At 51.6% G+C, this 139,917-nt stretch overlaps 4 protein-coding genes across 12 annotated transcripts; 2 read left to right on the plus strand and 2 right to left on the minus strand.

Annotated features, from left to right (window-relative positions):
- Window positions 1-4,440: 4,440 nt before the first annotated feature.
- Window positions 4,441-16,938, minus strand: MDH2 (malate dehydrogenase 2). The gene is made up of 9 exons (XM_052656703.1): window positions 16,767-16,938; window positions 13,199-13,367; window positions 11,621-11,704; window positions 11,055-11,164; window positions 9,521-9,646; window positions 7,458-7,535; window positions 6,434-6,533; window positions 5,960-6,111; window positions 4,441-4,752 (listed from the first exon to the last, which is right to left on the minus strand). Exons 1-9 carry the CDS (start codon window positions 16,830-16,832, stop codon window positions 4,621-4,623), a joined length of 1,017 nt encoding a protein of 338 aa, XP_052512663.1. The 5' UTR covers window positions 16,833-16,938; the 3' UTR covers window positions 4,441-4,620.
- Window positions 16,304-47,086, plus strand: STYXL1 (serine/threonine/tyrosine interacting like 1). 5 transcript variants are annotated; one of them, XM_052656685.1, is made up of 11 exons: window positions 17,033-17,192; window positions 21,158-21,209; window positions 24,768-24,871; window positions 25,785-25,846; window positions 26,539-26,683; window positions 29,491-29,636; window positions 35,635-35,780; window positions 38,624-38,721; window positions 39,273-39,385; window positions 43,860-43,943; window positions 46,848-47,086. In XM_052656685.1, exons 3-11 carry the CDS (start codon window positions 24,769-24,771, stop codon window positions 47,064-47,066), a joined length of 1,116 nt encoding a protein of 371 aa, XP_052512645.1. In that variant the 5' UTR covers window positions 17,033-17,192; window positions 21,158-21,209; window position 24,768; the 3' UTR covers window positions 47,067-47,086. The 5 variants fall into 5 exon arrangements, with proteins under 5 accessions (XP_052512637.1, XP_052512645.1, XP_052512630.1 ...); XM_052656670.1 differs by lacking the exon at window positions 21,158-21,209 and adding an exon at window positions 23,577-23,858; XM_052656677.1 differs by lacking the exons at window positions 17,033-17,192; window positions 21,158-21,209 and adding an exon at window positions 16,304-16,414.
- A 2,001-nt stretch (window positions 47,087-49,087) lies between these two features.
- TMEM120A (transmembrane protein 120A) lies at window positions 49,088-54,460 on the plus strand. Its single transcript, XM_052655221.1, has 12 exons — window positions 49,088-49,273; window positions 50,902-51,020; window positions 51,237-51,353; window positions 52,669-52,728; window positions 52,916-53,011; window positions 53,090-53,179; window positions 53,380-53,445; window positions 53,557-53,618; window positions 53,726-53,818; window positions 53,937-54,001; window positions 54,078-54,146; window positions 54,223-54,460. The coding sequence occupies exons 1-12, from the start codon at window positions 49,193-49,195 to the stop codon at window positions 54,334-54,336; spliced, it is 1,032 nt and encodes a 343-aa protein (XP_052511181.1). The 5' UTR covers window positions 49,088-49,192; the 3' UTR covers window positions 54,337-54,460.
- Window positions 54,461-54,696: 236 nt separating this feature from the next.
- LOC128062741 (NADPH--cytochrome P450 reductase) lies at window positions 54,697-111,368 on the minus strand. Of its 5 annotated transcripts, none has more exons than XM_052655206.1 (16): window positions 111,284-111,368; window positions 81,179-81,370; window positions 68,737-68,785; window positions 64,625-64,753; window positions 63,000-63,149; window positions 62,446-62,570; window positions 61,965-62,054; window positions 61,519-61,617; window positions 60,433-60,549; window positions 60,211-60,329; window positions 57,189-57,370; window positions 56,923-57,072; window positions 56,355-56,625; window positions 56,130-56,275; window positions 55,967-56,052; window positions 54,697-55,180 (listed from the first exon to the last, which is right to left on the minus strand). In XM_052655206.1, exons 2-16 carry the CDS (start codon window positions 81,361-81,363, stop codon window positions 55,036-55,038), a joined length of 2,043 nt encoding a protein of 680 aa, XP_052511166.1. In that variant the 5' UTR covers window positions 81,364-81,370; window positions 111,284-111,368; the 3' UTR covers window positions 54,697-55,035. The 5 variants fall into 5 exon arrangements, with proteins under 5 accessions (XP_052511166.1, XP_052511165.1, XP_052511167.1 ...); XM_052655205.1 differs by lacking the exon at window positions 111,284-111,368 and adding an exon at window positions 106,795-106,844; XM_052655207.1 differs by lacking the exon at window positions 111,284-111,368 and adding an exon at window positions 99,046-99,179.
- Window positions 111,369-139,917: the final 28,549 nt, after the last annotated feature.

Genomic DNA, 139,917 nt, shown 5'->3' on the forward strand with positions numbered 1-139,917 from the left:
ACCTCCACTATCCCTGCCCGAAGGTGGCTGCCCGCTCCGGTCGGGGTGAGCAGAGCCCAGACCCAAGGGGAAAGCTGACCCTCCAGCCACCGCCAGACCCACAGTCCCTGGGACCAGTGCTGCAGCACCAGCCTCCAGCTCCCTCTGCTGGCAATTTGGGAGAACTGCCTGGGAGGTTTGGCCTTCCTCTTGAGAGGTCAGGCTCATTCTGAGCTAAGCTGTCACCCTCTCTGCCTTAGCAGTGGGGAGGCAAGACTCCACTTTCCTTCTAATTACCCCACATGGCTGGGTCTACCCGGGACTTAAAGGGCAGCTTCTTTGCAGAACCGAGTCTGTCACCATCTAATGACCCCCGAGTGGGTGCCCCAGAGCCTCCTCTATGCTCTCTACAGACTGGTTGTTGGCTTCCCCCAGCAGACTCGGCCAGCTCATCATGGTCATTAACACCATCCACTCAGTCCCCAGGTTTTGTTCCTTGCTGAGCCGGACGGGAGTCGTGTGTCAGGAGGCGACCAGAAGGCAGGGGCTGGCAGCCAGTTTGCAGACTGCAAGGAAGATAATTGGAGCTTGAAAGTGGGGAGCGTGGTTAGTTGAACCTACGCTGCCAACGGGCTGATGGGCTGCTGGAGGGTGGAAATGAGGCTGGGAGGGGCTGCTGTTTCCTCCATGTCCCCGTCACTCTCTGCCTCCCTGCCACACCGCTCTGGTTCTTGCCCATTCTGCTGCCAAGTGACACAGGAGTGGTCCTTGTGGCATCTTTTCTCCTTAAATGTGGCCGGCTGCAAAGACATCACCTGGATCCCTCTCCAGGCTCCTGGGCCACAATCTGTATCTTGACAAGCCTCCTCCCGGGACCCTGTCACTAGCCTGCTCAGCGCCTTTGACATCCTCCCAGTTCCCACACCCACAGGACGAGGTACGAGCTCTGCAACCTGGCATTCAAGACTCCCCGACTCCACCCCGAATGGCCTCACTCCCCTTGTTGTGTGAGCACTGGCCATACCTCAAACCCATCTTAAGCCCATTCTCTTCAGCCCAGGCGGCTCCTGCTGCTGCCTGCCGTGTCCAGCCTGCCCTTCCGGCCAGCTGGAATCCTACCCCGCCTGCAGGGCCAAGTCTGATGGCGTCTCTTCCTCCCTCCCAGCTATCTTGATGGGCAGTCTCCTCCAGTCCTGGCCTCTACCAAGACGTGCAGAAATAACCTTGTCCTCTTTGGAGTCATTTGGTATTTGATCTGCATTTTTCTCATTGATTCTCTCATCCCTGACTTATCTGTAAGCCCTGAAAGGCAGGAGCCTTATTGTGAAAACCCTTAGTGAAAAGAACTCTGGGGCAGCCAGTGTCCGAAATGTGGTCACTGACCACCTCACCCCCTCGGAATAATCTGGGAGAATCTGGAATATTATAGGTTCTTGGCCCTTGCTCTCAGAACTTCTCAGGGGTGGGCACAGGAAACCTGCATTAATTTTTTTTTTTATTTAAACTTGACAGACTTCCTTAAGAATCTGTCTGCCAATGCAGGGGGCACGTGTTCAGTCCCTGGTCTGGGAAGATTTCATGTGCTGACGAGCAACGAAGCCTGTGCGCCACAGCTACTGAGCCTGCGTGCTCTAGAGCCTCTTCTGTGACGAGAGAGTAGCCCCTACTTGCTCAGCTAGAGAAAGCCTGCATGCAGCAACGAAGACCCCGTGCAGCCAAAAACAGAGACAAAAACTTGGCCACAGTGTGCCTGGGGTCTTAGTTCCCTGACCAGGGAGTGAAAGCACAGAGTCCTAACCACTGGACTGCCAGGAAATTCCCTTACAAATTTTTTTTAGAAATTGAAATATAGTTGATTTACAGTATTGTGTTGATTACTGCTATACAGCATAGTGATTCAGTTATACATATGCATCCATCCTTTTAATATTCCTTTCCGTTAGGGTTTATCATGGGATATTGAATACAGTTCTCTGTGCTATACATTAGGACCTTCTTGTTTATCCATCTTATATATAATAGTTGACATCATCTTCTAATATAAACTATATAATAGTTTGAATCCCAATGTCCTACTCCATCCCCCCACCTTGGCAACAACCACGGTCTGTTTTCTATGCCCCTGAGTCTCTTTCTGTTGTAGATAAGTTCATTTCTATCATATTTCAGATTCTGCAAATAAGTGATGTCATATGGTATCTGTCTTTTTTAGTAGGATAATCTCTAGTTGCATCCCCGTTGCTCAAATGGTGGCTGAGTACTATTCCTCTGCATACACATGCCACAGCTTCTTTATCCGTTCCTCTGTTGATGGACATTCAGGTTGCTTCCCTGTCTTGGCTATTGTGAATAATGTAGTGACAAACACAAGGGTCCATGTATCTTCTTGAATTATCGTTCTGTCTGAATGTATGCCCAGGACTGGGATTGCTGGAAAGTGAAAGTAAAAGTTCCTCAGTCGTGTTCGACTCTTTGCGACTCCATGGACTATACAGTCCTTGGAATTCTCCAGGCCAGAATACTGGAGTGGGTACCTGTCTCTTCTCCAAAGGGTCTTTCCAACCCAGGGATCAAACCCAGGTCTCCCGCATGGCAGGCGGATTCTTTACCAGCTGAGCCACCTGGATCACGTGCTTATTTTTAGTTTCCTGAGAAACCTCCATACTGTTTTCCACGGTGGCTGCGTCAGTTTACATTCCCACCAACAGTGCAGCAGGGAGGAACCTGCATTTTAAGCAAACTCCTCGACGGACCTTACGTGGTCACCACTGGTGTATGGAGATGGGCACTGACCTGGCCCTCCTAAACCAAGACAGCTTGCTGCGTCATCTGCACTAGGTCCTGCCTGTCAGGGTCACGGCAAGGATCCCAGGGGACAGCAAACACACCCCAAAGAGAGCTGGCACAGTGCTTCACACACAGAATCACCAGGAGGCATTAGTCCAGCAGCACCATGACGTTCACAGCCATGCTCTTCCTAGGAGTGAAAACCCAAACCACCTAACTACCCAACAAGAGTGGAGTACATCTTATAGTACATTCACCTTAAGGGTTACCCAGCAATTAAGCAGGCGATGCGGGAAAACGCATATATACTTACAGAAGTCACATGTAGCAGCTCATCTCCAAAGTTGGCTCCGACAGGACCAGGCCTTGGGTAGTCAGGCCCTTGAGGCTCTTCCCACTATGGACCAGGGCTTGCCTTGTGACTTGCTTAAGCCACAAGGAAGTAGCAGAAGTGATGCTGCGCTGGTTCCGAGCCTAACCCTTAATGCCAGGCAGCTTCTGCTCTTGCACTTTCGGGAACCCTGAGCCATCAAGAAGAAATCCGCGCACCCCGCTCTGGGGGCCTCATGGGGCTCAGCTGTCCTTTCATCCCCCCTAGTAGCAGCCGTGAGCCCGAGACATCATCTTGAACGGGCCGGGCTGGCCAGGCCCCTACACCTAGCAGAGCAGAATTTTCTGGTGGAAACTTGTCAACTGCAGAATTGTGAGAAATTCTGCACAACTACACTGTGCTTGTTACACAGTAGTTAACCAGCAGGACAGGTTGCACAGTGGCACAGGAAGCATTATCTCTGCTCTTGAAATATGCAAAATTAACAGCATACATACTATCAACAGTGATAATTTCCTGCTTTATTATTTGGCTTACATTTTAGGTTTTCAACAATGAACATTATCACTTGTGTAAGAAAACAGCGATGTCATACTGACATTTAACTGGGGGGACAGGAAAGCTGCAGATAAGAGTGTCTGTCCACTGGGTGAAGCTCCACCTACCACCTGCCTTTCACTGAAGGTCATCATCACCTGTCGTCAGGAGGTTCTTTTCTAGGTATGGAGCTCCCAGTTTCCATTTTAGAGGCCATGGCTTCTGGGGAGCAGCCTGTGCCTGAAGGGAGGCGGGCCTCCCTTTAATTACACTTATCCTAAGCCCAGCTTACGCGCGAAGGCTCCTTCCGGCGACTGACGAGGACAGGAACCCCCTGCCAGGTGTCCTCGGCTCCATGGCGACAGCTGGTGTTCTGGCTTGGCTGTTCCTGGCCCTGCCCAGCCTTTCTCACGATTCTGTCTTCACCGCCACTGAACATCAGGGCTCAACGAGAAGAGGATGAAATCCAGCCAGCGGTGCTGGTTGCTGGGCCAGAAAAACCACGGGACAGGAGACAGCGGTCTGGCAGCGAGCGGGTGAGAGGACACGAAGGAATCAGGCCTGAGCAGGCCTTGCCCCAGCCCACACGCCCGGGGGCCGTGACAGCTCACAGCGCAGGCTTGGGAGAAGCAGTTACTGATCGAGATTTTAGACCTGAAGCTACTGAGGAGACCAGGATGCTTCAGTCTAAATTTTAAATAACATGTAGTTCTGACTCGTGATGGGAGAGATGCCAGACAGACACTCTGCAGTAGGCTCTAATGGGGAAGAAATCGCAGTATTTAATTGGAGGAGACCTCGAAAAAGAAAATCAAAGCCTGCTTTTATTGATGCACCGACAGACTGACCGAGATTGGGAAGGGGTGGTTCATTAATACAATCCTCCTCAACCAAGCAAATTGAAACGACAGAAGTATCTGAAACGGCTTTACAGTGACATGATGCCTTAATAAGTTAAGGAGACCGACTGCTCGCTAAGCGCCTTCTCATTTCATGTTCTTGACAAACTCCTCTCCTTTCTTGATGGAGGCTTTCAGCTCAGGGATGGCCTCGGCAATCATCTTCTCTTCGAAAGGGGAGACCTTGCCGATGCCTAGATTCTTCTCGATGCCCTTTTTCTGAAGGAGAGAGGAGAGAGGGTAATATTTTACAAGAAAGCTTCCCTGAATGAGTTTGTTACAGAAGAGCCTGCTTGTAACTTCGTCAGCCCTGCCTAGCCTGTCTACACCGGCTGGCGGCTCTGGGCAGCCTGCGGAGGGAGTCACACGCATCGGGGACGGGACGGGACGGGTGTGAGCCGTGCTGGGAACTCAGGCTGCTCTCAGCCAGCCCCGGGCTGGGGGCCAGGCCCCGGAACTCACTGTGTGCGCAGCCCGGTGGCTCACATGCCTGGTCTGTCTCATCTGCCTCACAGAAGGCTGCGAGGACAGACCTGGGTCAGCTGGTACACAAAGAATTCAATAATTAGTAACACGAGTTATTCTCCCCAACACAGAGCTTACTTCTCGGAGCTAGTTTCTTTCCCAAGTTGGTTAAGCACTGAAGAAACACTTAAATGTCCACCAGAACCCAATGTAAATACGTAGGCAAACGGTGGTCATTAGGAAGACAGCAGCCTGGCATCCAGGCCTCCTCAGACGCTCCCTGGTCGGAACCATCAGCCCCTGGGGCCTCACTGTGCCACACACACCTGCTCAATGGGCTCCGGGACTAACCTCTTCAGAGAGAGTCTCGGGGATTGTGGACACCAGGGGGCTATGGGAAGGGCTTCTTTCTGGGCCTGAGAGAAAGGGAAGCATACACCAGGCTGATCCCAGCAGGTGCCCACAGCTGAGACATGGCAAGCTGCTCCCCAAACACCTGGTAGAGGTTAAGCAGACCGGACGACTGCCCACACCAGCCTGGCTGAAGCCGGCAACTGGACGAGAAGGGCCCTGTCCCAGCGGCCCAGCAGCGTTGGAACTGAATGCCTAACAGCGGCATAGGCCTCGGCAGGCCCTGGGCTCAGGACAAGCGCAGGCTGGTGTGGGGAAGCCGCTACTGGGAGCCGTCCGCAAGCCGCCTCGGGACACGAGGGTCCCGTTAGGATGGCTGCCCTGGTGGTCGCTGCCAACCAGCTGTTGGAGCCACGAGAGCCTGTCAGCCCCACAGACGGCGGTGTCTCCCTGCTCCTGATTCGGTGGCGCTTCTACACTCCAAAGGCGGCGGGACGGTCCCTGCTCACGGACATCCGAGTCACGGAGCGAAGGCTCCGGGTGCAGCAGCTGACTCTCCACTACAGAACGCGCCCCTCCTTCAGCCGAGCCCCGGCCCCCAGGCACGTACCCCCAGCAGCAACGGTGTGGAGAAATATGGACAGTCCGTTTCTTGGGACTTAACGAAGGAACATTCGACGACTCCCTCCTTTCCGTTCATCGCGTCCAAGAGGGAGAAGACAAAGCGGGCTCCGGCGTAGGCCATGGACAGGGTGGCAGAGCCTGGGAGGACACAGGTGCGTGAGCCACGCCAGCAACGCGACCTGGAAATCCAGGCGCGCGCTCCCTCCAGCTGAAAAGCCGCCTGCGTAGCCTCCAGCCTTCTAATCATCAGGAATGTACGTCAGCATTCCCTGACCCAATAAATGCATGAATGGCATGGAATTAGCTCTGCTGACCTCAGACACTACTCCACGCCGCCCAGCAGGGGGGTGGCATGTCAAGTGGATGGATGTGAAACTGGGAAAAGGCCCTGCTCCTTGCCGGGTACTTCTGTCTTCAGCTCAGACTCTAACCAGGGCCCAGGGCCACCCCTGAGACCTACCTGCACCGGCCTTCGCCTTGACCACCTCAGTGCCGGCTTCCTGGATCCGACCGGTGAGGGTGGCCAGCTGGTCCTGGGGCAATTCCACCTTGGGGGTGCACTGCAAGCAGAAGCCACAAGGCCTGTGTGAGCAGGGCCAGGGTCCACGATCCCACGCCCTCCCAGCCCCCAGCCCACAGGGGCCAGGCATCACAGCCATGTGGGAAATCAAGACCCTTTCTTTAAAGAACAAGCTGACTTTGCTGGGAGGTGCGGTGAGATCCCTACTCATGTTTTAAAAACTTGTTCTATTTTGGACTAATTTTAGACTTACCAAAATGCTGTAAAAATAGCAGGAAGATTTTCCTCACCTGCCTTACCCTGACGTTAACATCTCACATAACCAGGGTGCAGCTATGAAGAGCAGGGAGTTAGTATCACGCGCGAGCAACTAGACCACAGGCCTCATTCACTCGTCACCAACTGTCCCCCTACCTCCCTCTGCTGTTCAGGGGCCTGGCAGGGCCCACGGCACTCAGGGATCTCGCCTCTGACTGCTCCCTCCGCCCTCCCCTGTCTTTCATGACAGGGGTCAAGGGCACCGAATGCTCGCTCTGTGGGATGTCCATCAATTCAGATTTGAAGTGTTTCCTCAGTATTTTCTTCCGAGGTCACGAGGTGATTTATCTCATTCTCGGGGTATTTACTTTGTCTCCTCATTTTTATGCAAAGAGACCTTGCCTGCTCTGACCTAATCAGGAAGGCAGGGGGTGCTTCCACCGGCAGTTTTCAGCATGTGTGGGAGCTGGCCGTTCTAACACCTTCTGGCCGTTCTAACACCTTCTGGCCGCACTCGCTCCCACAGCCCCCAGGCCATCAGGAGACCCCCAGACAAGTGGGGTGGGGCTGCATCCACAGTAGGAATCCTTTCCAAGTAACCACGGAGGGTGAGGTCTGCCTGCCCCAGGGCCCCACCGTCAACCTCTGAAGGGTGCTCGTGGTCTGGGGGCCTCTGGGCGAGGAGACACACACCCCTGACACGTACCTGAGAGATCAAGGGGATGATGGTTTTCCCAGCATGGCCACCGATGACGGGGACGTTGACTCGGGCTGGGTCCAAATCCTGGTCAGGAGAAGCGTGAACTCTGATTAACTTTTAAACAAGCACTTTGAGTGTCAAACATGTTATATGCACCTAAAGCACCAACACTGAGAAAATCCACAAAACTCAAGAACAAAACGAAGGAGCCGGGAAAGAGGCCGCGGGCGACGCCGGCTGCGCCCACCTCTCCCACCAGCCCCCGCGCCTGCACGCTCTGACACCAGCTTGGGCACGCGCAGCGAGGAGCACCTGGCATCTGGTGAGGACACTGAGGCTCTCCCTTCACAGCGGGCTGTAGACGGCCTCCCTGGAGGGTCCCAGCGGGTCCCCCTCAGCCTGACAGCTTCCTGGGACCAGAGGCCGACAGCCCTCCTTCCCACACCTGCTGTCGCGCCTGCCTCAGCCCAGACTCACGTGCTCACACTGCGTTCACTGTGAGCAACGCAGATTCTCTTTCCCTCGCACGAGAGCAAGATTCTAGAAAAGCCAGGGCTGAGAAGTCTGTCAGCTCAGTGACTGGGACCAAAAGGAGGGAACCACGTGGAAAGGGGTCACGACGCCACAGTCAGTTAAGTGGGGCTTGTTGCGACGGCTGATTCACTTGTTAAACCTAAGGCATGGTGCTGTCCCCCACCCTCCGAGAATCTGCGAATCAGGTATTTCTTATCGCAGAAAAAGATGCTGGTGGGAGTTATGGGAGAGGGGTTAGCAGTCCCCAAGTGCTGCAGCTGCTAAAGACAGATGCCCTGAGTTAGGAACCTGCTTCACCCAGCAAGGGGAGCCCAGTCACAAGGGTGGGCAGGCCCAGCAGCAGAGGGCTAACGGAGCAGGGAGCTTGCATAGGGTGCCAGGCTGGACACCTGGGACATGGCATCAACAATCCCACTCCAAACACACATGTGCTGAACTGGCTATTCAATCCAACTGTCTCCAGAATTGTTGTCGTTCAGTCGTGTCCCACTCTTTGCGACCCCATGGACTGCAGACTGCCAGGCTCCCCTGTCCTTCACTATCTCCCAGAGTTTGCCCAAACTCACTGTCTCTGGAATTAAAGCGTCTCTTTCCACTTCACTCCACAGAGCTCCCAGGCCCTGGGGCCACATCTCAGGATCTGCCCCGTGGAGACAGAGGCTGAGGAACACGCCACAGCAAGAATGACCGTGGAGAGAGGTGCTGAGTGCAGGGGCGGAAGACGGAGGTCAAACCCTGCGCCTGTCCTTCTCTCCAAGCCACGTGCTCGACAATTATTCCTAACTGGTGGGAGGTAGGATGGGAACCCTCCTCTGCAGAGTCACAAAAAATGGCCTGAAGCTTAGGATGGATGTTTATTGGGGAGGGAGGAAGTGGTTCTGCAGGGTCCACAAGCAGGGACTTTAGACAGTGAGTTGTGAAACACACCGAGGACTCTGGACCCGGTGCCGGTGCCACGCCCGCCCCAGGACGCGTCTGGCAGCTCAGGAAGAAGTCGGCAGCTGGCGAGAGCAGAGGGGAGTCTAAGTCACTACTGGTTCCCGAGGAGGGGCGAATCAGGACACAGACCGGGCAGACAGCGCTGACACCATCTCAGGAGTTTGCCCAAGCCCTTCCTGTTTGCTCATCTTACCGTTTGCCTAACAATGAGCAGGTCAATCCTGCAAAGGTCGGTTATCAGAGGCGGAGAGTACCAGGAGCACAACCCACTCCAGCCAGTGAGAGACCCTGGGAAAGCCTGCACCCTGGATGCCGCGGGGAGGAGACCGAGCTGGTCAACGCAGGCGCTGGCCAGTCTCAGCCCGCAGGCGCCTGCCGTCTGCATTCCCCACGAAAACGTGAGAGCTGCCTCCCATGAAGGAGGTGAGCTTTTTTTTTTTTTTTTTTTAGGAGGTGAGCTTTGAAGACATTTAACACCACCCTCAGGTCACACGTGACCTATCGGGGCCCTGGTGTCTTCCACGCCCATCAGTGAGCCAAGGATGGACACGGAGGATCAGAAAGGCCACGTGAAAGATGCCCGAAGCAGCTCTTACCTTCAGCTCTGCAACGAAAGCGTTGGCTCGGACAATGTCCAGGGTTGTCACTCCGAAGATTTTATTGGGGTTGTACACTCCGTGTTTCTTGAAAACTTCCGCTGTGATTGGGATGGTGGAGTTAACCTAGTAAATCCAAGAGAAAGGCGCAATTCACCTGCATTCTGAGAGCAGAGCCATGCGACAGAAGGAAAAATCTCATCAGACTACTAGCAAGCCTGAAGGTATCACATTAAGTTGCCCTGTCTGGTAACTGAGCCTCACCATGGAAGGCCCCCTACTCTAAAAAACTGCTTCGTCCCCTCGCCCCCCACCCTGCCATGTGAAAGAAGAAGCCGTTCACTGCTGCAGGCACTCTTCCCCTTGGTGACCTCTGACCCCAAAGTTCACATATGCACGTGACCCTTCATCAGTCAACTTAAAAATGTGACGAAGGCTCCGCAGGCCAAGCTCTGCTCCAGCTGGGCCTTAGGCCCTAAAGACCATTCTTTAAAAAAAAACAAAACAAAAAACAGCCTAGTACAGGGCTACAAGCTCCGATGGCCCAGGGCCAAGTTCCAGCTCTGGCACTCCGCACTGTAACCCTGGGCAAGTTACATCAACTCCCTGGGACTCAGTTTCTTTATCTGTAAAAATGGAAGACAACGACCTCATGAGGTTACTATAAAGGTTAAGTGTCTTAATATATGGCAAATGCCTAACATATTACCTGGTACATGGAAAAAAAATAAGCCCAAACCAGCAAGATTTATATCACGTACTGGTTAATCAGCTCCCCAACAACTTCTGACCAGTGGCCCCTGAGGAGCAGGGAGCTGCTTGGAAAGGGCAGGACCCTCTTCTCAGAGGCCCTGGCTGCAAGCTCGGGGTATTCGCCCGCGGCCACGTCCCTCAGTTGAGAGCACCGCCACCACACCTCACCCGGGTCCCTCTCGCACTCGGAGACCAGAGTCCAGATTCAATCAGGAGGGAGGGACGGAGGAGGCCGCTGTCAAACGCAACCAGGGGCCCTGCTGGGGTGGGTATGCGCGCCCTAGCTGACTTCTCAGGGGGACACAGCTCCCGACCCGGAGTCTGTGAACTGAGGAACAAGCTTCCTGCAAAAACCAGCGAGCAGGGCCTGGGTAGGGGCGAGTAGGGGCAGCTGTGTATGTGATCAGGTGTGAGTGTGAGGAGGGAGAGGCCGGAGCGGCGGGAACTGCAGAGCCTGAGTGGAGCACAGTGAAAGGAGCTAATAGGCTGCCGCAATCTCAGCTACAGGCGGCCTGAGGAGCGGACCTGCTTTCCAGGTGGAAGGACTAAGATACCGAGAGGGGAAGTGACCTGCACAAAGACACACGCTTGATGGGAAATTCAGGTTACCACTCACGTGGCCACAAAGAATCCTCAGGAAATAGAATTTAAGGGCCTCTTAGTATTCATCCCCTTGATCCACTTCAGCACATCACCTGCTTGCTCCCCCCTCTAAGCACAGTCGCACACGGAGCTTTCAGGCGGCACTTGCGGCACCCACCTGCCCGCAGCGGGCACTCACCGGATTTGAGATGATGCAGATCATGGCTTCCGGACAGTGCTGGGCACAGGCAGTGGTCAGGGTGGCCACAATCGTGGCGTTGGTATTGAACAAGTCATCTCGGGTCATACCTGAGAACGATCCAATTCAATGTTCATAAAGCACAGGATGAATTTCCAAACACGTGCCAAGTGCTGTGTGTTTGTTGTTAAGGAAATTTAAACATGAGTGACACAGGGTCCCTGTCAAGTAAATCCGTCTTGTAGGGAAAACAGCCCAGTGTGACAAGTGCCAAGACAGAGGTCCGTGCGGGTGGAGCGTGGGGGGGTGCGGAGAGGGGAGTTATACCCGAGGACGATCAATAAGCCTTCCAAGGCAGAGGTGTGTGGAGAAAAGGGCGTTCCGTGCGGAAAACCCAAGAGACTGGGCAAGGGGACCCAGTGACTCGTGCAGGGGTCTGTCCCCATGGGCATCTGGGAGCCTGGAATCTTTTCTGCAGCAGAGAAAAGACCGGCTCCACTTTTCATGGAAAGCCATGTCCTTAGCTGACTTTCAGGGAGATGCTAGGCAAGGCTTTCAACACACACCTGGTTTTCTTGGGACTCCTGCCGGAATGACCACCACATCGCAGCCCTTCAGGCAGTCTGGCAGCTGCTCAGGTCCGAGGTAGCCTGGAAAAAAGAAAACACTCAAGTGAGCAATTTCAGTTTCCGACCCGCAGAGGCCAGCACATCTACACAGACAGAGCCCAGGAGGACAGCCCCACCCAGGTCCAAATCTGACCAAGGCCTCGAGACAGGATGGAAGGGCTATCTGTGAAGCGGTTCCTCTCCTTGAGAACTACCGCCATGGTCTGGACGACTCTGGCTGGCAGGACAGTCCCTTTCACTCCACTTTTCCCCAGCCTCTATGGCCCAGCCTCCCTACAGAATGGAATAACCATCCAAGTCGGCCACTTGGCCTTATCTGACCCGACTTGCCAGCACCGCTGAGCCCTGCTCAGCTCCCGCTAAAAGCTGCTTATCCCACAGCACGGTCATTCTAACAAAAGCTCCACTTTGGGGTCAGATCAGAAGGGGCACTGGAGGCCAGAAGAGAGAATCCACGACACACAGGGACTCTACATATTAGCACCAGCTTTGTTTACGCCTATCGCCTGAGGAGAAAAAGGTTCACTTTCAAACATCTCAGGGGAATTGGCCCCAATGACCAAAACCTGCTTTGATTTGACTTTTCCCTATTGTGTGAGCTTCTGGAAACTCTAAAATATACAGCCCAAGAAAAAGTAAGCAAACGAATGCACAGGGACCTTGGAAGGCACGCGAGCGTGTGACCTGACAAGTCAACCTCCTGTGTTGTCTACACCCACTGAAGCCATGTGCAAACACCATTGGCAGCCTCACACCATCTGTGGAGACGGGAAGCAGTGCAAGCTTCCTGCACAGCAATCTGACATCTACAGTAAAAGCTGTAAAGCAGCCGTACCTACTCATTCTACTTTTACGATCCTAAACAAAATGTAAAGATAAAAAGATGCTTATCACAGCTTACATAAATATTTATAGAACAGCACAACACAAAACAGCCCAATGGCTAACAGCATGGGTATAACAATAAATAAGCTATAACTTATAATACCTCTTAAAAAATGACTTTACCAAGAATTTGGTGACATGGATAAACGCTGCTATAATGAGCAGGCTATATATAACTCTATGTGATTATGAACGACTTCTTGGATAATATACCTATATTCATTTCAGATTTCCCTAAGGTGGCCGTGCTTTGAAGAAGCTGGCGAGAGAAACCCTGGGGTGGAGGGATGGCCCGGCCCAGAAGGCACTGGCAGCGCATCAGGGACAGCGCCGCTTACTGCCCCCACGTCCCTGCAGGAGTCTCCCCCCACCCCTGCCCTCCTATGATTTTAAATCATAAAAAAATTTTAAATGGGAGAGGCCACTGCTGTTTTTCTGAAAGACACTAGTTAACATTTTTAGAGACAAGTCCAAAAAGCTGCAATAATTTATAAAATTAAATTCTAAAATGGACACGGAAACCCCAAGTCTCTGAACACCTAGTTCCACCCAAGAATCTCACTCTAAACCTGGATCCTGGTCTACTGGGGAGAAGAGACGAAAGGTCCATGGGGTAGGTGGGCCCAGTACCTTTTACGGTCGCTCTGGTCTCGATGTGGCTCAGGTCGGCAGCCACTCCAGGCGTGTGAGCGATGTCGTAGAGGGTCAGGCGGCTCACCAATGGGCTGTTCTTCAGAAGAAGCGAAAGTGGCTGCCCAATTCCTCCGGAAGCCCCCAGCACGGCTACTTTAGCATTGTTCTAGAAAGAGGCACAGAGAGAGGACTCTGAAGACGGAATCAGCATTAAAAGGATTCACATGGTAAAAACTGCAGACTACGGCCCCTGGCCTCCTTTACTGCAGTGGTCCCAAATGAAGAGGCGAAGGTATTCCTACCACCCATAAGGCCCTGTTTCTTTCAGGATGTTCAGAAGCATGCCTCAGGAAAACAGGGGACAACCTGTGCCTTCAGATACTGTGAGAGTCAGGGCACACTTCTCCCGTACCCTCGAGAGACAAGCAGACTACTCACTCGGCCATTGGACTGCTAACAGAAGCCTTGCCTGCAACGTGCAGTTTTAAAAAATATAAACAAATATTTATGAACTCCTACCAATGGGCCAGTGCTTGGACCTGGGGGCTGTAGGAGTGAAACAGGCCTTGGCCAGCTCCAGAGCGGCCAGGCAGTGAGATGCCCAGGAGCTGAGGGCTAAGAGCTGTCCTGAAGCGAAGTCCTGCCCTAAAGCTCACTCCCCTTACACAAGAGGCACTCTCCCCTCTAGGTCTCAGGCAGGGCCTAACCCAAACCCCAGCCAACCTCAGGGAGGCTGTTTCTAGCCTAAACTCACAAACGAGAAGGGGAGCCTATCCCGGCAAGCAGGCCAGGAAGAGGACAAACTGAGAAAAGAGCAGCCACAGGAGTTCAAAGGCCGGGACACAGTCCTGGAGGGCAGCGTCTACACTACGGCTGCTGCGGCTGCACATCATGGTCCACAGCAACAGAAGCCAGCAATATTGGGCTTCTGTCAACAAAACCAAACCAACCAAAAAAAAAACCTCAAAAAAACCCACCTCACATACAGTGTGATCTGCTTGAAGAAATTAAAACTTGAAAGGGCATATACTGTAAGTAAGATTCAAATTCACGTTTGTTTTTTTTTTAAGTTGTACCCCTGACTTCACAGAAAACTAGCTGGACCAACCACCCAGAACCTGAAGTCTGGAGTCTCACTCACCTCCGGGGCTTCAGCGATCACCCTCAGTCCTTGTCCCAAATCCCAGGGACTCCCAGATTCCAACTCCACATCTCCAGTTCTTTTAGGCATCCCACTGGTCCCACTAACCCAACTGTGCAAATAAATTTATCCTCGCATCCTCTCCCATCCCTGTCCCCAAATGGCACCTGTGTTCCCCCACATTCAAACCTTTATTCCTATCTTCTGCCTCTTTCCTTACTGGAGACACCCAGTTAGGATACGAAGGAGCTGGCATCTCAAACATCTCCCTAACCTGCCTCTGATTTCCATTCTGATTCCACTGTCTAACTTAGGTCCTCAGCTCTACCTCTCAACCATCCTCCCCCAAATTCAAAGTTTTCATCATTGCCTTGCTCAAAAATCTTCTCAAGTTCCTCGTGCCCAGATTTCTCGGCCTGCCCCCACGACTGACCAGGGTTCCAACACGGGGGGCAAGACACAGTCCCCTTGGTGTGCGGGATGTCAGTGTGGAAGACTGTGTCTTAATTCTAACAGGTGAAGAATTAATATCTACCAGGAAACAGACAGACCTGGCGTCCTCAGCTAGGGTCCTTGGATCTATCAGTCCCCTGTGACAAACAAGACGAATGTAACATGCTTTCAGTGGAATGAGGCCACGTTACATTTTGTACAAGGTTTCATCAGCTCTGCTAATATAAAAACATAACTTGTAAATGGTGGAATCTTTACAGTGAGATGAGAAGCTCTGGTACTGCAGGACAGCTCACGATCTCTTCCTAAACAAGCTGTTGCCAGATTTCACATCCTTTCCCACTGTTTGGCATACTGTTTAGCAGTAGGCTTTGAAAATGGATATATAGTAACACTTCTTTCACAAGACTGCTTTTTAAAGTCTGTATAACAAACTATTTAACAGCTTGTTTTTAAATTTCTTGTGTTTATATATTAGAACATTAGTACATACAGAGACATAAATACACGGAGGTTGAATGCTCATTCCATTTTTCCTGTTAATGACACGGGATCTAAAGTCTCTAGGCCAATGCACCATCTGGCTCAAGCTCATCTTTCTGACTTATACACCTGCCTTCTCAACGACTCTGTCTGTGTGTCCAGTAGGAATTTTAAACTCAATATATCCAAACCTGAGCTCCTGATATCAATATCACCGCCAACTCCCATCACTCTTTCCGAGCGGTTTTTCCTACCTTAGCAACTCAACTGCAAAATCCAAAGCCTTGGTTTTCTCCATGTTCCTTCTTGTCTCAATACCCTTCATGAAATCATACCAGCAAATATTGGTCTTTTTTTTTTTTTTTTCAAATATTGGTCTTATCCTCAGTTAGTTCCCTTCCCCTACTCCTCAATGTCACTCTCCAACACTCCCACTGGTCCTCGGGGTCCTAAGTTTACTCCCTTTTGGCATAAGTGCTGCTTCTCACCCATCCTGGTATCACCTGCAGCACCCAACACAGTTCTGGGCAAGCAGATACTCAAAGGCACTTATGTGTCTATTTATTTTCCAAATGAACTGAACACACAGGAGACTGGTCTGAAAGGCAGAGGCTAAGAAATGCAGAACCTCATTTAACAATCACCTCCCTTTTAGGGCAAGGTACTTAAGAGGTGATGTGGGTATTCCAGGGTTCTCATACTTGGGTTGTATTAGAATCACTTGGGGCTCTTGGTAAACGCAGAGGCCCAGCGGGTCCTATCTCCTTCACTGACCCTCTGTCTCTGATCTGTATCAGTATTCTGGTGATTCTGATACACACCAGAGTTTAGGAATCGCTGCCCGAGGTGGCTAAAAATAGCTTAGGCTTAAGTAGTTCCAGGCCAGGCCAGGCCCAGGCGGTCCACCGCAGGCAGCAGCCTTCAAAAGGTCCTTAAGAGGAAGCAGAGTCTTCGGGTTCTTAGAGGGAAGACTTGGTGATCCAAAAAGAAAAAATTACAGTGGCCAGGAGAGGGGAATTTTAATCCTCTGGCCAAAAGACTGTGTAACCTTGGACCAGTGTTTTACCCTGGGTAGTTCTGTCTGCACTATGAAGTTAAAAATTACACAATGCTTGTACGGAAGCTGCAACAACAAGGTTAGTCTCTCAAAACACTACGGAAGGTAAGTTACTTTAGACCCTACAGCCCTGGCTTCTCAAGCTTGAAGGAGCACAGGTCAAGAGCAGACTCTGGGGGTGAACTGGCAGGCTCGGAGAAGCACCCCGGTACTGGAGCTGGGCTATTTCCCACCTCCCTGACTCCGGGACTTCCTCCCCGCACCTCCCGCCCAGTATCAGGGCCGACCCAGCCGACACAACTGCGGGTCTGCACCAGGCGGCCCTGCGGTCCAAGCTGACTGACCCGGGGTCGAGGCTGCTCGCGCGCCAGGAACACACGTGGCCTAGGCCGGAGAGCCTCCACCTGCAGGCTGCCCCTCGCAGGGCCTACCTGGGCCGAGGTGCTGAAGCTGCGGCGGAGAGCGGCGCCGGCAGGCCGGGCGAGGGCGGAAAGCATGGCTGGGGCGGGCGGGGCGCGGACAGGCTGGCAGAGGAGCTGTCAGCAGACAAGTGACTCCAACGACCTCCACTCTGCACAGGACCTCCCCGCTCTGCTCCGCCTTGTCTCGCGAGAGCGGCGCTGCTTCCGGCGCCCCCACTTCCCAGCTCTCGCGGTATCTCGGCCACATCCGGGCTTTCTTGGAGGCCCGCAGAAGGGTGCTTCCCGGAGCGCTCTCTTGGGCTGGGTCACAGCGCTGGTCGTGTTGCGTGCGGCCTGTGAGGCAGACGCGGTCAGAGTGGGAGGGAGAGTCCGCACTCGAGAGGTGGAAGAAGACGGGCTGTAGGCTTGGAGAGCCTTAGAGGAGCCATTTTGCAGGTGGGGCCCCAGACAAAGGCTCTGACAGGGCGACCGACCGAGGTCAGGTCGGAGGTCCGACGGAATGGGTGCGATCCGAGCCGTCCTTCCCCTCCGCCAGCTCAGCCAAACCCACCCATCTTGTCCCTGGGGACTGGAGGAGCTCCGAACTATGGAAAGCTCTGGAAAAGAAACGGGGGAGGGGAGGTTGAGAGCCCCGGGATTGAGGTGGACGATGGGGGCTCCTCTAATCTGTCGGTCCTGTGCACCACCCCTGATCACACACAGTCCGTCCACTTGTCGTTCCTGCTGATGCCCAGGACCTTCTATTAAGTTTACAAAGCTTTAGGGACACCACTCCCGAGAATGACAGATCCTGAGCACTGACTCATCGCTAGAGCTTATAGATGCGGTAACAGATATCCAGGTGATAAAACTTGCAAAGTCACGCCGTCCCTTCACCCCTGGTCGGCCCAGCAATGCTGTCAACCTGGCCACATCGTTTAAGCTTTAGGAGCCAAGAAACCATGTTGAGCACAGTTAAAGTGGATTTGTTCAGAGTCCACCACAGAGAAAGTGAAGACATGGTTTTTGCTCACTGGAAGCTTACCATTCAAATGTATCAGTATACTTAGAAGCTTCATTTGCCCTGCTGCTATTTTCTGGGGGGTGCAGAGACCTCCTTGCCCTCCAAAAGTTCAGGGTCAAGTGGGGCAGGTCGTTGTGTTGCAGGTTGTTACCTTGGAGAAGTGTGCAAACCCAGTGAGGGGGAACAGATGACAGCCTACTTGGGGACGGGGAAGCAGGAGGTGAAAAAGAACAGTTAGCCCAAGTACTGACGAACATATAAGTAGGAGGGCACGCGTGATGGCGGGCTTACTCTTTCCTGCCTCCTTTCCATTTGGTCATTGAGCTGCTAAGACCACTTGCTTCACACGTGAGCGAGGATCCACACATTTTCTGCCTTTAAGGAGCTCACAGTCTAGTGAGAGAGACAGGTGCATTGCAAGCAGCATGATATGGGCAACACTAGAGAATTTTGAGGGGCTGTGGGAACATAAAGTGTAGGTTAAGGGAGTCAGAGAAAGTGAGGTTTGGAGAAAGAATGAGACCTATACTTTACAGGAACAGATCACCTTTAATGAGGCGAGAAGGGGCAGCAGTCAGATGAGTGAGCTGCTGCGCTAAGTTGAGAAAAGAGGAGGTATACAGACAACATAGATGTGGAAATACATTGCCTTGAGGGGGCTGTTTTTCTTCAAGATCGTTTGGATTAGTTAACTTTTAACAAGGGGGCAAGGAATTCCTGAGACCGGCTGGAGACTGGGACCAGCTGGAAGCTGGACGTAATCAATCTTAATGTCCATTCCTTCCTTCAGGGGGCTCCAGGGGGGCTCCAGGGAGTTCTTTGTCCTGTATAGAATGGTGAGGAAGACCCCACCATTGGAGGGGAGTTTTAACTCCAGGACATTTTGAGCCGTGTAGCTTTCCTTCACAAAGGAGGTCTATCTAACTCAGATTTGGGGTGGAGGTGGGGGCCATGTGAGAGAGGACTTTGGAGGATGAAACATCTAAGCTGAGATGTAAAGGAAGAACAAGAGTGAGGCCGTTCAGCGCCACAGGAGGGAGAGATCCTTGCACGTGGGCTTTGGAGTTCCCAAAGGAGGGGCACTGGGAGTTGGGCATTTAACAATAGAAAGTGTTCAGATGGGAAAGAAAGGGAAGAGAGCCCAACGGAAAACCTGGAGGAGGGGACAGTGAACAGATAATTTCTGTTGGGGGTTGGGACATGAGAACAGTGTCCTTTATTGTATCACTGACTGTGTTCTCTTGTTAATTGTTTACCCCTGTATCTTACCACGAGAACTGAAAGCATCGTGCAGTCAGATACTTTGATCTCTATTGTCCAGCACCTGACCAGGTTGAGAGTGGGCTTCTGAATTTGGGGAGAGTCAAGTGGTTTTAGATACAAGACTGGAAAACCCAGATTGTGCAGGGTTTATGCATGTTAGCTGAGAAGTTTGTGTTTTATTCCTTGGGAAGCAAGTGTTTATCAGAGGCTTTTGTGATGCCACCAGAACTGTGTTTGAGGAAGATTAGACTGACCTTGGTATGTCAAAGATTCCAAGGGAAAAATGTGCAAGGCAGGGAGGTTGTTCAGGAGGCTTATCTTCCATAGTATTTTGAGAGACTAACCTTGTTCTTGCAGCTTCTGTGCTGCAAGCGTCTTAGGAGATGATAAATAATCTGAGTTTTGATGGTAGTTTTAGAAATGGGGACGTGGGGCCAATGAGGGAGAGGGAAGAGTTGATAAGAATTGTTTGTGCCCATCTGGATTTAAATAAAAGTGCTGTGGGAACTCAGCCTGAGAGAAGTTGTGTGGAAGGAGAGCTGTGTGGAGAAAAAGTAAAGAGCTCTATTTTAGATGGGCTGAATTGGAAGTGGTGATGAATTGTCCGCATAAAAGTATCAGGGGACACTTGGGAGATTACTCCAGAGGAAGTATGGGATTGAAACCCCTGAGAGAGGCCAGGGCTGAAGTCATCCCTGTAGAGGGGAGAGTTGAGGGCACAGGAGAGAAACTGGAGTCAGATTCTCATGTTCACTGCTACATCTGGGGCTGGGACTTCTCCCCATCCCTGCCAAGTCAGTCAGCCCCTGTCAGCATCTCTAGGGCAGGGAACCCCTACCTCCCAAATTCTCTATTGGGCCATCCCCACCCAAAGTAGAGAAGTGTCCTCGTATTTCAGGGGATTCCAAAAATTGCCATATACTTTACATACGATACAGTATACAGATCTTAAGTGTGCAGTTTGGTAGTTTTGACAGTTTGTAGTCTTGTAACCACCACCCAAAACAAGCTATAGGAACATTTTCTTTATTCCAGAAAGTTCCCTTATGTCCCAGTCCCCCAGAAAATAGAAATACCTGACTTCCTGATTTCTACCACTATAGATTACTTTTTCTAGTTCTTCATTGTCTATCTTTATACACAATATAGGAAATACACTGATGCCCTCCTTGCTGCACCCCCACACCAGCCGCACACACGCACCTACACTGACCATTTTGTTCCTTGCATAGGCTTTGGAGCACAGTCATGAGCTATCAAATTTTTGCTCTTAGGTGCACATGTTCTGTGCTAACTTATCTTCTCTTCAACCCTAAAATTGTACCACAAGTGAAGTATTTTACCCAGGTGAAGTATTTTAAATCTTTCAGATCCTTGGAGCTAAAATGAAGAGTTAGAAAGATGTTAACTGCCCAACCTGTATGAGAGTTTTATTTTCCTCTAGGGAACCTAGAATATTGGAAAATGGGGACATAAATGTTTAAATAGAGCTATGTTTATATAGCTTAATTTTCAGTCGTGGCCCATCCCTGCTGGGCATCAAAGGACTTGGCTTTTCAAGTTATGTGCCAGCAGAGCAGCCGGGAGGCGGACTGGCGACAGCAGAGGCAGCCTGAAGGTGCTGGCCAGGAGCTCCCGTGAGCTGAGATGCTGATGGGGGCAGTTCTGAGTTGGGAGCAGAGGCTTCAGTCCCCCGGGCCAGCCAGAGGTCAGGGAAGTGAAAACAAAGCTGGGTCCAGAGCTTGGACATGTCCAGGAACCCATGTCAGGAGCAGAAGGTGGGGCACAAGCCTGCCTGAGCACCTCATCAGTATTTGTTTTATGGTTCTATATAAAAGTTTGATATCAAAATATTCTTAGGACCTAAATGGTGGAGCCGAGAACCTCTCATACCCTGCAGAGTTTGGAGCAAGAATTCCCTGGTGGTCCAGTGATTAGGACTCCATGTTTCCACTGCCAGGGGCGCAGGTTCGATCCCGAGTCGGGGAACTACGATGCCTCATGACGCTCAGTGTAGCCAAAAAAAAACAAGTGTGGAGTTGGGCTGGAAGGGCTGTTTGCTGTGTCCAGGCCTCTGCCTGCCCAGTCCAGGGGCGCTCCTCACTGTGGCTCACAAGGCTGCGTCTTCTCTCAGGAGTGTGCAGTTGGGGTCAGGATGTGCATACCCTCCTGAAGGTTGCCAGCAGGTGAGGCAGATCTTGCCTGACAAGTACGAGTGCACCCTTTGGGAAGGAGAGATGTCAGAAGGAGCTGACTCCTGGGGCTAAACTAGGTTTCTACCTGAAAGCCCAGAGACAGTCTGTTAGCTAATGAATGAAGAGATGGAGGTTGTCATGGGGAGAAGCAGGTGGGAGGGTGAGGATGGACTCAGAGGGATCAACGAGGTATGTTAAGAGCCAGCTTTTAGGTTGGCTTCATGAAGCTTGGGGACGACACAGAGTCCATCCTCTTTCCCTGATGCTCACCACCTCCAAAATGGCCTGAGATCAGGACTTTCAGAGGCAGAGGACCTGGGGGGATGAGTTGGGAGGTCCTTTAGGAGGGATCTGTGTGTGGCATCTAGGTGTATGGCATTAGGTCAGAATGGGCCCATTGGTGAAGGCAGGAATGGTGACTAGTAATAATGTATTCGTTAAACACATGCTGATTGAGCATTGGTCTGCATCAGAAATCCTGGGCCCTGTGTGGGGATACCGCAGTGAACAAGAAGGGCAAGGTCCCCACTCTTGTGAGCCATACATTCCACTGTGAGGAGACTGATGATAAAAATAAGCAAATAAGTGACTACAGGAGAAGACAATGAACTCATACTTCACAAAGATCACCCTGCCTGCCATGTGAAGTTTAGACTATAGGGAGAAAGCAGAAGCAAGAAGCCCAATTGGCGAGTACTGCGTCCTTGGCAGAGAGATGCAAGTACTCTGGTCTAAAATGTTAGCCCTGGAGATGGGCTTGGAATATATATATTTAGGTGGTGTTGCTTAGTCACTAAGTCATGTCTGACTCTTTTGCAACCCCATGGACTGTAACCCACCAGGCTCCTCTGTCCATGGGTTTTCCAGGCAAGAATACTGGAGTGGCTTGGCATTTCCTTCGCCAGGGGATCTTCCCGACCCAGGGCTCAAGCCTGCATCTCCTGCGTTGGCAGCCAGGTTCTTTACCACCAAGCCACCTGGGAAGCCCAAGATATTTAGGTAGTAGAGCTAATAGATGGGAGCTAATGGGAGGGAAATGAGGGATTAGACATGTGCCCTCGAGTAACTTGGTGGATAATGGTGCTGTTTATTGAGACAGGGAAGACTAAAAGACAAGAAGATGTTGGAGATGTGGGCTTGTGTAATTTAAACCTTCTTTTCTGGCTACATTATACTTGAGCTACCTATCAGGCATCCACATGGAGCCTGGAGCTCAGTGGAGAGGTCAAGTAGGGGCTATGATTTGGGAGTCATTGGTATACAGGGTGTATTCAAGGGACTGGATGAATCCCCCAGACTCTAGGGGAGTGGTGGTTGTCAACTAACGGTGACTTTGCCCTTCTTGCAGGGGACATTTGGTGACATCTGGAAACACTTGTAATTGAAGGGTGGGAGTTGGTCCTGGCATCTACTGGTAGAGGCTGGGGATCCTGCTAAACATCCTGTGGTGTATAGCTCAGCCCCACCACCAAGAACTACCTGGCCCCGCACGTCAGTGGTGCCAAGGCCGAGAAGCTCTGTCCCAGAGTGAGAGTAGAGGTAGAGAAGAGAGGAGACGGCTGTGTCTGAGGGTGTGCTCGTGGGGAGAGTTGGAGCCATCTGCGAGGGAAGCGGGAAGCCCAGAGAGTGGGGGGTCCTGGGAGCGGGGAGTGTTTGGGGAAGGAGGCATTCAAGCAGGTTACAGAGGAATGACTAAATGGGTTAGGCAGGAGGAGTATTTGTGATGACCTTGATAAGAGCAGGTTCTGTGGTTTGGGGTTAGAAGTTCCAGGGGAGAAGTTTGTACCAATAGCTAACAATTACCGAGCACTTCCTCCCTGCTCAGAATGTCTTCCACGTGTAATTTCATTGATCCACACACAACAAGTACCATTATCCTTAGTCTATAGAAATGGTAATACGATTTTTACCCCCATTTTACAGAGGCAGAAACTGAGGCACAGAAAGGCTAATTATTCCCTGAGGACAGGCAGCCAAGAATAAGTGGCACAACAGGGGTTCAGACTAGAGTTCAGAGGTGAGGAAGTGGAGGCCGTGTAGACATAAAAAGGTCTCAGCTGACAAAGGGAACAGAGATAGGCACAGAGGATGCTGGCATGCCACTGGGAACGACCTACATGGAGACCGAAAGTGATGATGTTGGAGGGGAGGCTGAGAACTGAGGTGCTGGAGGAGGCGAGAAGGTTCCAGGGCCCAAGACGAGGGGTTAGCCTTTCTGGGGAGCATCGTATTGGTAATCCTGAAGTGGACCCTAACTGTCCACTTGAGCAGGATTGTCCCTGGACTTGACTGGCCTGCAGAGGTCTGCTGGCTGCTCTTGGTCACTCCCACCCTGGCTAAAAGGTAACCTCCTTGCAGGAAGCTGCTGCACAGGCCCAGCCTTCCCCGCTCAGTGTCCAGGGGGCTGCAGAGACGGTCGCACCCAGGAACCAAGAGCAGCCCTGTAAGCAGGAGCCACAGCCCAGGCTGGCCGGGCAGTTCTGTCAGTACAAGTGAGCGATGCGCCACCTTCCAGGAAGCACCACGGACTTTACAATAAGCCCACAAGGCCCCCACAAGGGACCTGCATCAGCCTCCCCAGGGTCTTCATCATCACTCTCCTCCCACTGCCGTCAGCCCAGGCTCCTTTGGAAACCTCAGGTGCTAAGTTCCCTCCTGCTCTCAGAAGTATTCCCACCTCCTTCATCCTCTCTGTCTCCTCCACCTGCTTAAGTCTCGCCTAACCTCCTGTCTCAGCAATCACATCTCAGACAGCCCTCTGACCACCCATCCCCGCCGACTAGGCGAGGCCCTCCTGTTGGCACCTCCTGTGGCACTGGATGCTGACCCTTTTATAATGCTTTCCCTGCTTAATGAAGTATTTTTTTGTCCAATGTCTGCATTCCAGCCTAGACTGTAACCTTCATGAGGGTAGGTCTAGATGACCACAGTCATTTCCAGTGCCTGGCATGTAGTGGATGTTCGGTGATGACTTACTGAAAGAAGAAACGAATTGGTGACTGTTTTACAACCTGTTTCATTCAGATACGTTGTGTGCAATGTTTATCTCCCCTACACACATTTCACTTTAAGTTTTTAAAGTTTCCTTGATCACTTTGGTGACTATTTTCACCTTTGTTAGAACACATGTTAAGAAAGTTTAATTATCTTACTTGGTAGTCATTCATCTAAAATAGAAAGATGTACTAAGCTTTTGGGCTTCCCTGATAGCTCAGTTGGTAAAGAATTTGCCTGCAATGCAGGAGACCGTGGTTAGATTGCTGGGTTGGGAAGATCCGCTGGAGAAGGAATAGGCTACCCACGCCTATATCCTTGGGCTTCCCCTGTGGCTCAGCTAGTAAAGAATCCACCTGCAATGCGGGAGACCTGGGTTCAATCCCTGGGTTGGGAAGATCCCCTGGAGAAGGGAAAGGCTACCCACTCAATAATATTCTGGCCTGGAGAATTCCATGGACTGAATAGTCCATGGGGTCACAAAGAGTCGGACACCACTGAGCGACTTTCACTTCACTAAGCTTTTATTAATACGTTATTGATTCTTTCCTGTAGGATGACTGGTTTGGTTTTGTGTGAACCAACAGAGCTTTACAACATCTTGAATCAGGTCACAAAACTATCCAGATTAACTGAACCCAACTACCTCTGTTTATTGGGTAAGTACTTTATTTATGGCTGGGTAGGTCTTAGCTGTGCCAGGTAGGATCTCGCATTGCAGTGGGCAGACTCTCTGGTTGTAGTGTGCGGGCTTAGTTGTTCCACAGCATGCGGAATCTTAGGGACTGAACCTGCACCCCCTGCTTTGGAAGAGAGCTTCTTAACCACTGGACCACCCGGGAAGTCCCAGTTTCACTTGTTTTTAAGCCAGATAGACCATGTCTCTGACCTTTGCTCAAGACTATGCGATGAAGATTCACTTATGTTGTTGCATGGAGCTAGAGTGTAGTTGGTTCATTTTTGTTATTAGATCATGTTAGAGATAAACAAAGGGGAAGACAGGATTTAATCGATAGTGTACTATCGCAATAGGGAGGAGCTCCGAGTGAACAGGACTCCAGTTTGCACAGAGGCCTTTGCGATGGAGAGTGAGGGAGTAGAGAGGGGGAACGTGGGGCTCAGAGGCAGGGAAGTGAAAAACTACAAACTGGGTGGCAGCTGGACCATGCGAAACCCAAGGGGGCTTGCTAACTGGTGCTTATCGAAGTTAGGCTCTTACCCTTCTCAGAGGCGGGGGACAGGGGCCCTGTCTTCAGGTGCCAAGCAAGCAGTAAGTTCTTTGATGGCCTTGAGTGTCCTCAGGCAGGCACTTCACAAGGGCTGAAGTCAGCCTTGGATGTACTCTTCAGCTGTTTCTGAAGGTAAAGATGTCTTCAGATGTCTGTAGTTTTTTCCCCCCATTGATTTTTAGCTTCTTTACAAATTCTGGATACAAGATTTTGTTAGTTATCTGTATTAGAGCTATTTTCTCTGTTTCTGGCTCATCATTTTACTTTAATGTATTTTAATGCTCCTGTTGGTCACGTGTTCCTTTGCAAAAGCAGTTGCTCATTTGATATTTTTCCTTTTCAGATGTGCGGTCCAAATGGGAGTATGATGAAAGCCACGTGATTACAGCGCTCCTCGTGAAGAAGGTATAGCGACAAGAGTCCGAAGGTGGGGCAGATGGGCTGCCTTACTGGAGGGCCGGAAGAGTGGGAGATTTTATCCGAGGTCCAAGAGGGGGCACCTCCTACTGGACACTGTGGGCGGCAGGGCAGGACCCCGTGTGTCCACCACGAGGGTCTCTGACACTGTCACACACTCCCTGAGGCCTCTCCCTGTCCTCCGTGGGCAACAGCTTCATTAAGCAAATGCTGATTTCATTCTTTGATGGGCCAGGCAGTGTTATGGACCCTGGGGTTGTGACTTTTGCCCATTCAAGCCTGTCTGCTTACTGCCCTCTTCATGGCGGATTTTGGATTTGGTCTCCATCGCCCACACCCTTCTCCAGAGGGTGTCAGTAGTTCCGGTGGCCACGGCTGCCCTCTCAGCACCTGTGCCAAGGCTCCTAATTGGCTGTGGGCTGGCCACTAGACCACTGTTCTTTGCCAGGCTATCATCTCTGGTCCAGTCAGCCGTGGACAGCTTCTCCCAGGAGGGACCATGGGTGTGGAAGACTCTTGGAACGTGGCAGCCTCTCTGGTCCACTCTCAGGGTTTCCAGGCCTGTGTGTAGTCAAGGAAGGGGACGCTGTCCCACCTGGGCGCCTCCCAGTGCTGGTGTGCAGGGCGTGTGGACTCAGCCTAACCCACCAACCAACAGGCTTCTCCGGTGGTTTCTTTAGAGGGCAGGCAAATACCTAATCCCGGAGTCTGTGGATCTGGAGTGTGTGGAACACTGTGTGATATACGATAACAACACCATCTCCCCGGAGCTAATGCTGAAAGACGACGGCAGTGATGATGACGGTGCTGACGACGGCAAGCACAGTGAGTCTGTACCAGAGCAGCGAGAAGAGTTAAGTTACCGAGCGCTTTTGCCACATGCCGGGAGCTCTGCCTGGGCCACCTCTACAGAGCAGCCCGATGGGGACGGCAGTGTCAGAACCTGGGAAGGGTCTGGGATGTTTCCTTCTTTGCAAGGTGACAAGCGAGCCTGCCGTGGTTTCGTGGATGCTGGCGTAAGACCTGAGGCTCCTGGCTCAGAGATAAAAGACTTTATTTCTCAGAGCAATAGAAGTAGCCAGAAAGCAGTGGGTGGCATTGTTAGCGAACTCTGAGCTTAGGGGGCCTAAATCTTTTCTAACAAACATGCAGAAAGCCTGCCTGCCCTTGACTCTGGAGGGAGGAACTGTCTCTATCAACCAAGGCTGTTTATTACACAGATATCCTTGGAAAGCCAGCGCCTTTGTTCAAAGGACACGTAGAAACACGAAAGGCCGTGGAGAGTTGTCTCTTAGTAAGTAATGTCTCCGTTTTATAGAGGAGGAAATTGGAGTCCAGGAAGGTGAAATAACTCATTCCCCATGTTTGGGACCGTGGGTTTCTACTGCTGTGTAACAAATTACCCCCAAACTCAGTAGTTTAATACCATAATCATTAGTTGTCTGTTTGTTTCTGTGGAATTTGGGAGCACTTAGCTGGGAGGTTCTCACCTTGTCCTGAGGCTGTAGACATGACGTCAGCCAGACTGCTGTCCCAAGGAGGTGAGATGGGGCCAGGATGACATGCCTCCGAGATGGCCGCTCCCATGGGAATACCCAGGAGTCCTCCGTTCCTTACTGCACGGACTTCCGCAGATGGCTGCTTAGACGGCCTCCTGACAGGGCAGCTGGTTTCCCCCGAGGGAGTGGGCCAAGACAGAGGGAGAGAAGGGGACAGCCACGTGCCTATTTATGACCTGCTCTTGAGACGGAAATACTAGGTCACATTCTGTTCATTAGAAGCAAGTCACTGAGTACAGCTACCCCTACAGGCTGCTGCTGCTGCTAAGTCGCTTTAGTCGTGTCCAACTCTACGACCCCATAGACGGCAGCCCACCAGGCTCCCCCGTCCCTGGGATTCTCCAGGCAAGGACACTGGAGCGGGTTGCCATTTCCTTCTCCAACCCCTACAGGAGAGGGGAATTAAACTAAAGGGAAGCATTTGAAAGTGTTTGTGGGAAGAGTTTTTAAACCACCACACGTAGTAAGTGGTGGGGCCAGGATTCAAACCCAGGCAGTCTGGCTCTGTCTGGTCTCCCACGGCTTGAATGGTGATCCTGGAGAACAGTCACTTCATCCTCGAGCTGGACCGTGGCCAGTTCCGGCCTGCTTCACTGAGGCTCCGCTGCATTCTCCATTCAGCCCCTGCTTTGGGCTGACCACGCATTGCTGCTGCTTGCTGGCTCAGTGACTGATAGGGGTGGATGAGTTCCATGGGCTGGGCGTTCATACCAGTGGCCACTGGGTGGCGGTAGGCTTCCACCTGTAATAACACCAGTTTTCTCAGGAGGCCCTTAGCCAGGAAATTGTCCCCTCTTTGCTACACTCATCCCTGGTCTGCAATCCTAGGATTGTCGGCTGAAGCCTAAGTCTTAGGAAATGGTGGTCAGTGAAAACAATCCCCTCTACTCTCTGTGCCTGACCTCACTTTAGCACTATGGAGCCACCATCCTCACTCGGTAAAAAATCACAATCACAGAACAACAGAACCCAAAACCACACACTGATAATTTGCTTACTCAGGGAAGAGTGCACAGTCAGGGACACCTGCAGCAGCCAATGGCTCGATGGCCACAGTGTTCTTTGTTTACTGATGTGGCAAGCAACATTCTTCATCCATAGTGTATACCAGAGAGAAGTTAAACATGTGCACACAAAACCTTGTACATGGGTGTTCCTGGCAGTCTTATAATAGGCACAAAATGGAAACACCTGAAATATTCATCAACAGACCAGTAGATAAACCAAAGGTGGAGAGCCACACAGAGGAATATTATTCAGCTATGAAAAAGGCTGGAGTGCTGACGCTTGCTGCAACACAGATGAAGTTTGACAACATCATGCCCAGGGAAAGCAACCAGATGCAAAACGCCACATTTATATAATTCCATTTCTAGAAAATGTCCAAAACAGGTCAAGCCATAAGAAATTAGGTTAGAGGTTGCTTAGAGCTGAATGTTTGCAGGGAAGTGAGGAACGAAACCCTCTAACTGGTACATGGTTTCTTTTGGAGGTGATTAAAATGTTCTGACATTGACTGCAGTGATGGTTTCACAACTGTGCATACATTAAAAAACATTCATTTCTATACTTTAAATGGATGAATTGTGTGGTACATCATTTATGATATTGTATATACACAGACGTGGCTCAGCTGGTAAAGAATCCCCCTGAAATGTGGGAGACCTGGGTTCGATCCCTGGGTTGGGAGGATCCCCCGGAGAAGGGAAAGGCTCCCCACACCAGTATGTTGGCCTGGAGAATTCCGTGAACTGTACAGTCCGTGTGGCTGCAAAGAGCTGGACACGACCGAGCGACTGTCGCTTTCTGATACACATGTGCATTCCGCTTATGTTGGATCGTCCTTCCTTGCAACAACATGGAAATGAAAATGAAATCTTGGAGTTTACAGACAAAGATCAGCTTACTTGGTGGCGAATTGCTTTTTAAATTTTAATTGTAGCTTTCATCTCTGTTTATATTCGCTTCAGTTTCCTCAATAGCTGTTTTCCAGAGTGGAGTGCCTGTCTACTGGGCCTCTAGGCAAACAGTGAGCACACAGGGGACAGTCACCTCTTTGGTCTCTGCTCTTAGGATTAGTGCTTGGAGCGGCTGTTGAGTGCGGCAGAACCCTGACCCACCTCACGCGCCACCCCGTCCTTATCCTGAGAGGAGGCTTCGAGCACTTCTCGGCCATGTATCACTTCTTCCGGACACAGAAGATCATCTGGATGCCTCAGGCAAGCTGTGCACTGAGCGCAGGCAGGCTGGGGGCTGAAGGGGTGGCGAGCAGGGCTGGAGAAGCAGGAGGAGGCAGATGGTGTGGAAAAGGTGGAAGAGATGTTGACGATGGCTTGGGAAGGAACTCGGGCAGCCAGGAGGTGCAGTCCAGTCCAGTGTGATGAATTTACGAGTGCCAGACGGAGGCAGAAGCCAGAGTGGTGTTTTGTCGACGGGGCCAGCTTAGAGAGCAGGGATCCGTGGCGGGGGCCTCTGGGCGATGGGTCGTGGTCAAAGGCACACAGGCAGGGCCATCCTTAGCTTTCTGGCCTCACAAACCCTGGCTGGGTCCAGAGGATACAACGAAAGGGTGAGATAGCAGCCCCTGCCTACAAGGATTCCTTTGTCTACTGGCAGAGACAAGGGTTGTAACAAAGTGTGGCCAAGGTGTTATACAAGGTGTCAGGAGCCAAACCAGAGGATGAATAAGGTGAGCACTGGGGGGCAGTGACAGGCAGACAGGGGTGCTCCCTGGGGGAATTTTATGGCATCTGGTTTCTTGAAGAGTCAGAATGAAATGGAATGTGAACCTGCAGGGGTTTCATTCTTTCTAGCAATTACTTCAGCTGTGCTCTCACTCGCCGTGGGCAGCATCATGGGCCGATACCATACTTTCAGACCACTCTCAGTTATCAGAAATTTCAGTTTCGTCGTACTATGAAACAACTGGAGAAATGTGCCTAGGAACTGGAATTTGGTGATAGGAAGGAATTCCACCTGATGCGAAGAGCTGACTCATTGAAAAGACCCTGATGCTGGGAAAGATTAAGGGCAGGAGGAGAAGGGGACGACAGAGGATGAGAGGGTTGGATGGCATCACTGACTCAATGGACATGGGTCTGAACAAGCTCCGGGAGTTGGTGATGGACAGGGAGGCCTGGCGTGCTGCAGTCCATGGGGTCACAAAGAGTCGGACACGACTGAGCAACTGAACAACAAGGAATTATCGTTACAGATTTTTTTTAGGTTGTGATGACATTATTATGGCTATGTTTCTGAGAACGTGAGTCTCTATCTCTTAGAGATACATAATGAGATATTTATAATTAAAATAACATGATGTCTAGAATTTCCTTCAAAATAATCTGGGGAGGGTCAGCAAGTTGAAGGTATATATGAAACGAAGTGGGCCATTAGTTGATAATGAATGTTTGCTGAAGGGTGAGAGATCCAGGAGTTTGTTACATCATTCTCTCCACTTTTGTGTACTTTTGAAATAATTTTTTAAAAGGGAATAAAATGGTCCAGTTCAAGCTAGGCTAGCTTAACGTTCTAGTCTCAACTCACGCCTTCTTCTCCCTTCCCAGAGCTGGGCAGCCTTCCTTTGTCTGCAGGCTCGGGACTGGGAATGGGGAGGAGTGCAGGGTAGCTTCAAGGACACCTTCTTACTTCCCCTCTTCCGGTCCTGGTCCCTTTGGTGCTGGGGGTCCGTGTGGGCCCTGTCTTGTGTGACTGGCTGCTTATCAGTGGTGGGGATGTGCCCTCTTCTCATCCTGCCCCGCCTGGTTCTGTGTGCCACCGATGATGGCCTTTGAGGCTGGTTTCCTTTCCATCTGGTACCAAGGATCCTTCAGAGAGAGCCAGCTGAGAATTCCTGACAGGAATACCTGCCAGGTCCCTTCCCTTCCATTGGCAGCTCATGACCTCCCACCCCGTCCACATTCCTTCACCTGAAGCCCAGAATGAGCCTCCAGAGGGTGTGATGGTAGGAATGAGGCTGCTCCTGGCCTTGCTGGCGCGGCTGCTCCAGCCAGCCTGTGTGAAAAGGCGAGGACCCACGCCTGGGGTCATACCTGTTCCCAAACGCAGGGTATACGTGTGGCGCTCTCCAGGAGACGTCCTCACCTTCCACTGGGCTGTAAGTCTTGGCTCAGCAGCTATACAGCCAGTCTTCCCGGGTCCCTCCAGGCGCCCCTCTTTGCCCACAGAGGAGCATCCTTACTGGCTTTGTGGCGACGAGAGGGGCTCTTTCTTGTCTGCAAACCTCACATGCTCATAACTCCCCTTCTTTCTCTTTTGTTTAATATTCACTTTTGGGTGCAGTGGGTCTTTGTCGCTGTGCATGGGCGCGCTCCAGCTGCGGAGAGCAGGGGCTGCCCTGGGCGTGGCGCTCAGGCTTCGCGTGGCCGCAGCTTGGCTTCCTGTGCATCTCGCGCTCTAGGTGCACAGGCTTCAGCAGTTGCAGTGCATGGGCTTAGTCACTGTGTGGCCTGTGGGATCTTCCCAGACCAGGGGTCAAACCCATGTCTTCTGCGTTGGCAGGCAGGTTCTTAACCACTGGATCCCCAGGAAAGCCCCTTTATTTTTCTCATAAAGCTTTAGGAAGGTGGAACTGGCATAGGTTAAAACAGCACATATTTAGAATGTACAGTTTGGTCAGTTTTGACATGTATACACCTGAGACTGGTCCTTGCCCCAGTCTTCTTAAGTAGTTTGGGAAGAGGGATGGGGCGGTGGCTGGTGGTATCTAGCAGGGCCTGGACAGGTGAGTTCTATGCTGCTTGTTCGAGGCCTTCATAGGATGTACTTTCCTAGACTGGCTTCTCCCTACTTTGGGACTTTTGTTAGTAATTCAGGGGCAAGAGCGAAAGCCCCACTCCCTTCCTGTTATGTGTTTTGACACGTTGTGAAGCAGACGTGTCTCTGCTGCTCCCCAAGGAACTCCTACCAGGGGGATGGAGGCACGGAGTTTAGACTCTGAGATGGCCCCTCTACTTTAGACCGAGTGACTGCTAATTTCCTGTCTTATATGTTCTTGTCTAGTCGCTAAGTCATGTCTGACTATTTGTGACCCAGTGGACTGTAGCTGTGTTGGGGGAAGGCAGTGGGCTCAAGTTGGACATGTTAGTTTGTGATACTGGTTTCTTTTACATTTGTCAATGTGGTTGTCAAAACTGTGTCCTCTAGAATTAATAGGCAGTGGCTGTTTAGAGCAGAGCATGTTTTTATCCATGTTACACCCACTCCCCCACGGCCCTTGAAACTACTGGGAAAGGAAGCTGGTTCAAAAGCATCAAGAAGAGCCTTGACAGATTTGTGATGAGAATGAGTGAGATTTTCCACATGAAACCAGGAGTTCACTTGGCTCCAGCAAGCTGAGCATCCTGAGGGGGTGGTCACCCTGAACCCTAGGGAGCGCTTTGGGTCACATTTGCAGGTAGTGGGCCTGCCTGCCTGCATGTGGAAGGGCCGAATGTCTCACAGACTTGGGGGTTGACTCGGAGTGGTGTCTGCTCATTGATAAAAAAGCTTTTGAGGTCGACAGTTTCAGAGGAATGTGGGCTGGTGGTGGGTTCACTGGGAGGGGAGGTGTGCTGAAGCCAGAAGGCTCTGAAAGCCTCAGGTGGACTGCACACTAGCTTGAGGTCTTGAGATGTTGTTTCTGAGTCGAACTTGGAGCCAGAGGTGGTTTAGAACTGGTTTGACCTTTAAAATTATATTGGTTAGCATTTCCTATGGAAAACTGATGAAAAAAGGGGGGTTTCTAAACAGTTTGAACATTCTTTGGCATTGCCCTGCTTTGGGATTGGAATTGGCCTTTTTTCAGTCCTGTGGCCACTGCTGAGTTTTCCAAATTTGATGCTGAAGCGGAAACTCCAATACTTTGGCCAATGATGCAAAGAGCCAACTCATTGGAAAAGACCCTGATGCTGAGAAAGATTGAAGGCAAAAGGAGAAGAGGGCAGCCAAGGATGAGATGGCTAGACAGCATCACTGACTCCATGGACATGAGTCTGAGCAAACTCTGGGAGACAGTAAAGGACAGGGAAGCCTAGCATGCTACAGACAGTCTGTGCGGTCGCAAAGAGTCAGACACAACTCAGCGACTGAACAACCACCACCACCACCAGATCATATTCTATAAACATCAGTTTATTCAATGTTAGTGGATTTCTTTTTCTTTTTTTCTTTTGAGGTTATGCCTAGGTTTTATATTGCTAAATATAACAAGTAAGTTTCTGGTCTATGCCAACAATAAACAAGTATCCACTGTTTTATTACCGACATCTGAACTGCAAGAGGTCACCCAGGGAACCATTAGGGGCATTTTCATTAGTCCTGGAGGCATGTTTTGAGAACAGTCTTAGACTGGTGTGCTTCTCTGGCTGTTTTCCAACTTGTTTATAAGTCTCATTAATAATTGTTTAATAATTATTTTTGTTAATAATTGTTTCTAACCACCTGATGGGCGCTCTAATAATCTTTCCTTGGAAACACTCAAATTTTGTAATCCACCCCCCCAGGTTTATTGAGGTATAATCGATGTATAAGATTGTGTAAGTTTAAGGCGTACAGCATGATTTGATACACATATATGTTGCAGCTTCTCTGGTGGCTCAGATGGTAAAGAATCTGCCTGACATGCAGGAGACCCGGGTTTGATCTCTGGGTCAGGGAGATCTCCTGGAGAAGAGAATGGCTACCCACTCCAGTATTCTTGCCTAGAGAATCCCATGGACAAAGGAACCTGGAGGGCCGCCGTCCATGGGGTCCCACAGAGTCAGACAGGACTGAGCAACTAACACTTTCACTATCACTTCATATGTTGCAAGATGATTACCATAGTAAAATGAACACATCCATCACCTCACACAGTTACCGTTTATGTGTGTGTGAGCGATGAGCACATTTAAGATGTACTTTCTAGAAATTTTTCTTAAAATTTCAAGTATATAATACTGCGCTGTTAGCTGTAGTCACCATGCTGTACATTAGATCCCCAGAACTGATTTGCCTTATATCTGGAGGTTTATAACCTTGACTAACATCTCCCCATTTTCCCCACCCCCACAGCCCCTGGAAATACCATGAGTTTTGCTTTTTCAGAGTTCCACATGTGAGTGAGATCATGCAGTGTTTTTTGTTTTTTTTTTTTTTGACTGATTCACTCAGCACAGTGCCCTCAAATTCCATTCATGTGGTCACAAATGACAAGATTTCCTTCTTTTTTATGGCTGAACAGTATTCCATTGTATATACATGCTGTATTTTCTTTATCCATTCATCCATTGATGGACTTCTAGGTCATTTCTGTATCTTTTGTGAATAATGCTCAAATGATCATGTGGGGTGCAGATATATCTTCAAGATGGTCATTTCATTTCCTTCAGATATATACCAAAAGCAGGATTGCTGGATCAAATGGTAGTTTTGTTCTTAAATTTTTTGACATAATTTTTTAAAATTAAATTTTGCTTTACATTGGGACATAGTTGCTTCACAATGCGGTGTTAGTTAAAGGGGCACAGCAAAAGCGGTTCAGCTATTTGCATACATATATCCACTCTTTCTCAGAGTCCTTTCCCGTATAGGTTATTATAGAATACTGAGTAGAGGTCCCTGTGCTATTCACTAGGTCCTTGTTGATTATCTGTTTTATATATTGTATTGTGTGTATGTTAATCCCAAACTTGTAATTTATCCTTCCTCCTACATCTTTCCCTTTTGATAACCGTAAGTTTGTTTTCAAAGTCTGTGGGTCTCTTTCTGTCTTGTAAGTAAGTTCATTTCTATCATATGTTTTTACTCTTTGTGTGTGTGTGTTTTTTTTCTTTTGTGTTTTTTTTGGTATCATATTTTTAAGATCCCACATATAAGTGATACCATATAGTGTCTGTCTTTCTCTGTCTGACTTATTTCACTTAGTTACAATAATTTCTAGGTCCATCCATTGTTGCTGCCAACAGCGTTACTTCATTCTTTCATATGGCCGAGTAGCATTCCATTGTATATACGTGCCACGTCTTCTTTATCCATTCCCCTGATGTTGGGCGGTTAGGTTGCTTCCACGTCCTGGCTGCGTAAATAGTGCTGCAATGAACATTTGGTTAGTCTCATTCACTATCCCAGTCTGCCTTTCTAAGCTTGTTTGCTGAGCCGCATCTCAAGAGACAAAACAGAAACAGCTTCTTCTCTGGGGATTATTATCACAGCAGGCTTTCTCCATCCCCTCCTCAGGAACTGGATGCCTTCCAGCCATACCCTATTGAGATAATGCCAGGCAGGATCTACCTGGGAAATTTCAAGCAAGCCTGCGACCCTAAAATTCAGAAGGATTTGAAAATCAATGCACATGTCAACATCTCCATGGAGACAGGGCCATTGTAAGTAGAAATACCACTGATTTCTTTTAATATTAGTATTATTTATTTATATAAGCCTTCTAGTGGCATGCACTGATAGAATTGAAATGGCTTTTAGAAGTCAGTACACACTGGAATGGGATCTGTGTTGTTTTCATCTGTTGCTAGCCTGCTCTTGACTTCCCGGCATGAGCATAGCATCCTCTGCCCCAGACTGAGACCCTACACTTGCCCCACAGCCCGCACTTAAATCTCATCAAAAGTAATGCTGTTTTGGTGCTTTGATATTCTGATGCAAAATAATCCTGGTTTACCCTGCTTTCCTTGTCTCAGGCCCTCTGAGAAGTGACCCCTCTCTTAGTCCATCCGGGCTGCTGTAACAGAATACTGCAGACCAGTGGCTTATGAACAACGGGCTTTCTCATGGTGTGGAGGCTGGGAAGTCCAAGGTGGAGGCACTGGCAGATTCCGTGTCTGATGAAGGCTTGCTGTTGGTTCACAGATGGACTCTTCTTGCTGTGGAAGGGGCAAAGCTGGCGGAAGGGGCAAAGCTCTCTAGGGGTCCCTTTCACAAGAGCACTAATCCCACTCATAAGGGTTTCTATTTCTGCCCTCATAAGCTAATTACCTCCCCAAAGCCCCACCTCCAAATACCGTCACTTTGGGAATTAGGGTTCAACATATGAATTTGGGGAAGACATAAACATTGGATACAGCAACTGTTATGCCTCAGATTTTCCCTGGTGCTAGGGACACACGCGTGCGCGCGCACGCACACACACACACACACACACACACACACACACACACTCACCATTGTTCATGGAGCAGGAAAGTTCTTTACAGCCTTGCTTGTCAGCCTGTGTCTTCCCAGCCATGTCCAGTCATGATCACCAAGGCCTCTACTTCCTCTAGTTCCTAATCAAAAGCTAATAAAATTCAGCTCAGAGAGAATTTATATAACACAAGAATTCAGTGAAGCATCTGGTAATAAAAATTACTATGTGAAAATCAATAAATCTTAAGAAAATCACATCAAGGCACTTAGTGAGACTGCTGAGAACAAGAGAGAGAGGGAGGAGAAGCAGATAAGTAAGACATGACTTTCAAAGGAACAATAATTAGACTGACGACTGACTCAACAGAAATCAACGAAAGGGGAATATGGAATATGTCTTTGCAGTCTTTCTGGTGATTCCCCACCACCTACCATTCACAGCATCTGGGCTAGACTCACTGGGGTTCACTGATGGGTGGAGTAAAGCAAAAGTGATGGGCTGTCACTTCTGATATTGGGTCACACATAGACCATGGCGTCTATCTTGCCGTGTCTTGCTCACTCACCCTGAGGGAAGTCAGCTACCATGCTGCCAGCTGTCCCCTGGAGACAGGTCTGCAAGGCAAGGGCCTGATGGTTTTAAGTGAACAGCTAGGGATGAGCCGAGGCCCTCAGTCCAAGAGCCCGTGAGAAACTGAATCCTGCCAACAGTCACATGAGTTCCCTGGTGGCCCAGTGGTTAGGACACGGCGCTTTCATTCCTAGGGCCTGGGTTCACTTCCCGGTGAGGGAACTATCTTGCAAGATAGCCAGTGCAGCCAAATCAATAAACAAATTAAATTTAAATTTCTGATTGTTGCTAGCATATGGAAATCCAGTTGATTTTTATGTTAACCTTGTATCCTTCAACTTCCTCCGTCCATATGTCTCCTCCATTGTTAGGCTTTCCCCGACTCCCTCGACTTTTCCCTGCCCCTCCTCTTCAGCAGCACGTGTAGGTCTTTATCCTAAAGCCTAGCCGATTGGCTTAGCCATTTGTTTATGTGTACACCCCTCCCGTCAGGGTGAGAGCTCCTTGAAGCTGGGAGAGGCCCTATTTGATTCATATTGTGTCCACTAGGGTCCACACTAAAGGCATTGAGCGAGTGTCTGGGGAAAGAATAAATGATTGGGGATAGATGGCTGAATGGATGGTGGGTGGGTGGTCGGGTGGGGAGGGAGAGAGAGAGGACGGGGAAGGGAAGGGTGGATGGACAGAATGAATGCATGCATGCATGGTGCATGGTGCTTGTATTTTTCACAGCAAATGCTCATGAAGAAACTAAACCAGAATATTTTCATTCCTGAATCTACTGCACCTCTCTGCATGCCACAGTGAATGGCCAGCAGGCTGTATTCTTCGTAAATAGCATTTAGCAAGTGCTCACTGCACACCAGGCATTGTGCCAAGCTCCTTGCAGGCGTCTTCTCTTGGAATGTGCCTCATGCCTCAACTCCCTCTTCTCTCTCCCTTGTTTATAAAGCTTTAGCCACTCTGATCTCCCTGATGTTTCTCAAGCATACTAAATATCCTGGCCCTTGGAGCCTTTGCACTTGGATTCTCCTCTACCTGGAACACTCTTTGCTCAGATAACCGCCTGGCTTGTCCTGTCACCTCCTTTAAACCTCTTCCCAACACCACCTCCTCAGGAAAACCTTCCTGACCACCCTATCTAAAACAGGAGCCCCACCACTCTCCGTCAGTCTTGCTTCCTCCATTTAACATAGCAGACTCATTACATATTTCCATCCTCACCGTCTGCACTGTGTTCCAGGAAAGCACCAGGTTTGGCTAATAGCAATAACATCCCGTTTACTGAGCGCTGTCACGTGCCAAGCAGATTGCCAGATGCCGTACATAGATGAGTTGATTTAATCTACACAACACCCCTCTGAGGCAGGCGCTGTTTTTCTGAGAGGGGACCATTTATTTACCCCCATCTCCCTGCTCAGCCTCCTCCCCTTATGGTCCTGTTGCTGTGGATGAAGGACACTACAGCCAGGCTCTGGGTGAGTCTGCCCGATGACATGCTTTTCTTCTGCTTAGTTTTGTAGGTGACGCCGACAAGCTTCTGCACATCCAGATAGAAGATTCCCTGGAAGCAAACATTACACCCTTTTTACGCCACCTCTGCCACTTCATTGGTAAGGGGCATTCTTCAACCAGGCCCTAACTGGCCTGTGCCCAGGGAACAGAGAGGGCCATGGCGCCTTGTACCTATTACTGACGGTGACTCCCAGCTCTCAGGAGAAAAAGGGCGGGGTTAAGCATGGTGCAAAACCTCATGAGGCAGGCAGTGTACCATCAGCACATTTTCCAAATGAGGAAACGGTGGCTTCGAGTGCCCAGGCCCCACAGCCAGTGCTCACTGGTTGTGGTTCACATCAGGCTACACAGTCTGTCAGCACCCAGGTGCCCATGGGGTGCGGTCTTTCCATCCCCACCTAGGGAAGTCAGCCAGTGGCCGACCTTCCTGGGAAGGAAGCACGGATAGCTCAGAGAAGGCCTTTCTAGGATGATGCTAAACACATCATTCGCCAGGCAATGGAACAGTATCCTAGAGCTGTCACGTGACCCGCCTAGCCCATGGTGTGCTGGTTCCGAACCTACTTTTGGATCCACTGAGGCCAGTCATCTTCCGGATCCTCAGAGAAGGGAGCCACGCACAGCCTCCCACCTTTCCTTCTCTCTCCAGATATTCACCTGGAGCTCGACTCCGTCATCCTGGTCTTTTCCACCTTGGGCATCAGCCGCAGCTGTGCGGCCATCCTGGCCTTCCTTATGCATCGGAACGGGCAGACCCTGAAGGTACGTATTCCCTGGTCCGGGAGGTGAGGTCAGAACTGCACCTCAAAGGAATGGGTCCCCAACACTGCCTCGGGACTTTAACTGATGGTGAGGGATTGAGAGGGAAGGGTCAAGGGCTTTACCTAACATACCACACCCAAGGACAGGGTGCCAAGGGCTGGGCTAGAGGCCTGGGGCTGGGCACCTGGGGCAGGCCCAGGACGCAGGCTGGGCAAGGCTGTGGCCAGCAGGACCGCCTGGATGGCCCCCAGTGCTGCCCAGCTCTCTGCTAGTGTTTGTTCAGGGCTCTCCAAGGGAGGTGCGTTTTGGCTGCTGCAATGTACCTGTTGGCCATCTGACGTCTTCTTTGGAAAAATATCTATTCAGAATCTTAGCCCTTTTAAAAATCAGATTATTTGGACTTTTTTGTTAGTTTCTTTCTTTTTTTTTTTTTTTGCTGTTGAGTCGTATGACTTCTTTATGTATTTTGAATATTAACCCATTATCAGTTATATGATTTGCAAATATTTTCTCCCACTTCTTAGGTTGCCTTTTCCTTCTCTGTTCAGTTCAGTTGCTCAGTCATGTCTGACTCTTTGCTGTCCTATGAACTGCAGCATGCCAGGCCTCCCTGTCCATCACCAATTCCCGGAGCTTGCTCAAACTCATGTCCACTGAGTCAGTGGTGCCATCCAATCATCTCATCCTCTGTCGTCCCCTTCTCCTCCTGCCTTCAACCTTTCCCGGCACCAGGGTCTTTTCAAATGAGTCAGTTCTTCGCATCAGGTGGCCAAAGTATTAGAACTTCAGCTTTAGCCTCAGTCATTCCAATGAATATTCAGGACTGATCTCCTTTAGGATGGACTGGTTGGATCTCCTTGCAGTCCAAGGGACTCTCAAGAGTCTTTTCCAACACCACAGTTCAAAAGCCACCAATTCTTTGGTGCTCAACTTTCTTTATGGTCCAATTCTCACAATCATATGTGACAAAAGAGGAACTCCCCAGGTCAGTAGGTGCCCCATATGCTGCTGGAGATCAGTGGAGAAATAACTCCAGAAAGAATGAAGGGATGGAGCCAAAGCAAAAACAACACCCAGTTGTGGATGTGACTGGTGATAGAAGCAAGATCCGATGCTGTAAAGAGCAGTATTGCATAGGAACCTGGAATGTCAGATCCATGAATCAAGGCAAATTGGAAGTGGTCAAACAAGATGGCAAGGGTGAACGTCGACATGCTAGGAATCAGCAAACTAAAATGGACTGGAATGGGTGAATTTAACTCAGATGACCATTATATCTACTACTGTGGGCAGGAATCCCTCAGAAGAAATGGAGTAGCCATCATGGTCAACAAAAGAGTCCAAAATGCAGTACTTGGATGCAATCTCAAAAATGACAGAGTGATCTCTGTTCGTCTCCAAGGCAAACCATTCAATATCACAGTTATCCAAGTCTATGCCCCAACCAGTAACGCTGAAGAAACTGAAGTTGAACGCTTTTATGAAGACCTACAAGACCTTTTAGAACTAACACCCAAAAAAGATGTCCTCTTCATTATAGGGGACTGGAATGCAAAAGTAGGAAATCAAGAAACACCTGGAGTAACAGGCAAATTTGGCCTTGGAATGCGGAATGAAGCAGGGCAAAGACTAATAGAGTTTTGCCAAGAAAATCCACTGGTCATAGCAAACACCCTCTTCCAACAACACAAGAGAAGACTCTACACATGGACATCACCAGACGGTCAACACCGAAATCAGATGGATTATATTCTTTGCAGCCAAAGATGGAGAAGCTCTATACAGTCAACAAAAACAAGACCAGGAGCTGACTGTGGCTCAGATCATGAACTCCTTATTACCAAATTCAGACTCAAATTGAAGAAAGTAGGGAAAACCGCTAGACCATTCAGGTATGACCTAAATCAAATCCCTTATGATTATACAGTGGAAATGAGAAATAGATTTAAGGGATTAGATCTAATAGATAGAGTGCCTGATGAACTATGGAATGAGGTTTGTGACATTGTACAGGAGATAGGGATCAAGACCATCCCCATGGAAAAGAAATGCAAAAAAGCAAAATGGCTGTCTGGGGAGGCCTTACAAATAGCTGTGAAAAGAAGAGAGGTGAAAAGCAAAGGAGAAAAGGAAAGATATCAGCATCTGAATGCAGAGTTCCAAAGAATAGCAAGAAGAGATAAGAAAGCCTTCCTCAGCGATCAATGCAAAGAAATAAAGGAAAACAACAGAATGGGAAAGACTAGAGATCTCTTCAAGAAAATTAGAGATACCAAGGGAACATTTCATGCAAAGATGGGCTCGATAAAGGACAGAAATGGTATGGACCTAACAGAAGCAGAAGACTGTAAGAAGAGGTGGCAAGAATACACAGAAGAACTGTACAAAAAAGACCTTCAGGACCCAGATAATCATGATGATGTGATCACTAATCTAGAGCCAGACATCTTGGAATGTGAAGTCAAGTGGGCCTTAGAAAGCATCACTACGAACAAAGCTAGTGGAGATGATGGAATTCCAGTTGAGCTGTTTCAAATCCTGAAAGATGATGCTGTGAAAGTGCTGCACTCAGTATGCCAGCAAATTTGGAAAACTCAGCAGTGGCCACAGGACTAGAGAAGGTCAGTTTTCATTCCAGTTCCAAAGAAAGGCAATGCCAAAGAATGCTCAAACTGTTGCACAATTGCACTCATCTCACATGCTAGTAAAGTAATGCTCAAAATTCTCCAAGCCAGGCTTCAGCAATACGTGAACCGTGAACTCTCTGATGTTCAACCTGGTTTTAGAAAAGGCAGAGGAACCAGAGATCAAATTGCCAACATCCGCTGGATCATGGAAAAAGCAAGAGAGTTCCAGAAAAACATCTATTTCTGCTTTATTGACTGCCAAAGCCTCTGACTGTGTGGATCACAATAAACTGTGGAAAATTCTGAAAGAGATGGGAATACCAGACCACCTCACCTGCCTCTTGAGAAATTTGTATGCAGGTCACGAAGCAACAGTTAGAACTGGACATGGAACAACAGACTGGTTCCAAATAGGAAAAGGAGTACGTCAAGGCTGTATATTGTCACCCTGCTTATTTAACTTCTATGCAGAGTACATCACGAGAAACGCTGGACTGGAAGAAGCACAGGCTGGAATCAAGATTGCCGAGAGAAATACCAATAACCTCAGATATGCAGATGACACCACCCTGATGGCAGAAAGTGGAGAGGAGCTAAAAAGCCTCTTGATGAAAGTGAAAGAGGAGAGTGAAAAAGTTGGCTTTAAGCTCAACATTCAGAAAACGAAGATCATGGCATCTGGTCCCATCACTTCATGGGAAATAGATGGGGAAACGGTAGAAACAGTGTCAGACTAATTTTGGGGGGGCTCCAAAATCACTGCAGATGGTGATTGCAGCCATGAAATTAAAAGACGCTTACTCCTTGGAAGAAAAGTTATGAGCAACCTAGATAGTATATTCAAAAGCAGAGACAATACTTTGCTGACTAAGGTCCGTCTAGTCAAGGCTATGGTTTTTCCTGTGGTCATGTATGGATGTGAGAGTTGGACTGTGAAGAAAGCTGAGTGCTGAAGAATTGATGCTTTTGAAGTGTGGTGTTGGAGAAGACTCTTGAGAGTCCCTTGGACTGCAAGGAGATCCAACCAGTCCATTCTGAAGGAGATCAACCCTGGGATTTCTTTGGAAGGAATGATGCTAAAGCTGAAACTCCAGTACTTTGGCCATCTCATGCGAAGAGTTGACTCATTGGAAAAGACTCTGATGCTGGGAGGGATTGGGGGCAGGAGAAGAAGGGGACGACAGAGGATGAGATGGCTGGATGGCATCACTGACTCGATTGACATGAGTCTGACTGAATTCCGGGAGTTGGTGATGGACAGGGAGGCCTGGCGTGCTGCGATTCATGGGGTCACAAAGAGTCGGACACGACTGAGCGACTGAACTGACCGAACTGAACTGGAAAAACCATAACTTTGACTAGACAGATCTTTGTCAGTAAAGTAATGTCTCTGCTTTTTAATATGCTGTCTAGATTGGTCATAACTTTTCTTCAAAGGAGCGAGCATCTTTTAATTTCATGGCTGCAGTCACCATCTGCAGTGATTTTGGAGCCCAGAAAAATAAAGTCGGACACTGTTTTCACTGTTTCCCCATCTATTTCCCATGAAGTGATGGGACCAGATGCCATGATCTTAGTTGTTTGAATGTTGAGTTTTAAGCCAGTTTTTTCACTCTCCTCTTTCACTTTCATTAAGAAGCTCTTTAGTTCCTCTTTGCTTTCTGCCAGAAGGGTGGTGTCATCTGCATATCTGAGGTTATTGGTAGTTCTCCTGGCAATCTTGATTCCAGCTTGTGCTTCATCCAGTCCAGCATTTCGCATGATGTACTCTGCATATAAGTTAAATAAGCAGGGTGACAATATACAGGCTTCTTTGTAATCTTTTTTTTTCTGACTGCACTGCGCAGCATGCAGGACCTAAGTTCCCGCACCAGGGACTGAACCTGTGCCTACCTGCAGTGAACGTGTGGAGCCTTAACCACTGGAGCACTAGGGAAGTCTAGATTGCCTTTTTAACTTGTTGGTGGTTTTCTTTGCTGTGCAGAAGCTTTTTAGTTTGAAGTAGTCCCACTTGCTTATTTTTGCTTTTGTTTCCTTTGCTTTGGGTGTCAGTTCCTAAAAGTCACCACCAAATTGATGTCAAGGAGTTTACTGCCTATGTTTTCTTCTAGGAGTTTAATGGTACCAGGTCTTCTATTTGAGCCTTTAATCCCCTTTGAATTGACTTTTGTGTATGGTGTAAGATGGTGGTCCCACTGGACTGCAAGAGAATTCCCAACAGTTTCATTCTTTTGCATGTGGCTGTCCAGTTTTCCAGCACTACTTATTGAAGAGACCATTCTTTCATCATTGCATATGATTAGCTTCTTTATCCTAAATTGGCCATATATGTATGGGCTTATTTCTGGGGTTTCTCTTCTGATCCAATGATATATGTGTCTATGTTTTATGCCAATACCATACTGTTTTTATTACTATAGCTTTGCAATAGTCTGAAACCAGGAAGTATGATGCCTCCAGCTTGGTTCTTCTTCCTCAAGATTGCTTTGGCTATTTGGAGTGTTGTTGTACCATACAAATTTTAGGACTGTTTGTTCTGTTTCTCTGAAAGATACCATTGGGATTTTGATAGGGTTTATGTTCAGTTTGTGGATGGCTTTGGGTGGTATGGACATTCTAACAGTATCCCTCCAATCCATGAGCATGGGCTATCTTTCTGTTTACTAGTGTCTTTAATTTCTTTTATCGTTGTCATAGTTTTCAGTGTACAAGTTGTTCATCTCCTTGGTTAAATTTATTTCTAGGTATTTTACCCTTTTGATGCAGCTGGAAGTATTTTCTTAATTTCTCTTTCTGATAGTTTTTTATCAGCATGTGGAAACGTAGCTGATTTCTGTATACTGATTTTGTATCCTATGACTTTGCTGCTCTGTTTATTCATTGTAACAGTGTCTTTGTGAAGTCTTTGGGGTTTATATATAATGTGTTGTAGGCCAAGAGAGACAGTTTTACTTCTTCCTTTCCAGTTTGGATGTCTTTTTCTTACTCTGTCTAAGACTTGCAAAACTATATTGAATAAATGTGGCAAGAGTAGGCATTCTTGTCTTGTTTCTGATCTTGGAGAAAAGCTTTCAGCTTTTCACTGTTGAGTATGATGTTAGCTGTCAGCTTGTCATGTGTGGTCTTTATTATGTTGAGGTACATCCCCTTGATACACACATTTTTGAGAGTTTTTTTAAGAGGCAAATGCAAACTATGTGAACATGCTTTTTACTACCATGTTCTCCAGATATCTTAACACATGGCTACTATTTGTGCAACTTTGCCCTGGGCCATCTGGCTTCTAAAAGGTTAATTTTTGGCCCGTGTGGCAGATTAGGGATTCCACTTCCCCAAGTCTACACTTTGTACCAGAACAGCGCTCACTTCTCTACTTGTGACGAGAACGCCTTATTCTGTTTTCCCCTGCCTTCCTCATATTTTCCCTTAGTAACTTCTGCCACAAAGCCTTCTGCTTTGCTTTGAAGCCCACTCACTCACTGTCTCCCCACTACCCAACCTTCTGGAAGCTTCTTCCTTTCTTCCACCCCTTGCTCATTTTGGTCCCTGTTCCTAAGAGTTTTATTCTTTTGATGCTAGCATAAATGAAAATTTCCTAACTTCCTTTACAGATTGTTCATTGTTAGTTAGATACACAACTGATTTGGTATCCTGCAACTTTGTTACATTCTAACAGTTGTAGTTTTGTTGGTTTGTTTTTTACTCTTTAAGGTTTTCTACATATGAGATCCTTAAGTTCATATCAGCTGCAAACAGAGCTGCAAAACTTCCTATTTTACAATTTGGACGCCTTTTCTTTTCTTTTTTCCTAATTGCCCCAGCTAGGACTTCCAGTACAGTGTTGAATACAGGTGGTGGAAGTGGGCATCCTTGCCTTGTTCCCCTTAGTCTCACAGGAAAAGCTTTCAGTCTTTGACCACTGAGTATGATGTGACCTGTTTGATATGTGACCTTTGTTATGTTGAGATAGTTTCCTTCTGTTCCACAGCGTGCTGAGGCACCGCTTTTGCGTTTTGCCTTTTTCCTCCATCAGATGGGGACCAGCTGATGACCTTCCTTCATGTGATAACCTTTCCTGTATTTGGGGATGGGCACGTGAACGAAGGCAGCTTCAGTTTTCCTTCTTGAGAGAATTTGCCCAGGTTCTCTTCCTCTTTCCATTCATTTACCCACTTCTGATGCAAACCTTCGTTTTTATTTCTTTATAGTCTTTCTGGCTGTGCTGGGTCTTTGTTGCTACCTGAGGGCCTTCTCTACGTGTGGCGAGTGGGGCTCACTCTTGGTTGTGGTGCATGGGTGGGCGTCTCATTGCGGGGCTTCTTGTGTTGCTGCAGATGGGCTCTAGGGCACGCAGGCTTCAGTAGCTGTGGTGCACTGGCTTTGTTGCTTTGAGGCATGTGGAATCTTCTGGGACCAGAGGTCAAACCCGTGTCCCCTGCCTTGGCAGGAGGATTCGTAGCTGCTGGACCACCAGGGAAATCCAGTGCAAATCTTTTTGAGGCAGCACTGAGTGGCAGGCATGGGCTTGGTGCTTCCTCGTCCACAGTAGGTCTCACATGTTTTCTCAGCCTTCACAGGAGCCATCTGACAGAAGAGTGACTTTCGTCTCTGTATTCAGTAGCCGAGGTGCAGAGGGGATTGCCCAAGGCAGAGCCAGCTCCTTGACTGCTTCGCCCTAGTCTGTTAACCCCAGGCTGCTGCTGTTTCTTTGTTCTGCCCTTAAGCTCTGCTGCTAGCCCCTGGGCAAGTGTCTCTTGCCCTCCTGAGCTGGCTCTCTTCAAGGTGGAAGGGGCCCAGGTCCAACCCTGAAGTCTGCTTTTCTCTCCTTGGTTCACAGAGGTCCTGGGCCTACCTCAAGAAGTGTAAAAACAACATGCGTCCAAATCGCGCTTTGGTGGCTCAGCTGTCAGAGTGGGAGAAGGTTGTCCTCGGAGACATCGTCACAGACATCCAGAATCCACCCTACTGATTCTGTGGTCCAGCTATGGGGCCAGAAGAACCTGACTTGGGGGCTTTTTGTGGGTAGTGGGCCAGGGTATGTAGCCAAGGAATAAGAAGGCCTTTGCTGCCTGGAGCCTCGTGTCAGCCTCCTGCAGTGGTTCTTCCTCATTGGTGCCACATAGCAGGTGTTCAGACTCAGCAAGAACCCATCCCGTGGGCGTCTGGATCACCCCCACTGCACTCCCGAGGCTGCCCTGGGAGGAGCATCTGGCTGCCAGAGCAGCTGCCCTCCTGTCTCCCATAACGTGGTCCCTTGAGAGGCTGCCCTGGGGGAGCTCCAAGTCTTCCCCCAGCCTTGTGTTGCTCCACAGGGGGTGTCAAAATGCCCACCCACCAGCAGAGATCCCCAGCCCCAGAGATGCCAAGCCCAGGCTTGGCTCAGGTGCCAGGCTTCACAGCTTTGAGAGACTCATGACACGAGGGCATCTCCTTACCTCATCTCCAGCACTCCTCCGTGCTCCCTCTGGTCCATTGCTTGTGGGCTGGATCTTTCCTTTTGTTGCTCCCCACTCATTTTTGCCTGGCTATGTTCACCACAAAGAGATTCCCACCCTCCCATCCCCCACACCAGTTCAGTTCAGTCACTCAGTTGTGTCCAACTCTTTGCAACCCCGTGGACTGTGACACGCCAGGTTTCTCTGTCCATCACCAACTCCCGGAGCTTGCTCAAACTCCTGTCCATTGAGTCAGTGATGCCATCCAACCATCTCATCCTCTGTTGTTCCCTTCTCCCGTCTTCGATCTTTCCCAGCATCAGGGTCTTTTCAGATGAGTCAGTTCTTTGCAGTTCTTTCTGGCCAAAGTATTAGAACTTCAGCTTCAGCATCAGTCCTTCCAATGAATATTCAGGATTGATTTACTTTAGGATTGACTGGTTGGATCTCCTTGTAGTCCAAAGGACTCTCAAGAGTCTTCTCCAACACCATAGTTCAAAAGCATCAGTTCTTCTGTGCTCAGCTTTCTTTATAGTCCAACTCTCACATCCATACATGACTACTGGAAAAACCATAGCTTTGACTAGACAGACCTTTGTCAGTAAAGTAATGTCTCTACTTTTTAATATGCTGTCTAGGTTGGTCATAGCTTTTCTTCCAAGGAGCAAGTGTCTTTTAATTTCATAGCTGCAGTCACCATCTGCAGAGATTTTGAAGCCCCCCAAAATAAAGTCTCTCACTGTTTCCATTCCAACCCCATGCCAGGGTTTCTAGAAATTCCTCAGGTCTTAAAGGGAGTTTTCCTCAGAAATGGGCTTCCAAGTGAGGGCAGCACCCACCGAAAAAGCCTGGAGTCTACGGACAAGGGGACCGATGGAGAATTTTAACAGGTCTGTCCACGTTCATTCAGCAAACATTTCCACTACCTGGACAGGGCCGAGGCATACAGGTGAACGCCATGTTGCCTGCTAGGACTCTACAGAGGGTTGGAGGGGCGGCCCCGGACCCCCTCCCCTGACACCCCAACAGAAGCCTACGCTCTCAAGCAGTGGCTTTTTGCCCAGGGGTTAGGGCTTTTCAGGCAGTAGGCTTTAGTGACCACTTGAACTGGAGCGGAGCCTGGGATGGCTGCAGGTCTTTGGCACCTCCCGGTAAGCAGGGCAGAGACACCGGCAAATTTTCAGCAGGGACACAGTAGGGATTGGCTTTGTGTTTTAGTCAGGGTAGCCTGGTGTCTGTGTGAAGGGGCAGTAGCGGTGAACTTGGAGACAGGGAGACATAAAGAGACCCTCGTAAAAATCCAAGCAAGAGAAGAGGCTCGGAATTGCCTCCCTGCCAAAGAGCAGCTTCCCCAGACGGAAAGTGTTTGAGGCAGAATGCCACCTCCCTGGGCCTTGCTTTACTCCCAGCGTGACCGGCAGGGACACTGCTGGCAGCACCAGCAATTGGCATCCCGCGTAGAGCCCCAGCGGGGAGCTGCCGCCGCCCTCGACGCTAGAGCTGCCAGGCCAGCGGCTAGCGGAGCCTGTGGCCCCGCCCCAGCCCCGTCCCGGCCCCGGATTGGCTCTGGCTGGGGGCGGGGCCAGCGGGCTCGCGGCCCCAGGCTTTTCCCCATTGGTGGTCGCGGCGGCGCGAGCCCGGAAGCGGACGGGGGCGGAGGCGGCGGAGGCGGAGGTGCCTCCGGCCGGCCGGGGTTGCGGTGCTGTCCTCGGCTCTCGGCTTCTCCGGCCCGCGGCCCGGCCGCAATGCATCCCCCGCCTCCGGGCCCGCTGGGCGACTGCCTGCGCGACTGGGAGGAGCTGCAGCAGGACTTCCACGGCATCCAGGTGAGCGCTAAGGCGGGCTGCCATTGGTTCCGAGCCATGTCTGTCTGGCCCGGGGTCAAGGGTCGGGTAGCCGCGGGTCTGGCGGCGGAAAGCTCGGGGTCAGGGTGGGGGACCGTGGTGTTGCTCCCGACGGCGGCGAGGCCTTGGGTCCCGGTGTCCCCGGTTGGACCCTCCTTTCGGCCTCAAATCAATGTCCGGCGGTGGTATCTTTCGCCCGCGCAGCCGCCGCGACCCCTACTGACCAGGGCAGACCTCCGGTCTCTCGTGAAGATCTTGGAAAGAGGCCCCGACTCCGACTTAGTCCCCTCCCAGGAGAGTCCGAGCTAACCAGGGCCAGTCTTGGGTCAATCACTGAGCAAACGCGCCATGGGCGCTGGCCGGGCCGGCCTTCCCCTCCCTCGGGCCGGGCGGTCTGGGCTGAGTGTGGATGGGGAGCAGGACGGGAGGTCGCGTGGCCTCGGTCCGGAGAAGTGGGATTTAGATGAAGTCCCTGGATGGGGGCGAGGCTGATCCTGGGTGCAGGACAGCTTCCAACCACACAGGACCACGTGGCTGCTGCAGAGAGTGAGGGGAAAGTGGGTGGGCGGGGCCCTGCCAAGAGACCTCATGGGCCTGACAGGGGTGGGAGTCTCTCTCAGACCAGTGGAAGCCAGGCATAGCGGGGGTGGGTATTGTCTGGATCTGGCTGCTATGGGCCGCTGTGCTCTTCTGCGGACAGGTGAACAGGGGAGTGTGGTGGCTGGGGGTAGGCCGAGGTGGCCCCTCCTTGAGCATGAGAAACAAACCCCAGCCAGGGTAGAGCCCAGGCCAGCTGGGCACTTGATCAGGCCTTTGCCTCTCTTGGACTGGTTCCAGCCCTTTCCTGTCCACATTGAGCCTGACTGCCCCCTGGCCTGTCCTGGCCAAGTTGCTATCATTTGTGCTTCTCCCCAGGGCCCTGAGCAGGGCAGACCCAGGCTCCCGAGCCTGGGCACCACCATCCTGGCCTCAGCCCCTGCCTGACCTTCCTCACACTGCCCCTTGCCCCCTATCTCCAGGCTGCTTCTTCTCAAGACTCACCCCAGGGGGCAAAGTGCTCTGGGAAGCCCTGGGCCAAAGGTGCTGGGGGGAAGGGTAGAGGAATGGTCTTACAGCAAGAGGTCCAAGGGCTGAAGCCTGGTGACCTTTAACCCAGGAGGAAGATGCTGGGAGTGCCAGAGCAGCAGTCATCTTGGACAGCCTCAGCTCCCCTCTCCCTTGCAGGCTGTCTGGACAGGAGGCTCTGAGAAGGTCATGGATGGCTTTAGGCTACCTGCTTGGTCCAGACTGTGGACCCGTGTGGGCTTAGAATGCAGACTCAGGATGGGCAGAGAGGGGTGGGAACAACTAGTAGATGGGCTGAGACTAAGAAAACCTTCCAAGAACATGTCTGTTTCTGGGGACGAGGTGCTGGGGGGCTCCTGGGCTTGCCCGAAGAGCCCTGTCTCCTTGCCTGCCTTGGAGAGAGGACCCTTGGGGCATTCCTGAGGCTGGCTCATCTGGCTGCATCCTTGAAGCCCTGGGCGAATGCGTGCCCCACCCCCTTCCCAGCAGGCTCTGGCTCAGGGGTCCCCTAGCCAGCCTGAGCCTTCCCCCTCCCTGGTCCCCAGGAGACCCACCGGCTGTACCGCCTGAAGCTGGAGGAGCTGACCAAGCTGCAGAACAGCTGTACTAGCTCCATCGCTCGGCAGAAGAAGCGGCTCCAGGAGCTGGCCCTTGTCCTGAAAAAGTTAGGACCTGTCCCCCTGACGTGCTCCCCTGCCCTCCCTCCTCATGTCCCTGGCCGTGGACTGGGGGTGGCTGTCGGGCCTGGTGGGGTAGGGAGCTGGCGCTGCCTCCGAGGTGCCCCTGGGCACGGCTTCTCCCCTCTCTGGGCTGCGTCTGCTCCCCTGCCCCCCAGGGGGACTCTGGCTTCTGACTCTGGCTTCTGTGGCCCCACCTGCAGATGCAAACCCTCCCTCCCGTCAGAGGCCGAGGAAGCCGCGCAGGAGCTGGAAAACCAGATCAAGGAGCGACAGGGCCTCTTCTTCGATATGGAGGCCTACTTGCCCAAGAAGAATGGGTGAGCCGCCCCTCCCCCAAGCTCGGCTCACAGCCCTGTCTCCCTCTGCTTGGTTTCCTGGACCCAAGGGGGCTGTCAGACCTGGTCGTCCCTCAGGGACCGCCTCAGTGACAGTGGCAGCTCACTATGATGATGGGCGCTTTGTGCAGGACGTATGGAGAATCGGGGAGAGCACAGACAGGGGTGCCTCATCATAAAGGATTAAGAGGAGGGAGCCGGCTGGACCTGGAGAGATGCAAACAGCAGGTGTCACGTCCAGAGCATAGGGTAGGAGGTGAAAGGTTGCGGAGAGACCAGCGCAGGAGCCAGCCTGCGGCGCTCCCCTCTGGCCCAGTGGGCAGGAGAAGCGACAGCTCAATTACGCACTTAGATCAGCCGCAGTTGCAGCAGAGGACGCGGCAGAACCCGGGACTCCGGGAAAACAGTCCAGCAGAGACTGCGGGGAGAAAGCATGTCCCAGAAGGCAGGGGAGGGAGTGGCCAGCAGCCTGAGATCAGATGGCCCCCCGGGGCCAGTGTGGGGGCCAGCCAGAGGTAACACAGAAGGGGAATGTTTCCTGGAAGTTTGGGTGACCTTGGAGAGAACCGCTTCCAGGAGGGTGGGGCTGGAAAGGTGATACTGGGGAAGACAGAAGAACCGAGGAGACAGCCAGGTTCAGGCCACGCTTGCGAAGCTTGGAGGTGAGTGGAAGGAGAAACCAGTGCCTGGAAACTAGCAACTAGAGCTCGTCGTGAGGGTTGAGGAGTCGCTTCTGTTTGGGTGTGTGAGTTTGTACACAGGAAGGACTTGAGCATCTCTGCCTGCTCAGAGGTGGGGCCTGCAGAGGGTGAGACGCGGGAGGGGTGCAGTGTGCACTGGAGGGAAGTCCCTGGGGCGCTGGGAAGGGGTGTCAGGGGAGGGGCGTGCAGAGAGGAGGGTAGGGAGGCAGCAGGGAAGATGTCACCTACCTGAAGGTGACAGGGTGGAGGGTTTGGGGGAGGGTTGGCCGGGGCCACCGCTGGGAATGGGAGAGGGAGGAGCTCTCGACGAGGCGGAGAGGCAGCCTGGCCTCCAGTCTCAATCCCCGCTGTGCCCCGTAACCTCTCCGCGGCCTCAGGCCGGTCCCTGAACCACTGTGAGCCCGGGCCTCAGGCTTGCGTGTGAATAGGAGCCCGTACAGGTGCCGCTGCTTGGTACACGGCTATGACTCTCAGACGAGAGGAGCTTGGATGGGGTGGGTGATGGCACCCTTCGGGGTTGGCAGGAGGTCGCAGTGCAGTCGCGGGTGTGGGTGGCTGCAGTGGGCTTGGGGCTGAAGGCTACTCTTCTCCCCCAGGTTGTATCTGAGCCTGGTTCTGGGCAACGTCAACGTGACACTCCTGAGCAAGCAGGCTAAGTAATTTGTGGTCGCCACGCTCCTCCCCCGCCACCTCCCACCCCGGGGCCCCTTCCAGCCTGCCCCAGCCTTCCTGGCCGAGCCTGGGGCTCGGGGGCCACTGCCCGATGGCACCCCAAGCAGCCCGTCGGGAGGCCTGGGTGGGCCCCGCCAGCACCCAGCCTGTCCCATGAGTGTGTGCCCCCAGGTTTGCCTACAAAGACGAGTACGAGAAGTTCAAGCTCTACCTCACCATCATCCTCATTCTCATCTCCTTCACCTGCCGCTTCCTCCTCAACTCCAGGTGGGTGTCCTGCGGGGGGTCTGGCCCCCTGGACCCTCTCGAGGTGCCAGCACCCACCCTCTGCACCTCTGCCCACAGGGTGACAGACGCTGCCTTCAACTTCCTGCTCGTCTGGTATTACTGCACCCTGACCATCCGTGAGAGCATCCTCATCAACAACGGCTCCCGGTGGGCGAGGGCGGGGCCCAGCCCCCGGCGGGTTCGGGGGGAACGCCCCTGGGGCTGCCCTGCAGAGTGGGGGGCAGGGGGTGCCGTGGCTGAGAAGCAGGGTGGTACTGGCTCCTTCCCACTGCAGCCCCACTTCCTGCCCCCCCGAGCCCTGATCCTGGGGCTGAGGGGACAGGGGTGACGGCGGCTCCCTGACGCAGGATCAAAGGCTGGTGGGTCTTCCATCACTACGTGTCCACATTCCTGTCGGGAGTCATGCTGACATGGTGAGCGGGTCGGCTTGGTCCCAGGGCCTCCGGGTAGCGAGGGGCGGGGAGAAGGGGGGCGTCCCTGAGCTCCCCCCCCCGCCCCCGCCGCCCTCTGCTTTCTGCTCTCAGGCCCGACGGCCTCATGTACCAGAAGTTCCGGAACCAGTTCCTGTCCTTCTCCATGTACCAGAGTGAGTGTCTCCGAGGTCCCTGCTCTGCTTAGGACTCGCACCCCGGGAAGGGTGGGCAGGGGCTTGGGGCTCCAGCCCGGTCCTGATGCCCACCCCCCCCGCCTCAGGTTTCGTGCAGTTCCTCCAGTATTACTACCAGAGCGGCTGCCTGTACCGCCTGCGCGCCCTGGGCGAGCGGCACACCATGGACCTCACTGTGGGTGAGTCAGGCAAGGCCGCCCCGCCCTGCGGTCCTGCCGGGGTGCCGCGAGGGCCTGTCCTTGCCTCTGGCTTGGGCTCTGAGTGACGGGGCCTCTCTGCCCCGCTGTGCCCCTGCAGAGGGCTTCCAGTCCTGGATGTGGCGGGGCCTCACCTTCCTGCTGCCCTTCCTCTTCTTCGGACACGTAAGTTGTACCTGAGCCCCCCGTCCACCTGGCTGTCTCGAGCAGGGACTGTGTGTAAGAGCCCCCTTCCTCCCAGTTCTGGCAGCTTTTTAACGCGCTGACGTTGTTCAACCTGGCCCGGGACCCCGAGTGCAAAGAGTGGCAGGTGAGCCGGGCCCTTGCCTGGGGAGGACGCGGGGAGGGCCACCTGGCTCCCGTCCTGACCCCGATTGCTCCCCCAGGTGCTCATGTGCGGCTTCCCCTTCCTCCTCCTCTTCCTTGGCAATTTCTTCACCACCCTGCGGGTCGTGCACCAGAAATTCCACAACCAGCTGCATGGGAGCAAGAAAGAATGAGGCTGGGCCCTCCCTGTCCAATGGCACCCCTGGCCCGGAAGGGGCTTCTGAACCTCTGTGTGGAGGGGGTGGGGACTCCTCGTGTCCAGGAGGGTCTCGTCTGCCGTCCCCTGGGTTTTGTGGGCTCCGTGGGCCCTGAAGGCGTTGCTGGAGAGGAGGACCTGGGCGCCGGTGGCCTGAATAAAGGAAGACAGCTCCGAGAGCCTCGGTGTATGTGCTCCTGCGGGTGAGACGGGCTTGGGGGTCCTGTGCTGCCACCGCTTGGGACCTGGGGGCCCCCGAGGTGTCTCTGGGGTCTGAGCTAAGGAGACCCAGGTGGAGGCCTCAGATCTGTGCAAGCACTGCCCAGCAAATACAGAAAACAGAACTTTATTCCAAGGGCCAGAGGTTATTTAAAATTATTTACACTCATCGAAAATCACAGGGAGGGGCCAGGCCTCATCAGTAGACAGGCGGACCCCTGTGTTCAGCCACTGAGGGCCGCGAGGTGCTCACACACCTCAGCCTGTCACCCTCAGCCGCGCCCCCTGGGCTGACCGGAGGGCACGGTTTGGGCTGTGAGCAGCCTCTGTTCTGCGCCTGCCTCCGGGGCCGCACCCGGCAGAACCACCCAGGAGACGGCAGAAGGGAGTGAGGCGTGTGATTACATGATGGGGACGCAAGTCTGTAGGGCATGAGCGGCGGAGCAGGGCAGGCAGCCTAGCTCCACACGTCCAGGGAGTAGCGGCCCTTGGTCATCAGCTTCTTGACGTAGTCCACGGCCTGGGCCTGCTCCATGGCCCCCTGCTCGGCCACGATGTCATAGAAGGTGTTCTGCACGTCTCTCGCCATGTTCCGAGCGTCCCTGCGCGCAGGACGGAGGCGGCACTGGGGGAGGGCCCTCCACGGGCAGGCCAGCCTCCCGCCCCGGGCCTCTGCCCCACTCACCCCCCAACTCACCCCCCCACTCACCCCTGCCTCTGCCCCACTCACCCCCCTTCCTGCCCCCCTCACCCCCCACCTCTGTCCCAATTAGCCCCTCCTCTGCCCTCCTCACCCCCCCTCTTGCCCCACTCACCCCGCTTCTGCCCCCCCGTCGGCCCTACTCACCCCCTCTACCCCACTCACCCCTCCTGCCCCCCTCACCCCCCCCCTCACCCCCCCGTCTGCCCCACTCACCCCTCCACTCACCCACGCCTCTGCCCCACTCACCCCCCGTCCTGCCCCCCTCACCCCCCACCTCTGTCCCAATTAGCCCCTCCTCTGCCCTCCTCACCCCACCTCTTGCCCCACTCACCCCGCTCCTGCCCCACTCACCCTGCTCCTGCCCCCCGTCGGCCCCACTCACCCCTCCACTCACCCCCACCTCTGCCCCACTCACCCCCGCCTCTGCCCCACTCACCCCCGCCTCTGCCCCACTCACCCCCCACCTCTGTCCCACTCACCCCCTCCTCTGCCCTCCTTACCCCACCTCCTGCCCCCCTCACCACCGCTCCTGCCCCCCTCACCCCCCACCTCTGTCCCAATTAGCCCCTCCTCTGCCCTCCTCACCCCCCCTCTTGCCCCACTCACCCCGCTCCTGCCCCCCGTCAGCCCCACTCACCCCCTCTACCCCACTCACCCCTCCTGCCCCCCTCACCCCCCCCCTCACCCGCACACGTAGATGTGGGCGCCCCCCTCGTGGATGAGTTTCCATAGGTGCTCCTTGTCCTTCTTGAGTAAGTGCTGCACGTAGACCTGGGGGCGGGATTGCCTATGAGGGAGGCCGATCGCCCCCCGCAGCCCCCCACCCTGGGGCCTGGCCCCGGCCTCACCTTCTGGGGCTGCTCCCGGGAGAAGGCCACGTTGAGCTGGGTGAGGGTGCCGTCCTTGTGGAAGCCGGCCAGCTCCTCGCGGTACAGGTAGTCCTCATCAGAGCGCCGGCAGCCGTAGTAGAGAAGCGTCTCGCCCACCTCCTTGCCTGGGGCAGGGGCAGCCGGGTGAGTGAGGGGCCCCAGGCCCGGGCCCCTGCCCGGAGCCCACCCGGGCCGCACACTCACCCTGCTGCCTTAGCCAGGCCCGCTCCTGGATGAAGCCTATGAAGGGGGCGACCCCGGTGCCGGGGCCCACCATGACGACGGGCGTGGTGGCCTTGAAGGGCAGGCGGAACTGGGACTTTCGCACGTACATGGGCACCAGGGCCCGGCCGCCGTTCTCGCCGGCCGGCTCCTTGGCCCGCAGCCAGCTGGTGGCCACGCCCTTGTTGATGCGGCCCGTCTTGGTTTCGTACTCCACGGCCACGGCGCAGATGTGCACGGAGTTGGGGTGGACCTAGGGGTGCGCAGGGGTGAGCGTGGCGGTGCCCGGGGCCCCTTCCCTCCTGCCACCCACCCCGTCACGGGGTCCCTGCTCACAGCCCCTTCCTGGCAGCCGGCCTGACTGGCTCTTGGCACCAGGGCCGGAGGGCAGGGTGCAATCTTACGGTCCAGCCTTCTGGATACACAGCCCAGGAGTCTTGAGCAAAGTGCCCGCGGACGTGGGGCAGAGCTGGGGCTGCGGCCCAGGGACCCGGGGCTCTCTGAGGAGCCAACACTGTCTTCTCTACGCGGCTGGGCCCGGAGCCCCCACCTTGGAGGATGAGGCGATGGAGTAGTAGCGGGCCTGGAGACGAGGCAGCAGCTCACACAGGTGGTCGATGGGGGGCCGCAGGGATGGGTAGTCCTGCAGGATGGCCAGGATGTGCCGCCGAGCCTCCAGCACCCACCTCAGGTACAGCTCCTGGGGACACAGACGTGGGTGAGACGGCGAGCGGCCCAGGGGCCCAGGCAGCTCGGGGAATGGCCAGGCCGGGGGGGCTGGCGCTCCGGGTGCTGGGGCGCCGGGGGCAGGCCCACCTTGCCCTCGCCTGATGAGGAGGCCATCTTGCGCAGCTGCTCCTGCTCAGCGGGCTCCGAGGCATACTGGGCCAGCTCGTAGAGCACGTTGGTGCGCGGCGGGTTGGTGATGTCCAGGTAGTAGGTGAGGGCCGTGCGGTAGGAGGTGGGGCAGGGGAAGGGGTGCTTCTTGTTGGATTCCTCTGCAAGGAGAGGGCAGCAGGGTGAGGGATAAGGGGCCACCCTGGGGTGGGTGGGGTGCCACAGGGAAGGGGTGGGCCAAGTCTTGGTAGGCAGGAAGCAAAGCCAGCTCTCTTGGGGTCTTCCTTGGCTTTGGGGCAAGGCCTGAGGCGCCTGGCTGCTAGACAGGCAGTCTCATCAGAAGCAGGACGCTGCTGGGGGCGGCCTGTCACTGTCCCTATCCAGGACAGTCACTGCTCAGAGAGGGTGGCTGAGGCGGAGCCCCCCGGTGGGGCCTGCCTGCCTGTGGGCTGAACCTGGTTCACCGTGGGGGCTCCAGGGTCTGACGGTAAGATGCCAATACTGGGCCTTCGGCTGTGATGAAAGCCCCCTTTTTATTCTTGGACGCAAGCAGAGGTTGGTGCACGGGGCGCCCACATGCCAAGCTTTTGGGGCGGCATCTTGTACACTCAAGGCGCTCCGCCAGCCCTTGCCAAGGAGGCTTCCACTGTCACAGTCAACAGGCCGGCTTTACTGACACCTACCCACGGCCAGCCTTTGACTGTGTGGATCACGATAAACTGTGGAAAATTCTGAAAGAGATGGGAATACCAGACTACCTCACCTGCCTCCTGAGAAACCTGTATGCAGGCCAGGAAGCAACAGTTAGAACTGGACATGGAACAAAAGACTGGTTCCAAATAGGAAAAGGAGTACGTCAAGGCTGTATACTGTCACCCTGCTTATTTAACTTATATGCAGAGTACGTCAAGAGAAACGCTGGGCTGGAAGAAGCACAAGCTGGAATCAAGATTGCTGGGAGAGATATCAATAACCTCAGATATGCAGATGACACCACCCTTATGGCAGAAAGTGAAAAGGAACTAAAAAGCCTCTTGATGAAAGTGAAAGAGGAGAGTGAAAAAAGCTCGCTTAAAGCCAAATGAAGATCATGGCATCTGGTCCCATCACTTCATGGGAAATAGATGGGGAAACAGTGGAAATAGTGTCAGACTTTATTTTTTTGGGCTCCAAAATCACTGCAGATGGTGACTGCAGCCATGAAATTAAAAGATGCTTACTCCTTGGAAGGAAAGTTATGATCAACCTAGATAGCATATTCAAAAGCAGAGACATTACTTTGCCAACAAAGGTCCATCTAGTCAAGGCTATGGTTTTTCCAGTGGTCATGTATGGATGTGAGAGTTGGACTGTGAAGAAAGCTGAGTACCAAAGAATGGATGCTTTTGAACTATGGTGTTGGAGAAGACTCTTGAGATTCCCTTGGCCTGTGAGGAGATCCAACCAGTCCATTCTAAAGGAGATCAGCCCTGCATTTTCTTTGGAAGGAATGATACTAAAGCTGAAACTCCAGTACTTTGGCTACCTCATGCGAGGAGTTGACTCATTGGAAAAGACTCTGATGCTGGGAGGGATTTGGGGCAGGAGGAGAAGGGGACGACAGAGGATGAGATGGCTGGATGGCATCACCGACTCGATGGACGTGAGTTTGAGTGAACTCCGGGTGATGGTGATGGACAGGGAGGCCTGGCGTGCTGCGATTCATGGGGTCGCAAAGAGTCAGACACGACTGAGTGACTGAACTAACCAACCCACGGCCAGGCCAGAGGAGGGCTGGACCCAGGAGTGACTCCACCTCCTAGAGGCACGACCGCAGGGGTGTTGACTCCTGTGCACCAGCGAGCCCCAGAGAAGCACAAGGCTGCCAAGCCACCCAGAGAGGAGAGGGCCTTGGCCCAGGACGGATCAGCCTTGAGGGCTGTGGGCCTAGCTTTGGGGGAAGGGTTGAACTCCTTACTGAAGCATGACCTACATACGGTGTACAAGTCACACAAGCAGAGCTTGATGGATTTTCGCAAACTGAAAGCCATTGTGTACCCAGCGCCCACATCAAGCAGCAGGTGTTCCCCGTGCCCAGGCACCCTGAGAAACGGGGGCTCAGGCCTCGCACCACGGGGCAGGTGTGGGCGCGCCTTCTTAAGTCCCACTTCTGCCTCGCCTTCTGAGCCTCTGCAGCCCTCTCACAGCAGCCCTTGGCAGAGAAGGGCCCCCACCACAGGGGCTCAGGCACTCCTGGGAGAGAGTGAGCACCGACAACACCCTCACCCCCAGAAAGGCGCTGCTTCAGATGGCACAAGGCCTCCCCTGCCCCCCCGCAGTGGGAGGAAGACCAGTCCACGGCCCACAGGCCAGCAGGTCCCCTGCCAGCACGAGCAATTCCGGTGCAGACCAGCCCCCTTTCCTGTCCTCTCAAGGCCGACTCTGGAGCCTTGAGAGGTGAGGAGGAGCAGCCCAGGCTCAGGTCACCGAGGACACGGGTGGGCGAGTGGGACAGGGCCAGGCTGAGGTGGGCCCCAGGTCGGTGGACAGTGTGGGGCGCTGGGGGGTCACAGTCAGAGGCTCAGGGCGGGGGTGCAGGCCGAGCACCCTCAGTGGACCAGGAGGCTGTCAGGATTGTTGCCTCGGACCCCTGTGCACAGGTGAGGAGGCCCTGGAGCTGGAGGGGCCTGCGGTGGCTGGCTGCGGCTCTCTTCCCCACAGGACATGGGGCTGCGTGCGCAGCTGGGCCTGGCTCTGTCTCCGGCCCCCATTCCCTCAAGGGGCTATGGCAGCGAGGGGATAGGGAGCCCCAGAAGGGAGCCTGCCAGACCCTACAGCTGCCTTCTCCCCCTGCCTCCCGGTTTGCTCTGCAACTTGCCCCTCAGGTCTTGGGTATGAGGGCTTCCAGGATACCAGGCTTTAGGTCTAAGCAGAAACTCAACCTCTGGGCCTTGCCAGGGGACCCATTCCCACCAGCGCCCTCAGGCCCAGGTAGAGGGGAGGCCTGGGACCCAGGACTCACCATCAAGGTTGTTCAGGGACATGATGACGTCCAGGTCAGCACCCAGGATCTCGCCAAGCTGGTTCACCAGGGCAGAGTCATTAGCCGGATAAACAGCCACATGGTCCCCAGACTCATACCTGGGGGTGATGCGAGGCTCAGGGGGAGGGTGGAGGGCAGCTCTGTGTGGGAACAGGAGGCCTGGACGAAAGCTTTGGGGAGGGGCATGGCGGCAGCTGGTACCTGATTTTGGAGTCCGAGATGTCTAATTCCAGGTGCATGAGGTGTCGCTCGGTTCCCTGGTTCAGCTTCCGGTTGGTGGTGACGACAGCCAGGAATGGGTTCTTGGCGTCGAAGGGGCTGGGTGGGGAGAGCAGTGCAGTGACTGGCCAGGCCTCTGAATCTCCACACCCACAAGGACCCTCCCGACCACACAGAACACGGGGAACCTCAAAGCTGGCCTCCTGGGTCATGAGAAAACCTCTCCAGTGCGGTAAAGGGCTTTCCCAGCCCCCGCCCAGGTAGTGCTCCTGGCACCTGCAAGGGGGCAGAGCTGGGTTATCAGTGTCCCTGTCTACAGACAGAAACTGAGGCTGGTCTGAAACCTGGGGGCCCTCCACACCCGGTACCCACTGGTGGGCAGAGCACAAAGAGGGCCTGGCCCAAGAAGGTGGTTCCATAAGACGGAGGAAGGGCCTGGGTCCTGAGTGACTGCCCAGGGCTGCATGGGACAGGCTTTCCCACTGGGAAGTCACTGAAATGCGCTGTTGGCTGCAATTGCAGGGGCTGCCTAGAGTGGGGCTACTGGAGGGTCAAGGAGGACCTTCCTGGGCAGCTCAAGGAGGTGTCTGGGTGGGGCCAGGTGCAAGTGAGGGGCCCCAGAGAGGAACACTTCGGACAAAAAGGTCCAAATATGGAGGCAGATTTGAAGGAAGCGAGCCCTTTGGTCAAGGTTCAGCCTAGACCCAGAGCTGAACTTGCTACATCCTGGTCCAGGAAGTGGTGGGCATCCCCCACCCCCAGATATTTAATGGGCAAATGAAGTACAAACTGAGCAAGTGCCAGTCTCCCCGAGGCCACGCTCTGGACCAAAGGACCACCAAGAGGGGAGGGGTCCCCAGGGCCCTGGGCTTGGAGCAGCCTCCCGTCTCTCTGGTCCAGGCCTCGTGCCCTCCTCTGGGGTGGAAATGGGCATGTGGGTGGCCCCAGCCAGGCCCCTTCCCGATGGAGGGAACGAGGAAGACCACGGGATGGGGCCTGGGAGGAAAGGCCCCGTGGAGACACATGGGACGGCCAGCCGTCTGGGCCCCAGCCACGCTCTCGACTCACGGTTTCTGGTTCTCATAGCTCTTCAGACGGCCCATCTCGCCCGTGTACACCTTGGCCATGTCCATGTCCGTGTGGACCATGAGTTCGTACTGGCGAATGCTGGAGCGGGGAGACCCAGAGTGAGGCTGAGGGCTGGGAGGGCCAGGAGGCTGGGGGAGGGTCCCCAGGAGGGAGTGAGGCTGTGAGACCATGGGGCACGCCTGGGGGACGCGGGGCCAGGCATGACCCACAAGGAAGGAGATGTGTGAGTGCAGGGCAGGTAGGAGAGGTGGGGCAGCTGGGCCAGCAGGCCCGAGGAGGCCTGGAAGCCCACTCTGACCCTCGCGTGCGGGCACAGCCCAAGTGCCTGGGCCTGGGCCCTTTCCACACCCTGACTGAGCTTCCCCCAGCCCCACTGCACCCACCGGGCCGGTTCCCCACCCACGGCACCAGCTGCACGCACTCACCTGGACTCCTCTCCGGTGGCTTCCACCCCGAAGTGCTCGCACACAGCCGGCCAGAACTGTTCTCGCCACGTGATGAAGTCCTCCTCCAGGCTGTGGACCAGAGGGGATGAGCCCAGGGCCAGATGGGGCTGCCAGGCCAGGCCTGGACCCTCTGTCTCCTGGCTCCCCCGCAAGCTCGAAGGTTCATTTCACACCAGCCCACCCAGTGATGTAAACCAGGGCAGCAGGAAGCGTCCAGAGGGTCTGCGGTAACCACGGGAAGCCCTGTCAGCTGGGTGAGCTGGAAGGGTGTGGACAAGCAAAGGAGGGCCTGGTGATGGGGGGCTGGCCTTCCCTCCCCATGGTGAGGCAGGTCACAGGGGTGTGCGGACACTATGGCTCTGCCCTGCCCTCCTGGGCCCCGGCCAGCCTGAATCTGTGGCTCCTGACACTCGACAGCCTGGGTGGGGGTTGAGGGTGGGGCTCAGGGTGGGGGACTCACTTCCCGTCGTCGTCGCCCAGCCCCAGATCAAAGATTCGCTGGGCCCCGAGCTGTTCCAGCCGCTTGTCCACGTACTTGCCCATGGCGTTGAAGTGCTCATAGGTCTTGTTCCCAAGGGCAAACACCTGTGTGGATGAGGAGCCAGGGTCAGCGGGTCCGGCCAGACACCTCATACGGGGAGGTCCCGGAGCAGCTTTGTTTCATGGACCCACAGCTCAGGCTCCTCTGTGGCCACCTTGGCCTGGACCCTGGCAGCTGCAGGGTGTTCACCCCACCCGATCCCTTGCCCAGCCGAATCTTGGTCAGCCCACTCCTCCTTTCTTGCCTTTTGTCTCTAGAAGCTAATGCCCCTGGGCACGGTGGGGCTGGGACACAGGAAGGGGGCTCTTAGTGCCGGGTTGGGCAGAAGAGAGGGTCACCTCGTGAGCCCTTCCTGAGATTCCCGCCTACAAGCTCCCTGCCAGGCCCAGGCTCTGCAGATCAAGGTGAGAACTGGAGGTGTCCTCTTGGACACGAGCTTCTGGAGGTCGCACGAGCCCACACGGGTGACTCACCGCATACTTGACCCCAGAGAGGTCCACATCCGTCTCCTGGAGCCAGTCGTAGAAGTCCTGGGCGTTGTCGGTGGGGTCCCCCTCACCGTAGGTAGCCATACAGAACACGGCCAGGGCTTTCTCAATCTCTGGTAGGCTGCTCAGGTCGGCCTGGGGGAACAAAGGCAGGGCCAGGCCAAGTGACCATGACTGAGCCGGCCCCCAAGTGCAGACAGGCGAGTCCTGGGCTCAGGGGAAAGGAGTGCTTCTCAAGAGCGAACGGACAGCAGGCACAGAAGAGCACGGCGAGGGCCTGGGTGTGGACAGCAGCAGCGGGGTTCCAGCCCAGGAGTGGGCACATGGGACACGCTGCCACCTCTGGGGCACCTCAGCACCCTACAGAGTCCCGGGGGGCCTGAGCTCATGTGATTCCTAACCAACTGTCTGCCAACTCAAAACCCAGGTCCTAAGACAGAGGGATAGTGGTGCCATCCCCAAGACCGAAGGGGGCGTGTGTGTGGAGTAGGCGGGGGCTGGTTTGGTTTGGGTGAAGGAGGGGCACAGGTGGGAAGCAGCTGGCACTCAGAAGACAAGGCTTCTCAGGAAGTTCATTCATCACGTTGGAGCCCACGTGATGACTGGCCATGAGCCTGCAGGGAAAAGCAGGACGGCGCTCCCTGGGGCGTCTTCCTAGGACTAGCTGCTCTGTCAGCCCTGCCTCTCCTGGGGCCTAAGGACCACTCCGAGCCCTTCTCTGCCCACCGTGTCCCCTGGCGCCGCCGGCCTGGCCATCTCAGTGAGCAGACTGCTGGACGTTTCCTGCACTCTGGAGAGCTATGACCGGTGAAGGAGCCAGTGCTGGGAGGAGCGTGAGCAGGGTGAGTTGGCCCCCACGGCCTCAGAGACAGGCTGGGTGTGGCTGAGGCCAGGAGGTGGGGGCTGAGTCCTACAGACAGCGCTGTGTGGGCCCGAAGGAGCCACGTGCTGAGGGCGGCTGAAGGAGGAGATGGGGGAGGGGGGATCCTGTAGCCCCAAATGGGGGCTTTCCCCTCAATCCCCGGGCTCTCCTGGGCCCTCCCCAAGCCCAGACACACGAGTTTACAGCCTCCGAGCAAAGCTGAGCTGCAGGGTTCCTAGAGATGGCTCGTCCAACACCCTCATCCCCTCCCTGTAGATGAGGCCCCCAGTGAGGGGCTGGGCCAGGTCCCCTAGGCAGTTGGGCGAGCGGGGTTAGAGTCCAGACACACCCCCGGCTCCTGAGTCCAGCCCCCCTGACACTGCAGTCCAGGAGATGGGGGTTGAGGGAACATGAGAGACGGTTCCTCTCCTGACCTGCTGAGACCCTGTCATCTTTTAAGCCATACCCAATCCACGAGGTGCCCAGGTCCCTTCTGTGGGCACCTGCCCAGCGCTTGTGGAGCCTGCAGCATGGACAGCCGCAGGCAGCGCACCTGGACACACCTGGGCCAGGGGTTCTTTATGTCTGGAGGCTGCCTGGCTGCTGGGACAAATGACAAGAGGTGCCCAATCCCGCCTGTCCCTTTGCCTAACTCTGCCCTCCTGTCTCCACGATCCCGATGTGCCTGCCTTAACACTCTGGACCGCACTGCGCAGGAGGAAGGGGCCGGGGCACGGCGGGCACTCACCAGATCATATTCCTCGGGGTCAGCTGCCATGCCCCGCATCCCATAGCGGTGGGCGTCCTTGGACAGGCGGTTGGCAAACTCCTCAGCAGTCCCCGTCTGGGAGCCATAGAACACGATGATGTTCCTGCCCTAGAGATGGCCAGACACACGGGGTCAGTGAGGGGCCAAGAGCCACAGGCTTCACCGGAGACTCAAGGTGACCACAGGGGCAGGCGGGTCCCTAAGGGCACCCTCTTTCTTTCCTCCTTCAGGTCCTTTCTAAGCCACCCTTGGGCCAGCATCTCACTGCCACAGCCACTGCAGCGGGTGGGGTCAGAGGCCACCCAGCCGGCTCGAGCCGAAGCCACCAAGGTAATCCAACACACACAACTGCTCAAAGTCACACCGTGGACAGATCTTTAAATGACACTTGAAAACAGCAGAAAGAACGTTCAGTAAAAAACAACAAAAAAACGTGAAGTGACCAAAGACTACATATAGCATAATCCAGTTGTTACATATCCACCCGACGTGTGTGTGTGCGCACAGTTTTAGCATAATCCAGTTGTTACATATCCACCCGACGTGTGTGTGCACAGTTTTAGCATAATCCAGTTGTTACATATCCACCCGACATGTGTGTGTGCAGAGTTTTAGCATAATCCAGTTGTTACATATCCACCCAACGTGTGTGTGTGCAGAGTTTTAGCATAATCCAGTTGTTACATATCCACCCGACATGTGTGTTCACAGTTTATACACATTCAGGTAGAAAGGAAAAAGAATGGCATGAAATATACCAGGAGTCTCTAAGTGGGAAATACGGGTGAGTTTTCCTGGATGTTTGCAGAAGTAATCACAAATGCTTTATAAAAACCTAGACAGTGGGGGGAGGTACCCCATCTACACTGGCCCACAGGCTCTGACTGCCCTCCTCCCACAGCACCCTCCGCAGCAGCTCTGGAAAAGCCCCCACTCCATCCCCCAGACTCCCTGCACTCAGGGACGCAGCAGACTGGTCCAACCAACGGGATGCGCTCTGCAGGACCCGGAATGTGGAAGCAAGGCACAGGCCACCTTCCGGTGGGCCCCTTTCTGCAGACCTCAGCAGCAGGCCTTCCAGCGCCCAAACTGCCTAGAGGGGTCTCTGGTCTGGCTCAAGCCCTGACTGACAGCTGCAGGTGACGAAAGTAAAACGCAGGGGTCACAACTGCTGTGCAGTGTTCTCATACCTCGTTCATTTCCTTAATTTTCTTACAAATCATTTCAAAAGGTATTTTAAAATGATGCTTATAATATCAAGGAAAGTCAACATGATATAAAACAATAGTTATGGTAGCATCAAAATACATAAAGAACCTAGAAATAAGCCAAACAAGAACCATGTAAGAAGCCACTGAGTGACAAGGGGCTTCCCAAGTGGCTCAGTGGGAAAGACTCTGCCTGCCAAGGCAGAAGCTGCAGGAGGCTCCGGTGTGATCCCTGGGTCGGGAGGATCCCCGGAGAAGGGAATGTCTACCCACCCCAGTATTCCTGCCTGGGAAATCCCATGGACAGACAGCCTGGTGGGTCGCAGTCCATGGGGTCGCAGAAGAGTCAGGTATGACTTAGCGACTAAACAACAACAATAACAAAAACTGAGTGACAAAGGGCCCAGCCGAGTGGAAAGACCCTCCGATTCTGCACAGAGGCTCAACGTGCGGGGTGCCGGTCCTCCATCCACAGTACAGAAATAACACGATCCTGATAAAAACTGCTACAGCTCTTTTTTTTCATCAACAACATGATCCTAAAAATCTTGTAGAAAAGTAAGTATGAACCCGTTGCTGGAACATCATCTGGCAGCAAAAAGGGAAGAAGTGCTCGCACTTACTACAGCACGGACAAACCCTGCAGACACGATGCTCAGGGAGAGGCCACCAAAGGCCACGCGCTGTGTGCTTCCACACAGGGAACGTCTGGCACAGGCAACTCCATAGAGACGAGCAGATGCGTAGCCGCCGAGGGCTCGGGGTGGGGGATGGGAGTGGAGACTAAGAATAAACCGTTCCTTTCGGGTAAGATGCAAATGTTCTAAGATTGGTTGCGGTGATGGCTTGTGCAACTGAGAATACACTAAAAAATCACTGGTGTGTAAGCTTTAAATTGGAGAACTATATGAGATATGAATTAAATCCCAGTAAAACTGTAATCCGAAATAAGTGAATACACATGAAGTAAAAGCTAGGAAAAGTGAAAAACAAGAGTGATGGGGAGAGGGAGGAAGTACTTAGTGCTACGGATATTAAAACAAGTTATAATAATTAAACAGTATGATATTCTTTATACACAGACAGCTGGATCTCAGTATCAGAATAGGAAAATGTAGAAATAGACTCAAAAACCAATGAGAATTACATTTATGACCAAACTAATGGGGAAAAGATGGACTTTATTACATGGAATATAGACAGCTGAGTAAAAACGTGTTGGACCCAAACCTTACATCTTACACCAGGATAAATTCCCAACAGACTGAATTTTAAATATGAAAACAGAAGTCATAAAGATACAAGAGAAAACATGGAAGAATTGCTTTATCTCTTTAGAGTGGGGAAGCCTTTTACATGATGACTCAAAGTCCAGTAGTCAAAGAAAGAAAAGTAAAACGGACTATGGAATTTTTACATGGCAAAACACACACACAATAAGCTGAGTAACACACAAACTATCAACTGGGGAAAATATTTTAAGTCATATCACAGACAAGGGGTTAACTTCCCTAATAATTTAAAGGAATTTCTTGAGAAAGATCAATCCCAACAGAAAAGTGGGCAAAAGAGCTGAACAGAGAATCTATTAAAAAGGAAAAAAGAAAAGCCATCCCATAACATGACAATTTGCTTTAATTCATTCATAGAAAAAAATGCAAATTAGAACTACAGAGATTAAATTTTTTTTAACCTAGAAAATGGGCAAAATCCCAAACTCTGATAGTAGACTGTTGGCAAAGCTGTGGGGGAATAGACTTTCTCACACCCTGCTAGTGACTGCCCTGGTGTGAACCCTGTGGGGTGGAGTGCAATTTGGCAGCTTCTATCACAAACACATGTATCTTCTGATTCAACAATTCCACATTTGGGACTGTACTGTATTTGCAAATATACAAACTGATCTACGTGGTCACAGTGGCTCTCTCTGAAAGAGCTAAACGAAAGTCATTCTGTCGTGTCCGACTCTTGGTGACCCCATGGACTATACCGTCCATGGAATTATCCAGGCCAGAATACTGGAGAGGGTAGCCTTTCCTTTCTCCAGGGGATCTTCCCAACCCAGGGACTGAACCCAGGTCTCCCGCATTGCATGCGGACTCTTTACCAGCTGAGCCACAAGGGAAGCACAAGGGAAGCCACAAAAGAAGAGCTAAAGATAAGCAATATTCCAAACGCCCATCAACAAGGCAGTGTTAAAGCAAATTACAGTACTTGTGGCCACGAGTGGAATCATTATGCAATTATAATAAAGGATGAGGGAGGTATCTCTGAATTGCTCTGAGGCAATCTCCAAGACATTATTATTAAGTGAGAAAAAAAAAAGGTCTATAGCAGTGTGTGTAATATGCCACTTTTTGTGTCTATAAAGTAAAAAAAAAAAGTTTATTTTTTTTCATTACACGCACAGAAAGAAGTTCTAAGAACGGTGATGGGTGACAGGGACAGGAGAGGAGCTTTCCACCTGAATAGCTTGTGTTTTGGATTTAACCACATGAATGAAGTACCATGCCATAAAATTTGATACTTAAATAAACAAAACCAAAGAGAGAGAACCGTAGCTGCGCTAGGACCACAGCCATGTGAGGTGGACATCTGCTCTTGGACACAGCCTGGTCTGGGAGGAAGGAGACGGGTGGCATCTGAGACAGAGGGAGGGTCTGTTCCTACAGTTTGGTTTGTTCAAGAAGTAAACAGTCAACAAGCAGAGTAAACTGTCCCGGCAACGGCAGAACAGCCTCAAGGCTCTGATTAGACTGGAATGTACACACACGGGAGCAGAGTCCGCTCCTACCCGCCCTCTCTCCTCCCATCCAGCAAAGCTGGCCTTCTGCTGGCCATCCCCGCCCACCCACCAGGGTCGAGCACAGAGAGAGAACTCACCGTCTTCTTCATCTTCTCCACAAAGCTTCTGTCTTTGACAGAGGAGGTCCTGAAAAATAAAAGTGTCTGATGGGCACGGGCACAGGAGACACCATGGTGCCCACGCCATTAGCCGCCTCCAGTCTGGTGCCGGGGCTGGAAGAGGCAGGACCCAGGCTCCCGGACCTGGTAAACCCAAATCCAACACCTCGCGGGACCAGGGCTGACCCGCTGGGTACAGGAGAGCATGAGAATGAAAGGTCAAGTTCACTCCCTGGGCCCTTACCAGCCCACGGTCCCCATGGCTTTGTCTCACCTCCAATTTCCACCTCTCAAGGCAACCAGGAGTCTCCCACATAAGATTCCGACCAGGCCACTGCTGCACTCTAAAACCTTCCATGGCTCCTGTGACCCACAGGCCAGAGGTGCACAGACCCCTTCAGGATCTGCCCTGGCCTTGACTGCCAGCCCCTCCCAAGGCCACCCCTCCATGACGGCCCTTAGGATCCTGTCAACTCCACCGCCTTGTGTCTGGACATCAGGATGGCTGAAGACATATCCTAGGAGAGGCCCACACCAGAGAAGCCATTCTTAAGAAATGGGGCCCTCTGATTCAGAATCCACCCTCCTCCACCGTCTAAATGACTGGCCACAATGACCAGCTGGGCATCTCCTAGTTCCTCCCTGCCCTTAGACCCACTGCCGCCTTGGCCTAGAGCGCCCTTCCTTTAACCCACGGACTCCTGCTTATCCCCAAAACACGAGGCCTAAACTCCTCTCCAGAGCACCTTCCCTGCCACTGACATGCGGCTGTCTGTTACCATCTTCAATGTGTCTTCACGCCTCCGTCCAAACACTTCCTTCAGCGTGTTCTTGCTCAACCTGAGGGCTGGATGTCACAATGGGGGGGAGCTGCCTGTGTATCTCTTTGTCATCAGCATGAGCATGCTCACACTTGGCACATGAAGCCTTATCAGCTTCTGGGATGGTCGGTCCTGAGTTCTCGCCCAGCAGGAGGTTGGCTGAGGTGGCCTCAGAGGCCTTTGGAGGCTCCCCCACCCACCTGAGGGTCTGACATCAGTGGAAAAGCTCTCCTCTTTCAAAGGACAGAGGCTTCCATACAAGCTTCAGCCAAGTGCACTTGAGTCCTCACTGAAGACAGGGACTGGGGCACGCCCACCACCCACTGAGCACCCAGTTGCACGTCCTCCACCTCCAGGTGATGCAGGCCAGCCAAGGAGGGGCAGGCATGAGACTACACGAGGCAGCCCCTACCTTCCAAGGGCCTGTCACCAGGCTCGGAAAATCAAGGAGGAAGAGGAGGGGCCACACCTCAGGAGTAGAGAGGTTCAGGGTCAAAGCCTGCTTCTTCTACTAAATGGGGCCCCAACCAGATAAGTCAGGCCTCTCCAGGCCTCGGACTCCTTGATTGAAAACTCTGCATCCGCCCTGGTGGGGTGCTCCACACTGGGAACTCATCTAACTCTTAGGCATAAAAAGGGAAGGGGAAAGTATTTGGGTGGCTCTGTGACTTCAGCAGGGTGAGGTGTGGGAAGACCAAATTGATGGGGCATCCGCAGGCCACAGGCTCCAGAAGGAGCAGGCACTGTGCCCAGAGACTAGGCTCTAGTCTCAGGGAGGAAACGGCTCCTGCGAGGGAAAGCTGCGGCAGCTGAGGGGCTCCTGGATGAGGCCCAGGCAGCCGGAGGGGATGAGCTCTGGGGAGGAGGGCCAGGGATGGGGGGGCTCCCTATCCAACTGCATGGAGGGGGTGTTCCAGGCTGGCAGGAAGGGGAGAGGGGGCCCTCTACACAGGTCTGGCTGGGGGTGTCAGAGGGAAGGCACAAAGTGCTAAGGCCCCCCACCCCCAGGAACAGGGTACTCCTGAGAAAGGCGTGCACTTCTGAAGCCAGGCACTGTCCTTAGCTTCAGCCTCCAGGGAAAGATTATACCCACAGAGCCACGAGGGGGACGGGAAACCCGAGGAGGAGGGGGAGACTCCGTCTGTGCCTCCAGTCACTGCCCGACACAGGGCAGGCTCCTCACGCTCCCACTGCTGATGCCCGGCTGCAAGGCCCTGAGTAGGGCCACCCCTGGGTGCCCTCGCCTGGCTTCCCCACTCCTGACCACTCCGCACCGGGATTTGCACTCGGAACCCGATCTTTCACAGGGCGAGGGGTGGGCAGGGCGACTGCGGCCCTCCTGGTTTCTGGTCTAAACCCCTTTCTTCAGAAGCAGAGACATGCAGCCTGCAAACCAGGACCACAAGCGCCAGGGTGGCTGTGCCCTGGCGAGCCCCCAGGGGCTGCCCTCGAGACCGTGCCCTCCTCATGCCTCCAGACGTCCCAGCCCAGGAGCAAGTTCCCTCCACACCCCAGTGGGGGTGCCTGCGGGCATCCACACCGTCTCCCGGATGCTGTCTGGAACTGACCTCGGGATGGGCTCGTCCTGGTGAGCTGAGTAGGTGCACCCCATGGCTTCTCATGCCCAGCTGCTCTGGACCGTGAGGGCCAGGCAGAATGCTGCGCCCCTGGATGCGTGTGGGGGAACAGCAGCTAGCAGGTCGGGCTCCGTCCATTCTCTGCCGGCGCTGGAGGCGGGCAGCCCGGCCCGTGGACGCCGCACATCCTCCCGGACGCTCTGTCCTCTCGGGAGCCCCGCCGAGCCCCTGCCTGCCTGACCCCGGAGCCTGGGAGAGCGGCCGCATCTGGCGGGCCCAGTAGGGAGGAACCGGGACTCCCGGCTGGAGCCTCCCATGAGCCCCTGCGTTTGGCACACACCCCTCCTCCTCCTGTATGGACCGAGGGAAGGAGGCAACCTCCCCAGCTGTGGCTGGGGTCTCCTTGGTAACTGTTTATAGCAGAGCCCTTTCTCCCCACAGCCTCCCCCTTTTCCACTTTAAGGAAAAAATAAAATGAAGCCGTGCAGGCTGAACAAAGCTCTTCTGGACCCTGGGAGGCGGTGGGGCAGGTTGCTATGGCAGGGCTGCATCCCCATAAAGGAGCCTGCTGCCGGCCGCCCTGGGATCCTGTTAAATTAGATCTGGCTCCCATCTCCCTCCCTACAAAAGAACTGTGGGCGACAGAGCCTACGACGCTGGGTCCAGTCGCCTGGGGTAGAGGCGCATCTTGGCCCCTCACTGCAGTGCGGGGGATGCCCAGCAGGGTGGGCTGACATGGTTCCACGTGGGGAGCCCCCCTTTGAAGGCACCCAAGTAAACGGCCATCGGGAGAGGCCGCGGCTGGCCCAGGCGTGGAGCTGAAACCACATGGCTCCAGAGTACAAACGGTTCCAATTAGGCTCCCCACCCCCAAACTGGGAGCAGAAGTGCCTCTGGTTTCTGAGGTCAACTACAGCGGGGGTGTTGGGGGGGACTGGATCGGCCCGAGGGAGGGTAGACAAGAACACTGAGTCACTTGGACCGAGACAAACCACACGGTCTGGCGTGATTCATTCTGTTTCCAGTCCTAGGCCAGTTTGTGAAACTTAATTTTCAGCAAAGCAGAACTGACTTCTTCTGAGACTTTCCCTTGCTCCCGGCAACACGTGGGGCAGCTGCTTTCTAGTGGCTCCCTTTCAGAGCCTTGTGGGTGGCGACAAGTTCTCCAGGCCCCAGGGCGGCAGGCTGGGAGAAGGGCCAAGAGCTGGGTGACACCGATGGTGGCAGAGCAGGTGGTGGAAGGGGCAGACCCACCGGAGCCTCGTGGCAGAAAGATCGTGGCTGGGAAAAGCTGCCGGGGGTGAAAACAAAGTGGCTCCCTGGAGCTTGAACAGGAAACAGCAGCTTTCTCCACCGCCTGGGCCCAGAGTGGGAACTGCCGCGGGCGGAAAGCGGCGAGGCAGGTGGGAGCATGCAGCAGTGTGGGAGGCCAGGGGTCAGAGGCAAGAAAGGGGAGGACCCCTGCTTACAGAGTGCTCCTGTCCACTTCCTTTCCTGTTTCAGGTAATTGCCCTGCCCACCCCCACCGGGAAGGCGGAAAGGATTCTGCCCCATTTGACTTTGGAGGGGAGTGAAGCTTGGGGCTGAGGCAGTAACTTCAGGCCCAGGAAAGCCCAGAGGCACCCTCCCACTCCCCACCAGGGCAGGCTGAGGGTCTGCTCCCCACCCCACCCCCAGCAGAGCAAGGCTGCATCTCCCTGGTCGCCTCGTCGGTCGGGACACCGGACACAGCAGTCCCCATGAACACTTCACTGCCCTTCCCAGGGATTCCTCCCTGTCACTGAGGGTACTCCGAGCCTTGGGGGGAGTGATGTTCCCCTGGTGGATGCCATGGGCCCTGGTCAGCAGGACGCCTCCTGATGACCGTCCTCCAATCTGTGTCCCGGGACCAGATGCAAACCGTGGCTCTCGAGGCTGCCCTGGCACCAGCCCTCCCCTCGGCTCCCCACGAGGGTCAGACAAAAACCCCAAGGCCCTGCGGGTCCCTCCCCAGCCTCAGCTCTCCTATCTCGGCTCCCTTCATGACCCCCGACTCCCTTGGTGACTTACACCCAGGCCCTGCCAGGATGCACCTTCCCCAGAGCAGGCCCTGTTCTGGTCCTGGCGCCAGCACACGCGGCCCTCTCCCAGCTTCCTACTCAGCCTCGGGGGCACCTCCCTCCTGACATCCCCCCAGTGGCGCCGTCTGAGCCTTGTCCGCTGTACCACCGTTATGCGTCCCACCTACACATGAGGCCCTGAAGATGCCCTGTGTCCCTATGCCCTGGACCCTGGCCCCCAGAGATGGAGCCACCGGCACCAAGAGCCCGGAGGACACCCAGTGAGGTCAGAAGGGCCACTAACACTCGGCCCTGCATCACTTTCCCAGACAGGTCACGTCTGAGTTTTGGCAAAACCTCCCCAATCCCAACAAGGGACAGGAGCGGTCCCTCATGGTCAGGTGGCAGCGGAAAACCCCCAACTCGGAGTACAGGGGTGGCGTGAATGTCCTGAGCCCAAGTCCTTGCCGTGTCCACCACGGATGCAGGCGGCTTCAGGCACGGTCCACTCTCCACAGCCTTTCCTCATGCTTGGCTCTTTGTAAAACCCGTTTGCGTTTCCATTGTCAGAGCCAAGGACTCCTGTCTCGGAAGGGTGGCCCTGAGCTGGGTGTGCAAAGAGCCAGCACGCAGGACAGCAATCAGGAGACAGGGAATGGTTAGAGATGGTGTTGGTGGCCTCGACTCCTGGTCTTCCTGGCCTTTCTGCAGAGAGCAAGCCATCAAACAAAGGTCACGGAGGAAAAGGAGCTTCTTTGTGGCTTTTCAGAAGCAACCCCCAGTGGGATGCAGTCAGTAAAATCTAGACCGTGGGAAACCTGGGGAAACAAATGATCTGGTTTCTTCGACAAAAAATGGTGTGAGGGAGTCACAGGGGTGGAAGGAAGCCTTTGGACTGAGAGAGATCTGTCATTGTGTGATGGGGAAGCAACCAGGCACAATTAGCATGACTTTCCAGAAAAGGCAGAAGTGCAGGGACAGAAGATCAACCGCTGCCAGGGGTGGGGGCTGGGGAGTGCCGACTGTGACGGGACCTGTGGGGGGTGCTTTCTGGGGTGCGGAATGTCCTTGGTTATCTTGACCACAGCCCTGGTTACACAACTGCACACACCTGTCAGGACTCATCAAACTGTGCACTTCAAAAGGGGGAGTGTGCATGGCAGAAACCGGCATGATACTGCAGAACAATTATCCTCCAATTCAAAGTCATTTTTTTTAAAAAGGAGAATTTGGGGGATTTCCCAGGTGGTCCAGTGGCTAAGACTCTGTGCTCCCAATAGACGGGGCCTGGGTTCGATCCCTGGTCAGGGAATGAGATCCCACATGCTGTAACTAAGACTCAATGCAACCAAATAAAATAAATGAAATATATTTTTTTTTTTTAAAAGGAGAATTTTACTGCATGTAGACCTGACCCCTCCAAAAGAGAGGCTGAGAAGATTGAGTAATCAATTGTTGATGTATGGCTTTAGATCCTGAATCTTTAAAACAAAAAAAGGTTTAAAAAAAATGGCTCGGTCACTCAAGGAACTATGAACAACGCCGGCCGAGTATCCAATGATACCGACACGTATTGTGGACCTGAAGGAGTGGGAGGGAGGCGGTGTGTTGGGTTTAGAAAGGGGAAGTCCTCAAATGTGAGAGAACTGGAATATTCTCCTAGTTCAGGTTTCTGTATAGTTTCATAGGAGATATTTCCAATGAAAGCATGTGATTTCTTTATTCATAATTCATATGAGTTACAGGACTAATGATGAAATCATACGCCAGCTTTAAGATAATCTGGCAAGAGTGGGGAATGGCCCAGAGCGGTGAGCTAAAACGGTGACAGGGGCATGGGTGCCCCCCAAGCTTCGGTGTTTGCTTGCAACGTTCTGTAAGAAGCAGCTTTGTTTCTCCTGAGAGCACGCTTAGGCGCCACAAGAGGAGCAGGCTGCAGGGCTGAGGGCTTCCCAGGGCTGTGAGCTTCCCAGGGCTGTGAGCAGAGCTGAGGGGGAGCACGGCCAGGGCTGGCTCGGGGTGCAGGCTGCCGTGCGGAGCCCCTCGACACAGGCAGTCCTGCTCAGCCCCAGCCCCTGCTGGCCACGGTCACGGTGGGCTCACAGCGTGGCCAGGTCCTCTGGGATGCTTTTTTTTTTTTCTTTTTCAAAAAAGGCTATATAGAAATGAGTTTTAAGTGAAAGTGCTAGGGCTTTCAATGTTGTAAATTAAAAAAAAAAAAGTAACGTAAGCCACACCTAGCCTGTGGGCCAGTTTGCTCGAGAGGCAGACACACGTGCAGATTTTAGCATGCACTAAGTCAACGGCCTTTCTCTGAGTATCTTCACTCTGACAGGCCCTGGGCTGGGCTGGAGACCCAGACAAAGGACAGGACAGGAACAGGGCATTATCTCTGCACCATGGGAAGAGGAAAGAAACAAAGTCCCATCCAATAGGAAGGGGGCTGTACTATATGTGCAAGCAAAGTGCATTCGGGCACAGAGGGGCCCCCTGAGCTCCAGACCCCACCCTGGGGTCCTCCCCATTGGGAGTTGCCCTGGCCCCACTCATTCCGCCCAGAGGTACAAGCTGAGCGAAGAGGGAGGAGTGAGAGGGAGTGGAGATGAAAGAGGGATTACTACTGTGAGGATGCACTGCTTATAACTGCTCTCTATGCCAAGTCTTTAATTGCTATTGTAAACTGTTCAAACAATAAAGGAAATGGAGAAGGAAATGGCAACCCAGTCCAGTATTCCTGCCTGGAGAATCCCAGGGACAGAGGAGCCTGGTGGGCTGCTGTCTATGGGGTCGCACAGAGTTGGACACGACTGAAGCGACTTAGCAGCAGCAACAGCAGCAAACTGTTCAAAACACCTCCCCAGGGGGATAAAACCATGTTCCGGGATTACAAGGCTCAAGGCTCAATATTGGAAGATGCCAATTAATTGAGAGATTCCATCCAATCCCAGCAGGTTTTTTTCCATTTGTTCTGGCAGACATTGATAGACTGACTCTGAAAGTTACATGGAGGTGAGCCCCTGCAAGTCCAGTGGCTAGGACCCCGTGCTTTTCATAGCTGGGGTCCAGGTCTGATCCCCGATTGGGGAACTAAGATCCCACAAGCTGAGCTTTGGCCAAGGTAAAAAAAAAAAGTTATTTGGAAATGCCAAGGACCCCCAAAAGCCACCAGAATCTTAAAAGAACAAAGCTGGAGGACTTGGACTACCAGATGCCAAGTCAGCAGTCGCTATAAAATCACAGAAAACAGAACAGTGTGGTACTGGGGAGAAGACAGAAAACAGGTCAACGGAACAAGGAGTCTAGAAGTCAACCCCATCTCTCTGGTCCCCTGATTTATATCCACAGTGATGACATTTTAGTGCAGCGAGAAAAGAATGATCTTTTTCATTGTAATAAATGGTGCTGAATTGAATACGTGCGTATCCGTAAAGGAAAAAATGAATCTCAAAGGGACCTGACAATTGGCTGATAGCCAATCAATTTTAGCTGGATGGCAGATCTAAGATAAAAACTACAAGAATGAAGCTTTCAGAGGAAAATACAAAAGATAAGCTCCATGACCATAAGATAAGGTTTCTTAAACTGGACTTCAGAGCATTAACCATAAATGTGAAGGCCAACCAAAAGTTCACAAATTGGACCAGTTTAAGAACTTCTGATCACAAAAAGATAGATACTATTAAGAGAGTTAAAAGGCAAGCTACAAAAAGATACTGACAATATGCAGATATCTAACAAAGGACTCAGATTTAGTATGCATGAAGAACCGTGACAAATGAAGGTCAGTAACCTGGCAAGAAAAAAACAGCCAAAGTCTTGAATGACCTTCACAAAAGATACCTCAGTGGCCAGTAAATGTGAAAAATCGCTGAAATGTGATTAAAACTGGTGCCACCACATGCCCATTAGAATGGCTAAAATTTTATTTTATTTTTAATTTAAAAATTGTTTTTTGCCCATACTATGCAGCTTGTGGAGTCTTAGTTCACTGTGGTGGCAGTGGTGGTTTGTGTCTGACTCTTTGTGACCCCATGGACTGTAGCCCGCCAGGCTCCTCTGTCCACGGGATTCTCCAGGCAAGGATACTGCAGTAGGTTGCCATTTCCTTCTCCAGGGGACCTTCCTGACCCAGGGATCAAACCTAGGTCTCTTGCATTGCAGGCAGATGCTTCACAATCCAAGCCAGAAACCCCTTAGTTCGCTGACCAGGGATCAAACCCAGGCGCTGATAGTGAAAGCAACAGGTCCTAAAAATTGGACCACCAGGGAATTCCCTAGAAAGCCTAAAATGTTTTAACTGATAAAAGTAAGTGTTGGTGAGGATGGGCAGCAACTGAACCCCTGCATGCCGGGGGCAGGGCTGGAAGCTGGTGCTTGCAGGCTGGGAAACTGGCCGCATCTAACAGAGGCACACGTGAGCCTTCCCTCTGACGCCACCTCCACGTCCACTACACACCCAACAGAGCTACATCCACATGGGAACCACGTCCACTTGTACAGGCGTTCCCTGCAGAACCGCTGGTAACAATGCCCGAGGCTGGAAGCAATCTAAGGGGCCTTCATGACGGGAGTGAATAAATCATGGTTTACTTCCACAACTGAATGCCATGTAACGATAATAACGAGAGAACTATCACTACATGTGACGTGGAGAAACCTCAGGAAAAACGGCCGAACGCGACACATCCCGGGACACAGATGACACTTGTCATGAGAAGTCGGGAGAGTGGGCGACCTGGGGGTGGTGAGACTGGTGGGGGTAGTTTCTTACCTGATTATGTCCCTTTTGTGAAAAATGATCAAACCATGTGCTTAAGATCTGTGTACTTTTGTGTCTGAATGTTATGCATTTCAATAAAGAGCTTATGAAAAATACCACGGAGGCCTTCTAGAACTGACCTTTCCTCAAAGCCCTCCCTGGGCTCCTGAGGTTCTGAAGTCCAATCCAGCCTTGTGGTGAGGGCCCCCCTGAGGCCAGCACACCTTGGAGATTAACCTGTGGACATGGGGGCTCCTTGGGGATCGCCTGCACCCCGAAGTCCGGGGTCAGGGGGTTGCGGACATGTATCCTGTGCTTGCTATCAGACACAGCCGCTCCCACTGGCTTGGTTTTTAGAAAACATCCATGCCCAAAGGTCTGGACTCACTATCCCAGGTGGTGAAGGCCTGAAAAGGCCTTAAAAGACCAACTGGAAGCCACTGGGAATCAGTGAGGACTCCGGATCCAGCCGTGGGCTGCGGACAGTCCCCACACTGCTGGCTCTCCGCGGGCCTGGCGGTGAGGGAGGCGCCGAGCTGTGGCTGGAACCACCTGTGCTCACCAGCAGCACGAGAGAGCAGGGGCAGCATGGAGGGATTTGCAGCAGGAGCCAGCTTCGTGGCCCGGGCGTATCAGCAAGGCGGCCTCTCTGAGTCTCAGCTCTCTCACCTTTAAACTGGGATATTACCCGTGTCTTAAGAGACAGAAGGCAGCCTGGCAAAGCGGGGAAAACTGGGGGCTGTGGAGTCTGTAGATCTGGGTTCAAAAAAAAAAAAAACAGCTCTGCTTCTAAGTTAGGTGACCTCGGGCACACTCAATTGCTAACACCTCAGCTTCCTTCTCTGCCAAACAGGGTAATGATGGTGTTCTGGAAGGTTCCTGTAAGACTGGAGATGGTATTAATGATGAGGGCTCGTCAAGCACCAGGAGCTGGGCAAAGAACTCTATGACGGAGTGTGTTGGTTAAATTTTTACAACCCTATGAGGTCAGTTCTACTGTTATCTCCGATTTATAATTGAAGACACGAACTTCAAAAGATTAAGTGAGGGCAAATGTCACAAGACAAATACAGGGTGGGGTGGGGTCAGGGCCCAGACCCTAACCACTGCTCTATGACAGCTTCTCTTACAGTGTACCTGCAGGACCCTGGCCACAAGGTATTCCGCGTGAAACCATGAGGGACGAGAGGGGACTGAAACATGTAGGGTGAAAATTTGAGGATTATGAAGAGGGAGACAGAGTCCCAGCACTCTGGCAAAGGAAAACCATTTGAATCTATGACTCTATAAAGCCTAGGACTTCTGTTGCGAGTCCATCTAGCCAGCCCAGGGACCCTGGTAACGCGAGAACGGCGGCTCCAGGCTCTCTCATGGCACAGCCTCCCTCGGGGGCAGGGGTGGGGACATGCCTGCATCTTACAGACAAGCAGACACAAGGCCCCTTTAAACTGGGACCGGGGCACTGGTCCTCTTATCTTGAGTGCCATACCTTTTCACCAAGAATACTTTGCCACACCACAAATGTACCTGTCCAGTTCCAGGGGTACAGGCTGGCCTCCGCTTGCCTGCCAGCCTCCCTGCCCTGCTCTGGCCTTCTACTGGCTAAGCCCCTGAAGTCTTGGAATGTGGCCCCCTTCCTGCAGCACATTCTTCTGACCTCTCCAAGAGGGGATGCCTCAGTAGAGACCCCAGAGCCTGTGTCTCCCACCTGCTCACCTCTCCCTCCATCATGAGCGATGAGGCCACCTACTCTGCTGAGCTGAAAGTGTTTCAAAAACCATTTTTTAAAGTACCTTTCCAAGTCCTGACTTGTTGGCTTCTTTAACATAAAGGCCATCCTTGCATACCTGCGGCGTCCAGCGCAGTGCTCGGTATGAAACACTTTGGGACACAAACACCTAAGCAGCTGCCAAGTGGCAGGACTGGAGCTAGTGGATGTCACAGACGTCACCCACAAGAGCCCCGTGAGGGCGGGGTCCCTGCTTTTAGGGTGAGTGACCTCCGGGGAGGGGAGCGGGCCTGGAGGCTGCATTAATGCCCAACGGTCAATGATTTAATCAATATGCACGCACAAGGAAACCTCCACAAAAACCCAAAAGGATGGGGTTTGGACAGTCCTGGAGCTGCTGACAACACAGAGGGATTGGGCAGGTGGCAGCCCAGAGGGGCAGGGGAGCCCCGGGCCCCTTCCCCACACCTTGCCCTATGCCTCTCTTCCATCTGGCTATTTCTTTTATTCTTACTAAATCACACTAAAAAAAAATAAAAATAAATAAATAAATCACACTAAGCAGGTGATCTAGTAAGAAAGATGTTTTCCTGAGTTCTGTGAACCCCTCTAGCAAATTAATCAAACCCGAGCACGGGGTTATGGGAACCTCTGACCCAGGTAGTTGCTGGCACCCAGACTTGTTGATGTCTGTCTGAGGGGGGCAGGGGGCAGGCCTGTGGGGCTGAGCCCGTAACCTGGGGGAGCTGATGCTAACTTCAGGAGACAGTGGCACACCCAGCTGGGGTCCAGAGAGCTGGAGAACTGCTTGGTCAAAGGAGCATTCAGTCTGAGCACTGACGGTAGAGGAGGAAAAAATAGCTTTTCTCTTACTTTGTCGCCAACCCCTGACCGCAACCAATCTCTAAGCTCCAGGCTCCTCTTTTCATTTAAAAAGAGAAAGGAAATTATCCTCCAATTAAAATAAATAAAATTTTAAAATAAAATAAAAAGAGAAATGAGCAGCCGTTAGGTGATAAGGCATGTTAAGGTAGCATCAAACTGCAACTCTGTCCTTGTCAATAATGAAAAGGATTCAAGGGAATCCCAAAAGGACCGGTAACCTTGCGCCCTGGCCCTGAGGACGGTGCCTCGGTAAGCCCGCGTGTTTGCGAAAGGCCCGGTCAGGGGCCTGGAGTGAGACGTTAACTGGGAGCCTTGTGCTGAGGCCCTGGTGTGCCAGAGCATCAGGCTACCTGTTGGCGCACGGTGGCTTCTGCTCTGACTGGTTCCTGCGACGCCTGAATGTGAGACAGGCGTCAAAGGGTCTTGACCGGTGTGAGGGGCAGCGTAACAGAAGCGCTTATGAAGCTAGACCAGAAGCAGAGCCCACCAGTCAGGCAAAACTCAAGACGCTGCGCGGGGCCCTGCCCCTCTCAGCCGGCTTGCTCCTGCCCGAGCACTGCTGGGCGGGGGGGGGGGGGGGGGGGGGGGGTGCCCTGAGCATTGTCACTTACGTGGTCTGAATCTTGGTGAACTCGGGGACTTCTTCTTTCTTCTTCCTGAAGAGGAACCAGTATGTCATGATGCCCACGATGAGAGAAAACAGGATCATGTCCGTCGTGCTGAAAAGGGACACTTCTTCAGCCACCGTCTCAGGCGGGGTGGTGCCGGCATCCATGTTGGAGTCTCCCATGTTCATCAGGAATCTGTCCAGAGAAAGGACAGATGTCAGCAGGGGCCGCCTGGGGCCTGCTGGGGAGCCCCCTGAAGGCTTCGGTCTGGGCTGTACACCCCAAGGGCTGCAGCAACAGGCAGAGCCCCGGGACCAGAACTGAGCGAGCACACAGCCCGCGTGGTGCCTGCTCAGCCGCGGGCGCACCTGGGCACAGGCTGGAACCAGGACCGGGCCTCCGGTGACCTGAGAAGGAGCCACGGGTTCCACACGCCAGCCTGCTTCAGCCCTACAAGGACACAGTGGGGCGCAGCTTCCCTTTCCCTGGCAGGCCCGGGATGCCCTGAACCCACCACACTCCACAGGTCTTCAGGGACTGGCCCTTGGACAGCTCCACGGAAACCTCTGAGCCCTTGGAATGTGCCGCCTGATAAGAATGTCTCCACATACCCGCATACCCGAGACCTTGGGTCACCCAGACAGTTTATGCTAATGCTGCGGCTTAGAGGAACACCTGAGGCTCTGAGTCACATCGTTCTGCTGGGACCTCTCAGGTGCTGGAGACTCAAGAGGTGAGCTCAGACGCGGGGGTGCCCCAGGCCTTCGAGACTGATTCTCAGTAAGAACCCTGGACGCCAAGGCTCGAGGGGGCCTTGCCGGCTAGCAGCACTTAAGACGTGTGGCCACACGTGGCTGCCGGTGGAGCACGTGGTGTGGCTGCCCCGGAGGAGAGCCCGGCTCCTGCTGGACTGTCCTTTCGCGCCTCCCTCTGCTGCTTTCAGCATGTCTCCCTCGGCCCTAATCACCTATGACTGGGAGGAATGCAGCTTTGCCAAGTTCTGTGAGTCCTGCTGAGTCACTGAGGCAGACAGCGGTCCTGGGGGAACCCACCCCCCCACCCACACCGACTGGCTTAGTTCCCGATGGTGTTCTCAGGGCCCCCCACCACACCAACCTAGTTAGTCCCCTCAAAAGGTGCTCGACTGGTCCTTCCACCACTGAAACCTGGCAGGTATGTACAGATGAGTCAACAGAGGCCCAGACACTCCCGCGGTGCACTTCTGCTCTTGTCACCAAGGCCGGGCTGGCTCCGCAACGTCACTGCCCTTTTGCAATCGCTGCTCCTACCCAGTGGCTGGCTCTCAGCGCAACCATGGCTCCAGGCGCAGTCAGAAATGCCTGAGTCACAGCTCCGTGAGGAGGGCACTGCGAGATTACTTCACACGTGACTTCCATTCGCTGTCACTGCCTTCAGGGAACCACGGTGGGGGGGGGCCCTGGGTCAGCTGAGGGCCGGGAACAGGCCCTCCAGAGCGGTCCTCCAGCCTGCTTCTCAGCTTGGTCACTAATCTGAGGGGCTGGTCTCAGGGGCTGAGTTCCTGAGATCACCTCAGCTCACCCTTTCCGATATCTGATGTGAAAAGACAATCTTAACTCGAGTACCAGAAGGCACTGTTTAAAGAACTGACTTATAAACACACTGAATGTTTACTCAGGGTTAGTTACGTCTCTCTACGCGCTCCGGCAGTGGCGACTGGTGCACCCACGAGGCTTCTGCTGTGGAGGGGACCTGTCCTCATGGTTTCGGAACCCGCCTGGGGTCCCGCCAGGGCCGACGTGCTGACCCAGGAGAGCCCCCCGCAAAGACTGCCAGCTTCCTGTCCCACCGCCTTGCTGACTCAGGCTGCCCGGCCCCCGTACTTTACCAAGGGGGGCTGACACCCACAAAACTAGACGACGGCTTCTCGCTGCACACGCGAGTCAACCGCAGCACTCAAACCTGGGGTCCCCACAGCTCTGAGATGCAAAATGTCAGACAGACCAGAGCCGCAGAGGGTGGTGGAAAGGACCCCAGAGAGCATCTGATTTCCACCGGAGGCCGGGAGGCTCCAGGGGGGCGAGGTTTGCTTGCCACTCACCCAAGCCGGGGGACGGAGTGGACACATCTCTCTGTTCTGTCTCCAGTTCCCGAGGGACAAACAGTCCCCCCAAGACACCTGGGTATCTGGCTCGTGGTAAGAAGGAAGGGTTGGGAGGCTGGCAAGGAGGAAGTCAGGAAAAACCTTCACCTCATGCTTCCCTACTAGGATCAGAGCCACGTGCCTGGGGGCTGAAGGCGAGAACAAACTGTTAAACCACCAACGACCCACTGGAGGTGTACACGAGCCCACCTGCCCTCCCCTCCAGCCTGTGTCCCCGCCCACAGGGCCTTGACCTGGGCCTGGGATGCTCTCCTTCTACCTGCTCCCCACTCAGTCCTCAGACCTTGGCTCAACTGTCACTTTCCGGGTGGGGGGTGTGTATCACACTTTCCCGGCACAGTGCTTGGCACATCATCTAGGGCTGGAAAAAAGTTCTCACGGAATGAAAAGAGTCAATGAATTCATCAAAACACACAGGATGTATCAATTTCATGAACCACCTTCCTGTCCCACCGCCTTGCTGACTCAGGCTGCCCAGCCCCCGTACTTTACCAAGGGGGGACTGACACCCACAAAACTAGACGGCTTCTCGCTGCACACGCGAGTCAACTGCAGCACTCAGACCTGGGGTCCCCACAGCTCTGAGATGGACAGCCGACATGAAGCCTACAGACCGCAAAGAACTCAGGGGCTGGGAGCAGGCCCACGCAGCAATCCTCCAGGACTGAGGTCCCCTGACTTTCTCGGCTTGTGAAGCCCTTGGCATCTGAGTATATGGTATCCCTAGGCCAAGAGACATACAGAAGAGTTCCATTTAGGAGTAGTTGGATCCCAACAACTTACAAAAACCCAGCTTTGCAAAGACACACACAGAGTCAAAAGGAATGCAGATCTCACACTGATACTGAGAACCACCTCAAGCTGCGCTCAGGGGCACAGATGTGGAGTCTCTCAGAGCACGTCTGGGTGCCAGCAATGATGCCCCGAGGCACCTTGGCAAGGTCAGGGAATCAAGACCTTGCTGCATAAAATCACTACTCTGCGTGTGAAATATTCAGATGGAAGAAATTTGACCACCCTGCCTGGTGGGTGTTTTCCATTTCAAGTGTGGGGGGCTGACCGTGAGACAGTCTGAGGTCCCCACAGGCCCCCGAGGGAGACTCTGGGAGCCCTGTGCAATCCACCTTTCCGTCAGTCATTCTTTTGCACTTAGTGGGAAGCAGGAAAACCAAACAGGACAGAGCTCACAGGGCCAAAAGCAACACCTGTCAGCAACAGAAGAAAATAAAAGGCTGTGAGCATATAGAGGAAGTTTTTAACCAGACCAGGCTCTTGCCACAGGCCTATCGCCAGCTAGGCAAATCCCTTACTGGCAGGAAGGAGGCTTTCATGTTCTTACATGTAAAAATTAGACACAGAAAAAAATGGGTTTCATCAAGACTAGCCAAGTGAGTCTCCCCCACACCAAACAGAGCAGGTCTGATTCAATCTTTATATTATAAATAGTATATATATATATATATATATATATATATATACACACACACACACATATATATATATACTATATAATATATATACTATATATTAGGTCTGTACCAGACCACCTGACCTGCCTCTTGAGAAATCTGTATGCAGGCCAGGAAGCAACAGTTAGAACTGGACATGGAACAAAAGACTGGTTCCAAATAGGAAAAGGAGTACGTCAAGGCTGTATATTGTCACCCTGCTTATTTAACTTATATGCAGAGTACATCATGAGAAACACTGGGCTGGAAGAAACACAAGCTGAAATCAAGATTGCCGGGAGAAATATCAGTAACCTCAGATATGCAGATGATACCACTCTTACTCAGAAAGTGAAGAGGAGCTAAAAAGCCTCTTGATGAAAGTGAAAGAGGAGAGTGAAAAAGTTGGCTTAAAGCTCAACATTCAGAAAACGAAGATCATGGCATCTGGTCCCATCACTTCATGGCAAATAGATGGGGAAACAGTGGAAACAGTGTCAGACTTTATTTTGGGGGGCTCCAAAATCACTGCAGATGGTGACTGCAGCCATGAAATTAAAAGACGCTTCCTCCTTGGAAGAAAAGTTATGAGCAACCTAGATAGCATATTCAAAAGCAGAGACATTACTTTCCCAGCCAAGGTCCGTCTAGTCAAGGCTATGGTTTTTCCTGTGGTCATGTATGGATGTGAGAGTTGGACTGTGAAGAAGGCTGAGCGCCAAAGAATTGATGCTTTTGAAGTGTGGTGTTGGGGAAGACTCTTGAGAGTCCCTTGGACTGCAAGGAGATCCAGCCAGTCCATTCTGAAGGAGATCAACCCTGGGATTTCTTTGGAAGGAATGATGCTAAAGCTGAAACTCCAATACTTTGGCCACCTCATGTGAAGAGTTGACTCATTGGAAAAGACTCTGATGCTGGGAGGGATTGGGGGCAGGAGAAGAAGGGGATGACAGAGGATGAGATGGCTGGATGGCATCACTGACTTGATGGATGCGAGTCTGACTGAATTCCGGGATTTGGTGATGGACAGGGAGGCCTGGCGTGCTGAGATTCATGGGGTTGCAAAGAGTCGGACATGACTGAGCGACTGAATTGAACTGAACTGTACCTAAGTTTTTTCACTTTTATCATAAAGACAGTGTACATATGGAAACAGGCATAAATAGACAGACAGGTGCTATTTTTCCTTTTGAACTGCACCAATTAGCCAGTTCCCACTGATGCTGAAGGTCAAAGGCAGCAACGCCAGGGCTTCCCAGGTGGTGTTAGTGGTAAAGAACCCACCTGCCAATGCAGGAGATGTAAGAGATGTGGGCTCGATCCCTGGGTCGGGAAGATCCCCTGGAGTAGGAAATGGCAACCCCACTCCAGTATTCTTGCCTGGAGAATCCCAAGGACAGACAAGCCTGGAGGGCTACAGTCTGGGGTCGCACAGAGCTGGAGGCAACTGAGTGGCAGTCCCTGGGGGAGCCCGACACCCTGCAGATCAGGGTGAACAAATCGCTGGCCACCCGGGGCCAAGGGTGTGGCGAGAGCTAAGTCAGCTTCTGCAGGGACAAACGTGGCAAAAAGAGAAGGGCTCTTTCTCCATCCAACTGTCGACAACACCTGATGTCTCAGATCGTCCTCTGGAAAGGATCCGCAGCTTTGCCGTCACTGTACGTAACTTCTCGTCAGTAACTGATTGACTGAGCTGGCGGTGACATCACAGTGAGTTGGCATGAATGCAGCAACAGGAAGGAAGGAAGGAAGCCAGCGAGCAGTGTATGCCGCCCCTTTAGTGTGCACATCACCCAGGCAAGCAGGCACTGTTGCCTCCAAGGAGCTCCTCCAGGAGCTGCAGCGGGAGTAGGGTCCGCTCACGGTCACAAACCTCCGCCAAGGTTCTTCAAAATGAGAGAGAGAATCCTCAGGGAAACCAAGCCTGCTCTTGCCTAACAGTTAATTCTCCAGAGCCTGAGCGATAAACTCAGGGGAAAGGGCCTCCCCAAGGCAGCCTGCTGAGAGCACTGCTCAAAAGACCAGCTGGAACACACTCCCCTCTGGCTAGAGTGTCCACCTCGTTGACCTTTTAAACCCACACAAGGCCGGCGAGGCTTTCTTTGGGTTCATCCAGTTTGCCATTCACTCAGCTTCTTGAATCTGCAGGTTTAGGAACTTTTCAGCTATTTTGTCTCTAAATATTTCTCAGCCCCATCCTTTTTCTCTTTCCCTCCTGGGGCCATGCTGACCTAAGGTTGTCCCCAAGTCCCTGAGGCTATGCTCAGCTTTATCACTCTAGCTTCTCTCCTGGCTCAGACTGGGTAATTTCCATTCTTCTAAGTTCACCGGTGGTTTCCTCTGCCAATTCTGCTGTGGTGCCATCCATGGAATTTTGGTCTTTTCTTTTTGCTATGGTATTTTTCAGTTCTAAGATGTCTGTTCGGCTCTTCTTTATCTTTTGTATGACTGCTTTTTCTCTTTCAAGTTGAGATTTTTCCTAGTTCTTAGGATGTTGAGTGATTTTTTTTTTTAAATTGGATCCTAAGCATTTTGGGCATTATAACACTCTAAATCTTATTTAAGTCCTCTCTTTTGTCAGGCCTCCTTTGTCCCAACACTGGTGGGGGATGGAGAGTGCCAACCCATTTCTGCCACTGTAGGCATATTCCAGTGGTTTCAAACCATGGAGGGGCCACACGTAGGGGAAAATGGAGCTCTGAGGAAGAAGGGAAGATGGTTCAAACAGTCAAAGATGGGTGGCCCAGGGCCCAACCTCTGAGCTGGGGCATGAAAAATGACCAGGGCCCACCAGTCAGGTAAAGGAGGGAAAAGTTCCAGCTGGAGGAAGCATGTGCCTCCTGATAAAGGAGCAGGCAATGGCAACCCACTCCAGTACTCTTGCCTGGAAAATCCCATGGATGGAGGAGCCTGGTAGGCTTCAGTCCATGGGGTTGCAAAGAGTCGGACACGACTGAGTGACTTCACTTTCACGCATTGGAGAAGGAAATGGCAACTCACTCCAGTGTTCTTGCCTGGAGAATCCCAGGGATGGGGGAGCCTGGTGGGCTGCCGTCTCTGGGGTTGCACAGAGTCGGACATGACTGAAGCGACTTAGCAGCAGCAGCAGCAGCAGCAGTTACTCACTTGCAACCACTGATACAAATGATAAAAGAGCAGTAGTTACAGAATCTAGTGTGACTCAACAGTGGTAGGACAAGATGCATTTGTATGCGTGAGTATAAAGGTGGTGAGTAAGAGGCTGGCCTTTAAAAGGAGATTTAAGACCAGTGCGTGAAGGAGTGTTCTACGTGCCTAAGGCCTTTGAGCTCTGGGTGGCAGTGATGACAGGGTGAGGGTGTGACACGGTTAGAACCAGGTGGCAGGGTGGTAACCCCAAACAGTGGCTGCACCCACAGGATCAGTGCAGACGTGGAGCTATGACCAAGGCGTCCTAGACTAGAACTCATGCAGGCCCACGTTCCCTGCAGATGCCCAAACGCCCCGGCTGATGACTTTTCCCCCGATTAGCAGGGCTTCTGGGTGGGATGTGGAGACACATGACAGGCACTGTGTCTGATGCAAGGTTGTGAAAGAGGAAGGCAGCCAGGGAAGCTGGATCTGTGAAAGCATGACTTGGCAAGAAGCAGGCAGAAGACCGAGCTAGCATCACTCAGCGTCAACGGAGCTGACAAAGCCCCACGGCTGCTGACCACCGGAACTGCAGCCGGCCGTGGACAGCCACGTGCACTTGTTTCTTCTTTCAGCCTCTCTGGGGCCTCAGCCACCTGGCCTGAACCCAAAGCAGTGTGAACCCACAGATCCCCTAAGCCCTTGGCAATGAACTCTGGGGCATTCTGAGGGTGTAACTTAGTTGACACTACTAAAAGTTAGCAAGGGCAATTTATGGGCACAAGAGACTTCACACGAGTGCTGTGAGATAATAGAAAAAATTTCTGCCCTAAAACTCCTGGAACTTCCTGAAGTGATAAGAGCACCAGGAGCATCTTCTGTTTGAATGCAACTGTGAGTCGGCTCCTGCATGGGGCTGGTTACCAGGAAGACCAAGCGATGAATTTGTTGTTGTTATTTAGTTGCTTAGCCGAGTCCGACTCTTTGCGACCCCATGGACTGTAGCCCCCAGGCTCCTTTGTCCATGGGATTCTCCAGGCAAGGATACTGCAGTGAGTTGCCCCTTCCTTTTCCAGGGGATAAGCTTGGAATTTTCAGTCCCTACCCCCAACGCCTTCTCCAGAGAGGGGAGAGGGGCTGGAAACGGACTGAATAACTGATCATCCCTACAGGAGGAGGCCTCCCTCAAATCCCAGAAGCACGGGGCTCGGGGAGCTTCTAGGTTGGTGAGCACAGCCATGTGCTGGGAGGGTGACCCTAAGTCTACAGGGACAGAAACTCCTGGGCTCAGGACCCTCCCAGGCCTCACCCTATGTGTCTCTTCGCCTGCCTGCCCCCCTGTACCCTTCATCAGATCCTTTAATATACTGGTGAATGCGTTCTCCTGAGTTCTGTCAGTGGCTCCAACAAACTAACCAAACCTGAGAAGGGGGCTGTGGGAGCCGAAATGCACAGTCCATCAGTCAGAGGCACAGAGGACAGCTGGACTTGGGCCCAACATCTGCAGCGGGGGAAGGGGGGAGCGGTCTTGAGGGACTGAGCCCTCCCCTGTGGGATCTGACTCTATCTCCAGGTAAACAGCATCAACGTGGAGTCAAACTGCAGGGCACCTAGCTGCGGTGCTTGGTGGGGGAAGCCCCCCACATCAGGCATGAAAAGTGAAGGAGAGACCCAGGAGGAAGGGCTGGGCTTCTCTAAGTCAAGTTCATATGGCTCACCCCTTCAACTACAAATCGGCACTTGTCATCTACCTCTACGAGGATTTAATCATGGGCTACTGCAGCTGCTGACCTTCAACACCCCCTGAAAGGAGCTCAGGGTTGAGAGCAGAAATGAGGCATCTGTGCCCGAGGGAAAAACTGGCAGGATAGGTCTTCAGATAGATATTTTCAGGAGCTGATTTTCTGAGCCAGTTCTTGTATCTCCTCATACCCAGAAAAGCACTAAAATCCTTCATGGTAACAACTGCTCCTCGTGGCTAGCAGAAAGCTTCACGAGATGCGCAGAAAGCTTCTGGAAAAATCTGTGTCTGACTGCATGTATTTCCCGTTTACCAAAATCACATGCATACTGTCCCTCCCCCCACCCCGTCTCTCTGGCGCAGTTTCCCAGAGTGAGGTGCTGTCTCCCAGGCTGCAGTCCTCATTTTGCCCCAAACAGAACTTATCCCACAGCTCTCACGTGCATTCTGAAGCCGACACTCTCCTGACCACCCCATCGCCTTCACTGACTGGGAATACAAAGACGGAAAAGAGAGGCACAGAGCTGCAGACCTGCCCTGCTTTACTTAAGGTCCGGGCAGACCTGTTCTGAGGTTGGCTTCTGCCTCTAGTGCCCGACTGGGAATCAGGGGTGTTGGTGTGATGAGAACCGCCAAAGGGGAATCAGAACCTCCCATCCCCAGCAGGGCATGCCACCATTTCCTGGGAATGTTCACAGAGCAAGCCTACAAAACAGATCCTATGCCTCCCTTTCCGAGAAAAGGGAATGGGATGGGCCAGAGCCTATGGGGCCTTCCCAGAGTGGACCTGCACTAAAGGCCCCCTGACAGGGTTACAAATGGGCTCCACACAGAGCAGCAGAGACAAACCAGAACACAGTCAAAAAAAGGCCCCTGGGATGGCGTGGTCCCCAAAACCTGACACACAAGAAGCTGGAAAGGAACCGGAGAGGTTTACCCTAAAGAGAAGATTGAGAGGCAGCGGATCCCTGCTTTGGGCGGTGAGGAAACAGAGGTGGCGGCAGCCCTGGACTGCAGAAGTGGTAACGGAGGGACGGAGGTTCCCACACTCTCCAGGAAGAACCTTCTGACAAAGATGCGCAGAAAGACAATGAACCGTGGTGAGGCATGCCCCACTCCCATCAGTGGACATGGGTCAACACAAGGCTAGGTAATCTGCACTTAATGACAGACTGCCTGCCACGCCAGGGGCCCAGGACACAGACCCGCCAAGTTCATGACCATAAAACTGAACCAGCTGACTGGTGACGATACCAGGAGGAAAACTCCAAGTCTCTGACCTGACTCAGCACTTCAATACGGATTCCTGACCTTCTTTCCCCTCTTTCAAAGGCTTTGAAACACACACACAGACACACACACATGCTTCTAGCTCACACTGAAGAAGAGCTATGGAAAGTGAAAGCAGAGAATGACACAGTGACACGTCCGCAGCACAGCCTAAGGGCTCGGGCAACGGGAAGAGAGGCCAGGAGGCGCAGGGCAGACTCTGAAAAAGGCAGGAAGGGGAGGAAGTACTAACTCTCTCGATTAATCAAGATCATCAGTCCCAAGATCAGTCCGTGCTTCCCACGGAGCTGGGCTTTCCAATGCGATGAGGGGCATCCGGGGGGGTCGACAAGTCTTTCAGCCCCCTGAAGTCACACAGCTGATGAGGGGTGCAGCTTGAATTAAAACTTGTGTCTGGGGACCTCCCTGGTGGTCCAGTGGCGAGACTCTGTGCTCCCAATGCTGGAAGGCATGGATTCAATCCCTGTCAGAGAACTGTATCCCACATGCTGCAACTAAGACTCAGCACAGCCAAAATAAATAAATAGGCATTTTCATAAGTAAATAAAATGTGCGTCTGTTACTAAGGTCCATTCTGATTCCCTCCCCGAATAATAATAAGAAAAAAATATTTTGAAACAAGAAGTTTTCTCTTAAAAAAAAAATCCTTAAATTCTCAACTATACTAGAATTTTTAGAACTCATGATATATACATTGTTCTCAAATAGATCAACCTCAGGCAGAATGACCAGGAGGAAAAGAAGATATAAATCATCAATATAGGGAATGAAAAAGAGGACATCAGCAGATTCTTTAGACATTAAAAGGGTAACATGGGAAATTATGAACAACTTTATGTCAACATTTGATAACTTTAGATGAAATGGACAAATTCCTTAGACATGAACTGTCAGAGCTCACTCCAGAAAAATAGATAAGCTGAAGAGTTCTCTAAAAGAATTCAAATTACTAGTTAAAATCATCACCAAACGTGAACTCCAGAAGCAGACAGCTTCACTGATGAATTATATCTAACATTTAAGGAAGAAATTAGACCAATTCTGTACAAATTCTACAGAAAATAGGAGGCTTCCCAACTCTTTTATGCCTGTATTATGCTGATACCAAAGCCAGACAGAGAAAGTACAAAAAAGAAGACCACAGACAAACATGCCTCATGAACACAGATGCAAAAATCTAAAATACTAGCCAATCGAATAACACAAAATGTAAAAAGGATACTACATCATGATCAAATGGAGTTTCCTCCAGGAATCAAGGTTAGTTCAATATTCAAACATCAATGTGATTTACTCTATCACTAGGCTTTTTTATTTTTTTTATTTTTATTTTTATTTTTTTTAATTTTAAAATCTTTAATTCTTACATGTGTTCCCAAACATGAACCCCCCTCCCACCTCCCTCCCCATAACATCTCTGTGGGTCATCCCCATGCACCAGCCCCAAGCATGCTGTATCCTGCGTCAGACATAGACTGGCGTCAATAGGCTTTTTTAAAAAACCTCATGTGATCATCAGTGGATGGAGAAACAGTATCTGACAAAATGCAACATCCATTCATGATGAAAAAAATTCGGTACACTGGGAATAGGGAACTTCTTCAACTTGATACAGAGACAAGGACATGTTATTATAATAGTAATACCCACTTCATTGGGTTATTCTGAGGATTAAACAAGCGCCAAAGAATTGATGCTTTCGAACTGTGGTGTTGGAGAATACTCTTGAGAGTCTCCCAGACAGCAAGAAGATCAAACCAGTCAATCCTAAAGGAAATCATAGTCCTGAATAGTCACTGGAACGACTGATGCTAAAGCGGAAGCTCCAATACTTTGGCCACCTGATGTGAAGAACTGACTCATTGGAAAAGACCATGATGCTGGGAAAGATTGAAGGCAGGAAGAGAAGGGGATGACAGAGGATGAGATGGTTGGATGGCATCACTGACTTGATGGACATTAGTTTGAGCAAACTCTGGGAGACAGTGAACGACAAGGAAGCCTGGTGTGCTGCAGTCCATGAGGCCGCAAAGATTTGGCCCCGACTGAGCGACTGAACTGAACTGAAACAAGCTGAAATTGTCAAGGATTTAGAACACTGCCTAGCAAACAGTGCTACTGTTGCTAAGTCGCTTCAGTCGTGTCCGACTCTGTGCGACCCCATGGACTGCAGCCCACCAGGCTCCCCTGTCCCTGGGATTCTCCAGGCAAGAGTACTGGAGTGGGGTGCCATTGCCTTCTCCATGCAAAGGGTTATGTGCTATGATAAATGTAGCTGTGACTACTATGAAAAGTCTTAATGATAAGAAGTAAACAACAAAAGACAAGTACCCATGACCATGATAAAGAATGAACTGCTACTACCCACAGTAACAGTTGAATCTCATGGACGTAATGCTGAACGAGGGAAGCCAAACACAGGAGAGGACCTTATTAAAGGATTCCATTTATGGCTGAACTTCAAGAAAAGGCAAGAGCAGTCAATGGTGACAGAGGTCAGAACAGTGGTTACCTTTGGGTCAAGGGTCATGAGTGGAGGAGGAGGCACAAGGGAACCTTCTGGCATACTGGGCAATGTCCAGTATCTCATCTGGAGCAGCAGTTCCTGGGAAGTTTATGTAAACATTCATCAAGCTGCGTATTAAAAGACTGTGCGCTTTACTGTATGTAAGTTACACTGGAAAAATAAGTACCCACAAAACAGCACATGTACTCTAGGATGTAAAATATTTATGCCTGCATCTGCGTAAGATATGTGAAAGGAGCACCAAAATATTATCTCAGGGGGGAGATTTTTTTCCCCCAGTTTATTTTTAATGTATGACTTGCTTCTTTAAAAATAATGAGTATGTGCTATTTACCTAACTGGAAAAATATTTTTAAAGCTTTTTTCTTAAGGAAAAAAAAAATGCCCAGACCTTTGGGTCTGGTGACTTTCTTCCTTGACTGTGTCTCTCACTGAGCTCAGCACTGCCTGTACCAGCCCCCAAACTGGGTGCTTATGTTTTCCATTCCAAGAAATGGGATGCTATACAATAGTTTAAAAAAAAAAAAGTTATGTGGAACTAATGGTATTCTCATTGAAATGCTGTCATTATATATACATAACACAGAAGGCAGTGACAGTCTCATTATGAAACCGCTAGTGAAATATAAGGAAAGTTAGGTAGTTCTCCAGAAAAATGATCCAGGAGTATGTATACAATAGTGATTTCCTCTAGGAAACATCTACAATATGATGGTGGTGGGCGGGTGTCTAAAAGGACCTTTGCTTTGCCTATACTTTATAAGGAGATGACTGTGTTACTTACGATGTTAGATTCACAGGGGCTGGATTTCGAGGTGCAAATACGGGAAGAGAGATCAGGGAATGAACGCTGTGGGGCTGGACTGAAACTACAGATATTGGCATACACCATAGTTTCTCCATATATGAAGATGAACTCGGAAATGCACGTGTGTTTGTGTATGTTTCCTAGTTTTGTCTGCTGAGAGGAAGTAAAGATATCCTAGGAGCAAGAAGCCATTTAGCATCCACATCTTGGCTTCTCAACACCATTCTCCAACCAAAGAAACCAGGGCTCCTTGGAGAGATGGCTGACTCAGGAATAAGGGCAGGAAAAGCAGGGGATGAACCCGGATCACTTTGCTGTGCTCCAGCAAGGGAGGGCTTGAAGCATGACAGGGACGTATCTGAAGAAGGCAGGAGTGCACCTGAAGCGGTTCCCCCTGGGAAATCTGGGACAACTTGAGCATCAAGATAAATACTGCCAGCAACAGATTAGAACCCACTGGATAAAAGAATAATGGTAGAGTCAATACTGAAATAAAACAAACGAATAAACACTTGAGTGAGAAGGGAAAGTTCTTCCTTAGAGTAGAAATGCCAGCTAATAAATGCAGGAGTAAAGAAAAGGACAGAATGTCACCAACTGGCAACCATCAGACTAATAACTGTTTCAGACAAGAACCATGAGTGCTAAAACTTGTGGGTGAGTGTCTGGTGATAAACTGAAAGATTATATATGAAAAAAGAGAGTTTTATGGTGGAGAACGTGGCTGACACCACCATAATCAAGAGATCAAAGTTCAATACCGGGACAAAGTGAAAGCACCTGATACAGTGCTTTAAGAACAAAAGGCCATTTCTGCGACATTCCATCCAAAACATATCTGAATCATATCAGGAGGAAACAGACAAATCCACACTGAGGGACATTCTATAAAGAGATGGCCTGACTTTTTGAAAAATGTCAAGGTCACAAAAGATAAAGAAAGACTGAGGAACTGCTTCAGATCAAAGAAAAGTAAAGAGGGGGTGGTTACAGTTCAGTGCAATCTTGGGCCAAGAAAAAATAAAAAAATTTTTTTTCTTTTTGCTATAAAAGACATTAGTGGTAAGTTTGAAAAAAAGTCTATGATTAGACAATTAACACAGAATATCAGTGTTAATTTCCTGATATTATTAAACCATGGCTATGTAAGAAAATGCCCTTGGATTTCAGAAAAGAAACACTGAAGTACTTAGGGGTACTTCATATGTCCATATGTACAACTTATTCTCAAAAAGATCAAGGAAAAACATAACAGTGAGAGAGACAAGTGTTGGTGTGAATGTAGCAAAGAGAATCCTTGTGCAGTGTTAGTAGGAAGGTAACTTGCTGCAGCCACTATGGAAAACTCTATGGAGGTGCCTCCAAAAATCAGAAATGGAACCATCATATGAGCCAGCAATTCCACTTCTGGGTATTTCCCCAAAGAAAATAAAAACACTAATTTTAAAAAACATAGTGCACCCCTAAGCATTCTTTACAACAGCGAATATATGCAAGCAACCTAAGTGCCCATCCGTAGATGAATGGATAAAGAAGATATAATATACGTATAGAATGGAAGTTTACTCAGCCGTAAGAATGAATGAAATCTCGCCATTTGTGACGACACAGACAGATCTAGAGGGTATTAACACCAAGTGAAACAAGTCAGATGGAGAAACAAACACCATGTATCTCATTTATCTGTGGAATCTTAAGAAACAAAACAAAGAGACTCAGATTCAGAGAACAAACTGGTTCCCTGAATGCCAGAGAGGATGGGGATGAACTGCACCGCGGGGGAACAGAGCCAGTAATGCTGTAATGTCTGCTGGTGACAGACGGCTGCCAGACTGGCCACGGGGCCGTTTCGTTGCGCACCCGGGACTAACACAGAGAAACAGGTGGACTGCACTTCAATTTCAAGAGAGAAAGAGAGGGGTTTCTCTGGCTGTCCAGTGACTGAGACTCTGCACTCCCACCGCAGGGGGTGAGGCTCAGATCCCTGGGGAGGGAACTAAGATCCTGCCTGCCTCATGGGGCAGCCAAAAAGTAAAATATTAGCAATAAAAAGGAGAGAGAAAGACAGAAAATAATAAAGTAAAATGTTAACATCTGGGGAACCTGTGTGAAGAGCACTCAAAAATTCTTTGCACTATTTGTGTGACTTCTCTGTAAATCTGAAACTATTTCAAAATAAAAATAAGTTAAAATAAATACACGCTTATTGAAGAAAATGTATTACATTAAAAAACATAAAGAAAACACAACCCAAATGCCTATTTGTTTCTGTCCCACCCATTTTTTTTACATGTGTACTATAAAATGTATTTATTTTTAACATTATTGGTTTTATACTACAGATAATTTTGTCCGGCTTTTTTCATTTGTTAAACTGTGAACATTATAAAAATCTCAAATGTTCTTCCAGCCTATGACTACACAGCAGCTTACTGGATATCTTCACTATTATAAATACCACCACGATAAACAGGACGACTGACACCTTTTCAAGATAAAACTTTGTGCACCTCTGATTATTTGCTTAAAATAGGGTTTCCAAATATATCTTAGAAACATTTCTGAATCAAAGGGAATAAAGATTTTTAGGACCCTTGACTCACTTTCAAATCATTTTCCACAAAGCAATTTCTTTTCAGCATTTCTCTGCAGCTTTCCCTTTGCATTCTAACCTGGGGGAAGAGGGAGTAATTCCACAAAACACTGCATCCCCATCAGCGTGGGAAGGAAACAGGGTTAAAAAAAGAAACCAAAAAACCCTACTGATAAGAATCCATATTAAAAAAAAAAAGAATCCATAAGGACTCCAGGGAGGCCAGGACCCTGGTACCCAAGAAGGGCAGTCTTTCAGCCACTCCTGGTGGGCTCGCCTTGATTTCCGACATGAAAACCTTAACTTCCATGGGGACAGAAAGTGGGTGTGCACACAGGCCCCGGAAGCTCCCGCAAGGAGACAGGAGACAAGTGCGTGGCAGAGGGCAGACCCAGAGGAGAGCTCAGAAGGTTTGAAATGACTCAGAGGTGCCGCAACAGCTCTTCTGGGCTTTAAGAACACACAGGTGGGAGTTGGAACCCCTGCCAGACCCTGGTGGTCCCCTGCCTGCACTTTTCTACCATCAGCAGACAAGGTCAGTGAGGTCTCTGCCAACCTCCGTTGGTGGGAATGGAAAGACGAAGGCACGTCTATCCAAGCTCACCTGTCTGCTCTGGTGTGAGGAGTAGCCTGTCCTTGTTCCAAACCATCTTACCAGGAAGACAAAACAAAGTAAACAGAAACCGACCTACCTTTATTTATTCCTTCACAATGTTAAGAACTGTGGGTAGGTTTTTGTTTACTTTGTTTTATTTATACGTTAATATTTATAGTATTATGTCAAATTTCCATATGCCCCCATTCTAGTATTCTCTAGAGAAAGCAAGTAACTACTTTTTCATCATCTGGTGACTCTTGAATTCCTACACCTCAGTCACATCAAAGGAAAGAAACCAAGGCTACTTTCCAAAAGGAATATTTGAATTGCAACTAAAAATTGTGACTTTTCTCACCACGAGTGGCTTCACAGAGAAGGGGCTGTAACAGAGGGGAGTGAAATAGCCCCATCTTTCCTTTGATTTCTCTCTAGTCCACTGCTTTATAAAACTAGAAAAACTGGGGCAGGGGGACACAGTGAAAGGGTCTGGGACTTGGCAGGAGTTTAGTGAACCAAACCTGCAGACTGGTTTCACCACCACCAGCCTGAACCACTTCTCATCTTAGCCAACCAGGTGGTTTTTTAAGCCTTGTTTGGCTTTTACATAAATGATGCCTGTGGCAACACTGCAAAGAATCACAGAAATGCTGATGGTGATGCTGATTTGAAGACAACTGTCCAGAGGGAAACTGCCCTGAGGAGAAACCGCTCCACTCATATCAAGAGTGGATCCTCCATGCCCATGTACCCAGCACCATACTAACTAAACAGGAGAAGACAAACTAGGTCAGGAGATGTCCTTCCTCTATGGCAAGAGATGGGACACACAGTTACTTCCCTGCCAAAATGAAGACTGCAGGTTCTGGCCAGAGCAGTTCACGGTTGGGCAGAGGCTGGCTTAGGATGGCTTCCTGATGGGAGAGGGTGCAAAATGGCAGAGATGGAGGAATTGGGGAGGGGTTGAGTGAAGAGGAACCAGAAGGGCCTGCAGGTACAATGGGGTCATAGCTCTAAATAAAATGAGTTCAAAATTGCTCTGCCACTTATAGTTCTATGACTGTGGGCAAAACTTGACTTCCCTCAGCTGCTTGCCCATCTAAAATAGAGACTCATCATTAGTAATTCCAAAAGGGCTGCTGGGAGGATAATATGGGTAAAGCTGCAGAGAACACATGGTAGGCTCCCAAAGAATGCCAGTGGATCGCTTCTTCAGGGCAGAAGCAGATTAAAAATAAACCGCGTCGGGAACTCCCTTGTGGTTCAGTACTTAGGACTCCATGCGTTCACTCCCAAGGCCTGGGTTCAATCCTTGGCTGGAAACTAAGATCCCACAAGAGGAGTGGCACAGGGTAGGGAATGGGGCATCCTCTCTGCTGCATCTACTGTGGGAAGCCCATTCTCAGCAATCAGACCATCAAGATTCCAGAAAAGGCTGACATCACTCTCTCTGAAGGGATGCACAATGATTGTGAAGGGCCCCCGGGCCACCCAGCGGAGGGTCTTCACTTTAATGTAGAACTCGGCCTCCTCGGAAAGGAAAAAAGGCTCCGGGGTGATGAATGGTGGGGAAACAGGAAGGACCTGGCCATCACTGGCATTATCTGTACTCACACACAGAACAAGATCAAGGGTGTCGCACTGGGCTTCCGTTACAGGATCAGGTCTCTGTACGCCCATTTCCCTATCCATGCAATCATTCAGGAGACTTGCTCTCTTGTCAAAGTCCGAAATTTCTTGGGCAAAAGATAACTCCACAAGGTTTGGACGTGGTCTGACGGTGCCTGTTCGCTATCTCAAGCCCATGGAGATGAGCTAATTCTTGAAGGAGGTGGCAGTGGAAGTGCATCAAATTCAGCTGCTTCGATTCAGCGAGCCCCAACAGCTAAAAAGCAAGGATATCAGACACATTTTTGGATGGCATCTATCGTTTCTGACAGAGGAATGGTTCAGCAGACTGATGAATAAAATCTAAGCTATTTGGCTACAGAAACAGCAAGTCCATGCCTCAGCTTGGGGCTGTTACTATAATACTGCAGACTTAAAACAACAAGCATTTATGTCTCTTAATTCTGCAGGGTGGGAAGGTCTTGGCATCAGAGCATGAGAAGACTCCACGTCTGGCGAGAGCCCACTGTGTGTTTTGTAGACAGCTGCTTTCTTATATTCTCACATGGCAGAGTAGAGAAGAAGCAGTTAATCATTTTCAGGGTTAGGATTTCAACACTGAATGTTATGGGGACACAAACATTTAGTCCATAACAGACTGATTTATCTGGTTTTTGTTTTTCCTTTGGTTGCTTATGATTTGGTGTCATATCTAAGAAACCATTGCAAAATCCAAGATCATGAAGATTAACCCTTGCTTTCTTCTAAGAGCTTCACAGTTTGGCTTTGACAGTAAGATCTTTGATCCATCTTGAGTTGATTTCTGTATATGGTGTGAGGCAAGGGTTCAGCTTCTTTCTTTCACATGTGGGTATCTGGTTGTCCCAGCACTATTTTTTCCCTATTGCATGGCCCTGACACCTTTGTCAAAAAGAAAAAAAATCAATTAATCATACACAAATGTGCTAAGTTCTGGAGGCTCAATTCTATTCCATTGATCTATCCATTATCTATCCTTATAACAGGACCACACTGTCTTAATTATTGCAGCTGTGAAATAAGTTTTGCAATTAGTATGTATGAGTCTTCCACGTGTGATCTTTTCCAAGATTGTTTTGGCTCTTTGGGGTTCCTTGAAATTCTATAGTAATTTCAGAATCAGCTTTTCCATTTCTGCATAAAAGGCCATTGGGATTTTGATAGAGACTGCACTGAACCTGTACATTGCTTAGAGCAGAGTGAGGATAATGCCACTTTAACATTAAGTCTTCCAATTCATGAAGAGGAATATCTTTCCATTTAAGTCTTCTTCATTTCCTTTCAGCAATGTTTTGCAATTTTTAGTGCAAAAGTCTGGCATCTCCTTGTTTAAATTCATTTCTAAGTGTTTTGTTCTTTTTGATGCTACTATAAATGAAATTATTTTCTTGATTTCCTCTTTGGACTGCTTGCTGCTAATGGATTTTAAACCGTAGGACAAATAAACATTCCACGAGTCCAGATATAAAAATGGGAAGGAAAGAACAAGGCTTTCTCACAGTAGAGTTCCAACTAATAAAGGTATTAGAAGGAAAGAGGAAGAGACAGGACTATCATCACAGAAACACCACAGTCAGAACTACTGCAGGTAAGATCCATCAATGGATGTGTTAAAATCAGTGGGCAAAAAGTTCTGAGGCAGGGTAGGGTGGGGAGGACAGGATTTACATAGTCTCAAAGTTATCTCCTCCAAGATACCTAAAAAACTGCAAACGGAAAAAATGAAAACTTCACAGTGGAAAACCGCCACAGACACCAACCTAATCAAGAGGTCAAGGTAGGCATCATCAGTAATGGACCCCTGAGATAAGACACTGAGAAGAACACATCACCAGCTTTGTTGTGCTCTTGCCACAAATGCATAACCTCACAACAATCACAAGAAAGCACTGGTCAAACCCACACTGAGGGGCATTCTACAAAACAATGGACTGGCCCTCTCCTAGAGCATCAAGGTTATGAAAGGAGAATTGTCAGGGACTGGAGGAGACTCAGGACACCTGACGAGTCGGGGCATTGTGGGATTCTGGGTGAGAGCCTGGAGTAGAGAGAAGATGAGTGGAAAGACAAGTGAAATTCTCATGAGGGGTGGAGCTTCATTCAAGGACTGGCATTCTTCAGGCCATGCCCAACTTGCTGACTACTTGTGAAGACAAAGTTTTACTGGAACACGGTCACGCTCATTCACTTACAGATGATCTATGCCGCTTTCTCGCTAAAGCAACAGACTTGGTAGCTGGGACAGAGACCTTCTGGCCCATGAAGCCTCAAGGGTTCACTATCTGATCCTTTATAGGAAAAGTCTGTCGACCCCTGGTTTACAGTTCATGATACTGTGCTAAACTTAATTGCCTGTTCTTGCTAATTTTATTATAATTTTGTAAGATGCTAACATCAGGGGAAGCTGGGTGAGGAATATAAGAACACTCGCAATTATTTTTGCAATTTTCTGTAAGTCGAAAACTGGTTAAAGATAAAAAGTTAAAAAAAAAATCCAGTAGCATCCTTACTGTGAGGCCTTCCTATCAGCCCCCGAAAACACACCTGCTACACTGCTGCCTGTTTCTGCTTCACTGCCTTCCCACCGGAGGATGGTCTTCCTTTTCTTTCTGTAGCCATCAAAGCTGTCCCTTCACAAGTGCCACTTCCTCCATAAAAACTTGGCTCCTGGTTTCACGGCCACTCTCAGCTCTGGCACCTGGCAGCCTCTGCCTCAGGTTACAATTATCTCCATATCTGCTTCTCTCTCCTGAAGCTCACATTATGTCTTACTCATCATCTTTGGACTTCTCCAGCCAGTCTTGAGAATCTGACAACCAGGATTCCTCATAATCGCTGAGCAGCAAGTGTTAATACTTCGATCCTCAAAAAGCCAGCCCTGAGCACCACAGGGGACAGAAAGGCTGCAGGGTCCTCATCAGCACCTTGTGCGCTGCCTGCCTGCTCAGCAGGCAGAGGGTAGGCCTAGAGACAGCACCCACCCAAAGGGCACCGTGGGCCAAGCACCACGCTAGGCACTTCACACAAGCTCTTTGGCACTTATGATTAGCCTCTTTAGGTAAATATTTCACCCATTTCAGATACAAACCTGAAGACCTAAGGAACCAGCAAATTACTTAAGGTCCCACAGCCAGTAACTCAAAGAGGGAGATTTAATGGTTGTGTGAGATCCTGTCACTGCTTTAGCCATCACTGGCTACCCACAGATGAGCAAGGGGGCAGCCCAATCCTGGTTCACCATCCTCCCTGGTGGTTCCCAGGCTGGCTGGTCACCCCAGGTTCAGCCAGCAGTAGATGGTGCCTTTTGGTTCAAAGACTGACTCTCTGCCGCGGCAGTGAGGACCAGGCAGCCACACAAGGCCACTCCGGGCAGCGGCTCCGTACCCAATGATGGAGGCGCTGATGGAGGCCAGCATTCAGACATTGCCGTGCGCTTTCCTGGGCCAGCTTTTATCATGAGGTCAGGCTTGGGCCTCAGATGGCACTGTTTTGATCCCAGCTCTGCCTGTATTTTGCCTTGACATTAGGCCACTGCTGCCCATTAAAGGCCTGTTGTCAATCAAGTTGTATGAGCACAACTGAAGGTCATTTCCATGACCTTTGCCTGCCGAGTCACATCACGCTTTCAGGTGGCAGGGTTTGGGCAGATGGGTTATCGAAGTTCACAACAGAGCAGCATGAGCAAGTCGGGAAGAATCAGACCCTGTGGGGACAGAGGATTGTCTCATGGTGTCTGTAAAAGCGTCCATGATTATTATACCACCTGCACTAAACCACGAGCTGCTGAGCTGTGGACTGCCTGACCGTGTTCTCTTAATAGGAGGAAGAAAAATCCAGCTTATTGGTCTGATTTTTTAAAGCAAGTAGTATTAACATTTTCTTTCTAAAATGTTATTTATTTATTTGTGGCTGGGCTGGGTCTTCGTTGCTACGGGCGGGCTTTCTCTAGTCTCGGCGAGTGGGGTCTGCTCTCGAGTTGTGGTGCACAGGCTTCTCATCACGGTGGCTTCCCTTGTTGAGGAGCATGGGCTCTCGGTGTGCAGGCTTCAGCAGCTGAAGCAAGGGGGCTCAGCAGTTGGAGCACATGGGCTTAGATGCTCTGAGGCATGTGGAATCTTCCTGGACCAGGCACTGAACCCATGTTCCCTCCACTGGCAGGCAGATTCTTATCCACTGGGCCACCTGGAAAGTCCTGACATAAAAATCAAGATATAATCCACACACTCCCAAATTCACCCTTTTAAAGTGTACGATTCTGCGGTTTCCAGTATGTTCACCTGCTGTGCAAGGGGCACCACTAGCGACCTCCAGGACATCTTCATCACCCCTTTCCCCCTACAAAGGAAAGCTGTTCCCATCAGCAGGCACTCCCACCTCCTGAGGCGTCTTCCCCTCTTTGTTCCAGACATCAGGAAATTCAGGACAAGGCCAGACTCCAGCAGCCATACACTAGCCTTATCCCTAGGTCTCATCATTTTCTATTTACCTCATCTACTTCATTTTCCTAAATAAATACTAACCGTAACAACAGTTACCAGGTTATGGAGCACATACACTGGGACTTTCCACTATTTATTTTCCTCCTCACACCAATGCTCTGAGGTATAGGAGCTGTAACTAGCACACTGATCAGAGTACCTTGTCTAAAGTCAGGGAACTGATAAGCGTTAGCACCAGGATTTAAACCTAGACAAACTGGCATCAGAGCCACTTGATTATCCGTTTGCATGCCCTTCACCACCTTTTCAGGACAAGGCAAAGCTTAAAATGCTATGATTATTACGGAGGGGCAGCACAGAAGCTCTTTCCCTTCTTCAATTAAAAAACAATTACTGAATCAACTACCAAAGGCAGGAGGAACTCGAAACATTTAAAATGTCACAACTAGATGGAAGACTAAAATTGTACCAAAAATTCATATTGTGTCTTAGAATAATCTTTAAAAAATTCAGATCAGACCCAATAGTGGCATCTCAGTCAACATGCAGCAGAAAATTTGGCAAGACACTTGGCAGAGAGAAACCATAGGCACTCACCCTCCACTCATCCCATTAGTGTTTCTGAGGGCCTACCGCACGCCTGGCACTGTTCCACGTGCTGGCTAACATATGCGGAAATGGTGGGATTTCTCTGTCCCCGACAAATCACATTCTATTCCAACCACACTGCCATTAGGGAGAGGAGAATGAGACTCCTTTTATTATAAGTTACTTCCATATTTGGGCTTCCCAGGCGGTTCAAGATGTTAAAGAATTCGGGCTTGCAGGTAGGTAAAGAATCTACCTGTAATACAGGAGATGTGGGTTCGATCCCTGGGTCAGGAAGACACCCTGGAGAAGGGAATGGCAACCCATTCCAGTATTCTTGCCTGGAGAATCCCATGGATGGAGGAGCCTGGTGGGCTACAGTCCATGGGGTCGCAGAGAGTCAGACTCGACTAAAGCGATTGAACACTTCCATATTCTTGTTGGAAGCAGAGGAAGAAGGAGGAAAAATAAACAGAAAACATTAAGACAGTGAGACTGTATTCTTCAGCAAAGGAAGAGTGATAATGAGCAACAGTACCATGGACAGATCATGAGAAGTGATGGGGGAGGAACGGGAGGGAGAACTGTGGATGCCGGGAGGCCAACACGAGGGCTGGCGAGGCAGGAAATGACAGGGGCCACAGAAAGACCACAGCAGTGGAAGGGGATTCAAAGACTAAAAACTGTCGGGACTGGGTGCTGGTGGCAACCCAGAGTGAATATGAGGGGCAAGTGGAAACGTCCTCTGTCCTTAGAGCTTCAGGGACCAGGGGATGGTGAGGTCGCTAGCAGGGGCAGAGACCTCACTGGTGAGGGTTTCAGGAGGGACAGGCTTGCCCATCTCCGCTGTCATGCTCAATGACCTTTTAGAGTTTGCAAATCACATTACATAAGTGACTGTGTCCAATGTGTCCAGGTAACGCCGTGTGGTTTCATAATCACAAAGGTTCTGCAACCCTAGCTGAAACTAACAAATGCCCTTCTTCACAAGACCACAAATTCCTAGTGGGACACTTTCCTGTGACTGGAATGCATACCTCCCTAAACCCCACCCCTGAAAGAAGCCGGGCACAATTGGCTGATCCACTGTCCTGTGTTTTTAAGAACCACCACCCCTGTTTACAGTGTTGAAAGCCAATCTCAAGCAACCTACAGATAGAGTCAGGGCACGGGGTTCAGAGGTGAGCACAAGTTCATGTGTTCCTGCCCAGCCCTCAAACCTTTGCACAGACCCAGCCTACCCGGCTCGAGGACACGGTGTATGCTGCGAGGATCAAAGTTTCTTGAGGTCAAGGTGCTCTTAAGGCGCTCTTACCTGACCAAGGTGCTCCAAGGTGATATGAACGGCTAAGCTCAGGCAGAAGGAATGGGGTGGACAGGGCCACGGGAGGAGGCACTGGAGATAAGAACTTGGGGAGATTTTTTTAAAAAATGACTAAACATCATTTGTGACTTTCACTTAGAAGCGAATTACATAACCCCACATCACAGTACCCTTACAGAGTCTGTCTTCCTCTCTGATTATAACCAGGGGACAAGAGTCTGCTTACTTCCATTCTATTCTCCTACCACAGGTCACCTCCCAAAGAATCCAGTTGTCTGAGAAACAGTCTTTGGCTGAGGGCACCACAGTTTCGCCCATCATTTTGTTCTAGCTTAGCCTTGAAACAGATTAATTTTTGGGAAGCACGTGTACAACTCTCTCAGCTCTGTACAGATCAGAATCCCTCTAGCAGTCCAATGAAAGAATAATTCTTAGATGTTCACCCCCACAGGAACCCCTCTTTATAAGTGAAATAAATAAGCCCCCCATGTCAGTGGCTTTCTCCACAAGCCACCCAGAAAAATGACCAGGTCCCCCAGCTGCTTTGTTCACAACATTCCTGAGCATGTTGCCATGCCAACCAGCATCAGGCATAACAGAGGTGGATGAATTTGGCTCCAAAGGACCCAACCAACAGCAGCCACCAGCCTTCAAAGAGCCACGGTTTGCACAATGGCACTCCTCTCCCACCATTACACACGCACACACCTGCAGGTGCACAGCTGTTGTAAACATCTCACTTGGGGAGGGGGAGGGGGAAGAAAAAAACACTTTTGAGGATGCAGAGCTCTAAAATGGTATGATACAGACTTAGGCAGAGTCAGCTTCCTAAATGATGGATTCACCCGGAGAGAAGTAAGAAGGTCCAAAACCCAAGACAAGAATACACTGTTCTGTGCTAGCCACATCCCTGACCTATTTAAAAGCCTTCCTATCACGTAGCATGGTTCACAAGACCCCTTCAGATAAGCCCCAATCACTTCCAAGTCTCAGGCAACCTACACCCTTACATGCCCCAGAGCTGGTGTGCCCTGGTGGGCTCAAGGAATTCCTACCTAACCTCCAAGATCCAACTCAGACACCCTCTCTTCCGGTGAGCCTTGCAGGATACCCCACACAAAGAGAGCTTGTCCCGGGACTCCCCTGGTGGTCCAGTGGTTGAGAGTCTGCCTTCAAACACGGGTTCGATCCCCGTTTGGGGAATTAAGATCCAAACGCCGATAGGCAACTAGAGAAACTCCGCGTGCTGCAATAGAGACCCAGGACAGGCAAAAAATAAAAAAAGAAATTCTCTGAAAGAGAGCTCTTCCTGAGCATTCCCCAGGGCACAGTGGGCTCAACACCAAGAGGAAATGTGTCACACACCTTAAATCCAGAAGGAGCTCGACACATTCTGCCATCGTTGTTTACTTCTGTTTGGTCCCCTCCCCATCAGCGTTTGCCAGGGCTGAACCAGACGCTATGCACAGTAGTTTAGATCCTAGAGGCCAAATATGTGTCTTTCAAGTGTCCCTCCTCAAGGATGGAAACGTATCCAAGAACATAGAGAATTCACTGCCAAAAATAAACACCCCTTGGGCTGTTCCAGGAGGTGGTGGGACAGGCACTCTTTCCTCCGCTTCATGGATGAAAAAAGTAAGGCCAGGTGTGGGCCTGCATAAGCTGCTGCTACTGCTAAGTCACTTCAGTTGCGTCCGACTCTATGTGACCCTATAGACGGCAGCACACCAGGCTCCACCGTCCCTGGGATTCTCCAGGCAAGAACACTGGAGTGGGTTGCCATTTCCTTCTCCAATGCATGAAAGTGAAAAGTGAAAGCGAAGTCGCTCAGTCGTGTCCAACCCTCAGCGACCCCATGGACTGCATGCAGTCTTCCCGGCTCCTCCGCCCATGGGATTTTCCAGGCAAGAGTACTGGAGTGGAGTACCATTGCCTTCTCCACTGTATAAGCTGGTGCCTGTTAAATAGAAGCTGGAATACTGCCTCCAACCCAGGAGCTTTTCTCCACCTGCTCCTGAGCCTACATTTCTATCACCTGCCAGATAACTGTCCAAGAACACAAGTTTTGTCCTACAGTTTATATAATGATCATGATGATGATGGTGATGATAATAAAAGAACTGGCTTCATCCATCTCTGTATGAGATACTCTCATGTTTCTTACACTGTAATGAGATGCATGGCGAGACATACGAGATGCACACACTTGCACGCTGCAGTAACAGAATCGAGGAAGAACAATCACATTACTCAGTAATACCATGTATTAGGAGACTTCCTCCCACTCCTCCCACAAAAACATGTCCTCTACAGTCAGAAAATGAGATAACAGTGCACAAAGAGAGGAGGGAGGGCTCTGAAGGCGAACGGCCCTGCGTGAGGCCTTAGTTTTACCCTCAAGGACTTGAGCAAGTGATTTCCTCTCTGAGACAGCCTTCCCAGGGGTGAAGTGGGCATGGAAACACCAGGCTTTGGGATCATCAGAAGAACTTGAAAGAAAGAGAAAAACATGTATACCTAATACAAACCTAGCACAAAGCATGCCGCACCTACTTTTCCTGAAATAAAAGCATCGCTGCTGTTAGTGGCTAGCGACTGGCCTTAGAATTAGGAATTTAAAAATGACGCGTCTCTGTTGGTGGGAACGTTTAAGATTAAGATTTTTGGAGGAAGTTTGGCAATATCTACTGACATTTAAAGTCATACCTTTTTTTTTTTTTTTAACAAACACACATACTCCTTTGTACTATTTTTTCCATATGGAAAATGTCTCACTGTAAGACTATGAAGAATGTTCTCTGTCTATATTGCACATTTCTGTAATTGTCCTTTTTTCTTCTCTGGCTGTGCCACTCAGCTTGCAGAATCTTAGGATCATTAACCCATGTCCTCTGGAGTGAAACTGAAGAGTCCTAACCACTGGGCTAGCAGGGAATTTCCTATAATAATAGTCTTTTCATAACGAGCACTGAATATTTTTGTAAACAGAAAAAATAAACTTTTAGAAAAAAGTCATTTCTCCACTTTTTTTCTGATTTTAATTTTCAAATGAAACTGACATATAATTAAAAGTTAAGTCTGAAATTACATCATCATTTGACAAGCCATGTGTCAGATCCACAGAGGACCTATTTTCTCCACTGCTATAGGCACGACACCTCAAATAGCACCTGTATATTGGAGGTAGTCACTACCTGTTAAATGAATACTTTTAAAAGCTCATAAATATTCTAGCTCTTCCACTTCTAAGAATTCATTATATAAAAATATCTGTCCAATTGCCAAGAGATAAAGAACAAGGCTAATCCCTGTAGCAGAATTCATAACAGTAAAAGGCCACAAACAAAAAATTTTTTTCAATCACATTGGTTACTGGGCTACGGTCGTTTTTAAAAGGAATGAGGTTTTAAAACAGAAATGAGGTAGCTATTTCCATCGTGTTATAGAAAGACATCATGTTAAGCAATAAAAAGTAAGACTCACAACAGCATGACTAGTTTCATCTTAATTCTGTCTTAAATTTCAATAGTAAAAAATTCCTGCTGTTTTAAGTAAAAGAACAAAATCTAGGTAATAAGTGTTTTTATATATAAGGAAAAATATCTGGAGAATATATATTACATGACTAGCAGTAACTTTTTTGTCTCAGTGTAAGGCTATGAAGGATATTCACTGTTATATCACTATCATATTGAGTATTTCTATAATAGTATTTTTTAAAATAATGAGCACTTAGCATTTCTGTAAACAGAATAAAATATATTTTTATAAAAACTATCATTTTTCTATTTCACTTTTATTCTGATGTTAATTGTTAAATCAATCTGACACCTAAATTAAATCCCATATCACTAAACTGAGGCCCTTGGGCTTGGGGTGGTTTGGTAGACGGCACACAGTGCTCGTGCCTGAGTTGGTACTAAGGTTCCCTGATACTCCTGGCCCCCACCACCCCATCCAGGGCTCGCCCTTCCAAAGTGTGAGGAAGCAGAGATGTTGCAATGGCAGTTGGGCTCTCTGGAACCATGAAAAGCTCTGCAGTTAAAGAAGCCTCCAAAGGGAGAGAAACTGAAAAAAAAAAAAAAAAAGGGATTGCTTAAGAGCTACATTTTTAATGAAGTTGAAAAGTTTGCGAGTAAATGTGCTGAATTTGCCAAGCAGTTCTGATTTCAAATGGTCTCTCTCCTAAGTACACATGAACTTTATTTAACTCAGATTCTGATTTTCAAAGAGTTAAGGGATCAATTCAGAGTGACCAGCAGGTCCTAAAATTTCTGGCTTGTCCAAAAACAAACATCTGAAATATCTCATGAATTGTTTACAAACCCATATCACTCAGGAGTTTCACCTGCCTCACTCATGCTGGCTTTGGTCAAAGCTGCTGTTTCCAGGTGCTGAAGTACATCCCTGGGGTCCTTTCACCTCAGACCTACCTGTAACATTTTCAAGTGCTAGACAGGAAGGATTTGGGAAGAGTTACCATCACTGTGAAGCTGTCAACACTACAACCCAGCTGGAAGCCAATATTCCATTCTCTGAAATGCAGAGCTATTTTCTTAGACATGATTAAACTAGATATTAAAATCATGAGAAGCTCAAGAACTGACCACTCTTCAAAGAGAAAATGAAAATTCCTTAGAGGGACACAAAGAAAAGAAAGTGATTTCTTCGGGGTTCACTGCTTTATTAACTTAGACTTTTGGACTTTTTCCTGATCAAGACAACCCCATAACCACTCAAAAGGGATTTGTGTAGATAGAACTTGTGAGTGGTTAATGAATCAATGTCTTCTCCCCAAACAGGCGGGCCTGTGAACTACAGTAACACAGTGAGGATACTGGATCACAGAGGTTAATTAAACGCTCACTTCGGTGGAATGTCACAGTTCTCAAAGTCACTCTTCAAGACCCTCTCTTTCGAATTTCAACCTGCCTAACAGAGACTGTAAAAACCTGTGGTCCTGCCAAGATGCCAAGGTGTTAGACCCAGGACTAGCCATTCCAGCCCCATCTCCCTTGGTCTTAGCACTATTCTCCACCCCCGCCAAGCTCAGAGAGAAGGCTGTAGTTTGTTGGTCTTAAGAGAGGAGGTAGCCACGTTCTTTGAAGCGGCCCCGAATTTCTCTGTGGTCACCGGCTCACACAATGGTGACTCTCGTGGAGAAATGAAAAAGCAAAATAGTCGAGGTCAGGTGCCCCCGCCGCCCAGGAGACCTCGCCCTTTTACCCAATTGCTCCCAAGAGCAAAGAAGGTCACGGCTGCCCAGCAGAGCCCGGCCAATCCCCTGTCTCCCGGTGATGCCGCCGGCACCGAAACCGTTTCCCAGGAGAGGCCGGTCTTGCGGGCTCCCCAGAGTCCACCTGAAGCTGCGCGGCCAGGCTGGGGTCCCACCCACACTCGAGCGCGCCCGACGTGACTGAACCCAAGAACTGGCCGCTTCCTGAGGCCCACTGCACAGACTGAGAAACTGAGGCTCGGAGAGGAAGAGTGGTTTCGCCCGAGGGTGAAGGCGTGGGGGTCTGGAGCCCGAGTTTTCTCACGCCGAGACCCAATTTTCCGTCGACGGGGCCCGTAATGCGCCCTCGGCCGTGGAAACGACGACCCTCAAGCATCCGCAAGAGGTCAGCTCCAGGCGGAGGGGAAGGGCCACCCCCAAGAAGGGCCGAGATGGGGGCCGCGCTTTCCGCGGGAGCGGCGGGCGAAACAGGCAGCCGACCCGGCCTGAGAGCCCGCCCCCGCGCCGGGAGCCCCGGCGGCCGAGGCAGCCAGAAGGCGTCGGGCCCCGGAGCCTCGGCACCCGGAGCCCTGGCGCCCGGACCCCACCAATCCCACCCCAGCGAACAAACGCACTCACCACAGGCGGCCGGCTGCACTCGAGACATCTGAGCAGGACGCAGGCCCACACCACTGAGGCGCTACCACCGCCCGCGCCGGTCGTGGGGGTGGAGGCGTGGCCAGCGGCGGCGCCGCTCCGCCCCAACCCGGCCATGCGCTCGTGTCTGGGGGCCAGGCCTCCCCCCTGCGAATCCGCGCTCTTGGTACGGCCCTAGCGGCCACGCCCCCTCAGCGTCCCAGCTTCGCCTAGAGGCCTTGGGAGCCCGGCTCTGTTCCGGGCTGGGCTGCAGTGCCGGGGCAGGCGGCGCCCGCGGCCGACGACGCTTTCTCAGGGTCGGTGGTCAGTGAGCTTCGCCACCTGGCCTCCTGCTGACCGCCGACTGCCTGTGTTCGTGGCTTTTTGTCATCCATGGTCCTCAGTTCCCTCGCCTTCGAAAATGGCGAGGCGAGTGTCGGGGTCAGTCCAGCCTAGGGTTGGAATGCTGACCTGCTTTTTGGGTGGGAGGGCAGGAGGTGAGCAAGCCAGGGGCGACGACTGGATCAGAGAGGCGGGAGGGGGCAGAGGGCGCCTCTGGTTTGAAAAGTCTGGCTTCCTTGGTTGAGGGGTAAGAAGCCCACCTTTGCCTCCTGCTTTGTTACTATGTTACAGGGTTATGAGGATTAAGTGATGTAACTCATGTTGGTAAATAGTTTAGCTTGGTGCGATAGTGCTCTAGAAATGTAAGTCATTATTATTACTCTTATTGTTACCGTGTGGCCCCTGCGTTGGAAGCGGGGAGTCTTAACCATTGGACCGCCAGGGAAGTCCCTATTATTAATTTCAGGCTCCGCTACGAATTCCTCTCGAACAGTGGAGGGAGGGGAGGGGCAACTCACTTGTTCAGAACCAGTTCTCCATCTTTAAAAATGGGACCCACCAACGACAACCAAGTATGAATACTCTGAAAACTGTAAAAGCCTGTATAAAGAGAGGATCCTTCCCGTAGCCCTAGTTTTAGGCTTGCTACCTTCCAGTTTGTCCGGAACAGGTCTGATTCACCTCATTAAACCAGTTCCGCCTACAAGTTGCTTAAATGCCAGAGCCTTCAGGGTGGGGCACATCCGTGTCTAACTAAGGCACTGAATGTGTAAGTCTTATATTAGGCCCTCAAGAGTCCTTGTTTCAGTCGCTAAGTCGTGTCCGGCTCTTGGCGACCCCATGGACTATAGCCCGCCAGGCTCCTCTGTCCATGGGATTTCCCAGGCAAGAATACTGGAGTAGGTTTGCCATTTCCTTCTCCAGGGGATCTTCTGGACCCTCAAGACAGCAAGAGGGAAATTCATCTCCCAGACCTCTGATACTCTGTCTCACCTTTCCACCACTTTGTTGAACACCTCCCCTGCATTTCCTAAAGAGGCTTCCGTGAATCCTTGCACTCTGCTTCAGTTCAGTTCAGTTCAGTCGCTCAGCCATGTCCGACTCTTTGCAACCCCATGAATCGCAGCACGCCAGGCCTCCCTGTCCATCACCAACTCCCAGAGTTCACTCAAACTCACGTCCGTTGAGTCGGTGATGCCATCCAGCCGTCTCATCCTCTGTCGTCCCCTTCTCCTCCTGCCCCCAATCCCTCCCAGCATCAGAGTCTTTTCCAATGAGTCAACTCTTCGCATGAGGTGGCCAAAGTACTGGAGTTTCAGCTTTAGCATCATTCCTTCCAAAGAAATCCCAGGGCTGATCTCCTTCAGAATGGACTGCACTCTGCTTATATGAAGCCAAAACACTGCACGCTCAGTTCTCTTTCTCACTGCTAATGGCCTGCTTGGGGCCAGAGATAGGTATCTTCTTTTGCTTTTTCTGGTTGAGCTTGTAACTGAGTCCTATAGATCCCTTCTCCAGGACCACCCTCCTCATCTTCTCATCTTTCCTGCTGTCCCTGCCCTAGTTTAGGCACACCTGGGTTCACCTTTCCCCTGGATGATCTCAACAGTTCCTGTCTCTCATGCCACCTCCAGTTTCTTCTCCACTTGCTTCCAGGGAAACTTCCTCTTCTACTACTCTGCTCACTGCCCTCCCTTCCTGTCCCTTACCTTTTTCTTCTCAAAACACACTCTCACTAGCCAGCTGGGGAAAAATGTAAGTTGGATACACACTTCACACCTTACACTAATAAAAACTTCCAGTAGATAAAAGATTTGAACAATTTCTAAAAAAAGAAGAAAAAGGAGGGACTTCTGCAGTGTTCCACTGGTTAAGAATCCGCCCACCAACGTGGGGAACATGGTTTTGATCCCTTTGGTCAGGAAAGATTCCCCACGCCGAGGGGCAACTGAGGCCATGGGCCGAAAACAAAAGAAGCCACCACAACGAGAAGCCCAAGCACCGTAGCTAAAGAGCAGCCCCCACTCCCCACAACTAGAAAGACTGCATGCAGCAATGCAGACCCAGCACAGCCAAACATAAATAAATGAATGAATTAAAAAAAAAAAAAAGATTCTCTGGGCCACTAATCCCAGTGAAAGAAAATAGATGAAAAGTCCTGCAAGAAACCCTGGGAGAATTTGTGTTAATCTCCAAGAAACCTTTCTGCATTATTAGTAGAACACAAACCCCTGAAGCCATAAATGACTGAAAAAACTACCTACATAAAAATCAAAACATGATATGGACAAAGACCTACAGGCAAAGTCCAAAGGCAAAGGGCAAACGAGGAAGAAATATTTGCAATTGTTAATAATCAATAATCAAAGGACTACTTTCCCTAATAAACAGTCCCTACTAATTAATAAGAAAAGGACTGATTCATCTAAATGGACAAAAGATAGGAACCATCAGTTCACAGAAAAAAAAAACAAAAACATGGCTCTTAACCATATGAAGAGTTTTTCAACCCCACACATAGAAGAAATGAAAATTAAAAATTGACCAAGATCCCGGTTTTCACCTACAATGACAACAAAATCTGAAAGTTTGATGACTCACGGGGTTGGTGGAACTGAGTGGAAATAGACACTGCCATTTATTGTTGCCACATCCAAACATAAATACCATCCAACTGTAAAGGCAAACAGGGAAGCTCATTGCTGATAGGGAACAATCTCAGATCAATTGCCAAAAGGAAAATTCAAGGTGATGGCCAGTGGGTAGAGAATGTTTTCATCTGTGTTTCAAAAACTATTCTGTGAGAGAAAGTGGAGGGGGAAAAATGTACATACTGTGTATCTGTATTTGGATGTATATGTATGAACTCTCTGGAAAGGAAAAAGAGAGAGAGCATTGGTTGTCTCTACAGAACTAGGACCAGGAGCAAAGGCGTCATTGTACACCCTTTGTATCTTTCACACTTTGTGCATTATCAGTGTTTTATTTATTCTAAGTCATACATGAATACTTTAAAAGATTACCCAGACAGCCTCATCACCGGCCAAGGAACCAACTCTTTTACTGGCTCCCAATATGTAAAGAATAGTGACTGTAGACTTCCTTTTTCTTAAATCAAAATTAAACATGTGTGAAGAGGGACTTCCCTGGTGATCCAGTGGTTAAGACTCCTCACTTCCACACAGGGGGCACGGGTTCAATCCCTGGGCAAAGAATTAAGACCCTGTAAGCCCAACTGCGTGCACCCCCACCAAAAAAAAGAAGTAAGTAAGTGTGGGGTTGCAAACATCAGTTTCCTGCCAACTCTCCTGTTTCACCTCATCTTCCCTGCCCAGGAAGAATCAACTCCTTACCTCATTTCGGACTTGCTTCTGGTCCTTATTTCCATGCTGGTAAATAAATGTTTTTGTGGCTGGCTGTTGTCTGAAATTTTAGGTCTTACCTCTAGAGTCCGGCTAGTGATGAGTCAGGTTATTAAAACCACAGCCAGCCTCCTCTGCTCACATGTCAACATAATTATTTGTGTACCTGTTTTACATCCTCTATTAATCATTTTTATAACTGAAGTAATAGCCTGGGAGCTTTATTTCTTTAGTCTTTCACTGCAAGCGATATCTTTTCACACCATACAGCCAAGCAATCAGCATCAGGTCCTCCCCTTTCCTCTGAACCCCTTGCCTCTGCCTCCCCACTTCAGCTGTCTGAACCTCGATATTTTCATTCCTGAGCTTGACAGCATTTGCCTTCTACATAACATGTTCTTTGCTTTGTTTGTCCCTTGAGCCTAAAAGTCAAGTCATCAAGCAGCCTTAGCAGTGTCGTCGTGCTCAGCCGGGCTGCACAGCTGAAGCAAACCACCCTTATGATTACAGGGCTCTTCCCGTGTGTCCTCTTTCTGAAAGTACATTTCCCCTCCGCCAACATGATTTAAAAGAAACAGACTCTCAGTTTCTGCATGGATCTGGTAGATCCAGATTTTTCCTGAGACTCCTGCCAAGGATCCTGGGCACCCCCAACCCCCATCCCAGGTTGATTACTGTAAAGGATGAGACTGAGTTCCCGTCTGTGTTTCAGTTCTCATAAAGGGGCACGGCTGTTTGTGGAATGGATGGATGGCCTTAGTCTGGAATGCTAGAGGAGAGTTCAAAACCTGGCCCTAACTTACCTTTCCTGCTTGATCTTTACAATTTTCTTCCACAAATTCTACACTGGAGCAAAACTGGATTCATCCAGTTTTGTACATGCTGTGCATTTTTATGATTCTGCTGAGCCACTAGGAATGTTGTTCTCTTCCATGTTTATGCAATATGTCCATCTCCTACCAAAGCTCCCACCTCTGGAAGGTGCTCTGATCCCTCCAGAAGTGATGGCTCCCCACTACTGTCCAGCTCTCCAAAGCCCAGAGTATTTCCTACTTTAAATCATATCTTCAGAGTACCTGTCCCTCATCAGTCTGGAGTCCCTCCAGGGCAGGTCTGTCTCAGAAGACTCCTCTCTCTGCCTCCCCAACCCTGTGCGTGCAAGCGTGTATGTTGTCACTCCGTTGTGTCCAACTCTGTGCAGTCCCATGGACTGTAGCCCGCGAGGCTTCTCTGTCCATGGGATTATCCAGGCAAGAATACTGGAGTGGGTTGCCATGCCCTCCTCCAGGGGATCTTCCCAACCCAGGGATCGAACCCAGGTCTCCTGCATTACAGGCGGATTCTTTACCACTGAGCCACCTGGGAAGCCCCTCCCCTTCCCCAGATTCTGCCAAATGAAAGCAGCATGGAGGCATTTGCAAGATGAGCCTTAGAGGATTCAGGATAGGCAGCCTGGAGTTAAGGAGCTTGGACTTGGATGAACGAGAGTGAGGGATGGGAGCCAGAGCCAAGGCTGGGGCGAGGGGGAGACGGGACTGGACAGAGGTCAGGGCAGGACAAGGATTTTGTGACCTGTCCTGACAGCTGCTCTGTTGGTTTTGGAAGGGTGGTGCCCCCTGAAGAGAACGGGAGAAGATTTGTCCAGGTGAAGGTGCGGGTACCACCGAATCAAGTACTCATCAGGAAGGTGTGATCTTAGCCTAAGGGAGAGACAGGGACCGTTAGTATAGTGGGCCTTTCTCTGCTGTGGGCAGTGCTGTCCCACACTCTGCAACCCAAGGTTCTTTTGAATGTGAACAGCGTGAAAACTCCGGGCACTTACAATAGACAGACAACCTAGGGGCTGGGGAAGGGGGCAGAAACTGGCCCTTAAAGCAAAGCTTCTCTTTGCAGCAGAAGCATTTAAAAATATATATTTATTTGGTTGTGCCAGGTCTTAGTTGCAGCATGTGGGATCTATTTCCCTGATCAGGGATTGAACCCAGGCCCCCAGCATTGGGAGCACAGAGTCTTAGCCACTGGACCACCAGGGAAGTCCTTGCAACAGAAACTTTTACATCCCACAGAGCCAAGGGCTGTACCTCGTATTCGTACCTTCTGATCAGTCTGATCCCTTGAAGCCTTTCCTTGCTCTACAGACCCAAGGATTTGCTGAGCCCTTGCAGTGATGAAAGGAAGAGCTAATTCCTTTTTACTGAGCACCACCTAGATCCTAAGCACTGTTACCACAAATCTCAAGTGTCCACTATGATCCCCACTGGACAGATGAGTAAACAGAGGCTCAGAGTAAGTGACCCGGGCCTTGTTTCCACCAATGAGTGTATCGTGCGTGCATGCTTGCATGTGTGCTTGCGTGCGTACGTGCTCAGTCGCTTCGCTCGTGTCCGAATCTTTGGGACCCCCATGGACTATAGCCCGCCAGGCTCCTCTGTCCATGGGATTCTCCAGGAGAGAATACTAGAGTGGGTTGCCATGCCCTCCTCCAGGGGATCTTCCCGACGCAGGGATGAAACCTGTGTCTCCTGCATTGCAGGCAGATTCTTTACTGCTGAGCCACCAGGGAAGCCCCAGTGAGTGTGTCAAGCATCTAAATCCACCCAGCTTCACCCCAACCACGGGAGCCACCCTTCCCCAGGGAAAACTCTCCCAGCCTGGTGGGGGCTGGGCGAGGGAGCTCCGTGCCACTCTCGCCTCAGAGTGGTACCGTTTCCACACTGGTGCGGGCTCCCCTCGTCCTTTCCCAGGGCAGTGCCTGCCTTGGAGGGTTCAGTCGGCCTGACTCCTCCCTGCTCTCTCCGACTCCAGCTTTCCCCTTCGTGGGCGCAGTCTCAGACTAGCTCCAAGTTCCTGCTTTACAGGAAGGAAAGGAGTTTCTTGAGCAGGAACTCACGCCAGGCATGTTCAAAGGAGCTGCCCTGTCTACCTACAGGGCCAGGGATGAGGTGGTCACAAAGCACAGACATACAGGCTTCCCTGGTGGCTCAGCAGTAAAGAATCTGCCTGCAACGCAGGAGATGCAGGTTCAGTCCCTGGGTTGGGAGGATTCTCTGGAGGAGGGCATGCAACCCACTCCAGGATTCTTGTCTGGAGAATCCCCATGTACGGAGGAGTCTGGCGGGGTGCAGTCCACGGGGTCGCAGAGTTGAACACAACTGAGCAACTAAGCACACACGTGCACACACACACACAGACCCTCCACCCCGAGATTAGAAGCCAAATTCTGCTTCGGCTGCTCACCAGACGCCTGGCCTCTTTAGATAAGAAATCAGTTTCCTTCTGAACAAAATGGGGAGGAAAAACCCTGTCCCGCCCCCTTTTCCCAGGCGTTCTGAGGTTTGTTATGATGCTCAAAGGATGGCTCTGTGACATCAGGGCAGAAGGCAAGGACACAGGTGAGCCCTGTCATCAAAGAGGAGCAGGAGAAGGAGCCTGAAGCCCCAGTTCTTCAGGCTAAGCCCCTAAGGCCCTGGTCAAACTTCCTGCCTGACCTCTTGCCCGGGGGGACTCTGAACTTTCTGAAAGTCTCTGATGAGCACTTGGTCTTGCCCCCATTTTACAGATGGGAAAACTAAGGCAGGGAAATGAAGCAGCCCAGTCTGATTGGTTCATCCCCAAAATCTAATCTTTCTCTGGTCAATGGGATGATCCTCTGCCCAAACCTCTTTTACAAAGGGCAGACATCGTAGTTCCTTCTGAGGTCAGGGGCAGCTGGCTCAGCCTGACCAAAGGCTCTCTGGCTGCTCAGGAGCCAGATCTTTAGAAAATAGATCGGAGGCTTCGACTGTGGGGTTTACTAAGCCAGCTGGGTGTGTGGGAGCCTGCTGGTTGCAGGGTGAGCTGACCAGCTGGGGGAAACTGTGGACATGCAGTCTGAAGCCAGAGTTTGGCAACAACATGAATTGTTCCCAGGAAATAGCTAGGAGGAGAGGAGCGCAGAGGCAGCCAGGGAGCTAGAATGAGAAGTCACTGAAAGTGGGGGCTCCAGATGGACCGCGTAGGTACAGGAGACAGCGGAGGCCCGGGCTGGATGTCTCAAAGGGCACCAGTCCCCTACATCAGAATCGTCATGCGCCTATTAAAACTCCCAGCTCCTAAGGCATCCCCACCCGCAGCTGTCAGATCAGAATCTCTGGAGGCCAGGCAGAAATTGACATTTTAAATAAGCTTCACTTTTTTCTGCATTGGAATATGAGAACCACTGCCTTGTGGGGTTAACATGACCAGAACAGTGTGGGGGATAGCATGTCCATCGCATAGCACAGCTCAGGTAGATTCAAACACAAAAGCAGATAAAGGAGGAAGGGACAGTTGTTTTGAAGGGAGAAGCCAGGATGATGACCAGCCTGGCTCCCTGGGGTGTTAAAATTTCCCCAAACTTTTCTCACAGACTCCCTGCCACCCCCACACTCCTAGGTTCTCTAAACCACGTCCAAAGTTCAGCAAAGAGGCAGCCCTGAAATCAAAGAACAAACTTGGCCTTTGGCAACAGCAGATCAAGTTTCCAATCTGGATTAACACCAAGGCCCAGACAGCTGTGTGACCTTGGACGGCGTCTGTGAATCCTTGTAAAGGCACCCTCTTGGGGTTTGGGTGAGGACGAAATGGGCTAATGGATTAAGTCACCGAGTTTATATATTGGTTCTCAGGGACCAGGATGTCCTCCTCTTTCCGGTTTCCTACAGACAGACTCCCTCCCAGCCCCCTTCCCTTTGTTCCTTTCTCTGTTATGCAACCAAAGTTTAAATCCTTCCCGGTTTGAGGCCAGCTGCCGAGCAGATGGGAGGGTGTCTCTGTAACGGGAGGTTTCGAAAGTCCCATCTTCCCTGCCTCCCTCCACATTTTTGTCCACGTGCAGCTGGAACAAGACCTTTGCCTGCTCTCCTCAATATTGCGAAAAGTCGGGTGTTTACGTTATCTCCTGGCTTCTGCTCCAGTGGTCACCATGGCAACCAGAACCCAGTGCCGGCCATTGAAAAAGCCTCTGAGGAGGAGCCTGCTTGGTTTGCATTAACATTCAGTTCGGACAGCTCTTGTTGAGAACATCTGCCTCGTGCCTGTGCTGAGCAGTCACTAAGCAGAAACGGGAGTGATTTAGAGCTGGTCCCTGACTTGGAGGGGCTGGCCAAGATATAGAACGCCTCGGTCTAGTTCAGTGACTCTCAAAGTGTTGGCCCTCAAACCAGGAGTTTTCCCGTTACCTTTGAATTGGTTTGAAGTGCCACCTTTCAGGCTTCTTTCAAGGTCTACTAGGGTGGGTAGAGGGGGTCCCGAAATCTGGGTTTTAACAAAAGCCCCCTCCCTGTGATGGTGATGGAGGCTGGAGTTTGAGAACCATAGATCTAATTAAAACCTCACCCCATCCCAAGAACTGGGAACTATTGTTCCCACGTCATAGATGAAAAAACAGAGGCTCTGCCCTGCTCTGTGTGCAGACTAGCTGACAGCTTGTGAAGGGGTTGGGTTCTCAGATCCCTTCCAGTGTCAAATTCTGCCTCTGCAGCACCTGTGACAAGGTGAGGAGCAGGTGTTCTTTTTCCTGGATCCTGGCTGGAGAAACAGAGAGGTACCTTATTCTCTGCCCAGCAGGGTCAGGGCCAAGCGACAACGCAAGTGGAAATGGGAAATCACAACGGAGGGAAGAAGAGCTGGGAGTAGGGTCCGAAAGAGCAGCAGCAGCCCTGGTGACAACCACCCGCCCCGAACGTGGGGACACCGACTGACATAATACCCTGCTGCCCTCATAGCCGAGATCATCCAGGCGTCTAAGCCAGATCCTCAGTCCTGAGGCCTCCTCTCCTGCGTTCACTCACCTGCACGCTTGGTTGGTCTCTTTCCACGCTTTTGCCCCTGCAGGCTCTCAGGGTCCCCTCTTACACTGCATCTGCCTGAACACCCTCTCCCCAAAGTTGGAATCGCCTCTTCAGCAACCAATGGCCTCCAGCTTCTCTCTGCCCATATCTCGTGACTGGGCGCTCCCTGCCTTTTCAGGGAACCCATCCACCTATGAAATCTCTGATGGGCTGAAGTTTCCCTTTAAGTGAGCTGACATCCATCCCCGTGAAATATCCACCTTTTACAATATAAGTTAGTCTAATCCCCTGTAACAGAGATCACAGGCTTATTTTTAAAGTAAGGCGATCTTTGCCAACTATTTCCCATCAACCTACCACCCGCATTTGCAGATTAAACAAAGCAGGTAGACGATATCAACACTTTCCCTTGAAAACAGTAAGAACAAGATGAGGTGGGAGCAGAAAGGGACAGGCAGAAGGATCAGAGAGGCTGGAGGGAAAAGTCACTGACTTGGATGCTCCGTCTTACCACTTCTTGCCCAAGAGACCCTGGCAGGACCGCAGCAGTTTTCACAGGAGCCCCCTTCAAGAGAAAGAGCACAATATTGCAAATATGATTTCCCAGAACTTGTTTCATTTTGTTGAAATCAGTCACAGATGGATGGTTTGTAATGACAGAAAAGGTAAAACTTAGCGTGTCTTCAGTGATCGTTTTCACATACTTTATTGTTTCAGCAAATGGGAATCTTGAAGCTTAAGTAACTTGAGTTTTGTGGAAATCTGCCCCTGACTCAGGGCCTCAGTTTCTCATCCTATCCCCCATCCAAAGTTGGTTTGAGAAACGAGCTAAAGGAAGGTGAAACCATCAGCTGAGATGTTAGTGTGTCCTCTGATTTCTAAAGATGAATGCTTGCAGCCTGGGCATGAGGGAAGCTGGTTGATTATTCCCGTTAATAATCAAGAGCACCAGATGGGCAACCCAGATTAGCATTCTGCCCTGGGGAGGCCTCAACTGGAGCTCCAGGACCAAACCAGTAGAACCAGTAAATTCAGGGAATTAGCTCTCTTCCTACCAGAAAGGAAATGCTTGTGCAGATACATAAGGACAATAACAGGATTATTTTAATCTTAATCGTTTCGGCAACTCAGGCTCTGCCAAGAGAAAAGGCTGTGGTAGCTCAGGAAATTTAAAAAAAACTCTGGTTTCATTCCCCAGAACGTTTTTTTCAAGAGGGATGAGGATTTAGCAGGAGAAGGAAGGAGCGCTAGAAACTCCTGCCTTGCCTTGGGCTGCCCAGCCAGCCTGCAGCCCCTTGACCACCAACCCTGCTTTGCAGAGGGTGTCTCCTTCTCCTCTCCCTTTTTATTTTTTATTTATTCATTTTAACATGTTTTTGATGTGGACCATTTTTTTAAGCCTTTATTGAATTTTGTTACAGTGTTGCTTGTTTTACGTTTTGGTTTTTTGGCTCAGGGCATGTGGGATCTAGGTGGCTCAATGGTAAAGAACACACCTGCCAATGCAGGAGATACGGGTTCGACCCCTGGGTTGACAAGATCCCCTGGAGGACGGCGTGGCAACCCAGTCCAGTACTCTTGCCTAGGAAATCCCATGGACAGAAGAGCCTGGCGGGCTGCAGTCCATGGGGTCACAGAGAGTCGGGCACAACAGCTGCTGGGCATGCATGAGCACACCTGCTTGTGGGATCTTTGTTCCCTGATCAGGAATCGAACTTGCACCCCCTACACTGGAAGGTGAAGTCTTAACCACTGGACTGCCGAGGGAGTCCTCCTGTCCCCTTTTTAGAAGGTCTCCAGAGGACACCCCAGCTCCTGGCCTAAGCTGGGGGGGGTCCCCCATTGCAGAGGCTGCTGGTGCCTGCCCCCCTGAGAGTTCAGGAGCTTCCCATGCTGCAAGCGGAACCCCATCTATCTCTGTAGTGCTGCTTGCAAATGAAGGTTGTTCTCATCCCCCACCCCTTCCTGGGTCTTCTAGGGCAGTGACTTCCAAACCCTTAGGCAGAGAAATCCCTGGACACCATGCATGCCAAAGAGGCCCCTTCAGGAGGCCAGGGGTCAGGCAGGCGAACACATTATCACTCTGCAGGGTGTCCCAGAAGCACAGAGCTAGAGAAATTAGGGCTGGTTCCCCAGGGACTCAGCACCACACCCTTCACAGTTCTGGCCTGCGCCTCCCCAGGCACGAGGGCATCCTCTCTAATAAAAATGCCTGCCCGGGATGCCCTAGGGAAGAAGGAAGATGACCATGAAGACCTGGGCCCCCACGAGGCCCTGAAAATTGATCCAAAGTCGCCAGTCCTTGGCTTGGGGCCCCAAGACTGGAAGTCTGAAGTGGCTGCAGGAGGGGATGAAGGTGAGAAAAGGTGGTGTGAGGAAGAGGGTGGGGCACCCACATCCAGGCCCACCACAAACCGAAAGCTGAGACAGTCCGCCCAGAGAAATCTTTAAGATCATCCCAGGCCACCTCCCTATTGTACAGGTGAGAAAACTCAGATCAGAGAGGTCGCAGCACTTGTCCAACGTCACACAGTAAATGAATGGCAGGGACGGGACTAGAGCCCTTGCTTCAGCGGCCCTATCCACAACTTCCCCTGCTGTACCACCAGGCCTGGGCACAGGCTGGGGACAAGTCCCGCACCAGCTCCTTCCTCTTCCCTTCCCTTCTCACACCGCCCCCGACCCCCAACCCAGTCTGGGACAAGACAGACCCCAGCCAGCTACTCCACCTCCTCACCGAGGCTCGGTTTCAGCCACCCTGCCTTTAGCTACCTGTCTTGGTTCTGGTTGACCTGCCAGGTACAGGCAGCCTGCTCTCTGCCCTCCTTGCCTTGAACCTGGCTTCCCAGGAGGGCCGAGGAAGGGTGAGGCAGCAAGGCTGCCACCTCCAGTGTTTAGCCTCTGGCCCCTGCCCACTTCCTCCTGCCCTGCCCCATGCTGAGAAGACACCCACCTGGGCAGCTGCAGGTGTGGATGCCCTGGACAGGGCCAACCGGCCAGGCCAGCTCCTGGGCTGAGGCACCGTCCTGCCTTCCCAGGGCTTGAGACCCATGGTGGCCTTTTATGGAGTGGAGAGGTGTGGTGTAAGGGATTAGGGGTGGAGCCCAGGGAACCTATATCTAAAAAACGGCCCCACCCCGAGTGCTCCTGCCAGGCACTGGAATCAGAGCTGGTTCCAGAATGGTTTGTGCCTAGGTCAAGACCCTCATCCCTTACAAAACAGCACAGATGCCCCATCCAGGCAAGCCCAGCCTTCCTGTGGGACTGGTCAGGGCCCAGGCGAGTGAGGCCAGTTCGGGACATGCAACCTGCCCTTGTACCCTATGGTCCTCTCTTGGGGTGACTCAGAACTTTGCACTGTGAGCCACGCAGATATGACTGTCCCCACCTACTCTGGGAGCTTGAACAAGTTATTCCACCTGCGGCCCAGTTTCTTCACTCTGAAATGTAAATAACAATACGTACTTCATAGGATCGATGCAGAACCTAGCACGTAGCTATTCAATCACTATTTGAATGAATGAATGAATGAGAAGATGACTACAGTGGGCAAGGGGTCTGGAAACCCATCCTTAGCAACCTTATTTCCTCACATCTCACCTTGCTTGCTCTAGACATGCCAAAGTCTCACTCATTTCCCAGCTCCATCTGTAAATATGTCCCACGTGCTCTCGCGATCAGGCTGTGACTCCCTTCCAGTGTGGAAGGTGGCCTCCCAACAGCCTCTGTGCCCAGACAGTCTCCCCCATGGCACCTGGCTGAGGAGTGACCCATGACCTGGTTCTGATCAAGGAAACAAGGAGGGGAGGTCTTCTGAGGGGCGGCACAGAGGGGGCTCCCAAGAGGAAGACCTCAGAGGACATGCTGCCTCTGTGACTCTGGATGTTGTCATGCCCACTGGTGACATGGGCTCTCTGGTAGCCCTCATGCAGCCGCGAGGAGAACTGGCCAGAGGACGAAGCCAATAGTGGCTCCTGAACTGCCGGTCACACCGTGCCAATTGCCCACCTGCTTCTGGACTTCTTTCCATGTGAGATAATGAAGGTCCTCATTCGTTAAGCCAGTTTGATTTGGGGTTTTTTTTCCCACTCACAGCTGAATGTATCCGGCCTGATCTTCTCTCCAGCTCCTACCTGCACATGCACCCAGCTCCGGGTTTTGTTCTGAGGACCCCAAGATGAGCCAGGCTGTGTTTGCCCTGGGGAAGCTCATAGTTGTGAAGAGGGGCTGGCAGGTAATTAGATGGTTACAAGCTTGTGAGCAGAGGTTGAGAGTATCTGGAAAGGGACAAACTGACTGTCCTGGGCAGTAAGAGAAGGATTCTGGGAGATGGGTTTTGAAGGATGCCTAGGAGTTTTACAGACAGATGAAAAGAATGTCTTCCAGGCAGAGCTAACAAGGTCAATGAAGGGGTATAACTTTGCTTAGAGAACATCAGTTCAGTTCAGTTCAGTTCAGTCGCTCAGTCGTGTCCGACTGTTTGCAACCCCATGAATCGCAGCATGCCAGACCTTCTTGTCCATCACCAACTCCCAGAGTTCAGTCACACTCATATCCATCAAGTCAGTGATGCCATCCAGCCATCTCATCCTCTGTCGTCCTCTTCTCCTCCTGCCCCCAATCCCTCCCAGCATCAGAGTCTTTTCCAATGAGTCAACTCTTTGCATGAGGTGGCCAAAGTACTGGAGTTTCAGCTTTAGTATCATTCCTTCCAAAGAACACCCAGGGCTGATCTCCTTTAGAATGGACTGACTGGTTGGATCTTCTTGCAGTCCAAGGGACTCTCAAGAGTCTTCTCCAACACCACAGTTCAAAAGCACCAATTCTTCGGCGCTCAGCTTTCTTCACAGTCCAACTCTCACATCCATACATGACCACTGGAAAAACCACAGCCTTGACTAGACAGACCTTTGTTGGCAAAGTAATGTCTCTGCTTTTGAATATGCTATCTAGGTTGGTCATAACTTTTCTTCCAAGGAGTAAGTGTCTCTTAATTTCATGGCTGCAGTCACCATCTGCAGTTGATTTTGGAGCCCCCAACAATAAAGTCTGACACTGTTTCTACTGTTTCCCCATCTATTTCCCATGAAGTGATGGGACCAGATGCCATGATCTTAGTTGTCTGAATGTTCGGTGAGGCTCAAATTAGGCCCATTGAGGAGTGGTGAGCAGGGACTGAACACCTCACCCAGGAGTTGTTCCCAGGAGCATACACAGGAGTCTGTGTACACTGGGGAGCCAGTGAAAGCTTCATGCAATGTGTGCATCTTGGATCAGAAGAGCCTGGGTGCTCAGAAGAGACGTGACCGAGATCTTGCCTGGGTGGGGACAGGAGGGTGAAATGGGGGAACTGGTGAAAGAGGTGTTCTAGAGGCCCAACCTTGGGCCTTGGTGACTGAGGGAGAGAGTGAGAGTGGAAGGGGAGGGAAACATGATAGCTGGATTCCTGGTATGTGAGGAGGAGGGGTGACTGTATAAGTCTTGGAGGAGAGAACTATGGTAGCCAGTCTCCAGGATGGCCCCCAACGATCCTGTGCCCAGACAGTCATGCCATGCGTAGTTCCCTTTCACACTGTATCAGGAGACTGAGCGATGGGACCACGAACATAGGCAGAAAGGATGATATGTGACTCCCCAAAACTGGATCAAAAGCCGTCGTAACTTCTGCCTTACTCTCTCTTGCATCACCAGCTATGGGGGAAAGCCAGCCAGCTGGCGCATTGGGTACATTCAAGCAACCTCATGAAGAGACCTATGTGCTACAGGAAGGGGCCTTCTCTCAACAGCCAGCAAGGCACTGGGCTCTCCTACCAACAGCCATGTCAGTGGGTAGCCATGGAAACAGATCTTCCAGTCCCAGTCAGGTCTTCAGATGATACTTTGGTTGTAACTTCAACAGAAGCTTTGAGGGACTTCTCTGGTGGTCCATTAGTTAAGATTCTGCTTCCACTGCAGGGGGCTTTTGATCCCTGGTTGAGGAAATAAGATCCGGAATGCCATGTGACCAAAAAAAAAAAAAAAAATAGAGAAGACTTGAGCAGGACCACCCCATGAAGTTGCTCCCAAATTTCTGACCCACAAAACCTCTGAGATGATAAATATTTGTTATTTTAAGCTGTTAGATCTGGGAGTAATTTGCTATACAGCTATAGATAATACTGAGACCTAGATCATCAAGATCTTATTTTTGTACCTATCCTTCCCAGAGTGGGAGAAAATTATTATCATCACTGGGAGGGATGCCCCCCAGCCCACATGGCCCATGCCGTCATCCACCTCTCTTTATAGCTTACAGAGTGTTTTTACATAAGGAAACTTTTCACTGTTGCAACCAACTCCAGGAGGTGGTTATCATCCCATTTTAAAGAGGGAGAAACAGAGGCCCCACAAGTTGGCGTGACTTACTGAAGATTATATAGGTTGTCAGTGGAAAGCCTGGACCAGAACCAGGCTCTGAGTGGATCCACATCCCACCTGATGTCCATCAAAGCATGCCGCCCACCACCCAGTTCTACAAGGATCAAGTCATTAGCCACTACAGTTACTGACCTATATACCCTGAAAGGAATTTAAGACCAAGAACAGGACAAAGCACTCTGTGCTTTGAAAAAACAGGCCCCTTAAACAGTTAGATATATCTCAGGAAGAATTATCATAGACCAAGATTCTTGCACTTTCCCATACATAGAAAAAAAAACCAAAACACTAAAATCTAACTGAGATATCTGTACCTTGTATCAAACAGTGACCCTCTACCGAGAGAGATACTGGATTGCCTGTATTCCGCAGCCAAAATCATATATACATATATCCTGCCTTCTCTATGCCCGAACCTCTGCAGAGTAGTACCCTCAGAGCTATTGAGAGACTGTTTCCCAGGCTAGAGTCCTCGGTAAGTCTCTGAATAAAAACTGAGACTTAGAACTCTTAGGCTGTGTGTTTTTGTTTTTTTCTCAGTCAACACTGAGCACACAGCAGGCCCTCAGCATAGCCTAGGGCCTGACTGGCCAAGTGCAAAGCTGGGAGAGCCCAGCCCAGGAGCCCAGGCGGGGTGCTGCTGCCCCAGCCTCCCAGGACCCCTCCAGGCAGGTAGATCAATTAGCGGTGGCCCTGGCATTCACAATGATCTTGGAAGGCCAGCCTAGGTCAGATGGCACTCCCTATATTATTCAGTAGTTCTTCCCTGGTAGCTCAGATGGTAAAGAATCTGCCTGCAAGGAGAGAGACTCAGGTTCGATCCCTGGATTGGGAAGATCCCCTGGAGAAAGAATTGCAATCCACTCCAGTATTCTTGCCTGGAGAATCAGAGGAGCCTGGTGGGCTTCAGTCCATGGGGTCGCACAGAGTCGGACACGACTGAGTGACTAACATTTCAAGGAACCCGGCTTCCTTACCTTTCAGGTCCAAGCCTAGGAAGTGCTTGATGCCAGGGACTAAGCAGCTGGTTCCATACTTTGAGAAGCGTGTGTGCAATGAAGGAATCAGGGAGGGAGCCCAGAAACATCCTTAGTTGGGGCTGAAGGAAATTGGCACAGCATCCCTTGCCTTGGCCTTGAGTTCCACTTTCCATTGCAGAGCCCTTTATGCTGCAGCAGGTGGGGGAGGGACCATGAAGAAAGAACCCTCAAGGGATTTGTGCACCCACAGGGAGGCAGGCAGACACCTGGCAGCTTGCCAAGCAGCACAGAGGTGCTGTGGATTGTACGAGGCCCCGGAGTGGGAGAAGCAGGGTGAATTCAATGCCAACCCATAGGCAAGTAGCAAGGAGGGCTACTTGCTGGCCTCTGTCAGTGGACCCAAAGGGCCTGGTCTCAGCACTGCCCTTCTGGAAATTCTGATCTATCATTCTCAACATTTCCATATATCCCACTGGCCCCCCAGGCATTGGCCATTATTCTCACTAGCCTCACTCTTACTATTCTGCCGTGTGTTCCAAACAGAGGTTTATACAAAGGGCTATGGGAACACCCAAGGAGGGAGTGACACGCTCTACCAGAGGGGTGGCAGTCAGGGAAGGCTTCATGGAGGAGGCAGCTTTTGAGCTGAGGCTTGCGGGGTCTTTGGGAATTTGCCAGGATGAGAAAGAAATTGCAGGCAGGGAGGAAAATGCACACAACAGCATGGTAGGCATGGTGATTGCTATGGCCTGGGGGTGGATGGCGATACAAATGAGGCCAGCCTGAAGGGACCTGATGACCAAGCTAAGACGTCTGTGCTTTACCCTGAGAACATTTTTCTCATTTTACTCAAGGGCTTCCCAGGTGACTCAGTGGCAAAGAATCCACCTTCCAGTGCAGGAGATGCAGGTTCAATCCCCGGAGTCAGGAAGATCCCCTGGAGGAGAAAATGGCAACCTGCTCCAGTATTCTTGCCTGGGAAATCGCATGGACAGAGGAGTCTGGAAGGCTACAGTCCATGGGGTTGCAAAGAGTAGGACGTGACTTAGTGACTAACCACCACCAACATCTTACTTGACACCTCAGTGGCATTTGACCTCTTTGTCCCCCTTTCTTCTCTCGCCTTCTGCAGCTAATGACTCCCTGGCACTCCCTTCCTCGGCTCTTGCTCAGGGTCCTCAGTGAAATCCTGCTCCTCTACCTGGCCAGCCAGGGTCCTCGGTGTAAGGACCTCCTTGCACCTCAACCATGTTCCTTTCCCGTGGAGCATTTGCGTGGTTGGTAATTCGATATTCTATCATTTGTGTGGCTGTGTGATTACTGGCTTTCTCTAAGCCAGCCTGTAAGCTGATCCTGTGCACCGCACCCGGCTCTTAGCAGACCCTTCATGAACGAGCTGATGAACAAAGGGCAACATGTGTGCTGGGGGAGGGGTGGGGAGGGGAGGCACCAAAGGGGTGTGAACTGGGAAGAGCCCTGGCTTGTTTCCTTTATTCTGGTCATTCTGTTGGTTCCTGATCAGAGGGGGCAGGAAGGAATGGGGAATAAGGCACTGGCTGGAGAGGGGAGACCAGAGGGGAGGGAGAGAGGGGAGACCAGAGGGGAGACCAGATAGGAGGCTCTCAGGTCTCTGGTTCTGCCTCTGAGGATCCCAGACCACTCCAGGTGGGCCCCCAGTGAAGCAAAAAGAAATTGAGAGATTCCAGCCTCTGCATTCTGCCCGTGTGCAAGTTGTCTCTGACTCTGTGCGACACTATGGACTGAGTGCCAAAGAATTGATGCTTTTGAACTGCGCTGTTGGAGAAGGCTCTTGAGAGTCCCTGGGATGGCAAGATCAAACCAGTCCATCCTAAAGGAAATCAGTCCTGAATATTCATTGGGAGGACTGATGCTGAAGCTGAAGCTCCAATACCTTGACCACCTGATGCAAAGAACTGACTCACTAGGAAAGACCCTGATGCTGGGAAAGATTGAAGGCAGGAAGAAAAGGGGACGACAGAGGATGAGATGGTTGGATGGCATCACGCAATCGATGGACAGGAGTTTGAGCAAGCTCTGGGAGTTGGTGATGGACAGGGAAGCCTGGTGTGCTACAGTCCATGGGCTTGCAAAGAGTTGGACACGACTGAGCGACTGAACTGCACTGATGGACTATAGCCCGCCAGGCTCCTCTGTCCATGGGATTTTCCAGGCAAGAATACTGGGTTGCCACTTCCTTCTCTAGAGGATCTTCCTGTGATTCCCACCTCGTGTGTCTCATCTCTGGACACCTGGCTTCTTCCTTGTAGGAAGAAAATGCCAACACCCAGCCACCTTCTACCCAGCCAGTTAGGGGCAAAGGCGGCAAAGAGAGGGCCAGCATGGTTTTTGAGTGAGCCTTCTTTTTGTAGACACAGCTCTGTCACTGCACCAACTGGTCCAGAATGCAACCCACCCTCCAGCCGTTGGCAGGAACATCCACAGAGACCTAGCAATTCCCAGGAAAGCCCTGAACAAGGGACCAGAGCCTGGAGAAGGGTGATGTCTGGTAGCCTTGTTTGCTTCTGAGCAGGGATCCAGACCCCTGGAGAGGTAAGGTCTGCTCATACCCCTGCCCCCTTAACCCTACCCTCCCAGGGCCCTCAGGGAGGTACAACCCCCTGCAAAGGATGAGGCTTGGGTGCAGGGCAGTGAGGGAGGAGGAGAGACAACTTGGCTCCAGGTGTGGTTCTCACAGTAGGACATCAAGCACTGGGGAGAAATGCCCATTATATGGATGAGGCCCAGATTGACTGTGATCTGTCCCCATTCTGCCCAAATTCTCAGAGTTAATGGTCTTCATCACATTCAGCCTCCACAGCATCCCTCAGCTGCTCACCTTGGTAACAGGACCACACCATCTTCCGAAGCAGCCTGCTCATCCTTAGATGGGCCCCGCCCCCTCTGTACCAGCTCCCGGAGCAACCTCTGCAGTGGGCAGTATGACCTTCATTTTGCAGCTGAGTGACCTGAACTGGAGGCCAAGGTCACACAGTAAAGCAGTCCTCCTGATGCCCATGCCGCTGCCCCTTCTCTCACACCAGGGAGCAGGCAGCACCCCTGTGGTCCTTCCGTCTCCGGGGCTCAGCCCTGCCTAGACAGCCCCATCCTCCTCCTCTCCCAGCAGAAGACACACACACATGCGTGCACGCACACAAATACACTTCCAGCACCAAGGTCTGTCTGCAGACATCAGCCCTGAGTGTTCTTTGGAAGGAATGATGCTAAAGCTGAAACTCCAGTACTTTGGCCACCTCATGCAAAGAGTTGACTCATTGGAAAAGACTCTGATGCTGGGAGGGATTGGGGGCAGGAGGAGAAGGGGACAACAGAGGATGAGATGGCTGGATGGTATCACCGACTCGATGGACGTGAGTTTGAGTGAACTCTGGGAGATGGTGGTGGACAGGGAGGCCTGGCGTGCTGCAATTCATGGGGTCGTAAAGAGTCGGACACAACTGTGCGACTGAACTGACTGACTGACTATATATATCCTGCAAATATTTGAGTGCCTGCCTGCTAGATGCTTGGACAGAGAGAACAAGAAGTGTTCTGGGCACAAGCGAGGGATAACACTGTGGATGGAACCAAGGCTCTGATCTCATGGAACTTAATATTTTTTTTTTGGCCATGCCGCTCAGCCTTTGGGATCTTAGTTCCCCAGCCAGGGATTGAACCCATGGTCTTGGTGGTGAAAGCACAGAGTCCTAATCACTGGAGAGCTAGGGAATTCCTTCATGGAACTTTACATATATGTTGGGGAGGGGTTGGGTGAGAAGGAGGGGCTCCCGAGAGGGTAAAGGGGAGAGGAGCTCTTGGAGGGAGAGGGGGAGTGGGCTCCATGCAGGAGAGGGGCTCATGAAGGAGACTGGCCCCCCACCCCACTCACATGCATGCACACACATGCACATCGAAATACATATGTGTACACGCACACACATGCCTGCATATGTGTGAGAGCTCTGAGAGGACCCAGGTCCTTTCTGCCACCTCCAGCAGGCATTTTGGCCACCCTCTCTGCAAACCCCCTTCCTGGCCATGAGCAGGTCAGGATCAGTGGGCTGAAGACCTGGGTGCTCAGTAAGACTCTGCTTTCACTGGCTAAGTTGCTTTCTTCCCAGAGCCCCAATATGTTCATCCATAAAATGGGAGTGAGTCCTGGCCTCCCAGGGTGAGGTGGCAGGCTCAGGGACCCTGCAGGGCAACAGGGAAAAAAGAAGCCGGGTCTCACATCCTCTGCCCTCACTCCGGCCTAGCTCCAGCCTTCAGAACAGGTGAAGGGGCATGGGCTTGGCTTCTGAAGACTGGAGAGAGCTGGAACTGTTACCTAATGCCACCCGGGGCCTCCCAGGGTGAGCCAGAACCTGACCCGGCTAGACCTTGGTTCTCAGGGAAACTGACACTGGCCCAGGTGCAGAAGCCACCAGCAGGGCCTGGCACCCTTGGGAAGGGAAAGTTCTGGGGCCTGCAGGGAGATTCGGGTTCTTCCATTAGGACTCGGGACTGCAGCATGAAGGCTTAAGGCTAGACTCCAAGCAGAGAGTTTCACCCACCCCAAACATTCTGGAGGGGCTGGCTGGACCCCAAGAGGGACCGACCGAGCCGTGCTGGCTGGAGGGGCCTGGGCGGAGGCCCTCGCAGGGCAGGGCAGGGGAGGACAGGGCCCCGGCAGTCTTCTCGTGGGAGACAGTCTCTGGGGGCGAATGGGAGGCTGGCATGTGGGGTTTGCGTCCACTCCCTGTGCAGCCTCGGGAAAGGCTTCTTTCCTCTCAGGACCAGAGGGTCTAAGGATCTTTTCGGCACAGTCATCGGAGCTCCGAGGCTGAACCAGGCTGGGGAAGGACCTTTCCCACCGGAGAGTACCTAATAGGCAGCGCCGCCCGCACCTTCAAGCTGATCCACCTGCTCCCACATTGAACACACAGAGCGATGCACTGGCCCATAACCTCCCCGAGCCCCCATACTCATCCACATTCTCAGCTGCTCCTCCATTCATCCCTGGGTTCCTCCAGGGAGGAAGAGGGGAGGGGGACGACATCACTGGGGCCTGCAGCGCTACCACTCAGGCCCAGCGGAGGTTCAGGTGTCTCCCGTCCCTCCTCACAACTCAGATAAGGGATACCAGATGGACAGGATCTGACAGCTGCTCTTAAAGCCAGCTGATTTCTCTTCCATCTGGAGGCCAGGGAGACGCAGGCTCAGGACTGTCCCAGCAGCCAAGATGGTGGTCCCCCCCACCTATCCCCACCAGCAGAGCCCTCGGGAAGGGAGAGCTGAAATACCCTCCTTTTCCCCACCTCCCACTTCCTCAGAGGGGATGAACTCAGGGCAGGTAGGATCTGGGGGCTGGGACACCTGGGTTCCAACCTTCCATTCTGGGAGTTTGGCTCTGCCCTGCTTCCCCGGTCCTGGCAAGTAACCCTTCTGTGCACCTGGAGTCCCGAGAGTTCACAGAAGAGGGGCCACACCTGGGAGCGGAGCACAACAAAGAACAAACAGGAGGCTCAGGGATTTTAGATTTCTTCTCCACCAACCACAGGAATGTTCCTGATGGCTCTGCGGGGGGCAGCGGGGGTGGCGTGGGGAGCCCGCCTATCACACAGAGACCCAGAGAGCTGGCTCACCCTTAGGCAGAGAGCTTGGGTACATGGAAGAACCAGCTCTGCCTGTCCTCCTCCAGCCCCGAGGGCCCTGAGGAGGCGGGGGCAGCCCCAGGGGAGAAGCCTGGCTTCAACTGTGTGAATTTGTGAGGCTCCCTCCAGACCGACCCCAGATTCCTGAACAGGGAAACCCACAGTGGTCTCCACCACCCCCAGGGTCCACTCCAGGCTCCTTAGGCTGGCCGTGAGGGCCCTTCCTGCCCTCGCTGCCATGGCCTCTCTGCGTCCATCCCTTGGCGCTGGCCCCAGTGGCCCTTCTACACACTTTTCGGGCTGGCTGGGCATCTTGACCCGGGCTGCCCTCTCCTTCTGGAATGCCCTTCTCCACATTCTATTCTGGAGAGCCCTGCTCAGCCTTCCAGGCCAGGTGCGGGGATCGCCTCCTCTGGGACACCTTCCCTGGGTCCCGCAGGGCTGGCTTCTCCCTTGGCTGCGGGGGTGAGCAGGGAGTCTCTCCTGAAGCTGGGGTCTCCCAGGGAGCTTTCTGCCTCCCTCACCAGACTTCGATGAGAGCGGGGCTTGGTCATCTTTGTGGCCCAGCCCCTTGGATGAGGCCCAGATGCGGCAGATGCTCAGTAACTATTTGATAAGGAGATGAGTGAATGAATGAGGGCAGGCAGTGTGAGGACTCGGGCTCCCGGGATGTCTGACTCTTGACCGTGAACTCCCTGTGGGCCAGGTGGTTAGGTCATCATGGCTCAGAGCACCAAGCCGTGAGCATGGGTGTGGCCTCCCAAACCCAGGCTGCCCACGTACAGATTCCCAGGGGAACAAGCATTCATTGAGCACCTACTGTGTGCATCACCCCAGGCCATTCTCCCCTATGCTCTGCCCTTCCCATCTGGCCCTTTCTTTGTCCTTCTCTCCACCTGGGATGCTCTTCATCCAGATCCTCTTATGGCTGTTCCTTGGATTTCATCAGATCTCTGCAGAAAAGTCACCTCCTCCAAGAGGCCTTCCATGACTTACGGTTCTCCCCTCTCTATGCCTCATTGTCTTGTCTTAATGCTCTGTAAGGGCTTCCCTGATAGCTCAGTTGGTAAAGAATCTGCCTGCACTGCAGGAGATCCCGGTTCGATTCCTGGGTTGGGAAGATCTGCTAGAAAAGGGATAGGCTACCCATTTCAGTATTCTTGGGATTCCCTGGTGGCTCAGAGGGTAAAGAGTCTGCCTGCAAGGTGGGAGACCTAAGTTTGATCCCTGGGTTGGGAAGATCCCCTAGAGAAGAAAATGGCAATGCACTCCAGTTTTCCTGCCTGGAAAATCCCATGGATGGAGGAAGAGCCTGGTAGGCTACAGTCCATAGGGTTGCAAAGAGTCGGACACAACTGATTGACTTGACTTTCACTTTCTTTCATTTCACTTTAATGCTCTGCACCATGCTATCACTAGCCTCTATTTTTCATTTATTCGTCTGTTTGGTAACTGTTTTTCTCTTCCTCCCTGCCCCCGACACACAGATTGTTAGGCTCTTTAAACGTAGGCATTTGGCCACCTTGCTTTCTGCTCCATTCCCATAACTGGAATAGGGCCTTGCATAAAGGAGGTGTTCAGTAGATGTTCAGTGAATGAATAAACACAAGCCAGACAGTCCCCGTTTTCACAAGGTTCAAGGTGCAATAGACAGGTACCTGCCTGGAGAAGGCCACCCGCATTGGCCTTTTCCCCATCCACGGAAGCTACAGTCACGTCATGACAGGTGCCTCTATCCTTTACTGACACCCCTGAAGGAAGGGATGGCTGTTTGCGTTTGACAGGTGAGGGAAGGAAGGGCAGGTGAGGCTGTGTGTTTTGCTCTCAGGTCACACACTAGGAAAAAAGCCTGTTTATAACCCCTCTATCTGTTACCTGAGGCTTTTCAGGTGGCTCAGTGGTTAAGAATCCGCCTGCCCATGCAGTAGACTCGGGTTCCATCCGTGGATTGGGAAGATCCCTTGGAGGAGGAATTGGCCACCCACTCCAATACTCTTGCCTGGAAAATTACACGGACAGAGGAGCATGGCTGCCCACAGTCCTTGGGATTGCAGAGCCGGATATGCCTTAGCGACTAAACAGCAGGAGCTTTATTACCTGTGTAATTCTCCCTCTGCCATCAGTGACCTGCCCAAGGCCTGGTAGCCAGGAGAGGCTGCTGGAGCCTTGAGGCCCCCCTCTGCCTTCTGATCAGAGCACCTTCCTGGGGCTACTCATTCCAGCTCTCCCTTCTCTCCCCGGTGGCCTGGGGAACCGGGTGAGGGGCAAGGTCTCTACCCTCCATGATCTGGGTTCTAGCACCATGTCTTTCCAAGGCCTCAGGCCATCTCTGCCTTGTGACCTCACTGGGCCCTACGCGGCATATCCCCCGAGCCCCTGCCCGCAGACCACCTCCCTCTTCCAGCTACTGTCTCCAGCAGGGAGAGTTCAAAATGTCATTTCTCTTCTACTTCCCTCCCGCTTTTCCTTCCCACCGCATGAGTACAGGATGCCGTGGAACTAACCACATTGCTGGAGGAGAGACGGGGGTGGGGGGCCCCAGGTGCAGGTAGAGGAGCCAGCTGTGGGGAGCTCCCCAGATTCTGTGTGGGGGTGGTGATGCCCTGAATGTAGCCATCTAGGGAGATGACCTTGCCTGTTTCCCAGAGCGGCTGTAACAACGCACCCCAAACTGGGTGGCTTCAAACAACAGACATGGAGACGTCCCTGGCAGTCCAGTGGTTAAGAGGTCGCTTTCCAATGTAGGGGGTACAGGTTCGATCCCTGGTCTGGAAGCTAAGATTCCACATGCCTCATGGCCAAAAAACCAAAACATAAGACAGAAACAAAACTATAACAAATTCAATAAAGACTTAAACAAACAAAAAAAAACCCAGATGTTTATTCTTTCACAGTCCTGGAGGCCAGAAGTCTGAAATCAAGGCATCCAGGGGCCCGTGCTGCCCTTGAGAGTTCTAGGGAGGAACACTTTCTCCCCTCTTTTCAGCTTCTAGTGGTTCCTAGCAGTCTTTGGCGCCCGTGGCTGGGAGACACGTCGACCCAGACTCTGCCTCCGTCATCACAGGGCCGTTTTCTCCCTGTGGGGTCTCTGTGTAGCTTCATCTTTATGGGGAAGCCAGCTGTTGAGTTTAGGCCCCACCTCATATGACCTCATCATGTCACATTCACAGGTACAAGTCAGGGCTATGGTTAGGACTTCACCGTATTTGAGGGGACCCGCAAATCCCACGGACGGAGGAGCCTGATGGGCTGCAGTCCATGGGGTCGCTAGGAGTTGGACATGACTAAACGACTTCACTTTCACTTTTCACTTTCATGCATTGGAGAAGGAAATGGCAACCCACTCCAGTGTTCTTGCCTGGAGAATCCCAGGGACGGGGGACCCTGGTGGGCTGTGGGGTCGCGCAGAGTCGGCTACGACTGAAGCGACTTAGCAGCAGCAGCATCAACTATAGGGTAAGGGAATTAGAGAAGGTGAAGGGCAGAGAAAGAAAGAGACGGGCACTTTACAGGAACAGATCACCTTTAATGAGGCGAGAAGGGGCAGCAGTCAGGTGAGTGGGCTGCTGCGCTAAGAGGAGAGCAGGTCTATATGGAAAACATATACATGCGGAGACGCATTGTTTTGAGGGGTCTGTTTCTCCTCAAGATTATTTTTGATTAGTTAGCTTTCAACAACTGGGGCAAGGATTTCCTGAGACCGGCTGGAGACTGGGATCGGCTGGGGGCTGAACGTAATCAATCTTAACGCCCATTCCTTTCTTCGGGGGAGAAAGTTCTTTATTCTGTATAGAATGGTGGGGAGGACCTGAAGGGGAGGTTTAACTCCAGGCTATTTTGAGCCGTGTAGCTTTCCTTCACCAACAGAACCCACAGCCCTGACCACAGAGAGTGCAGGTTGGCGTGGAAGGCCCCTAGGTAAGATTTGTGAGTTCAGAATGTCGTGTCTGTTTTTACGTGACTGAGTTGGGGGTGTGTGTGTGTGTGTCTGTGTGTGTGTGTGTGTGCTTTTTGTCCCAACCGCCCCAAGCCCTGTCCAGTGTTGCCTCTGTGGGTAGCCCACCTGGTCCTTGGCTCCAGGGATGCTGTAGCCAGGCCCCTAGGAGGAGGAGTCCATCAAGGAAGTAGCCTTGGAGTGTTTAAGCAGACTCGGACAGGCCACCTTTCATGGGGGAGGAGCTCCAGGCTCAGAACGAGCAAGATCCTGGGTGGCCTGGGACCTGGAGATGGTGTGGCGGTGCTGAGCTTCGAGCCCAGGTGAGGGACTCGCTGCCTCTGGCTGCGGGCACTTATCCAGGCAGAGATGCTCTGAACAGAGCCCTGAGGGCACCCTGGGATGCAGGCCCGGGGAGAGGCCCCTGCAGGTCTCAGGAGACAACTCCATCCTTCTCCGTCCCCTCATTCCTCACTTGGGGGAACCTCATCCTACAGGACTTTCCAACCCAATCCTGGGCCCTCCCCCACCCTGCCACCTGCGGGTGGGCAGACGCCTTCCAGCAGGGCAAGAGCACTGGACTCCGGGTGGGAGAGCTGTGTGCACATGCTTGGCCACTCACCTGCTGTGACCCCAGGAAGTCACTTTGCCTTCTAGGCTCCATTTCTGTCTGTCCCACCCCTCAGCCAGGGCCTCAGGCTGGGCACCCATCACTTCCAGCTCTTTCCTAGCTGCACACAGCCTCTGCCCTGCCGAACTCCCTTCCCGTCTCTGCTCACACTATCGCCCTCCGTCCTGCCTGGTTAACTCCCCTCCACTGCCCTCCCCCGCCCCACCCTGTCCTGCCAGGTGGGCACACCTCGCCTCTGTACCTGGCTCTTCTCCCACTCCACAGAGCACGTCTCCCACAACAGACTGGGCATACTGAAGCCTGGGCTCCTCCTTTTCCTTCTTCATGTCCCCAGAGCCGAGCACAGGCCTGGAGCTCTTGTTCCCCGCAAGTGGAGTGAAGTGAAGTCGCTCAGTAGTGTTCGACTCTTTGCGACCCCATGGACGGTAGACTACCAGGCTCCGCCATCCATGGGATTTTCCAGGCAAGAATACTGGAGTGGGCTGCCATCTCCTTCTCCAGGGCATCTTCCCAACCCAGGGATCGAACTCAGGTCTCTTGCATTGCAGACAGACGCTTTTACCGTCTGAGCCACCAGTGGCCCGCAAAGCGCTTGTTAAATGAAGGAATGAACCAGCAGGCATCTGAAGGAGCTGGGCCTCTCAGAGCTGGGCGTCCATGCCTCTCTTCCAGACCTTATCTGGAAGGTCACATTTATGCACAGAGCTGGATCCCCGGCCCCACCCCAGAGGGGGCTCCTCCGAGGACGGAAGCACACTGTCTTCCTCCTGTAGTCCCAGCACCAGCCCCAGGGAAAGATTTCAGAGGTGGCCAAGGGGCTGCTTCTCTGCTGCCCCCTGCTGACGAAGAGGGGGAACTGGAGGACGTCTGGAAGCTTCTCTGGCCATCAGTGGGTCCGTCCTAGCCTGGGGAGCAGTTTCTATCATGCGGGGGAACAATGGCCTTCCCTTTGCCTGGTGGTCTGTGTTCTTCATGCGCCTAACCATAGCGAGAGGACCTAGTTAGGGCTTTCCCCTTTCCCTCCTTCCAGGGCCACCCCGCCCCCATGGAAGGATGTGTGGTCGGTATCCGACTGACCCCCAGATCTCCAGGCTGGTCTGGGGGCCTCTTCTGATGCCTGAACAGCGTCACTGAATTACAATTTTTCAATTGTCTACTCTCCCCCACTCCCAGATTGAGATCCCCATGAGTAGGGCATCCCAGTTCATTTACTTGGTCAACAGATCTTCATTGTGTGTCAGCCCCGTGTTGGGGGTTTTCCGCCCTCACGGAGCTCACCTGTCTTGTCTTGAGGCCCAGCCTGAGGCTTGGCACACTCGCACGGAAACGGGTGCACGTGGATGATTCAACAGGCAAGTGGGGGAGGGCTTTGGGATCCCCTCTACAAGTGCCCCCGCTCTGGTCCAGGCTGCCTGCTGCGCCCCAAGCAAAGCCCAGGGGAATAGGCGAAGAGCCAATTTCAGAGCCGCGGTTGCAGCAGAGGACGGGCTGCTGTCGGCTGCTCTGCCAG

This window comes from Budorcas taxicolor, chromosome 2 (assembly GCF_023091745.1).
Source record: "Budorcas taxicolor isolate Tak-1 chromosome 2, Takin1.1, whole genome shotgun sequence".
Classification (NCBI taxonomy): Eukaryota; Metazoa; Chordata; class Mammalia; order Artiodactyla; family Bovidae; genus Budorcas; species Budorcas taxicolor.

What these genes read in the sequence shown, in the direction of transcription:
- STYXL1 (XM_052656677.1), top strand. Translation starts at nt 24,769, where the DNA reads ATGACTGGTTTGGTTTTGTGTGAACCAACAGAGCTTTACAACATCTTG. An exon ending in CAACTACCTCTGTTTATTGG is followed by an intron (nt 24,872 to 25,784) that starts GTAAGTACTTTA and finishes TTTCCTTTTCAG; the next exon opens with ATGTGCGGTCCAAATGGGAG. An exon ending in CCACCTCTGCCACTTCATTG is followed by an intron (nt 38,722 to 39,272) that starts GTAAGGGGCATT and finishes TTCTCTCTCCAG; the next exon opens with ATATTCACCTGGAGCTCGAC.
- TMEM120A (XM_052655221.1), top strand. Translation starts at nt 49,193, where the DNA reads ATGCATCCCCCGCCTCCGGGCCCGCTGGGCGACTGCCTGCGCGACTGG. An exon ending in CTCCTGAGCAAGCAGGCTAA is followed by an intron (nt 52,729 to 52,915) that starts GTAATTTGTGGT and finishes GTGTGCCCCCAG; the next exon opens with GTTTGCCTACAAAGACGAGT. An exon ending in CGCTTCCTCCTCAACTCCAG is followed by an intron (nt 53,012 to 53,089) that starts GTGGGTGTCCTG and finishes CTCTGCCCACAG; the next exon opens with GGTGACAGACGCTGCCTTCA.
- MDH2 (XM_052656703.1), bottom strand. Translation starts at nt 16,832, where the DNA reads ATGCTTTCCGCCCTCGCCCGGCCTGCCGGCGCCGCTCTCCGCCGCAGC. An exon ending in TCATCCCCTTGATCTCTCAG is followed by an intron (nt 6,534 to 7,457) that starts GTACGTGTCAGG and finishes TTCTGCTTGCAG; the next exon opens with TGCACCCCCAAGGTGGAATT. An exon ending in CAAGGCGAAGGCCGGTGCAG is followed by an intron (nt 6,112 to 6,433) that starts GTAGGTCTCAGG and finishes GTGTCCTCCCAG; the next exon opens with GCTCTGCCACCCTGTCCATG.
- LOC128062741 (XM_052655205.1), bottom strand. Translation starts at nt 106,829, where the DNA reads ATGGCAGAATGTGTCGAGCTCCTTCTGGATTTAAG. An exon ending in AGCTATGAGAACCAGAAACC is followed by an intron (nt 60,550 to 61,518) that starts GTGAGTCGAGAG and finishes CTCCCCACCCAG; the next exon opens with CCCCTTCGACGCCAAGAACC. An exon ending in GTCCCTGAACAACCTTGATG is followed by an intron (nt 57,371 to 60,210) that starts GTGAGTCCTGGG and finishes CTCTCCTTGCAG; the next exon opens with AGGAATCCAACAAGAAGCAC.